This window comes from Leucopleurus acutus, assembly GCF_964270905.1.
Source record: "Leucopleurus acutus genome assembly, chromosome: 6".
Taxonomy (NCBI): domain Eukaryota; kingdom Metazoa; phylum Chordata; class Mammalia; order Artiodactyla; family Delphinidae; genus Leucopleurus; species Leucopleurus acutus.
Genome location: NC_139149.1, coordinates 90,851,331 through 90,995,509, shown reverse-complemented (window position 1 = coordinate 90,995,509; position 144,179 = coordinate 90,851,331). Strand labels below are relative to the sequence as shown.

The following is a 144,179-nucleotide window of genomic DNA, read 5'->3' as shown; positions in this document are numbered from 1 at the left end:
ATGATGGTACCCATTTAGATGAGGAAACTGCAACTCGAAAGAAGCTAAGTGACTTGCAGAAGAATACACAGCAGCAAGTAAGGACTTAAGCTTTGGTTTTCTGTTTTCACATTTATCACTTTTCGTACTATCCTATCCTACCTTTATATGATGCACCGTTTAGCATTCGTATAGAACTTCACAGATCTACTAACTGCCTTCTCCTTCATTTTCTCATTTCTCCCACAAAGATAATTTCCTATTAGAATCACATTTTTAGAGCTCTTCTTCTTAAACTGCAGGATTAGTCACATCTCAGACAGTATGACATATCTCTGACTGATTTATTTTCAGTCTTTCAACACAGGGGGCCATATGCTCCCCAGAATGTACCAAATACCACTAAAAAGAGAAATTTAACCTAGATAAGAAAAGGAATGATAACTTGGGGATAGATTAGGAAAGAACATTGAAAATTTCCAACTAGTTATTCCTCTAGTTCTTAAAAAAAAAAGGTGCAAGAACCCTTGAAAAAGATAATTTGGCTAAGATTTTTAAGACTTAGGGAGCATAACAGTTTGCTAGCAGTTTATACTCAGTACTTTCTAGACACAGAAGCTCACTGTAAGAAGTAAATGTTGATAAAAACAAAGAAGGAGGACATATGGTTTGTGTCCTAAAGAATTTATATAACAAAGCAAAAATATCAACATAGACAAAATAAGGTATTATAGAAGTAGCTACAGGCGGCGGAGTGAGGGAATGATCACTCTGGGGTTTAAAAGGCTGAGGTTACTTTAAAGGTTCTAGGAGGCGGGAAGATATGCAAAGCTCCTTAGGTGATATGACGGATGGAGAAGGTGTTTTATGTGTTTTGTATGGCATGAGCTTACCAAGAAGCTGGATGTATTACATATTATATATTATAAATTTCTAATCTGTATAAGAAACCATGAAGAAAACTGCCTTGTTGGTAACAATGGGAAGGTGAGAAGCAGCAGGGGCTGGGAGTCCCTCCTTCTGGGCTAAGATATGGAATGTGGAATGGCATGGCAGCCAGTCATACACCAAGGGAAAGTTGAGACACGAAAATGTCTTTATAGGAAAAGCATTCTGTTCGCTCTGTGTAGAGCACTGAGGAGTAGCCAGGGTATTGTGTAAGAGGTCCACGTGCAATAATAACAACACACCAAGCACTGTGTTAAGTACTAGAGCTTCAGACAGAACAATCTCATCCTGTCTCTGATGTGGTCCCAAGAGGGAGCAGCGGACGCAGTGGAAGCCCACTGCACCCTGTGTGGATGAGAGAAGGTTTCTAGGGGAAACATGGGAACTGAGTGTGAAGAACGGCTACGTGTGAGTCATCACAGGGGAGGGACGCTGAAGAGGACATTCAAGGCAGGGAGCAAAGTCTGCTTAAAGGGAAGGAGATCGGGGAGAGCATGATGGAACATGAGTGTGAGAAGGAAGGGGAAGTGCAGCTGCAAGTCCTGAGGATGAAAATGACAAGCAGGAAAATACAGAAGAAAGGGCAGAGCTGAGAGAAAACTTGAAAGAAAATATTCACAGGACTTGGTCACCGACTGGCACTGGAAGATAAAAGGGATGATGGGGTTTTAAAAAGTCCCAAGTTTTGCAAGTCTTGGGGACGTAAAGAATGGGCATAGTGTTGGCTGTAATGGAAAGGTAGGAAGGGTACTGTTTTGAGAGGGAAGAGAAGCTAATCTTGACTTTCCTCGTATTAAATTTCAGGTAATATTAGAAATAGAGGTGGCAGGTGGGGAAGAATTTGGGGATTGAAGAGAATATGAAATTGGAGAGTGGGGCTAAGATGAGCGCTAGAGCCACATTTAGGAATTGTCCAGATACAGGTGGAAGCCGAGACCACCTGTGCAGGAATTACTTGAAGAAACTCAAAGTAATGAGAATATAAATTATTTTCTCATAGAACTTGTACACACACATCTAATATATAGAGTATAGCATAATCCTATTGTATGCCTCCTTCATACGTTTGGAGTATAATTAACAAATGAGCAGGATGTTGGTAAACTAGCTCTACTGACTCTCACGTATCAATATCCAGTTGGTTTCTAATCTGGAACTATGAGGTCAACACTTGTCAAACATTTATTAAGATGCACTATGAAATGTGCGTTTATTCTCTCCACAAAACTTTTTTGCTTGTACGGAAAAGCTCAAGAGATACAAATATCTGTGTAGACGTCAAATATCTTTTGATAAAAGACTATCTTGATTAGTTGAATTATAATACGCATACACTGTATTTCCAATAAGACATAAATAGGCTTTAGAAATTAAAGAAACTTAATAGAGCCATTATATACAGAACTCTAGCTGACCTGATTTGAAAAATGTTTAAAGTTAAGTTATTGTCTAATCTTTTCAGATCTAAGAATTTTCCCTAAATTAAAATAAATCAATGGCATCTGTATAAAAAGTTATAGATAATGGAGCTTCCCTGGTGGCGCAGTGGTTGAGAGTCCGCTTGCCAATGCAGGGGACACGGGTTCGTGCCCCGGTCCGGGAAGATCCCACATGCTGCGGAGCGGCTGGGCCCGTGAGCCATGGCCGCTGAGCCTGCGCCTCCGGAGCCTGTGCTCCGCGGCGGGAGAGGCCACGATGGTGAGAGGCCCGCGTACAGCAAAAAAAAAAAAAAAAAAAAAAAAAAAAAAAAAAGTTATAGATAATGTAATAAACCTAATACCAAAATAACCACTAACATAAGTTATTCTGAACCATCCATTAGTGACCTGGGTAATGCTATCTTTAATAGGTTACCAGGTTAAACTAGACATCTAAAAAATAAGGAGGCTTTAATGAGAAATTCAAATTGCTCTTGCCATTCCTGAAAGTAGAAGAATATCCCTTCACAGAGTAGATAGCCATAGCCTTTCACTTTAGGTGGTCCCAAGGATAGGTACTGATGACTAACCCAATAACTGGGCAGATTTTTTTGGCAGGTACTTCTCAGGATATTATAATATTACAAAAGAGAAACGTCTACTAAAGTCAATTCTACCACTTACCTTTTAAGGAATTCGGACCTCACTAGTTAGAATTCATATTTTGTTTTATTTGCAATAAACAAGTACTGTACTAGCCTCTGGACATACAACTACTATAATACAATATTTATTTTCGTAAGCTATAAAAAGCAACATTGGGCTTCCCTGGTGGCGCAGTGGTTGAGAATCCTCCTGCCGATGCAGGGGACACGGGTTCGAGTCCCGGTCCAGGAAGATCCCACATGCCGCGGAGCGGCTGGGCCCGTGAGCCATGGCCGCCGAGCCTGCATGTCTAGAACCTGTGCTCCGCAACGGGAGAGGCCACAGCAGTGAGAGGCCCGCGTACCGAAAAAAAAAAAAAAAAAAAAAGCAGCATTATCTGCAAAGACAAAATAGGTTAAATAACTCAAGGAAGCAGTTTGAGATTTAGAAAGAGATTAATTTTCCAGATGATTTAACTGAAGACCTGTTGAAATAAAGTTTTATTTTCTATGAGGTAATTAATGAAGGTTTAAGGCTCCAGAAAAAGTGAGTGTCATTATAAAGGGCTGGAGGAATATTAACATAGAGGTTTGCGTCTCTACTTCAGATGCTGGAAAGGAAAAGGTAAGCAGCAAGCCTGCGAACTTTTCTCTGTCAGAGGGAGAAAAAAACCTCAAATCTCTTTGTGAAGATGCTGTATTGGAGGGGGGGTGCGGGGAATCCCACAATCTTCACTCTGGATGAATTGCTAGAAGGACTCCTAGGACACAGAAGCTATTATATGTGTGGTTACAATTCATTACAAAGAAAGCATACAGATTAAATTCAACATAGGGAAAAGGCACATGGGGTAAAATTCAGGAGAAGCCAAGCACAAGCCTCCAGGTATCTTCTCCCAGTGGAGTTGCACAGACTTTAATTCTCTCAGCAGTGATGCATGCAAAGCACTGCCGACCAGGGAAGCTCACCCAAGCATTAGTGTCCAGGGTTTTTACTGACCTCACCTACTCCATCCTCCCCCTAACTCAAGCCAAAACAGATGCTCAAACATAGATCCTTTTTTTTAGCATAAACTATCTGGTCAAGTCAGCAAGGTCTCAGGCATACAAAAATACGTTCATCCAGTAGAATATTGCCAGGGCTCGGAGCTTATCTCTCACGAGTCACCCAAGGGCCAATCCTGAAGACTTGGCCTTTTGCGGGAATGTGAAGGAAGAGATCCACCCAGGCCTGCTGAGCTAACCCTGCACACGTGTTAATGACCAGACTTCCCAATAAGGATACAAATGGTATTTACTAGGAATGGAAAGATAATGGGGAGCGATCTATAGCTGTAAAATGTTGTTAGGAGGATATATCTTGACTATGTTATGTTGTTTATTATAAATAAACTTAGAATTTACAGATTTATGGGTGATATAGTTTGCTACAAAATGAGATGACCATGCAAAGTTAATCAACAGGGTGTGAAGAAGAGATGTTTCATAACCAGAATTACACCCTTTGTTTGAACAATGTCTCTGCATACATTGCTTAGAAGGAAACCCGTCTGTTTAATCTAAAACCAAAGCTCATTCTACTGCAGGAGATTAGGGACATTTTCAGAGGGACATTTGCTGAGAGGTATCAGACTTCTCCAAGAAAAGACTATTTTATTTGTGCCTGGTGTTTGCCTGATCTTTTGAACCATTAGCCAAGTTTGGTGCTGGTTAAGAGCTAGAATTCAAGAGAGTCTAATTTGAAAATTCAAGCCTCTGTTGTGTTATCACCAGGACATGGGTCAATGAGACAACTTTTCTCTGCTTTAAGACACATTGTTCTAGGTATGAATCAAATGGCACAAGATCAAAATAGCAAATAAATTGGTAATATAACAACTTTGGGAAAGACAGAAGTCCCTTTAAATACTGTTAGCGGAATGTTCTCATCGCATTCCCAAACCACATCCATACACCCAATGTATGGGCTCTAAAATGACTCTCTCTAAATAAAAATATGTCCCTAAAGAAGCTTTTCCTTTTGAACCCAAGAGTGTGATTGTCTTCCTTCTCCCTTTTTTTGTGTCTAAGATTCTGTGCCTAAGATTCTATGTCTAAGGACACACATTTAACTCCTCCACTAGATCACAATGGTAATTGGAAATGGGTGAAGCACTGACGGCAGCTCCTACAAAAAACTAAACACTTCCAACCAACCATCACTATGAGTCCACGGTGAGCTTGTTGTTCCATTTCTTGCATAAAACGTGTGTGCCTTTCACGGCCATTCTGGCATCAGATCCTTGAAGAGAATTCCAAAGAGTACTAAGTGTGACGTGGACTCTGTATATTGAAAATTAAGAAACATTACTGTTTTGTTATAGATAATGAAGATATATCTGTTATGGGACTTAAAATATTTCATTCTGAGAGAAAAAGAAACTAATATTTTTGAACAAAATGCCTACGGTAGTAAATTCATTTTTGGCCATGATTTCTGTGGCTTACAGAATATTAAAAATCCAAAAAACTAATTTTCTATTCTTTGACTTTATTTTTAGGCTGGATGATAAATTGCTTTCTAGTAATAAATCACATGTATTATTACTACTATTATTCATTGAATAATAAATACTTTCAATTACTATCTTCTGATATGTGGTATTTGGAAACCAAGAAAAATATGACTACACTCTCAAAGACAGGACTAAAAGCACATTGTTTATCTTTCCAAAAAATATTTATTGAACACCTACTTTGTGCCAGATGCTTTTAGGTTGTGGCAATACCATAGTTTTTTGGGTTTTGGTTTTTGTTTTTTAACATCTTTATTGGAGTATAATTGCTTTACAATGGTATATTAGTTTCTGCTTTATAACAAAGTGAATCAGCTATACGTATACATATATCCCCATATCTCCTCCCTCTTGCGTCTCCCTCCCACCCTCCCTATCCCACCCCTCTAGGTGGACACAAAACACCGAGCTGATCTCCCTGTGCTATGCGGCTGCTTCCCACTAGCTATCTATTTTACATTTGGTAGTGTATATATGTCCATGCCACCCACAGTTTTTTAGAATCAGGAAAAAATCTTTCTTCAAGGATCTTAAAATTTTGCTCATTGATAGTCTGCAATAAAACATCAGTGTTTGGCGCACTGTGTTAGAGGTAATAGCAGAGCCAGTTTAACCGTGATTCACGACTTCCCCTTCTGGGTCATGTACAGCCTAGACTTGGCAAGAAGGTGCTATTCCAGGTCTACATACCCACAGCAACCTGCAAACTAACAGGAGCTAAATCCTCTTTGCATGCTAGAAATTAAAAGATGCCTTTCATCATCAGTCCTCCAGTGCTTCTGTTATCTTTTGACATTTATGAGAGTTAATAAACTGCCATGGTTTCTGCAAATACAACTGGCAGTAATCCACAATTGATTGAGTTAATTATGCAGAACAGTTGTCAAGAGCTAAAAATAATGTGAAGGAAGAATTTTAATGAAACGGTGCATAATGCTATAGAGCTGCACAAAAGGGTGTAGACAGTTTATTTGCAAATTTTCCCTAATAAACTGCGCGTGTGTGTGTGTGTGTGCTTGTTTTTAATGTATCATTCTATAAAGTATAGCATATTCCTAACATTCAGAGTAATGAAAAATAAATTTTTAGAAATTCAGTCTTTTCCAATAGCTTGACTGTATAATACTTTCTGATGTTTAAATTCTGATATAATGAAAGCATCTTCTCATGATGAATGCCCATTTACTATTAATTATAATCTTTTTAAAATTTAGTTATTTATTTTTGGCTGCATTGGGTCTTCATTGCTACGTGCAGGCTTTCTCTAGCTGCGGCGAGTGGAGGACTACTCTTCATTGCGGTGTACCTGCTTCTCGTTGCGGTGACTTCTCTTGTTGCGGAGCACAGGCTCTAAGTGTGTGGGCTTCAGTAGTTGTGGCACGCAGGCTCAGTAGTTGTGGCTCGAGGGCTCTAGAGCACATGCTCAGTAGTTGTGGCACACAGGCTTAGTTGCTCCACGGCATGTGGGATCTTCCCAGACCAGGGCTCAAACCCGTGTCCCCTGCATTGGCAGGTGGATTCTTAACCACTGTGCCACCAGGGAAGTCCATAATCATAATCTTTTGAGTCCAAGATAAAGGGGGCAAAGATGTTGATGCTAAGGTTACTTTATTCAATTCAACATATTCATTAAAGGTTCAAACATTCTTTCGTTGCTTTCTTATTATGTGTGTGCTATGCTGCAAGGAACCTGGGCTACAGGATATTCACAGCTTACATCCATGAGTTCTTACCAGGTATCAGACCCTGGGTGAGTAGAATGATAACCAAACACCAGAAGAAGCAGAGTTTCAGGGATTTGGGCAGTGAATTTGCGTGTGTCGTATCCTAATGGTTTGGCCATCATTTTTGACAGTTTTCTTTCTAAAGTCGTGTTTATTTCACCACTTCTACTTTGTCTATTCCAGAGCAGTTACTCTTACTTGATATTTCAAATCACACAATCCGTAAACATATATTTCATTCAAAGATAGAGGATTTCAGGAGTTGCAATAGCTAGATACCAACACAGAGTAGGTAGATAGATAAATATAACCTAACAGTTTACCCCAACTCTTGATGGAATGGGACTCATGAGTGGACACAACAGAAGAAAGAGATCTCATGGCAGTGTTGAGGGATGGCATGAAATGTTACCCAAGATGAGACCTTCCTGAAAGTATGTGTGAAATTCTAACTTTAGTGGTGTTAGGTCCAATGCAATTGGTCTTAAGCTGTTGCAAGTTCATCCTGACCTCATCTACTACTATGTAGCCTATCTCCCCAAGGAGTTTGTGAACTGGCTTTGAGTGCAAGAGCCCTGCACCCAAATCCAGGTTCTGTCAGTGCCAGAATCATCTGTGATCCTAGAATAAGTTATTTAACCCTTAAGCACCAGTTTCCTGCTTTTTGTAAAGCAAAGCAGAGGAGAACGATACCTATATCAGAGATTTGTTGCAATGATGGAATCCGTGACTGAGACGGATGTGGTCACTCCCCTTCAGAGAATAGTCAAGTAAAAAGATTACAATACCTCTAAGTATACTAGTATGATGGTAGAATAAAAAAGCAAAATCTCCCCAATGTCATTTTGACTCAGTCATTTTCATTATGGAAAATGATCTAATTGCAAAGAACAGAGCCACACTTTTAAAAGGGGATAAAATTCTAATATGATTAAGTGGCTCTCATTTCTGAAGCCCCAGGCATTTGTCCTATAGGAATCAAAGCAGCAGAGTCAGGAGCTCCGGCGATTGGGAAGGCAGGGACAGAGAATGTACCGGAGGGAGACTTTTAGGAGGGTGCGTAGTGTAAGTCAGGAACTGCTTGTTGGATTAACGTTTTAACTTAAAATTCTACCAATTATTAATTAGGTTTTAAATATAGAATATAAATTCTTAAAATTTTTACCTTACTTGTTATGGGCTGAATGTTTGTGTACCCCCAAAATACGTATGTTGAAGTCCTAACCCCCAATGTGATGGCATTTGGAGGTGGAGTTTGGAGCTCTCTTTCTGCCATGTGAGGGTACTGCAAGAACCCTAACCTTGAACTTCCCAGCCTCCAGAACTATGAGAAATAAATGTCTGTTATGTAAGCAACCCAGCCTGTGGTATTTTGTTACAGCAGCCTGAACTAAAACATTATACAAATAAATTGTTATGCTTCTTAGCAGGTTCTCTTTTTCTGTGACTCTCTCTGCTTGTCTCTCTCCAACTGTCTCACTAATTATTGATTGATGGCAGTGTGCCAAGTGCTCAGAGCTTCACAAGTATCAATTTATTTAAGCCTCACAACTCATTATTGTATTGATATAGATACAGTCCAGATGTATATGAAATATAGATGTAATTATACAGTTGTCTGTATCTATGTCAATACTGTATCTACAGCCATCTGTAGCATCTGGGTGTATCTACATTTAAATCCATGGATCACAACACAGACTCAATGTGTAACACATACACAATGTATACACACATTCATGTGAGTTATATGAGCACAACTCATCAGGGATTAACCTGTGATGTCCAGAAGATGAATATGATGAAGGATATAAGTCTAAATCTCACTTTCTCTTAAATAAGGTAACTGGGACACCTTCTTTGCCAGATATATGAAACAAATGAAAGATTCGATGATTCAGATCTTTTCAAGGATTCTGCATTTGAAGACATAGTAAAATCAAGAGTGGAGAACAGTAATCTAGCTACTTAAACTGATTACTAACAGAACGTGGTAGAAATGAATGCCCAGATTTCTGGGTCTCTGAGTCAGTGTAGGCATGGTGAGCTTTTTCATACGTGTGTTTCAGGAGGGAAGAGTTGCTTGGTTTAATATGAAAAAAACTTCTTTTTCTTACAGAAGAACTTTTTTCTCGGTTTAACTCTATGGTCCTGGTAGTTGGTAATTTTGGCAGTAAGTTATCGGTCAAATTTGTTTCTTTATCTTCCGGGTCTAGGTCTTCACAGGTCTTTCACTATGAAGCTGGGAGAATTCACGTCAAGGCTGAAAGCCTGATTCCATTTCAAATCCAGAGCCCTACATATAAATTTGACCCTGGAGATTGATTGGTAATATGTGGTTGAAAATTAGAGAATGAACCACTGCAAAAAACACTACAGCCCAGGAGAGAGTTGCAGTGTTTCCCGATCTTTACATTACCCTGACACCTCTTAACCTCACCAGGGTTTCTTTCAGTGACCACAGAGCTTTATGTAGCAAAGCCTAGAAGTGGAAATGCTGGGTCAAAACATAAAAATATTTTAAAAGTTTCTATTATGTGCATCAATTTGTGCTCCCAAAATGTGTGTTGATTTGCAACCCTATCCATAAAATGTACGCAACAATTTTAAAAGTATTAATTTGAGAGGCAAAATCGCATTTTAACTTGCATTTCTTTGAATATTAATGAGGGAACATTTTTGACGTGTTTATTAACCACTTTCACTGCTTGGTTTTTAAATGACCTGTTCATGTCCTTTACCTAACAGGCCATCTGAAAATAATCATAGCACATGTCCAAATAAAGAACATGGTTTCTTGGAACAGACTGTTTCTCTGTATTTTTTAAAGAAAGGTATTAAATGAAAGCATTATTATCACTATCAGGTTAACAATTGTAACTTGGAGGATGACAAGTACACATAAAATTTCTCTATCCAATATTTTAAAGCAAAGGCTTTTATTTCTTTTCTAAGAAGGGAGTGCAGGATGGGATGATTCCCTGAGTCTCAGCACAAAATTGATAGTGAACTGTTTTCATTGTGGGTCATTACCACCATCCCTCACACCCAGACTTTAAGTTCAAGCTATTAGCTATCGACATGTTCCCCATTCATTACTTCAACCAAATGTTGTATTTCTAGACTGTTTTCCTGGGACCGTTTACAGTCTAGAAGAAATTTAGATAAAGAGGCCAAAAATAATCACATTTTTCTATGCTGCACAATATGGCCAGAATATATAACATTTTAGAGAGTTTTAGTGTTCACTGAATATTGTCTGAGTTTCACAAGGACATTTCAACATTTAAGCAATTCTACCTTTTGCAACAATTCTACCAGGAAATTTAAGGAATTCCTTACATCTTCTAAAGTGCCTTGGGGTCCGTGACAATGTTATTATTTCTCCTTGGCCATATATACTGCTCCCATTGTAAACCTCTGCCTTGTAGCTACACGAGAGCAGTTAAGCAGAGATGCCCGATTGTTGGAGGAGGTCATCAAGAGGACGTGACCGGTCCCTGACATATGAGCTGCACCTGGACAATTGGAGGCTCCCCACCCTCTGCCCACTGTTCCCATAGCTGGAGCCATTTTCAAGGACACAACCTTGAGAGAGCAATGTGTTATTGAGACCATCTGGACACTGAACTCAGATCAAACCTCTATATCAACTTTTAAGATTCCGGCAGGCAGGTGCAGAGATCTACTTCTTGTGGCCGCCCAAGACAAGCTTCATATGTAAGTTCCTTTGCTAATTAAACCGGCCACCTACCAATCTTTGGTCTCTCGTTGCCCTCCATGTCCATGGGCCAGTTTCAGATTTCACCCAGGGAGCGCCTAAGGTTCTGAAACAACACAGATACACCCTTACTTCATATCCATGATCTTTAAAAAGTTTCTGCCCAAAGTTTAAGTATCAATTGGTATATGCTGTACAAATAATAAAAGGAAAATCATCCTTGCTTTATATCCAAATTACACTTAAAAAGAAAGAAAAATATTTAGCACCTTACAATCTCTAACTACTTCCCCTGGAGTAGTTTTCTCACGATGAATTTCTAGAGAACATAACAGTGTGACTGTAAAACAGTCTTGGCACAGGAACTGAGGGTTTGGGCCAGCCCTAGATCTACCCGTTAGTGTGAACCAGAAAGAGTAAACTGGTTAGTGCCCAGGTGCAGTTCTTAGGCAGACTAGACGAATAATAATGATAAGTCAGAGCCCCAGGTCTCCCAAGGGGACAGTAATGGGAAGGCAGAGCAAGGAGCTTAGAGTGGAATCAATGCTGAAGGCCCAGCTTTATGATCCAGGGCACACTAACAGCACAGAATGAACCTCAGAGAATAACAGAGCGTACTGGTCAATGCTGGGCTGATAAACCCCAGGATGAGTTGGCAGCTGGGTGACCTGTATGGCCAACCAGAGATCTGTAAGTACAGAGTAATATCAAAATTTCCTTGAAATAGCTTAAGTTTTTCCCGCCTCTGTCTGATGGTTCAGTAACTAGAGCAGAAAAGGGCCTAAAGCCTGAAGACTGCCTCTAAAGGGGAGGCGTTCAGGAGATCAGACTCAACAGTGAGATGGGATGGGCAGTTTTCCAAGCCAAGTTTCCCATGTACCTGCTCCATCCACACTCTCCGTGTATTACCTGGACAATTCCTACATTGATGGGGAAGCTTTTTGATTCTCTAAGCTGGTGGATATATAGCATCCAAAGAGCTAGCCTATTTCTTCTTTTAAAAATCAAGTATGGTAAAAGCATTTTGGAAAAGAGTTGGGCAATTTATCATCTTAAACATATGCTTATCATAGGACCTAGCAATTCTACGACTATGTATTTAGTTAATAAGGTAGCTATTATCACCCCCATTTTATAAACAAGCCTCCATGAAGGGTAAGTGATTTGCCCAAAGTCACAGAGTTAATGAGTGATGGGAGCTGAAATTGGTATTTAGGGGCATGTCCCCTCTACCAAGCCTGGCATTCCATTATACATGGCACCTCCTCAAAAAAAAGAAAAAAGATTTTTATTCCAAGTTTGGTTTAGGAGAAAAGTAGTCAAAAAATGAAACACTTTTTAAAAAACAACTCATTATTAAGAAAACTGTATTTTTCTGAATATTTCCATCATAGTGATTTTAATAATACCATTCACATGTTTCTTGTTTTATTAAAATATATGAATATTTACGGCTTCCCTGGTGGCGCAGTGGTTAAGAGTCCGCCTGCCGATGCAGGGGACACGGGTTTGTGCCCTGGTCCGGGAAGATCCCACATGCCGTGGAGCGGCTGGGCCCGTGAGCCATGGCCGCTGAGCCTGCGCATCCGGAGCCTGTGCTCCGCAACGGGAGAGGCCACGGCAGTGAGAGGCCCGCGTACCGCAAAAAAAAAAAAAATATATATATATATATATATATATATATGAATATTTAATATGTCCAATCAATTGTTTATGGTGCTGACTTCATAAAAATGGGGCCTGTATGATTATTACTAAATAGTTCGCTAGAGTTTTTACGGAAATCAATTTCTCATTTCAAGGCTGATTTGGGAAAGAATGAAACATGCTCACTTGGTTAAATCTCATGAGTTAAACAAGACTATTATTTTCCTGGAAAACAATTTTACATTCATATCCAATTTGTTTACTAGCATAGAATATAGGTCTGTAGAACTTATCTTTAGTAATTTCTCTATTCTCTGGATATAAACATAAACCTGATTAGAGAATAAAGAAACCTAAATAGAATAAAGAATAAAGAAAGAATAAAGAAATTACTAAATATAGGTTCTATGGATCTATAATATTATGCAGCAAATTGGAAATGAATATAAAATGTTTTTCTGGGGGAAAAAACAAAATGATTATACACTTTGATTAATATAAATAGGCCAGAATTTTACCTCTAATGTAAGACAGAACCACACAGGGCTTGTGAGGGCTGGCAGTGTATCAGAATAAAAATCATGACTGCACCAAAGAAACTTTTTTATATCCTTTGTAGTAACAACTAGTTAGACTCCAAAGAGCATAGCTGAGAGGTACTGTAAGGTACCTCTGAGAGCTGTAAGGTACTACTGGCAATACTCCTGTTTGAGAGGAAGTAGCTATTACTGAATTTTATTGAAACAGAAATAACTTTTCACCGAAATAAAGGTTATTCTTTATATGTGAGTTATTATTTTCAGTAAGTGAAGATCTGCCAGTGAAATGAGTCAAGAAAGAAAACTAACAAAGAAAAACTACCAAAATTTATAGAATCATAGGTCAGGCTCTGTTTAGAACTTCCATGATCTTAATTTAGCAATAAATGCTTGCCTGTGAATTCAGGCTTAAATTAAATTCATAGGAGCCTAATACAAATCCAGCAACAATCCTTAAATAATCTGGCTACTTTCTTGCCTTCCTGTATTTTTCCATGTCCTTATGAAATTCTTGAGCTTTCATGAAGAGGCCATTATATTTCCCGCATGTATACTTACAGTTTTTTACTAGTTATAACATTTATTCATATGAAAGGTCTGGGTTAATCATTTAAAAATATTTACTAAATGCTTTTAAATAGGAACTGGGAGAAAACCCATATTGTCAGGTGCCCTGTTAATTCAGTGCCACCTGGAAACTCCTGAATGGCCCACTGAGTTGGCTTGATAACTTAATTAAATTAAACCAAAACAGATTTGGATTCTGTTAAGAGCTCAAGTCAGTCTTAGGCACTAAGGAAGGATACCAGCTATGCCTATGAGACCAAACATGTCTGAATAACAGTTTTTCCCCCATTTGAATCTGAATTCCTGGTTTTATGTGTACAGACAGACCATTTTAAAAAAAAGGGGAAAAAAAGCACATGTTCTCAAGCCCCTGAGGAAAGGGGAGGCATTAGGTGCTGAAGACAATCATCTGTCAAATGTACCTTAGACACTTGAAAGAGGCATTTTCCATTACAGGGGTGGGAATGGGAGCACATAATAAGGAAAGATGGAAGGGGGACTGGGTACCGCAGAGAACAGAGCTCGTCTATGTGAATATGACCAAGGCATGTGCTAAATATTATGAATGAAGAAATAAAATGCTACGTCACTGAGTGGAACCTAGATTTTAATTGATGATTCAGATTTCTTTTTTCTTATTCTTACTTAATTGCCTGTGTGGGCTGGGGAGCAAGTCCAAAAATAATAGCAAAACCCTGTGGGTCCTCTTACGCATCAATTTACAGACTGTAAATGAGCTTCTGCTGATCAATTCTCGTGGTAACATGAAATTTCGACTTCAAACAAGGACAAGTTTTACAACCATATTTAATCTTCAATCAAACAAAACCTATCTGATGAAAATCACATATTTGGAGTCCTAATTTTATTTGTATGTACAAAATACGTTAAAATCTAACAGCAGGGATTTAAATAAGAACTAGTCTAAAATAATATGGATAATAAAATTTCTTCTCAAGCTTGCCGGGTTGGTTTTCTTTGTACTACTTCTTAGAGTGCTCATTTACATTAAAAAGCATAGTAGTTCAAGTTATGCCATTTAACACTATATTATTTTGGCAAAAATGCAAGCATTACTGACTGAAAAACATAAAACAACATGGTGAATTTGGCATGCTGCTACAATGTGTGATATGGCAATGGAGGTATTAATAATTCCTTCTAGAATTATTAGCGCCTAATAATTAGGCATTAGACTCTCACAAGCTGTAAGGAGCCGGCTATTCCCAGGTCACCCAACAGGCATTTGTTACATATGCGCAGGAAAAAAGCGGGAAACGCTCGGACCTATTTGGGCTTCACGGAGAGCTAGAAAAGTCATTCTTATTCACGAGGAACTGTCAACTTTCACAACTCAAAGGTGTGCCGGAGACATGAACGTCTAGTCATCCCATCAGAAGCCAGCTCTCTCTAACTCCTTCTACTGAGCCCACAACACTCACGACTCAGCTTCCCTCTCAGTTTCTCCCTCTGACGTCCCATCCCGGCTGACACACGCAGTCCCATGTTCTACTGCCTTCCCCGGGACATCAAAACGACCAAGAGAGAGAATTTGGCTGGATCCATTAGACACTATCCAACATGGAGCATCTCTATTGGACTGAGTCCTCAAATCAGATCACCTCATTGGCTGGTGGGCTCTATGCTTCTAACCTATGTGGCGAGCTGCTTTGGGCGTAAAGAAGGGTTCGATCCATCAGTAAGGGTCATGATAACCAAGTCACATGACAAAATAACTGAAGAAACTACAGCTAAACATAGTAGCACTCTGTCCCTAGAGTGCCGTGGCCTTGTCTCTAGTTCAACTATGCAAAGAACTGTTACCAAGGACACAAAAGTGAGTAAGGAGAGGTCCCTGCCTTCCTAGAGCAGTTTCAAACTATTAATATGTTTTTAGGTGGGATTTCATGTTGATCATTTCCCCTGTGAATTAGAGTATACACACAGCAATTTGGGAAAATGTTGCAAAATCACACAAGAATTGAGAACCAAAATAACATGAAGCAAAATAGCCATGGGTTGATTTATTCCAGGGAAACCCTCTATTCACTCAGTGGTTTATTACCACCAGGATAGAGCATAAAGTGCTGCTGATATAGTATGAAGAATAGCACATGCCATGTTGCTGAGAAGTAGCAGACAAAAATCCCACTCCTGTGGCAGCCAGACTGAATGTGCCAGATAGCATCTTCCCAACTTGGATTAAGGCAGTGAGTATCCACCTTCCAACATAACCAAAGAGCTTGGATTTCTCAGTCATCTCATCCAGTTTCTCCAGTGTCACCGATAATTATATTCACTTCTAATGGACAGAAGGAAAGCACAATCCTCTTAAAGTAAGAAAAGTCCTTGTCATTTCCACCTCTGGGCATTTATAGATGAACACAGAAAAGAAACAACAGGAGCCCTGTGCAGTAGAGATGAGAACAGTCAAAATATAGAATTTACTAAAGGAATCATTTCCAGAATGCTGAGGTCTACGCTTCTGGAAGCAGCTTGAACTGCATTCCCCTAAGGAGTAGCTCTTCAGTGATATCATGTTGTCGTTTGGCCCTTTAAGTGATATTACTGGAGGGGATGATGACTGTCAGTCTGGGGGGCTGCAGCTGCCAGATGGGTTTTTCCTGGATGAAGTGGCAAGTTAGTAGCAGAAATGACAATCAAATTCTATGTGGAAAAGTCTAGAAGAAGCTGCCAAGTTCTGCTGCCGATAAGCTAAAGGGCAATTAATTATACCTAGACATTCTTGAGCAATCTCGATGTGCAGCAGCGCTCTCAAGATGAGAAGCTAAAAGGCAAAGATGGTGGCAACACCAGGAGTCTGGCTCAGGCGTTGTATCTCCCTGGAGTGTGCTCTGTCCAGATGACATGTGTCTGTGGATAGGATCACAATTATGCTCATGGTATATTTTCCCCTATTGAGCTAATTTAAAATTTCTCTTCCTAAAAATAAAAAAAAAATTTCTCTTCCTGGCATGCCATTGTCTATTCTGATTTGTTGCAGATAACAGGACTTCAATTAGGAGAAGAGACTGGATTTTTAAAAAACATTTTTAAAACAGTAATGAATAGAGAACTACCTTTTACTTTGGACAGAGAAAACATTGTATCAATGATCCAACACAGCATTTAGATATAATCGTTATAAAATTTCGTCTGACTTGGCCTTCTGCTTCTGGGCAAGGTGAGATAATAGGGACCAGATTTACCCTCCTGCTTGAAACAATCAAGAAAACCAGGCAAAATATACAAAACAGCAGTTTTCGAGACGGCAGCAGATATTAGCCAATAAAGGACAGCAATCCTGGAGAGAGAGGAAACAAGTCAGGTGAGCCCTGTTTGTCCCCAGTTATGCCTGGAAGGATCCTGTTCTACTCCCTGGGGTCAGGAGACAGAGCTGAGAATCCAGGGAGACCAAGACCCTGAGTTTGAAGGGCAGAGTACTAGAGGAGAGAGCTGCAGAGAGAGAGAGCCTCAGAGATCTGCAGAGGATGGGTATCCAGCAGGGCACTGATCTGACATACGTGAAGAAACTACCCAAGGCCAGGGAGAGAGCCATCAGAAATGGCTCTACAGTCATCCCTCATTATCTGTGAGGAATTGGTTCCAGGCCCCCCACAGATACCAAAAGCCACAGTTGCTCAAGTCCCTTGCAGTTGGCCATCCATATCCACAGATGCAGAACCCAACTGTGTATCTTCATTTCACTTGCTTAGCTTCAAAATGTAGAGCAATTGGTTCTTTGGATTGGGGAAAGAGAAAATATTTTAATAGGACAGTAGGAACAAAAAAGACCTTCTAACTTAATCTCACTAAAATCAACGTCTCTAAGGTAGGGCTCTTCCTATCCACTGTAGAATCACTCATTTTGTCGTTTTTGTTTTGTTTGTTGGTTTCAGAAGAATAGCAAAGATAGTATAGACAGTTTCCATCTACTACTACTTCTGTACCCTGTTTCTCCTGTACCGTTTCTCCTACTATTGATGTCTTACATTTAGTAAAGTACAATTGTCACAATTAATGAATCAATGTTGAAACATTATTATTAATTCAAGTCCACACTTTATTGAGATTTCTCTAGTTTTTCCTAATGTCCTTTTTCTGATAGTCACTCATTTGTACAGTCTTGACTCTACTATTTCAGGGATGCGTGGACAACAAATTTATCAAGCATGTGCTCTGTCAAATGAAAAGCTTTTAGTGTTACCTTCATCTGAAAAAAGAATTACACTCAGTAAAAAATATTAAGCTATTCCAACTTAAACCTCCATATGAAAACTACATATTCTAAGATTTAACGCACTCTTATAAAAGAATAACTTAGGACTCTGGCAAAGATTTGGGGGGCTTGGGTTCCCCCAGCCCCACTGGTCCCTCTAACGGCTTCATACTGCTCTGCCAAGCAGATCTGTAAATCTTAAGATCAAGCAGTGATACTTCAGAGCCCTCCACTGGCCACTGCTCACTACTGCAACCTCATTTTGGTCCATTCTTGACCCTAGCAATCTCCCTGAAAATATCCTCCTCCACCACCATGAGTGAGGTCAGCTTTTAAGGCAACTTGCTAAAAGCCACATAAGTGCAAACAATGTCTTAAAGGTGAAAATTTATACAGTTAAAAGTTTACACCCTACCACACATACTGTGGCAAATTTGAAAAATTTTAAAGTAATAGTCAGCAAACAACAACCAATCAGGGCCAAATTCAAGACACCTAACTCCAAAGACGCATTAAAGGACATTGACTACAGTAAAATTATCTTTTCATAAATTTTATTTTCAATTTAACAAATCAGGAGAAGATATAAAGTTTAAAAAATTTCTTAATTAAAAAAAATTTTAACTTCTTTCAGTAAGGTGAAGACATCAGAAAAAATTCCTAGGGCAGCAACTGGTGATTTGCTCATATATCTCACTCATGACTATCAGTTTCAAATCACTTTACTTTGATCTCTGCCTCATCTTTCTTCTCTTTTGTTTTGGCTTAAGACATCAGTATACATGTTCTGGAACAAAAATTTTCTTTGGGGGCATAAATTGTTAACAAGAATGAAATCATACCAAGTATCTTTACCAACCACAATGGAAATGACAAACCAGTAACAGTAGGAAAACTAGAAATTTCACAAATAAATGAAAATTAAACAACACATTCTTGACCAACCAAAAGATCAAAGAAGAAATCACAAGAGATTAGAAAAAAATCTCAAGATAAGTGAAAATGTAAACACAACATACCAAAACTTAAGGGATGCAGTAAAAGAAGAACTAAGAGGGAAGTTCACAGGTGTAAATATGTACATTAAAAAAGAAAGAAATCAATAACCTAACTTTATACCTCAAGGAACTAGAAAAAGGAGAACAAACTAAACCCAAAGTTAGCAGATGGAATGAAATAATAAAGATTAGAGCAGAGATAAACAAAATAGAGAATAGAAACACAATAGGAAAAAAAATCCAAGAAACTAACAGTTGGTTTTTTGGAAGGATCAACAAAATTAACAATCCCTTAGCTAGATTAACTAAGAAAAAGAAAAGAGAAGACTCAAATAAAATCACAAATGAAAGAGGGGACATTACAACTGATGCCACAGAAATAAAAAGTATCATAAGAGAATACTACAAACAACTATAGGCCAACAAATTGGATAACCTGGAAGAAATGGATAAATTCCTAGAAACATACGACCTACCAAGACTGAATCATGAAGTAATAGAAAGTCTGAACAGATCTATAACTAGTAAGGAGATTGAATCAGTAATTGAAAACCTCCCAACAAAGAAAAATCAGGACCAGATGGCTTAACTGGTGAATTCTATCAAAAGGAGAATTAATGCCAATTCCACCAAAAAATTGAAGAGATGGAAATACTCCCAAACTCATTTTATGAAGGCAGCATTACCCTGACCTCAAAGCTAGAGAAAAACACTACAAGAAAAGAAAATTATAGGCCAATATTCCTAACGTATATAGATGCAAAAATCCACAGCGCAGTGGTTGAGAGTCCGCCTGCTGATGCAGGGGACACGGGTTCGTGCCCCGGTCTGGGAGGATCCCACGTGCTACGGAGCGGCTGGGCCCGTGAGCCATGGCCGCTGAGCCTGCGCGTCCGGAGCCTGTGCTCTGCAACGGGAAAGGCCACAACAGTGAGAGGCCCGCATACCGCAAAAAAAAAAAAATCCACAGCAAAATACTAGCAAACTGAACTCAACAGCATGTTAAAAGGATCAGACAACCATGATGCAGTGGAATTTATCCCTTGGATGCAAGGATGGTTCAACATATGAAAATCCATCAGTGTAATATACCACATTAACTGAAGGACAGAAAACACTTGATCATCTCAATCAATGCAGAAAAAGCACCTGACAATAGTGAATACAGCTTCATGATAAAAATACTCAATAAACTGGGAATACATGAAAACTACTTCAACGTAATAAAGGTCATATATGAAAAGTCCACAGCTAACACCAGTCTCAATGGTGAAAACAGAGCTTTTGTTCTAAAGATGGGAACAAGGCAAGAATGCCCACACTTGTCACTTCCATTCAAAATAGTATTAGAAGTCCTCGCCAGAACAATTAGGCAAGAAAACAAAAGGCACAAAAATTGAAAAGGAAGAAGTAAAATGATCTCTGTTTGCAAATGAAATGTATACAAAAAACCTTAAAGAGTACACACAAAATAGTTAGAAGTAATAAATTCAGCAAAGTTGCAGATACAGAATCAACACAGAAAAATCAGTTGTGTTTCTATACCCTAATAATGAACAATCCAAAAAGAAAATTAACAAAACAATTCAATTTATAATAGCATCAAAAAGAATAAAATACTTAGGAATAAACCTAACCAAAAGGTGAAAGACTTGTACTCTGAAAACTACAAAACATTGCTGAAAGAAATTAAAGAAAGAGCAAAAATGGAAAAGCATCTTGTGTTCATGAATTGGAAAATTTAATATTGTTAGTATGTCCATATTACTCAACACAATCTACAGATTAAACACAATCCCTATCAACATGCCAAAGGCATTTTTTGCAAAGATAGAAAAATTCACCCTAAAACACCTCTAGAATCTCAAAGGACCCAAAATAGCCAAAACAATTTTGGAAAAGAAAAATGAAGTTGGAGAGAGATCTCACACTTCCTTATTTTAAAACATACTACAAAGCTATAATAATCAAAATAACATGGTACTGGCATAAAGACAGATATATAGACCAATGGGATAGAATACAGAGCTCAGAAATAAACCCTTGTTTATAGTCAAATGATCTTTGATAAGGACCACTCAACTGGGAAAGGACAGTATCTTTACCAAATGGTGTTAGGAAAACTGGATATCCAAGTGCCAAAGAATGAAGTTGGACCCTTATTTTACACCACATACAAAAATTAGCTCAAAATGGGATAAAGACCTAAATGTAAGACCTAAAACTATAAAATTCCTAGAAGAAAACAGGGGAAAAGTTTCAAGACATGAGATTTGGCAATGATTTCTGGATATGATACCAAAAGCACAGGCAACAAAAATAAAAGTAGACCAATGGCACTACATCAAACTTAAAAACGTTTGTGCATCAGAGGATACAATCAATAGAATCAAAAGGCAACCAATGGAATGAGAGAAAATACCAGCAAATCATATACCTGATAAGGTGTTAATATCAAGAATATATAAAGAACTCCTACAATTCAACAACAAAAAAATCAAGTAACCCGATTAAAAAGTGGCCAAAACATTTGGACATTTCTCCAAAGATAATATTTAAATGACCAACAAGCATATGAAAATACACTCAACGTCACTAGTCATCAGAGAAATGCAAATCAATACCACAATATTATGTCATGCTCATCAGGATGCCTACCATCAAAATAAATAAATAAATAGATAAGCATTGGAGAGGATGTGGAGAAATTGGAACACTTGTGCACTGTTGATGGGATTGTAAAATAGTGCAACTACTGTGGAAAACAGTATGAAGTTTCCTCAAAACGTTAAAAAATAGAACCACCATATGATCCAGCAATCCCACTTCTCTGTATTTACCCAAAAGAATTTTTAAAGGAATTTGAAGACATATTTGCACTACCATGTTCATAGAAGCATTATTCATAATAGCCAGGAGGTGGAAGTAATCTAAATGTCCACTGATGAATAAATAAAGAAAATGTAGCAACATACACACAACGGAATACCTTTCAACCTTAAAAAAATGTAAGGAAATGCTACAACATGGATGAACGTTGAGGACATTATGCTAAGGGGCCAAATCCAGTTACAAAAAGACAAATACTGCATGATTTCACTTATAAGGACGAATCTAAAGTAGTCAAATTCACGGTAATGGAAAGTAGACTGTGGTGGTTACCACAAGCTAGGGTGAGGGGGAAAAAAGAGTTAATGGGTATAGTTTCAGTGTTTGCCAGAAGAAAAAGTTCTGGAGATGTATTGTGCCATGTAACAGTTCTGAAGTATATGCTTAAAAACAATTAAGATGATAATTTTTCATTTCTTTTCTGTAATTAAAAAAAATAGGTTTAGGGACTTCCCTGGTGGCACAGTGGTTAAGAATCCACCTGCCAACGCAGGGGATGTTCAAGCCCTGGTTCGGGAGGATCCCACATGCTGCGGAGCAACTAAGCCCGTGCGCCACAACTACTGACCCCGCATGCCACAACTACTGAGCCCACGCACCTAGAGCCCACGCTCTGCAACAAGAGAAGCCACCGCAATGAGAAGCCTTAGCACCGCAATGAAGAGTAGCCCCCACTCGCCGCAACTAGAGAAAGTCTGCGTGCAGCAACGAAGACCCAACGCAGCCAAAAATAAATTAATTTAAAAAATAGTTTTAAAAACAGTCTCTTTTAGCGTTAACCCAGGAATTTTATAAGTAATTAATTTCTGACACGAGACGTCAAGATAGTGGGGACAGAAAACTGGTACTATGCATACGCCTTTTCCACCACTGTTGGGGGTTGAGAGGGAGCAGAGCCAGGCCACCTGGGCATCCCTGGGCACAGGGGCCATCCCCTCTGTCCAGCGGTTCTCACTTTCGCCCTGTGAGTCTGGGCATGGTGAGTGGGAGTCGCTGTGCTTACAGCTGCGGGTTGCAGCACATTGGATCCACTTCAGGGATCCTGTGAAGGGTGGGAACAACTAACAGTGGAGGCTGCCCTCCAGGTGGACTCAGCCATTCCCCGATGGGCAAGGCCAAGCTTTCTAGAGCGCCCCATAAGGAAAGCAGAAACAGAACTGAAGAGAGGCAGGAGGACAGAAAAGGCCAGGCCCATACAGGGCAAAGTGAACCCAAGGATTTAGCACCCCCTTTCTGAGACCTAAAGAGGAGAGTTATTTACTGGAGAAAGACTTCAATTCTCCCGTCGGAAGGGGGAGAGAATGAACAGAAGACAACACTGCTGGGCCGGGGGCACCAACTCCATCTCCTCTTAATTTCCTCAAGCAGATTCAAAACAAAGTGAAGTTGATTCTCAGTTTATTGTAAGTCCTCTTTTTACAGTATAAGTCTCCAAAAGGTCAAGGCAGTTTTATCTCATAAATAACATGTCAATCATATAAAACAGCTGGAACCAAAGTAGAGAAATATATACAATATAATACATTAAGTATTTTCAATATTGTTAATTGAATTTTTCATATTAAATTAAAAGAGGCTATTTTGATTTACAATGTCATTTCTCTAGTTAAAATTAAACCTGTCAAAGACGTAATATACATTTCTTACAAAACAAGCAGAGCAGCATTAATAAAACTGCTCATGATTGTAATTTTTATTTTTCTATAATACAACTGCACCCGTGTTACAAAAACAAACAAAAAAGGCATTGCACTAGATGGTTTGAATACTGCTTAAGTCAGTATGTTAACACTTGAGGAATAATGAATGGCCTGATCTGTTTCACCACCAGGCTCATTTGCAAGGGTTTTCACTCCGCCAGCTAAGCAAACTTTCTATACAGGTAGATTATTTTCCTCAGCAGTTTTATACAAGCCCACGACACTAATGGGTAAAAAGCCAAGGAGAAGCTGATGCCACAAAAAACAATACAACCCTACTATTTACAATACCCAATAAAGGCCAAAGCTAGAAAACCACTCACTGCTGGATCAAGGAAAAAATTATAAGTAGGACATTCTGTAGGAAAATTTGAATATCTATAAATTTAAAATATTCAATAGACTACAAAAGGGCTTGCAACAGCTTATTCCCCTTATTTTTCTTAGGCTTGGGTAAGAAAAAAGTGAATCTTTTTTATTTTTAAATAAAGTTTTGATGGCATCAAAACACTTCACATTTATAAATAAATTTTTATACAATGCAACATGTTCACATAGCTTTCTTGTGCTATCAATTATTCTCAGAATTCATTTTTTTATTCTAAAGAAGAAAGTATTAAGATTTCTTCTTCGTTCTTAACTTATCACCATCAAGGTTCTCCAGGCCTCAATGGGGAATTCAAGAGAGGTAAACAGCCATTCAGTGCCTGACACTGAGTACACAGTATTTGAAAAGCCTTATGTATCTGGTAGTGGCCTAAACAAGAGCAGCAAGAGGCCGGGTATATAGTTCTACCACTCAAATTAAATTTTATATTTCCCCTCCATTAAGACAGTTTTAAAAGGACAGATCACCCTTGCAAGGCAACAAGTATTGTTTCAGATTATATCATATTGGAATTTTTTTTAGCCACAAAATTACCTAAGCAGCAGCAGTACTTTAAAAAAAAATCGGTTCTTCAAGTCATGGGCAAGGAAAACAAAATCAACATGACACATTATTGTCAAGAGCTATTCCAATGGAGCATTCAAGCTATACACGTGGTACTGAGACTGAAACAAAGAAACAACGTGATTACAGCTGCGGGAAGACACCTGCCCCTGGAAGTGCTCCTGACTGGGGTGAGGGAAATGGACAGGATAAATAACCCCAAGCCTCCTGACAGAAAAAATAAACAGATGCAAAATATGTTTGCATTCAATATGAGATGCAAAATCCATGTTCCTGACACATGAGAAGTGAATAATGTTCCACATCTTTCAGCCCTGTACAACTCCTTTACTGGCCCTTGATATCAAAACTAAAATCGTCATTGTTTTGTACGTTTTCAAAAGGCACATCACATGTTAAAAAAGAAAAAAGTGCTTATCATCAGATCAGTAGTAAGTCCTTGGTCAGTTTGTTTCTAGTACAGAACAAATCATGTTTCTAATAAGCACCAAACACCAAACTAATGCTTTCGTTTTCTCGAGCAAACTTTCCAAAATGTTCCTATTTTACATACTTAAGTCTCTGTAATTGGAATGTAACCAGATGTTTTTCTTATTATGTGAAAGGTGCAATAGAAACGTGCTACTATAGGAAGCCTGAAAAGAGTGGAACCCTTAAAACTTTACAAACCCCAAATTATCCTTATTTGGGGTATTATCCGTAATAATAATCCTTATTACGGGAAAGAAACCAAGAGAAAATATTCGGGGTTGTGTTATTTCCTCAAAGACAGTTTAGTATACTTCTGATCACTTTTTAAATAAACAAAAACTCTAGTAAACAATAAGTTTCTCACTAAGAATATCTTAACTGTTAACATTTCTCAATAGTCAGAACTGGCCTAGAAACTGGTACAGAAAGTTAGAAAACAGGGATGTCCATACTGGAAGCTTCTTAATTTTATAGATGCCACATAAATTGCTAATTATATGGAAAAGGATACTTTACCCTTATAAAAAATAAAGCAAGTGCTTCCCTCACCCTATTTATTGGATCAGGCCTAATTTATTTTTTATATTAAAAAAAAAACCCTTCATTAATAATTATCCCTTTGGGGATTCAGTCACTGTAGACTAATTTACTAATGTTTCCCTGAAAGTGGGAGAAAAACCTAGAGTATGAGCATGTGTAGACAAGTGCAGTTCAGCATATTACTTGCACAAAAGCTGTAAATAAACTTAAAAAAACAGCTCCAGGAAAAGGCTTAAAGTTAATGGCTATAGCCTCCTGTCACCCACAGACAAGTAGAGACAGAACTTGAAAAATATCAAACACACTTGAAAACAGGGAAAGATACAGAACATGACAGGATTCTCAATTTAAGTCAAATTCCTCAGTAAAACAAGAATAGATTGTATCAATCTGTTTAACTGGCCATTAATAAAATAATTCAGAATTTTTTTAAGGTTTCAGAAATTCTGATAAGAGGTAACATTAAATTGTTACATAAGAAACACAAAACAAATTCACCAGCTCTACAAATGCTTTCTAGGTAAAGAATCTGTCCAATATGATGCCAGGAGAGTCATAATCTATGAGACACTGTTTTCTCAACAGGATTGTTAGCCAATATGACAACCCATTTTTTCACCGTATCTCATCTCTAACCATACATTTGTCCTCAGCCCTTTGAAATGTGCCTAGATTTCAGCTTAAGTGAACAAAATGTTCATGCAACGTCCCAGCCTACGGATAGCTCATTTGTAGGTTTCAAAAACCAAAGTGCAAATCCATAGAGTTTTAACCCTTCAGGCTACAGACGGCCTCCACAGCCGCAGAACTGAAAGGGCTTTGCATACAGTGGTGAATGTGATGAAGGAATAAAACATGTAGCTTATTTTTGGTCCTTGGTTCCAGGCCCCTTTTCTTCCTGGTCCATTTCAAAATATGTGCTTTGTTTCAGCAGTTCAGACCCAAGCCTGTCCAGTGGTCTGGTACCATCAGGAAATACTTGTCCATTGCTTCACAAAATCTGGTCCTATACAACTCTGGAGAGACCACAGTCGGCATTTTACCTAGGATTATGAAAGAGAAGAGGGAAAAGGAAGCCGTTACATAATTGATAAGACAACTGACTTCAACGGCTATGTTCTTTCATGTCAACAGACATAAAATGCCATGGTCTGTAAGCAAACACACCACGGCGGGCTCAGAAAGGAGGGAGGGTGTTCACTGTGCCACATGACAAGGGACAGGTCCTTCTTGGTAGGAGGTTTTTTTTTTTTATTTTAAAAGACGCTCTTGCTTAGAGATGAGAGATGTCTAAAAGCACAAATGGCGCTGGCAGCTCTCAGAGAACTTAGAGGATTTCAAGTGTTAATTCAGGACAACCTCCTGTTCAGAACTTCTGGCCTTTTTAACTTACCATTTTGAGAACCTCTGGCATCTTAACACAAATTTAAAACCCCATATTTCCCCACCTAAACAATTCCCCTTATTATTTGATCACCTTGGAAATGATGATAAAATCAAAGATAACCACTTATGTTTTAGAATTTTGTTTAAAGTATCCATTTAGTATATGTTAACTGATGAGGAAGATAATGAGAACAGTTTAAAGAGTAAACAGAACAAAAACTCTGCTCACCTTGTCCTCCTAAAATTCCTGTTGATTTCACAACCATCTCAAGCTTTTTGTCCCATGTAAATGTTCGGATATAATCTGTTGCAGGGGGCGAGATTAGCAGTAAAGGTTCTCTTAATAAATATAAGCAGATGACAACCGCAATTACCATTACTATTACTTCTATAATAGCTATTGAGTGCTGGCAATACTGCAGGTGCGGACAATATGCCAGGGACTGTCCTAAGGGTTTTTACCATATTAATTCATTTAATCCTCATAACAACCTCACAGGGCTTCACCTTCAAGTGACTTTTGAATACAGATATTTTTGGTAAAAATAATGAAAATGGAAATGAGGAACCTGAATAAAAGGTACCAGAACAGAAAAACTATTATTTTTAAAATTTCAAATGAAAGTTTGCGAAATTATTCAATAAGCTATTACTACACCAGATGGTCTTCAAATTTTACTCTGGCTTAAATCATGAACTATACATAAGGCATGCTCATCAACTTACCTATAATTCCAACTACCAGCTCATTGCTGGTATCATCTCGCCCAACCAGCAAAGAATAATCTATAATGAGGTGGCTAGAAAGGAAGTGGGAGTCGCTACGGATTGAGGCTCTCAGCACAGCTTTGGAATGAGAACGGATATACAGAGGGTTGTCTCGAACCATTTTTAAGAGATTTTCATCCAGCAGGACTACATCACAACTCTCTTTCCCGGTATCGGTTTTTACATTTCGATTCCTAAGTGAACCCTTCAAATCAAAAACCTAGCAGAAAGAAAACTCTCTGTCATTTATGTGTGAGCTGTTACAAATGGTTAATTAAATTAAAAAGGCAGAAAGCTTCCTTGTAGCCACTACAGTTATAAACACTTTAAAATTTAATTTTAAAACCTAATAACTTATATGTCACTAAATGCATACATTGTAATTGTATAATACATAAAACACATGGTGATGCAATTGTATCATGAAATTAATAGCTAGGTACTCATTTATTGAAATATTTCAGAAATATACTGACCCATTTAATCAACTCTAAGAAACATTAACAAGTAACTCCAAAAATATATTGTTGAATCATAAAGCAGTTTAAAAAACAGATGCAAACATTCAGAGGAAACTTTTAAGTACTGATAACAAAACTGTGCAATTACTTAGGACAATGTAGAAGCAACAGCATATCTCTAGGAATTTCTGGGCATTAGGAAAGCAACGCACTCAAAGGTCAGGGACCTGGGTACTAGACCAGTGCGACCTGAAGTGTTATTCAGCAGACCACTGCTAGACAGGCTTTCCTGGTTCATGATGACAGAGAGGCTAGTGCCAGAATGTAAATCAATTACATCATTAAACCCACAATTTAGTACAGCAGATGCTTCTGCCATAGCAAGACATTCTCGATGAAGAAAGCAGTGCATTAAATTACATTCTATTGATTAGTACAAGCTCTTATCTCACCACGGATTGGAAACAGTTCAAGGACCAGCACACTGAAGAGTACTGTTCTAGAATCTAGACCAACCTGAGTTCTAGGCATAGCTGTGTGACTTTGATAAAGTACTCAATGTCTCTGAGCCTCAGTTTCTTCATCTTTAAAACTGTTATGTTGCATCTGCTTTCTTTTTCTATAATTCTGTGTTTCTAGGATGTTGGATATGTTAAATTTTAGGACCAGTCCACAATATTCCTCTTTATTCTTTCCTACAGGGTTCAATAACTCAAAAGTTAAATTTTGCCTAGTAACCAAAGTTTAATATTTACTCTCAAATATCATGTTACTCTCTGACTCATTATGTTCAGGAAGCAGAAATACAAAGGGTAAATGCTAGCTAAATGCTTTGCATAGTCCAGTATCCTTACCTGTGCCATCTTTCTCCCATAGAAAAGATTTTCCATGACAAGGAGATCTAGCTTCTTCTCAGTGTTGTTCTGGGAATTCTTATAACCAATTCTGTAAACTCCAAGAATCTTGGCCAATGCAGTGGGCCTCTAATCAAGAAAAAAGTAAACTCTTATCAAAAAGGACTATGTATGAATATTATGCTTAGTGAAATAAGTCAGTGAAAGATAAATACTGTATGATATCACTTATATGTGGAATCTAAAAGTAATACAAATGAATGTACATGCAAAACAGAAACAGACTTAGATATAGAAAACAAGCTTGTGGTTACCAAAAGGGAAAGGGAATGGGGGAGGGACAAATTTTTTATATGAGATTAATAAACTACTCTGTATCAAACAGATAAGCAATAAGGATATATTATATACACAGGGAATTATAGCCATTATCTTGTAACAACTTACAATGAAGTATAATCTGCAAAAATACCAAATCACTATGTTGTACACTTGAAACTAATATTGTAAATCAACTATACTTCAATTTTTCAAAAGGATTATTTATAATTTAATACCAATATCTGGATTATTCATGTATTACCCAAACATGATTTTCTATTAATATGATCAGTCAGAGGACCTTAAAACAAACTCAAACCTTTGAATCTATGAAGTAAAGCAGCAATGCCAACAAAATTATTAGATCTTTAACATTCTCCCAAGGGGTAATCGTTCTCAATTTCTCAAACTCACAAATTTTATTATGACATAATTCCTCCAATAATAGGCAATAAACCCATAAATGGAAAAAAAATCTATGTGACTCTTTCATACTCACGGGAGGCTCACTGCTTCATGACAAGTGGGTAATCTCTCTATATATATGTAGGAAAAAGAGTTTGAAATCCCTGCATTCTACCACACCTCAATAGCACAGCAGAGATCTAGTCATGTTCTGTTCACATATTACCACGGAGAAAACTGCCATTAGGACTCTCAGGATGTGAAAAAGCCCAGTAAACTTACAGATCAAGGTTTGGGTTTCTACCTTTTGTTGAACGGCATTTGTAATATAATTGAAGTAGTGTGGTGCAAAGTCAAGGAAAGACTGGACTTCCAGACGAGGCATTTGCTTCAAAATGAATCTATCATCTAAAAGGCAAAAATTTCATGTTTATTCAATTGCAATATTTACTGAGGTATTCCAAAATAAATCATTCTAAAAATCCCAAATGATCTGTTTGCTTCACATTTTTAAGGGATATTTTCTGACACCACTGAGAAAATTTTGATCAGAACACAGTTCTCAAGTAATTGAAGGTTTGGAAGGGCTTCTGAGGATTTATATAGTCAAGAAACCTCTACTTTCGACAGTACCACACCTGAAGTCATAGCTAAATGATCTATTTTTTTTTAACTACCAAGTAAAATGTTATAAATTCCTTTGTTAACAATCCAATAAGTAACAGTTATGAAAGTTCTTATCTAGCACGTCTTTCCTGATGCATTTTCTCAAATAATTTCGCTTTCAGTGAGTATGGAAAATGGAATGTGAAATAAAAATGCTCATGATCTTCTGTAAAACTTTGTAGGTTAAGAACTTGGCCTTCTGGTTTTCAGGTCAAATGTTTCTATTTTTATCTTTCTCTCATGAGCTCTGAGGTACCTTTTGAGTCTTCTAGAAGTTCTCTGTTATTATTTACATTTGGAAAACTCAGGACTAGAAAGAATTTAATAAGGATTTGATCAATATTTGTCTCTCATTACACACCGTACACCATATATTCTTTTAAATGTGCTTCTTTCATCCTCTCAAGCATAAAAAGAAAAACATGTTTGCAAAAAGACAGTATCGTATTACCTCAGTTCAAGGGATTCATAAATTATCTGAGGGAAAAAGATGGATACCGCTTAATTAGTAAATGATTAAAAAGACTTACCTTCAGTCGCGTAAAAGGCAGCTCCTGATTTGCCTCCTCGGGCCTGCCACGGAGAAGAGTGAGAAAGGGAACGAATAAAATCTTCTTCACTGCTGCCCAGAATCACTTCTCGCATCTTATGAAACTCTCCCGCATAGTAGAGACGACAGTAAAACTTGGCGTTGGCATCGGAAAATTCTATAAACAGAAGTGTTTTTTTAAAAAAAAGCTCCTCTGGATCAGAAATACCTTTTCCTTTTCCTTCTTGCTCACTCCCCACCCCCACCAAATGCAATCATTTAAGTTTCTCCACGATAGCATTTTTCACATTAAGTCTACTACATCCCTGTTTATCACAATTCAGTTAAAGTTATCTTCAGGAAGGATTAAAGAGCATCTTATGACCACCCTTCATATTTCTAGAAAAATCAAACAGAAAATAAGACCCATTTCTAATTTTATGCTGGTCACTGTATTTTCATCATTGTACTTATACATCTTAAATTTTTCTATAGTGTTATAATGCTGGATAATACATTTTTGGCACTCACATGTACACACACAATTCTAGATGCCTTACTAAGGCTCTGTGGCTCTAGATTACACAAAAAGTAATTATTTAAACATCAGACATTGCATTAAATTATAATTTATAAATTAAATTATAATTTTAATTAAATTTATAAATAAATTTCCTTCTAAATTAAATAATGTATATTTTATAAACTAAATTTAGACTAAACAAATGTTCATCAGTACACAGACTTAATATTCATTTTAAGAAGTAGAATATTTATCTAGTGAGAAGCTAGAAGCTTCAAATAATGGAGTTTGCTCAATTATAGTCCTGGTCCCCAAACCAAAGGTATTTATCTCATACTTACGGAGCTCCACATGAGGATTTGTGAGTTGTTTCTTCTGTGTATCTCCTCCATCTACTTCATCTAAAAGATTTAACATCATTAGTAAAGCCAAAGTTTTAGATAGTTATCAGGTCATTTTGTCTGTTCTTTTTCCCCTGATATAATACTAAAAACAAGTCAATTCATGTTATCCTAGTCAAGTCACTCTCAAGCAAGCATCATGTATACAATTAACTGTGTAAATTACAATAAAAATCTATGTACCTTTTGAAAGATCAATTTTTAGATTAAAATCAGAGAATTCAGATTGAAGAACAATTTTTCTTATAGTTAAGTAATCTCTATGATAGCAATAAAATAACTCGGCTCTAACATCACGACTTTCTGTGGCTTCTTTATCAGAGTTTATGACCAGTTTTCCCTGTGTATGGAATAATGCTTCCCCAATAGTCTGAGATGCTTTCTTTATCATATACTAAGATATATGTACAATATAGAAAATACACTAGTGTCTACTTCAGAGCTATTTTTTTTATTTGACTGATTTGTTTGGCAAACCTACTGCCAGATCCACTCTAATTATTGCAGAGTTGTGATACATTTTAATATCTAGAAGAACAAGTCATCCACTAAGTTTCACATTTCAAAATTATTTTTTTCAAAGCACCAATGCCTTCCAAGGATCACAGCCCAATAGCAGCCTATAGAATACTTAACACATATCTTAATTACTGATGAAAACTTACCATGCAGTTCCTATTTTTTAAACTAATAATTCATGATCTAACCCAGGGGTTGCCAAACTATTCCTGTAAAGGGCCAGATGGTAAGTATTTTACTCAGTTGCAACTACTCAACTTGCCAATATAATGCAAAACCAGCCAGACAGTAAGTAAATGAAAGGGTGTGCCTGTGTTCCAACAAAACTTTATTAACAAAGACAGGTCAGCATAGTTTGCCAACTCCTGGTCTACTAACCCTGTATTCAAACACAATCAGGTAGATATATTTTTTAAATACCCAAATGAAGGTGGGTATCAACAGCTTCCACCTTACAGAGACTGGAAAAGAAAGGAAACGTCTGAGGGGGTAGTGGGATGAAAACATTTGAATATATACTGTGAGCTACATAGTGAGACAGATGTTTTACATGTATAATGTCACTTAGTCCTCAGTAAATCGTAGTCCTCAGTAAACCCAGTAAACCTTGGAAGACACTGCTTTTCCAGTTTACGAGTACAGAAAGTAAGGATATCTAATTCCACCACACAGTAAGTGATAGCAATGACATCTGAAACCAGTTGGATCCTCCAAGCGCCATGCTTTTCCCACTCTACCCCCACCAAGATGTGAGAAGAGAGGGAATGCCCTGGTCTCAGCAACAGAAGCATCTACTTCAGGCTATAAGGAACATAACCAACTGAAATAAGTAAATCGAAACCTAGAATAAGCACATTTGGTCTCCTTTAACACACCTTGAGGCTCAATGCCTTGATTCTCCGTTCCCTCCTTGCCCGTCTGCCCAACCTGGTAGTAAGCACTATCTGCTCCACGTAAGGTCTCTCTCTTCTGGGAAGAGAGATCAGGGCTTTTCCCTGCTGTCCCTCGGAAGAAGGACAACATTCCAGAAGCCTTTTTGGCTAAAAATAAGAGGTAACATATTAAGTACAGGTCACTGCAAGTAGAAAAATAAAAATTTTCAACTCATTCCTCTGTTAGCAGTAACCATTATATGAGAGTAATAAATATGAGTAACACTGATAGTCTTATTTGCACAGATTATTATTCCACATGTTTTATGGGATCTTTAGGGGGGCACTCAAGCACTCTTATTATCAGAAACATGAAAGAAGAGCAATGTTCAGATAGCTATATATCAAAATGTGAGAAATTATACAGAAAGCCTTTTAAAAATATCTTTCCAAGGCTGTCAGAATATCTTAAGCAACAAGATTAAGTTAAGGCTGGGTTCTTACAGTATCACAGTATAGTTAATTAAACTAATACAAAACAGTATTCCAAGCTACAATGCATCAAAGTTAAAGGTTTTTATATCATCTGTCTTCCTACACTTCAACAGAGCAAAATATACAATTTTAGTTTTAGCATTTTTCAAAAATAAGTAGTACAGGATGACCAAAACTATCACTAAAGCTTGCTCTATACTTTTATTCTTAGTTTTGAGCTTCATCATATCACTAATACATATGATCCTAATCTTGTACATTTACCATTAACAAAACCCACATCAAATGTCGATCATGAAGTGCTTACTTAGGGCAGCAGACACCATTATGGCCTTAATATCCTTAATATCCAATCCCACCTTGTTCCTTGCTAACAGAACTCCAATTTTGTTTGAGGCAGCAATGTGTAGAGTCCCAGGAAATGAATCATGATTTATGTAAGCCAACCAGGACAATGCTGCTTACCACTTTATAAGTCTCCTTTGCAGGAAAGGGTGGCCATGAGACTCACTTCCAACCAATGAGATTGAAGGGGGAAGGGAATTTCCCAATAAAAGAGAACAGTTGCAGCTTGTACCTCCCTTCCTTCTGCCTCAAATGCAGACATTAAGTGGGACATTTTTGACCATGAGTAAAACAAGAGAATCAAAGAGAAACTACCCCTATGTTGTCATTACAATGCTGAGTAGCTGAACCAATGCTAGCAACTGTCTACCTGCAGTTGCTATCTTAGAAAAATAAACTGTCATTCAAGACCCAATAGTCACTTGAGTTTTCTGCTACTCGTAGTGAATATTCCTGACTGACAAAGTCAAAGAGATCCAAGTTCAAATCCCAGCTCCCCATTACTTGTGTAACCTTCAGCAAATTGCATTATCTAAGTCTTAACTTACTTTCTGAAAAATGGAGATATGTCAAATAACTCTTATGGGGTTATTATGGGAATTAAAGGAGACAATACATGAAAAGTTCTTTTCACAATGCCAACAATGCTGCGAAAACAAACAAGCAAAAACTGCTGTTATATTTCTTCAGTTATATGCTTTAAACTGAAAGCCCTAGGCAGGAAGGCAGATTTTTGCATAGACCTATGAGTTTCTAGGAGTTTCAAACTCAATAAACTTAAGGTAAGAGTCAAAGAAAAGTGAAATATGTACAAAAGAAGATATACAAAAAATTTTACATCCATACTGTATTTCAAAGACCAGAAGTAATATATCCTTGCCAGATGGCATTTCTTATTTAATGTGTTTTCTTCTTCAAACCACAATTACAAACAAAACTAGGAATTACTTCTCCATTTGTAATCTTACTTGGTTGTGGTTCGACTTCTGCTGTACGGTTTGTCTGTCCTCCACTGATCTCAGGTAATCTAATAGGGCTGCTACTCTTTGGTCTGCTGTCTAAAGTACTAAAATGAAAAACAAAAGGAAAGTTGGTTTTATATGATTCAGACACAAAATAGCAAGTACTCTAATTCCTGTATTAATCTACCCCCCACCTAACCCCACCCAAAATATCAGAAATCTGATTCATAATTTATATAAACACAGGTTAGCATGGAAGAAAAAGGCTTGAAATGTCTACTGGGCTTAAGAAAAAGCAAAATGATAAAGCTATAAAAGCGTATGGAAAAATATATGAAAGTATATAGGCTCTTATAATATTTTTCACAAGTCTATCAGAGCTATATTAGCATCCATAAGTCCAACAATGACGACAATTTCTGTCTCAAATGTCTAAAATACTGAACACACTTAAAGAACTTGTTTGGTGGGGGGCTGTTTTATTTTTTAACTGTTAAGATCTTTAATTATTATGGAAAATTCATAAATACTTTAAATTACAAAATCAAGCAGTAGTTTACTAATTTCAGAGTTATTATTTTTTAAATGAAAACAATAAAGAGAACTTAAAATGTTAAAAGTTTAAATCTGCAATACACAATGAACTTCTATGACAAATTATCAGAAAACTGTATCCGAAGAGACTTCTTAAGGTCTTTTGCTATACCTGAATTTTGTTCTATCAACTATTGGCTAAAGGATGAGTGCCACTGACTATATTCTAGAAACTTTTATATTGACAATAAGCTAAAATAAAATTGGAGTAGGAGCACCTAGAAAATGATGACGTAGCTCAATGAAAATAGATTTTAATCAATCGCAGATCACCTGTTTGTTGAAAGCCCTTCTTCGGCACTGTTCCGCAGAGTCACTTTGGACAATTCCTCTAAGGCATTCCGGTATTCTTTACAACTTAGGGTAGAAATAGGTTGAAAAATGTTAAACATTATGGTCTTCTTTTAAAGTAAATCATATGCTTTAGAATAAGCTTTGCATTGTAGAAACACAATCATTGTAAGCATCCATAATTAAACAAACACAAGTTAACTAACAAAAGTTATCAAGTACAAGCTTCATGAAGAAGGTCAATGTCTTCACAAAAAATAATACAAAATATGACCCAACACACCAACCAGGCTCAATATCCTAAATATGATTGTCAAGGCCTCCACACTAACATTTAGATCAAATGCCTTCAGGGGTTGAACAGCTAACTGAAGAGCATGAAACTTCACTGTTTAGTATAATAGAGAGGAAAGGAACTTAGAGTACTTTTCAACTTAAAGGTATTGAACTTTAAGAAAAAGCATATTTTTTTAGTTTGCCTTGGCCAAAAACATCCAACTCTTGGACTAGCAGTCTGGAAGCACTGATTTAGATAAATCAGATGTTAGGGAACAAGGGAAGCATCTTAGCATCTATTATTTTTCCAAGACATTAGAAAAAGGTGACCTCAGCTAGAAAACTTGCTTCCTCATAGTACAAAATATATGTTTTTCTTGGTTGACTTTCCTGCCTTTCTTATCTATTAATGTAGTATGTCTAACCAATAAAAGGAGAAGTAAATACTATCTTCATAAACGTCAAAAGGCAAAGATAAAAAATTTATCATATGGAATCTTCTAAAGGAAAAAAAATTCTTCATTATCCAAATAGTAACTCTAAACTACATAAATGCTGAAGCCTATAAATCTTGTTTACCCCTGTATACCCAGTACCTAGTATACCACACATTGCAGACATTCAAATATTTGTTGATAAATGGACAATTTGTAACCAATATTAAAAATAAAATTTTAATTTCAATGTCTTCCAAGAGGAAAAAAATTTTTATTAAACATCTTAGATTCTACTTAAACTAGGTTCTACCACTACCAAGATACCATTAAGATTAAAAAGCTTTATTCTTTTAGACATGATATATAAATATTTTTAAAGAGGGGTCCTTCTTTAAGACACATGATAACTGTGGGCATGTAAATGGGTTAAGGCATAGGAACAGCATTACTCTAAGTAAGGAAACTTTACCTGCTATGTGTGGGAAGCAGGAAGGAAATGAATGAAGAATACAAAAAAGACATTCAGATGATATAAGGCAGATATGTTCCAAGTATTATGTCAATAAATAAAGCAAAGGAAAGGATGGATACAATGGATACATATTATAATACAGAGAATGGTTAAAGGATATTAAGGATTAGTAAATAACTTGCCTAGTTAATTTAATTATTAGGAGCTTAAGAATCATCCTGTTATTATTTGGGTAAAGCGTACATTATCAGATACAAAAAGAATAAGCTGTCACATCCAAAGAATACATTCTTTTACTTATATTTAATATTTTACATTTACTTATATTTTGCTCTACTCTATGTAACAGAACTCAAAATACAGCGATTAATAAATACACATAAAATATAAAGATACAACCATAGATGAAAAAGCCCCATGAATAATACCTGAGAGCAAAAGCAATGATGGAGCTGGGCTCCTTCTCACAGACTGCAATGGGCACTCGTTCATGTTCATACATTAAGTAGTGTTTATCTGGATCACTGTTCAAAATTTTTAAATACATAAATCAGAACAAAATTAGCAGAAAATCACATATACAAACCATTAGCACTACTACAAGTAAATCTCAGGACAATTTCAAGTTAACTAAATAATGCACAATTACAAGAATATAATTAAGCCAAAATGTATGCAGAACTTGAACAAACAGCCAAGGAAAATACATCAACAGAAAGTTTTTGAAGACAACTGAAAATTATCAGAATTCTTTTTCAAATGAGAGAGTTCTGGAATCATCACTCCAAACAAAGCTTTCCACACTGGCAGTGTAGAAAGCCAGCCCTATGTTTTTCCCCACTCTGAGTAAGTCCAGTACAAACAAAATCACACGAAAACTTGTATAGCCATTGCAATTCATCACCACTATTAAAAAAGCATCACGTCCCAGTAAATTACTGGGTCAGTAATATCCTCATATACAATCAGCAATATGTTTTTATGAGATGGATATAGCAGTATATCTTAATAATATATATATATATATAAGCAATTCTTTTCAGAATCAGTACTCTTAAGCATTAAGTAATATTAGTTAATGCTTTTTTAATCCACTCATTTACTATATAATGATTACATGTTCTACAAATTATATTATACCAAAAGACATCTTTTTTACAATGATAAAGTATAATTTTGGATTGAGAAATACATATATGCAGTTAAATAAACATATTTAAATATGTAGAGAGTATATCTATCGAGAGATTTTTTAAATGAAGTAAAAATAAAACCACCCAACAGCCACTGGCTTTTATAATACTTACAAAGGAAACGGAATAGGGTTATAGCTGTTTCCTGGAAGCAAATTTGCAAAGATGGCTTTCATGGTTGATTTTTCCTTCACCTGGCTGTCTGCGGATCCCAGCAAATGTCCATCAAATACATCTAGAATGAAAAATATTCTACTTATACATTAATATTCAGAAAGAGTAAAAGAAAGTATAAAGCGTCAACTATATTTCATTTCTTCTTTGGAACACAGACATATGCACACCATAATTACCAATTATGGTGTAAAATTTTTGATCTAGGAATAATGACTATCAAACAGGAAGCAATAGTGAAGCATACATAGCACTGACCCCAAGTGGCTTGTTTTTTTTTTTTTTTTTTTACATTTCAACATGTTTGAAGTTGAGATCATCCTGCAACCGATGGCCTCTTATTATCACAGGGCCAGGCGGCAGCCATGACATAATTACTGGCCGAGCATGCGTGAACTCAGTCACAGCTGTTCCTGTTGCCACTTCAAATCAGTTATGCACACTGTGGCTATTACATCTGAGTTTAATTGCAATTTAAAAGATATTTTTAAAGTTTACGCTACAATTAAGTAGTTGGTGCTTAAACAGAAAGCAAGGAAAGAAAGAAAAAAGGTATAAATTTGCTATTAGTGAAACAAATATTTGTTGTTAGACAAAGGCTGCAATTTCTCTTTCCTTCTTACAAGGCAAAAATCATGGACTTTAATGAGACTTAAGAAAGTAATATCCCCAGAAAGTAGATGAAGCTGAAATAACATTTTGTTACTGAGATATTTACATGTCAAGCAGTGCAACTGAAGAAGAGATATGGTAAAAAGCTACATCTGAAAGAGCCCTTTCAATAGTAAAAACTTTAAATCCTATAGGGCTAAGAAAGAATTGTGTCACAGCACTCAGAGTGTTTGTCTCTATTGGACGAAGTGCAGTAAAAGTAACTTGACCTGTACCTTCGGAACTGCTGGTGGTATCAAGTTCTGGGGGCCCTCCCACGGCCTGCTCAGGCACGCCTTCGGGAGGAGTGGGCAGCTGGAGGTGGGGGGAACTGGTGGAGCTCTGACTGGACAGGGTAGCTAAGAAGCGGTCCTCTAAAGAAAAACAGAGTGCAAATGAGTCACTTTAAAACATTATGTCCATTTCTATCTAACAGCAATGTTTTTAAAATGCAAACTCCTATTTCTACTTCATAAACCAAAGAATTTTAGCTTCTTAAAAGTTACATAGGCCATTTCAGTGCGTATTTTAGAAATGGATACAAAAATCCAGACAGGTTATATGACTTGAACCCAATCAGATCTTAGTGACAGCACTGTGACTGGTAACCATTTCTGGCTCCTATGCCATATTCTTTGCACTAGACCATAATGCCTACCTACATATTAGTTCATTCAATTTAACAGAGAATGCAATTATGACACTACTGGGGGGAAAAAAATCACATGCTTATTCTCAGGGGGGAAATTCACTTACTTATGATAGAAAAATGCCAAGAATTCTAGGTTGAGCTCTTGTTCTACAAAGATAGTCTAAGTAAATTTCCCTACCAATTTTCTAGGATAGCACCTACAAAAGTTACTCTACGAAATACTGAGGAAAAATTAAGTCCGGAAAGGATTTTAGTGATACAAAAATATAAATTAAACTTTATAAGTTTTTTTACCATGAAACCTGGCAGTTGACTTTATAACAATCCAGACAGAAATTCAGTTTCCTTTTGTCTTTTTCTTCTTTCCCTAAAAGCAATCTTCTCTATTTATCATGTATTTCTATATCCTAACTTATCTTATGCAATGTACTTTATGATAATCTTAAACTTAGAGTGCTACAAACGTTTTACAGGAAGGAAAAAAAAGTCTATGTCCAATTGCATCAGAAAAAAATTCTCAATATTTATTAGTTAAAAATAACTTATAGACTAAGAAATGTCTTAAATTCAATGACAGGTGATCACCAGACTCAAGGACCAACCTTTTTCCCCATTTTGAAGTCCTGGAGAAGCATTCCGTGGAGATGCATCCATTGCACTTATCTGTAGAGAACAAAATACTTTATTCTTAAGGAAACATTAAATTTAAAATTTTAAATTTAAAAAAAAATTTTTTTAACCCAGTGAATCTTAACCATTTTGTCCTCAAGACCCTTTCAACCTCTTAAGAATCATTAAGACACTCAGATAGCTTTTGTTTATGTGGGTTATATCTTCCAATTTTTCCTTATTAGAAAATCAAAACTGAAAAAGTTATAGAACGTACATTTATTAATTTATTTAAAAATAACAATAATAAACCCATTACATATTAACATAAAAAACATATTTTAATTAAAAATAGATTTTTAAAAAAAAATTAAGAGTGGCATTGTTTTACACTTTTACAATTACTTTAATGCCTAGCTTAATAGAAGACAGTTAAATTCCTCTCCGACTTCTGCATTTAACCTGTTGAGCTATATTGTTATGATTGAAGTATATAAAGAAAATCTAGCCTCACACAGATATACAGTTGAAAAAGGGAAGGCTTCCCCGGTGGCACAGTGGTTAAGAATCCTCCTGCCAATGCAGGGGACATGGGTTCGATCCCTGGTCCGGGAAGATCCCACATGCTGCGGAGCAACTAAGCCCATGAGCCACAACTACTGAGCCCGCGTGCCACCACTACTGAAGCCCATGCGCCCAAAGCCCATGCTCCGCAACAAGAAGCCACAGCAATGAGAAGCCCATGCACCGCAGCAAAGAGAAGCCCCTGCTCGCCACAACTAGAGAAAGCCAGTGCGCAGCAACGAAGACCCAACACAGCCATAAATAAATAAATAAATTAATTAATTAAAAAAGAAAAAGAGAAACTTTGTGGAGCCCTGAAAGGGTCTTGGACCCCCAGGATCCTTGAACCATACTTTGAGAATACTGTTCTAAACAATAGCTCACAGACCCATTAAAGCATCTAGGAACTACTTATGATTATCCATTAAGCCTAGTAATCTTTGATTACCCACTGGACTTTCACAAGTCCCATTATCCACAGATAAGATACATTTTAAATGACTATCAGCCCTGAGTACAATTTCATTACAAAGTCATTTCTTAGACTGCTACTTAAAATGTTCTTTGATTTGTTCACCATACCAGAGAGACCTCCCTGGGCACCCTATGTAAAATAACTCACCATCACCTACTCCCCTAGCAATACTCTCCATTTCTTTTAATTTTTTTTTTCATAGCCTTGTTTCCATTTGTTTTTTAAATGTTTATTGGTTCATCTGTTTATTGTCAGTCTCATTAGACAAACGTTCCATAGGGACAATAACTATGGCCTTCATTCACAAACGTGAATTCCTTGCACTCAGAACAGTGCCTAAAAGCACTCAAGAACTATTTATCAAATGAATGAATACAAAGGCAGTGCTACAGATTTTCAAATCAACTTTTGATCTTTCAAAAAGATAATCATCAGGGCTTCCCTGGTGGCGCAGTGGTTGAGGGTCTGCCTGCTGATGCAGGGGACACGGGTTTGTGCCCTGGTCCGGGAAGATCCCACATGCCGCGGAGCGGCTGGGCCCTTGAGCCATGGCCGCTGAGCCTGCGCGTCTGGACCCTGTGCTCCGCAACGGGAGAGGCCACAACAGTGAGAGGCCCGCGTATCGCACAAGAAAAAAAAGATAATCATCTACTGACTGATTTTGTATTTTCAATTCTATGTCTCGATATTATAACTAGAGGTCTTACACCACTAGCTTCACTGTTTCATCAGTAGGCAAACAGGCCACTAGCAGTTTGTGATAGCCGTTAATTGTCCTTAACTACTTGGCAAATACTAATAAATCATCTTCAGTAATTCTTATTCTTACTCTCACCTAAACTTTAAGGAAAAGTGATTCCTACACAGTTATTCATGAGACAAAAAGGAGGAATTCAGTTACACAGTGTTACTAAATAACACAAAGATCCAAGGCACTTGAACCCATCATTCCATGAAAATACTCTGCTACAAATACTACACACTTGTACAAAAAGATATTCTCTCAAAAGCCCTCATGATAACAGAATATTAAGCCCTTATAATATACTGACATTAATTCATCTGTTCATGGTTAGCATGGTAAGTAGAATTCTGTGATGGCCCCCAAGAACTCCACCCCCTGGCATACATACACACAGTTATTCAACCAAACATTAATCCAGATACTGTTGTGAAGGGATTTTACCATGTATGTAAGGTCCCAAATCAGTTAACCTTAAACTGCAGAGATTAACCAGGTAGGCCTGACCTAATCACATGTGTCCTTTAAATCTGTGTCCAGAGGTCAGACACAGCAGAAGAATTCAGAGATTTGAAACATGAAAAGGATTCAATCCACTGCTGTAGGCTTTGAAGATGAACAGAGCCACATGCAAGGAATCAGGCAGCCTCTAGGAGTTGAGAATCGCCTCTAGTCAACTGCCAGCAACAAATGGGGGACCTCAGTCCTATAACCACTAGGAATTCAACTTTGCCAACAACCTAGATGAGCTTGGAAGAAGATCCTGAGCCTCAGGTAACAGCCCTGGCCAAAACCTTCATCTCAGTTCTGTGAGCAGAGAACCCAGCCACACTGTGCCAGAGTCCTGACACACTGTGAGATAATAAATTTATGTTTTAGGTCACTAAGTTTGGGGTAAAGTGCTGTGCAGCAAGAGAAAACTAATACAGTTAGAAAAGGTTAATTAAATCAACACGTAGAACTAACCTGGTGCAGACCCCTTAAGAAAAGCTTCTCACTTAAGCACAGAGATAAGAACACCCAAAACTCACAGTAAAGTAAATTAGGACTCTATTATACACTCAGCACATCCACACCTTCTCCTTTATAGCATTTACTGCCTCTGTGATACTATCCTCAGTGATGCCAGTAGACAGTAGCTTTTGATAAATGTTTCCAATAAATGAATTATAATGTATTTTATTTCAGGCTAAGATAAAAAAAATTAATCCAGGTCACATCACCAAGAAACCTCATAACTTCAAAACTAAAAACTCCTACTATTATTAATAAAGTATATATTAAGCTACCACTTTATTTTTTTTTTTGGCTGCATTGGGTCTTCATTGCTGCACGTGGGCTTTTCTAGTTGCAACGAGCGGGGGCTACTCTTCGTTGTGGTGCGTGGGCTTCTCACTGCAGTGGCTTCTCTTGTTGTGGAGCACGGGCTCTAGGTGCGTGGGCTTCAGCAGTTGTGGCTCGTGGGCTCTAGAGCACAGGCTCAGTAGTTGTGGCACACGGGCTTAGTTGCTCCGTGGCATGTGGGATCTTCCCGGACCAGGGATCGAACCCGTGTCCCTTGCATTGGCAGGTGGATTCTTAACCAATGCACCACCAGGGAAGTCCCTAAACTACCACTTCTAAGTGTCATAAGAGAAATTAATTATATCTATACCAATATATATAGGCTCGAAGACAAAACTACATTTCATTACCTTGCTTTCTTCCCCTTGCCTCAGTCTTCCAGGACTTGGAGGAACTGAAGGCCGCTTTCTACCCTTTTCTTGCTGGAAAAGGTCCTGCAACCTATAGTTAATGAAAAAAAGGAAAAGAGAAAAGAAGAATATGATTTTCCTTCTAATATCCTGAATAATGTTTACACATATTCTCCTTATAGCTTTGAAACCACAAGAATTAGATTTTCCTATTTCGAATGCAATAGATTTTAAAGCTGTACATAACTAAGACTAAATTTTTGTTTTCTTTCTAATCAGTTAATCACTTGTTACTGATATGACTATAGTAATAAAAGAATAGCAAGTTATAATGAGACAATACAACATAACGTAAAAAATACGGGTGGTAAAGACCAACAGACCTGGGCTCAAAGCCGAGCTCTGACAATTAACAGCTATATAACTTGGGCAAATCCCTTAGTCTCGTACAGCCAGTTTCCTCTGTAAAATGCAATCAATATATATACATTGTAGGACTCAAAATCAAATAAAAGAGTGCATGTCCATCTACTGCCTTACTTAGTGCCTAGCATGGTCCAAGTGCTCAATAAATGCTATAATAATCTAACTGAACTTTTCAATAAGCATTAAAGGGAAATATTTCCCCAAATAAATATTTAAATAAAGGTACAAGATACACAAAATAATAGAGTTGAAAGTAATGGCCTAAAACCCAATAATCACTCCATGACATACTAATACAGATAAATTAGGTTCATTAAGCACACACACTGTATTTGCAACAGCAATGAAGGCTATTCTCATCTTTGTTTTTTTTAACTTCACAACCTACACTTTAAAGGATGAAAGAGGTGATGGGTGGTAGCAGCAATAAAAATAAAGCTCCTACAACTTGAGAGTAAAAGGAAACATCCAAATTAATAAGGACATTTACATCAAAAACATGATAGCAGAGCAAATTTTGCAATAATGTAAAAGAAACACCGGACCGCAAAGTCACACCTGTTATTCCAAGCCTGCAGCACTTCGCAGAGGCTTTGTTTCTTGGCGATGAGTGACTCAAAGACCGACTGCAGTTGCTGAGGGGTCTCCACAGAGGAAGACAGGAGCCGTGCTTGCATCTTCTCAGTCCAGCTCTTGAACTCGCTTTCTTCCATCTACGAGGAACAGAAACCACTCCAGCAATCTGAGACACACCCCAAAAGGAACCTCTATCAAGTTCACAGCTAACATTTGGGTTTCTGTCAGAAAAATGAATTACCTCTTTTTGTGCAAAGATATCTTCCATTTTCTCCTCTCTTGTTTTGCTAAATGTATCAGTTTTCAAAGATGCGAGTCTTTCATCCACAGCAAGATATACCTGTGAAACTCTAACAATATAAACATAAACAATATTAGACACTTTAGAAAAGTCAGAATCAAATTGTCTAATCTCACACAAGTAGAAAAAAGATGTACACACAAAACTTTAATTAGGTCTTATCTAATTAAGAATCACATACAATTTTGCAGAACAAAAAAGGACATATATCAAAATTTTAATAGTTGTTATGCCTGAGAGCGTTTGACTTCTTTGTTAGTACTTTTATGAACCGTCTACACTTTTCCTTTTTTACATCAGGCATATATAACATACAATTAGAAAAACAGGTTATTTCTGTTTTTGAAGAAAGCTAAAGGAACAAACATGATATTTAAAATAGTTTAGATTTCAGGCAGTACTAAACAAAAACAGATGACCAAAGAAAATAAAACTTACTTTTGAAAGAAGTCCTTCAGATCCTGAAGAAGGGCCACTTTTAGTGGGACCTGACGTTTAATGAATATTTTGGGAAGTGGAACACACACTTCAAGAAGCCGAATGGGAGAATAACTGAGAGGAAAAAATACAAGTAATAGTAGAAAAGTGAAAAAGTAAAAAAGTAAAAAAATATTTTAATATTTTGAGTAGAGATGCCAACTAAGTCCTATGAGGTGCAAGAGATCATAAAGTTTCTATGAAATGGCATTTTTAAAACAATCAGAAATACTGAAGGCAACTTTCAGCCATTACAAATACCCTCCCCAGTTTTAAAAAGATTTTGTTTTATTTTTCCCCTGCATTGTGATGTCATCTTTTATCCCCCGAGGCCATCCTCATGTGCTTTAAAAACAAATGACTGGGATATAAACCTCCATGAATGAGCAGAGGGACTCCTTCCTACAATTAGCTTAGACACACAGGTATTCACTACCTTCTCAGTTCCCAAGGATTCTTTGTGAGTTTCCTTTCCACCTGAAGTTCACGATGTCTAGTAAATGCTATATCTCACCTAGGCCCTAGGTTTATGGTTAATAGCTCTTGCTTAAAAAAGGAAATAGGGTTCAATTACAAGTATTTCCTATTTGTGTACCTATTTGTGCCTATTATGTGTCAGATGTTGTTTTCGGTGCTGAGATACAGCATGGAGTAAGGGCCAAAATTCTTGCTCTCGTGATTCAGGAATAATAAGGCTTGGGCGATAAACAAAAACAAATACTTAAAACATATCTTACGCCAGATAGTAGGTGCTACAGGGCGAAATAAAGCAGGAAAGGGAAGCAAGGAGTGCCAGGAGTGAGAGGGAGTCAGGGCAGGTGAAATCTGAACAAAGACCTGCAGGAAATAAGGAAAAGTAGGCAGATATCTGGGAGCAGGCAGCTCAGAGGCGGAAGAGCAAGTGCAGGGCTCCCAGGTAGGAGCCTACCTGACATAGCTGAGGTCCAGCCACGAGGCCAGTGAGGCTAAAGTATGGTGAGCGAGGGGGGCTGTAGTACGGGGTGAGAAGCCAGAGCATGTAGGGGCTCACAGGCTCATAAATGGACTCTGGCCTTCACTCAGGGTGAAACAGACACCCACTGGAGGCTCTAGAGCACATGAGTGGCCTGAGTTGATTTTCATATAACAGGACCACTCTGACTGCTGTGTTGAGAACAGGCTGCAGCGGGTAAGGCCAAAAGGAAACTGATTGAGGTTAGTGCAATAATCTAGTAAAAGACAACAGAGGTTCAGTCCAGAGTGGTAGTGGTGGAGGTGGTGAGACATGTTCTGGGTATATTCTGAAGGCACAGCCCGAAGGCTTTCTCAAATCATTTAAGAACAAGTGTAAACACCCATTCTTTGAACTAGTGATTTTAGCTCTATCCGGAATATCCGATTACCCTTATGGCTAAGTAATGTCTTAGCAAAAATTCTGATAAGCTCTCAGATGCAAAAACAATGGTTAAGAGTAACAACTGCAGTAGCAAGAATCATGGATCATGACTTGCTAGCTCTATCTGTCAGCTATAAGCTAAGTTAGGGTGATAATAATACATATTTCTTAAAGGATTAAATAAAATAATAACACTGAAAGCTCTTCACAGAGTATGGCCCTCTGCCTTTGCAAGAGTGGGAATGGGGAACAACACACACCAAAATGTGATTGTGACAAGGTCGCTCAGACTTCTTACCTGAAAGATGCCACCATCTGGTTATAGGAGAAATACTGGTGATAATCATGGTGGATGGAGTGACCACACGGCTCAGCATTGGCTCTACGGGTGTACTGGTGCCCATAAAACCTAAGTTCAAGGTATTTTGCAAATGACATGGACCAGGACTCATTGGAAAGAGCAACAACTGGTGTTACCTGAAATTCAGCATAAATTGTTATCTAATCACATATTGAGAATCTCTTTTTTAAAAAACAATGTATTTTCTTCTCTAGTACAAATCTAGTATATTCTGACTACAAAAAACTAGAAGAAGAAAAAAATGCTTCGAGGTGGGTGGAGTGAGGGATGGCTGGGGAAAACTCTCTTGCCAGTAATCCCACTACCACCATCAATATGCTAGTATATTTGCTTTCTTTCTATACATGAATACATATATGCTTAGCTGGGATGTTTATAAATAAAAACTGTTCCCTATAATTAGCTTCATAACCTTTTTTTTATTAGCAATATATCATATTTTCCCACATAGAATATTCTTATACAATTTGATTTTTAATGGCTGCAGAGTATCCCATAATATGGAATTATTTAACCAATCCCTATTGATGTGCATTTAAGACATTACAAGTTTTTCACTATTTTGATGAACTTCCCTGTTGTGTGTGTGTGTGTGTGTGTGTGTGTATGTATATATATACATATATATATGTGTATATATATACACTTATAAATATGCATAATTATTATTTCCTTGGAATAAATTAACAAAAATGGAAATCGGTAGGTCAAAGGGCATGGACATTTATATGGTCTTTGATACTTTCTGCCACATTGTGTAAACCAGTACACCTGTTTTGGGAGACAATCTCCAACAGTATCTGAGAATATCAATTTCCCTACTTTCTTACCAATCTCAGGAATTATAAATCTTTGAAATGTAACTTCTTTAAAAACTAAATAAAAACACATTCCATTTATTTTATTTATTTATACTTCTCTGATTATTACTAATGAGTAAAATGCATTTGCACATGTCTACTGGCCATTTGTATTAAATTGCTTTGTCACACCCCTTGCCCATTTTTCTATTATCATGGCTTACAGAAATTTAATAGTAAGTATACTAATATTTGGTCATATATAACTTTTTTGGACACCTAAAAGTTTTCATTTCTGTGTAACAAAAACTGTTTACCTTTTCCTTTCTAACATAACCCCAAAGGCAGTTTTTGTTTTAAAATAAAGTGCATACACCGAACATGCAAGATATAAAGATCGAATTAAGTTATTCATTTAGTTCACTGGTCAATCTACAGAAGTTCACATCTTCTACAACAAAATATTGCCAGCTGTCTAACAGCAAACTAAAGGCCTAGAACAACAAGTCTAAAAAGACCAATTATTGCAAGAAATGATCTCATGGCTCTTTGTTCCTACCGAAGAAGGCACTACCTTTGACTTTGCCCTCCTCAACCTCTGATACTGAAATGGGTTGCACTATTATTTTATCTATAATTCCCATATGTGCTTCCAAACATACACTCCAAAATAAGCCAATTAAGATAACAATGAAGTTAAATTTGGCATATGCTCACTGTTAACAATTTGAATAAAAAGTATATATTAAAAACATAATATTGGCACCAAATATTCCCTGCAGAGTTAGAAAAACACACAGAAGAAGTAAAACACATGGTTCTTTCCTCAAGAATGTATATGAAAACCAGCAGAGATCAATTAAACATGGTCTCACATCTGTATGTCTTAAGACAGAAATGTTGACATAGACTTAAACTTACACAAGCATTCTAGCGTACTGTAATCACTGTAAGTCTGTCTCCCCCGCTAGAGGACAGGAGCCTGACCTTGTTCTTCCTTCTTTCCTAGGGCCTAGCACAGTACCTGGCACCTAGGTGGTGCTCAATAAGCATTTACTGAATGAATAAACAAACATAATGGAGAACTGTCAAGATCTATTTTACTGGGCATGGTACCCTATGTTTTATATAATGACTGATAAATCCTAAAATGGAATCTTTAGGAAACAAACATTAAAGGGAACATACAGCACTAGAAGGTAAAATAAATAAGAGCCCAAAGATAAATACTAAATCCAAAAAAACAGAGGCCACCCTCCCCCCCAAAAAAGAACTATATAAATACAGAAATAAAAGATACTATGTGATATATTGTAGCAACAGGGTACACTTACCTGTTTGCAGATTCTGCACCAGGAATAGGTGAGAATTGTATGCTGATATCCAGGTACTGGAGAATCCAACTCCTTCAGGATTATCTGCACACAGCCTTGGCCATGGACAAAGCGTCGAATGTGATGCACCATGGGGGTATCACAGAACATGCTAGGACACTGATAGGAAGGCCTTTGACAAAAAGAAAGTCCTCACGTTAACCACGAAACCGAGGAGCAGTGTATAGTGAATCCTGGCTAATCAGGACCACTGTAGAGAAAGTGCAGCATCCTCTCAAGAGTAAGGACGACTGGTGGATGATCTGCTCGGGGTACCACTCATCCTGCTCAGAGCCTGTAGCTGAACATCCTGCCTTCAACCACATCACAGTGATAGGTTCCACTTGTTAAGCACCTTCTATTTGCCAAGTATTTCTAAAACATCATCTCATTTTACCTATTAAAACTCCTGACATTTGTGGAGTTTGTTAATACCTATAAAGGGGGCTGGTAAAGATTAAACTACTTGTTCTTTGTCATATTAAGTGGCAGGTGATAGCTCTAAGACTTAAACTGAGGTCCTTAGCTTCTCTTGCCCTTCAGTTGAATCACTGTAAAAACAGACATCCTAAAAAAAGTCTGTGGGATTGCAGGGCAATTAGATGGGCAAAGATCTGAGGAATGAACTGGAGAAGACATGCTGGGTTGAAATATGAAAGGATTACTTCTCTGTATAGTAAACCCTGGCATGTGGCATGAACAGGAAGGTCACACAACAGTGCTCCAACTCATGTTTATATTTAGGTTGAAATTCTGGGCATCAAAAAAGCATAAATGGAACATAAGGAGAAAATTGGTTCTTACCGGAAACAGTATCTCTCTAAAAATATTCCTAATGTAAGATCATTTTTTCCATAAAATTCCATTGTTACAATCCTAAAAGAAAAGATTTCTTAGAAACATATCATATGAATTACCACCCAGCAAAAGATATTTCATGAGACTCCAAACTGATACCTGTTAGATCTGCTTATAATACAGTATTAAAACAGGTACTATTCTTTTGTTGTTACAGAACAGGTTTTACCTCATCTGATAAAACAGGTTTGTACTAGCCACACTACAGCATCATATCCATTCCCAGTCCATTAGTATCCTATGAAACTATTTAATCAGGATGCACAAACTGTAATATTAAATGAGTAAAACTGATCTGAGTTAGGAAGAAGTAGAAGTTTCCTTTACAAAGCCTTAAGCCCGGTGAGTATAAAATGGGACTCCTGTCTCTGCTCTCTAGTCCACACCATTACTGCGCACAAAGAGCAGCAGCTCACATTCCTCCAGGAAAGCCAATTCTTAACTTTATACCCAACTTATAAATGCCCACAAATAAGAGAGTTCAGCTATACATACCCTGTCGAAACCCACATCTTATATCAAGCCTTGACCTAAGCTCCCAGAGAAAATTCCCATGGGCTCACCCAGCCCCAAGTCAGACTGCTAGAGCTCTACTGATGCTGGAAGAATCCCTGATCTCACTGGTAGAAATAAGTGTTTCTGGTGTCCAAAATTAAAATACAGAACACATTTTGTCATGGAAAGTACTCCAAAAACAAGCAGTTATGTTCTTTAGTACTTTTAAAACTAAACTATGTAATAACTAGGCTTTTGTGACTATCACTGGAAATAAATTATAACATTATAAAATGTGCTTCTATCAATCTACTTCGAATTAAGTTTTAGAATAAAACTTAAGACAAAAGACTGACCGCTTTTATGAAAGCAATGCCTAAAGAAAACCTGCCTGATTTGTACATGTTATTAAAATGCTTAAATCTAGCTTTTATGTATCAACTTTCTCACTTTTATAACTACAAATTTCTCTTCCATCCCTCACATCCGTTTTCACTCTCACTAAAGGTATTTTCATTTACTTCTATCCATGAACAAATACAAATTTCATATGTAATTCACAAGTTCAAAAGTTCCATCAATTCACATATGACCAGCAGCATGCCATGCACCTAAAAACAGAGCCTAATGGCTGAATTGTTTTCAGACTTGCTGGAATTCTATCCTCAAGTACAATAGTGGGGGGGTGCCGGGGGGGGGGGGGCGGGCAAGGAATCCTACCACGGACTGACACAGGCACTGGGAGCGTTGCTGGACTGGGCAGAAGAGCTGCTGAAGAGCACGCACAGTCTCTGGTGGTTGGCAGGGTTCAGACAGTCCACCTGGAAGAGAAGGAACATCCAGATGAGCACCCACAAGTCACAACGCACTCCAACCCCAGGCCCGGCTCCAATGTCCAACACACTCCACTCGATCTGTAAAGCCTCTGTCATCACTACAGGGGTTTCAGTGAAGATTCAAAACTACAAGACACTAAATATAAGGAAGAAGAGCAGTTAGTTTTTGAGGTAAAACAATCCAAAAGGTTTAAGTGAAACGTAAAAATACCAATAGATGTCTAAATAGCTTGTTTTCTTAAATACGCTTATTTTTACAAAACTACACTAAATTATCTCGGAAGTAAATAGTTAATTAAATATGAAATAGTCTGAATTGATAGCTGGATATAACATCAACCTGAGATACCCAGAAATCTAAATCCTGAGGTATTTATTTATTTGTACTTTATACCTGTTTTTGATCATTACAAAGGTAACACCTGTCTCTGCTGAAATTCAAACAGTACAGAGGTATATGAAGAAGTTCATGAAGTACTTAAAGCCTCTCCTCCTTTGATGCTGCCCCACCTCCCAAATTGACAAATTTGACTGTATGGTTAAAAACCATGTACTTTCGCTAGCTCATAAACACACAAAAACACTCACTTAAGTATACACAGGTGATTTTGGTTTTTTACAAAAATGGTTTGATGCTACATATATTAAAACACAATCTGCTTTTTTTTTTTTTTTTTGTGGTACGCGGGCCTCTCACTGTTGTGGCCTCTCCCGTAGGGAGCACAGGCTCCGGACGCGCAGGCCCAGCGGCCATGGCCCACGGGCCCAGCCGCTCTGCGGCATGCGGGATCCTCCCGGACTGGTACACGAACCCGCGTCCCCTGCATCGGCAGGCGGACTCCCAACCACTGCGCCACCAGGGAAGCCCCAATTTGCTTTTTAACACTAGAAAATATATCATGGGTTCTCTCTGGGTCATTAAACGAGATCCAACTCATCCTTTTAACAGCAAACAATTAGAAATAATGCTTCAGTAAACACCCTTGTACATATATTATAATAAAATGTAAGCATCCTTATACCAAATGCTTACTTATCTGCAGAAATAAGTTATAAAAGATGGGGATCCTAAATCAAAAATATATATGTACTCATGTAAATTTAAAATACCACCCTATCACTTTTAATAAATGTATATAAACATAAATTTATTTAGTTTATTGTAAGTATTTTTCCATACCTCATTAGCCATGGCTCTTATCACATTCTTTTTTGCCAATTTCATGTATTAAAAACGGTGTACCACTATTAATCATTCCCAGACTTGTGAAAGCAAACATCTTTTTGTTTTATTAAAAAACTGTATTTCCTCATCTAGAGATAAATTTGTTCATTAGTTTTATTACCACCATTATCAATAATGTATCCATGAATAAATCTTCCTTATTTTTTTAAAACACATCCATTTCCTACAATAAACTTCCAACCCTTACTGTCCTGCTCACTGCCATTAAAAGGATCAAGGACACATCACACTAAACCCGAGTCATCATGCCAGAAATTTTAAGCAGCTCCACGCCGCCGCCCTACCTCAGGGCTCCTCCTGAGTTTACTGTGAACTTATCCTGAAACCCTCAAAATCCAGTTTCATTACATTACACTCCTATTTCATACATTTTAAAGCAACACATAAGCCGAAAGACCTAGACAAAAAAGCATAGAGGAAATATTTAATAAATCTGCATGCAATTTGTCATATTTGATTATTTTTACCCTGCCATAGCAGAGATTTTCAACACATTTTTTTTAAAGACATGTATGTTACGTAGATTTATTTATTTATGTGGCCGCACCTCAAGGCATGTGAGATCTTAAGTTACCCGACCAGGGATAGAACCTGCGCCCCCTGCAGTGGGAGCGTGAAGTCTTAACCACTGGACGGTCAGGAAAGTCCCCAACACATTTTAAATTTACACAAGCACACAAAGTGGACTTGCTCACCTTTGTTGACCACACTGCATCACTTGTAATCAACCCTTTCTCTTCGTCACCTTCACTTTTGCTTCCGGATTTGCCACTTGAAGTACCTGATGCATCCTTAGAATAAGCGAAAGGGTCTGAATTTTTTTGCTGAATTCTTCCTCCTCTGGCCCGATAATCGGCCAGCATTCTCCCCAGGCTCTGGCTATCACCCAGGTGCTCGGCAATTCTGGTGCTCACTAGCTCGTGTGAGGGCAGGACTTGAATAGACTTGGCCTGAACACTTCCATTCATGCCCTGAAGGCCAGAGAGATCCCTGAGCATCTGTTTCTTCCGCCTGCTCTCCATTTCTTTGAACTCTTTATTGAGGAGAGGAGACCAGTAAACCTGCTCCGCAAAATAATCTCGGCTAGAGCATCTCATCCCCTTTTCAGTTAAAAGGAAGGGCTCCCTGAATGTGATTACTGGGGAGATACAGAGGATCACATCTTTCAATTCCTGTTTAAAGGTCAAAGAATAAGTCTTTCGTTTATCTTCAGAGGAGGTAACTTCCTCAGTAATATACAGGCCAGTGTCATCCTGAAGAGGGTCTCTAAAGGCTCTCATCTGGCTTTTGGGATCCTGTAGCTCCTCTGCTTGCTGCAAAGCCTCTGGCTGCTCACTGCCTATGGCATCCTGTTGGTCATCTATATGGAGCGGCAGCAATGATTCCGGTACCGATGGAAAGAGAGCACAGGGGGCACCTGCTGGGCAAGCTGCTGTGGCATGCTCTTGATGCTTCGAAGAGGCAACATCCTGTGGCACACTTTTAGTTTCCTGATCACCCTTCTCAAACAGAATCCTTGATTCTAGCAAACTGCTATCATCAGAGGGCAGAAAGTCCGGAGGGAAGTCAGGCTCCCGGGGGAGGGGACTTCCGCTGAATGGCTCTTGTGCAGCCCCTTCATCCTCCTGTCCCTCAATCAGAGAATGGAAGGAGGGGTTTGGTGTTAATGTAGGAGGCATAGCAAATTCATCCATGAGGAAGGAGATTTCTAGTTGAGAATGATAAGCTACACAGATCATAAATATTAGGATCTCCTTAACTCGAGCCAGCTCGTAATCAGAGCCTCCTCTAAGCTTGATTGTACAGCCCAAGTGCTGTGGACAGCCTTCAAAAAACATCAGTGTTTTGGTTTGTTCTACAAATAAACAAACACAAGGTTAAGAAGGCTTAGGTGGCAATCCAGAAGTCCAGACAGAATTCACCATCTTAACATCTACCAGAGAAGAACCCTTAAGTAAAACAACAGCTGCCTGTCCTCATTTAACCACTGCTAATAGCTATTTCCTACTAAGTCACCCTTGTAGTACTGATGAATTTACTCATGTCCTCAGGTCCCCAATTCCAGGTAAATCTATACTAGAGATCACTCACCATTAGGCAACTGAAACATCTGCATGTAAAATTTGTGACAGGTGCCCAGGTGAGGTTTTGTAAGCAGCTGGTCCATCGACATCACCAAATCACCTTGGGTCATCCGACTGATTCGTTCTAAAACTTGCTAGAACACAGAACAACATTATATTACAAAATTTGACAGAGAAGAATAAAATTCTTAGAAAATTTAATATGAAAAAATAATAGGAACATATGAAAATGCCCTCGCAATCAATTTCCTTGATTTTAATAATTAAATGACTTTTACTGACTCTAGTCTACACTTAGAAATCAGTATGAGCCTACTAAAATAAACCATACTCATATTAATGACATTATCAAAAGACATTTAAGCATCATGCACTGGCAAAAGGTACTGATTCAGGAGCGGAGGGTGGGCAGCTTCCAGGAGGGTGGGAAACCTCCAGAACTGACCTCTGTTCTGAAGATGGTAACTTTTCAAGGGAGAGAACATTTTCTGCTACAAAATGAAGTCTCCACAAATACTACTTATTAACTAATGTCTATTACACCTTTGGTCTTGTGGAACCTATGATGAGCATTATATAACTCATATGAGTGCTATATGAATCGTACTTTCTTCCAGCCTGAGTTCCTCCAGTCTTATAAATAATGAAATCACTGCCATGCCTGTCCTACTTTCAATATATATGGCACAGCAAAGAAATAAATAATTAAAGATCCCTGCATATCTACCACACATGCATATAAATTTACAAGCCGTGATTATTTTTAAATGATATAAAAATAGAAAAATAAGAACACTCACTGATTTTACATTAATGACCAAAGTAATGCCATGTTCCAGTAACATATCCTGGGCAATTCGAGATACCGTTTTCTCAACTAAAACCAATGTGGGCCGAACATCAACTATTCGCTGAACGTAGTTCTTCAAGAATTCCCTTTCCTAAGTAAGATAAATCAAAAATATTATGTGTGGTACAATTCAAGATCTAGACATGTAAAAATATTAGGATAGTTTGACTATTAATATCAAACTCAGCCTAAGTTTTCTTTGCCCACAAACCACTACTAATAAATATTTCCTACTAAGTAAACACTGTAGTACTGATGTGTTAACTCATTTCTCAGGTCGCCAATCTCAGGTGAAACTATGCTAAAGATCACTTACCATTGCTATAAGCAAATTAACTCAAACACAACCAAGAATATTTTTCATCACTCTAATCTGCCGATTATGCTGAAAAGAGTTTCAGGAGAAATTTCATTCTCCAACTCACTACCTTTACTTTGAAGGATTTTGAATTCTTAATAACCTATGACATAAAAGCCAAGAATCCAATTAGCTAGCTCTCAAAGGTTATAAATAAATAAAAACCCTAACCCTAAATGAAAGCAATTTCTAAACATTTTTCATATAGTTAAGAATTCCCCCTTTTACATTCTGAAACTAACCAGAATATCTCTTCTTTTGGGTATCTGAATAAATAACTCTCTAACAGATGCTATTTCAGCTACTTCCGAATTTCAATCTCCGAACAGATGATATTCTACCTAGAACAGCTATAGTTAAAAATTAAATCATTTTTAATACAATTTCATGACAAAGGCTTACTTTCAAAGCAAATGAATATTGTAAATAACAACCAGAGTTAAAACAATATAATTCATTAATTGTTTCATAAAACTTCTGGGCTCAGAGAGGTGACAATGGAATGCGGGAGCACGTCTGTCACTTCTGCTCCCTATGCCCAGTGCTTTCTGAGTAAGACTGTATTCATGGTCAGTGCCACCAGCAATGGACGAGCCTATCCCCTGCAATGAACCTGCCCTGTTAGATGCAGTATATTTCTTCTCACCCTTCTCTGTTTTACTGATAGAAATTGTACATTTTCAAATTCTCCCATTATTAACAAAATGGAATTTTTTTCCTTGAAACGTGTTAATTTCCTTCTCTGCTTAATAAATTGTTATTTAATGACATTTTAAATGATTTTATTTGTGCAGCTCTAATAAAGAATAACTAAAATAGGGCTTCCCTGGTGGCACAGTGGTTGAGAGTCCGCCTGCCGATGCAGGGGACACGGATTCATGCCCCTGTCCGGGAAGATCCCACATGCCACGGAGCGGCTGAGCCCGTGAGCCACGGCCGCTGAGCCTGCGCGTCCAGAGCCTGTGCTCCGCAACAGGAGAGGCCACAACAGTGAGAGGCCCACGTACAGCAAAAAACAAAACAAAACAAAAAAAAACTAAAATAAGTTGATTTTTTTTTTAAGTTTCTGGCCTCTGATATAGGGATAGCAAATACATTTCCTCAGTTCCAGCTCCAGTCAACTATTATGATTATACATGAAGCACCATGCTAAAAAGGCGTCCTGGGAGAGGCTCAGCAAGGAAAGAGTATCAGAAGGTAGGCCAGGAACACAATGGAGCAGTGGCAGACCAACAGATCTTGAGGGCTGACCTTGCGAAGACAGTATGGCACCACAGGCTAATGATCTCTTTGCCCACTGTTTCTCATCCTCCTTTTTTATTTACCTTTCAGCTTGTTCTTTGATTGGTTATTCCACAATGAGTGGACCAAAAAAAAAGGATTAAAAAAAAAGTCATATCAATTGATACTTTCTATCAATTCAAACTAAAAACTTTAATAGGTCACTTAAAGATATAATAAACTATGTTTTATAGCACTGATGAACCAGATGCTTTACATTATATGAATTAAATTTAATGTTTACTAATATACATTGCCCAGAGCATACTTCTCTAACATAAAGTTTTTAGTCTGTTAACCTGGTTGTAAGGATGGAGTTAAAATAAAGCAGATAGACTTAAGTATAACTTTTTTGTAACTAAGTATCTATGGATTCTGATTACTAGTTCATCAACTCCAAGACATAAAATTGTATACATTTTAACATCTCTGCAATTAGGATGCATCTTGCAATCCATGTGGTTGTGATCTAAACCTAGAAAAGTCTTTCACTGACACCTTCAGTGAGATCAAGAAAAGTCCCAGCATCACAGTACCTTAGATTCCACGAACGATAATTGTGTTTCCCCTTTTTCCTTATTTTAGTTGTTGCTGAAAAGTCATAGTAAATAAGAGCTAGAAGGAATGGTATAAATCTAGCTGAAACCCCTCACTTTTACTGATACACAGCTGAATTCCAAAAAGAAAACAGTCCTAGTTAACAGAGTTCCTTAAGCAATAGAGCAGAGTTTCATGACCCGTGGTGCCTTTCACCACAATTAAGTTTTTTCTGTTGCTGTCTATGAATTCAGAACAAAAGTGATTGCTCTTACCACTCTTGAGAAAATGTACCTATCACCTATGAATTTTCAAGCAATGCTTTTCCTAAATGTTTCTGGAACTGAATGTGTTTCTGCTATAATAGGAATACACATTCCTGAAAACTTCGCATTTTGAACAACTACAAATTAATTAATAGCATTTATGGGAGAAAAGAGGTTGGGGCAGACAACTTAAAACCTATGTAACTTCATATTCAGAGCACTAACAAGAATAAAAATTGGTACCTTGACAGAGAACTTGGGACAGCCCAGACAGGCAGCTCAGTGTAGCTGGAGGTGGCCTCAAGGGAAATTTAAAACGTACAAAAGCAAGTGCAACAGTACAATTGGAAATGGAACTCTGAACAGTGAACGTCTAAGAGCCATCCAGGACCAGGGGTTGCATCTCTCTAGGGAGAGACCTCTTCGAAGAGGAGCTCACTTCTAATTTCTTAAAATAGAACTAAAAGGGTTCCTGCCTTTATAGGGGCTGAGCTGAGGCTGATTTTCTTTCCAGCTGAGGGTTATAATCCTACCACAGTTATTCTGGGCCTCCTCACTTAAGCAAAACCAGACAGAAACTGACACAACTTCCATAGGATGTTATTGTCTTTTACCAACTGTGTGTAAGATACTCAGTGTTCTAGAAACACGTGTTTTAGTAGAACAGACCGTATTAAAAAATCAGGTATTATCATTGTGAACCTGATTAAGTTAGAGAAATCCTTAAAGTAAATCCATGACCCAGGTGGGAAGGAAAAACAGGATTTGGATTGTCACATTTTCTTCATATATTCCCAAAAAGTCATGTGTTGCCTTTAACACTTTGAAACTAAAAATAGTGACAGAGGTTTTGGTAAGCTTCTAAAGTGTGATACATAAAAGCGCCTTTTATAATAAATTTTTTAAATGAAACAGCAGCAGTTAAGTTTATCTGTCAAATTTAACCAGCTGGAATGCGTTATAAGAGCTGGCAAGCATCATAGTACACAAACATCCCTCCAGATTACTGTTTCAGTAAGTTCTTACCTGAAGCACAATAGGATCGATGCAAGTAAATTTAGTTTCTTCTCTGTAGAGATACTCAATGGAACACTTCAACAGAAGAATTTTGGGGTTTTTAATAGAAGAATTCATCTAAAAAATAAATGAACAGTTTGTTAAAACTCTGAAGTTTGCACCTTATAGTCCTCCTTTAAGGACAACTTTAAATTCACACTGTTCATAATTCCTCTTAAATAGATGATCTCATTACATTCATATTAAAATACTCTCATTTAGTTCTTTTGTGGTATTCTCTTACTTTTTTCAAAGCAAATTAGTAGTTTAGGGGTATGCAAAATTCTTTAAAAATTGGCTTCTTTTCTACTAATGCTATTTTACCTAATCTTCTATACTCTTAACTATATTTTTTTAAATTTCTAATGTTGCAAGAAAAGCTATCCAGCCCTGGGTAGGGCAGAGAGGGGCTTAAAGACAGTCTACTCCACAAACTCCCACAAATCAGCAACTCTGAAGGCAGAATTTAACTTTTCTGAAATTCAAGAAGGGTAGATGAGGGAGAAAAGATTTAAAACACCTGCTGAATATATTTTTAATGGAATAAATTTCCAAACAGTCATAAATTTGCAAGCCAAATTGAGTAATAAGAAGTTAAAACAGAAAACCTTAAAGCATATCCTGAAGCAGTGACTCAAATAATATATCCTAACCATGCAACTAAAGCCACAAGCAGAACAGCCAGGGTCCTGCAATCGAAGTTTCCGACTGACCAAGCTTATCAGGGCCAAACCGGTAAATGGTCCTGAAAACAGTGACTCATCAGCTGGGAAACTACATTCAGGGCTCTTTTAGCAACTACAAATTAAAGACTACCTCTAAATATGGTCAGTGGAGCAAGACAGTCATTCATGCATATGTGTCTACCACACCCACATAACGGTTTTTAATTCCGGAGATGAGCACAACATACCTACCTCTGAATTCAACAAAGACCATTTAATTTGATTTAAAGTACTACTTTGGGGACTTCCCTGGTGGTCCAGTGGTAAAGAATCCACCTTGCAATACAGGGGACTTGATCCCTGGTCAGGGAACTAAGATCCCACGTGCCGCAGGGCAACTAAGCCCGCGCGCCACAACTACTGAGTTTGCCGCCTCAACTAGAGCCCGAGTGCAGCAAACTACAGAGCCCATATGCTCTGGAGCCCACGCACCACAACTAGAGAAGAGAAAACCTGCATGACACAACAAAGATCCTGTGTGCTGCAACTAAGACCTGACACAGCCAAAAATAAAAAACAACTTTTTAAAAAAAATAAAATAAAATAAAAAATAAATAAATCTTTAAAAAAATAAAGTACTACTTTGATGGGTAAAATGTTTTAATAAGACTCTATGTAGAAATATGAACTCTGGATCATTGCTATAATATCAAATCCAAATATACTTTTATTTCTCTTTGGTCACTAACAACTTTCAGGAGGCTTAATGACTTACAAAAAGAAATTATTAGACTCTGCTTAGAAAAGAGTGAAAACAGGACTGCAGTTTCTCCATCTAGTTGTTCAGGCTTGAGATCTGCCTGAGGTCTCACTGTAACCAAATCAGGTGGGGCCAGGGTGTCTCTATGTTTAATAAGTTCCCTTAGTGATTCTGAAGCACAGCAAGGTTTGAGAACACTGTACATATCAATGGTTTCTCAAAATGTGAGAACCCATAAACGACACTGGAAACACCCAGAGTGCCTCCATTAAAAGCAGTCCCAGCCAAATGTGAATTGGGGCAGCCACTATGGAAAGCAGTATGAAGGTTCCTTAAAAAACTAAAAACAGAGTTACCACATGACCCGCAATCCCACTCCTGAGGATATATCCAGAGAAAACTCTAATTTGAAAAGATACATGCACCCCAACGTTCATAGCAGCACTATTTACAATAGCCAAGACACGGAAGCAAACTAAACGTCTATTGACAGATGAATGGATAAAGAAAATGTGGTACATATATACACAATGGAGTACTACTCAGCCATAAAAAGGAATGAAATAATGCCATTTGCAACAACGAGGATGGATCTAGAGATTACCATACTAAGTGAAGTCAGACAGAGAAAGACAAATATTACGTAATATCTCTTATATGTGGAATCTAAAATATGACACAAATGAACTTATATACAAAACAGAAACAGACTCACAGACATAGAAAACAAACTTACAGTTACCAAAGGGGAAAGTAGTGCAGGGAGGGATAAATTGGGAGTTTGGGAATGGCAGATGCAAGCCACTGTGTATAAAACAAACAACAAGGTCCTACTGTACAGCACAGGGAACTATATTCAATGTCCTGTAATAAACTATAATGGAAAAGAATATGAAAAATACATATATATATGTGTGTATAAAAAACTGAATCACTTTGCTGTACACTGGAAACTAACATAACATTGTAAATTAACTATACTTCCTTAAAAAAATTTTTTAAGTAGTCCCACCCTTCCCGTACTCACCCCCCAATTCCCACCCCCCTAAACCTACTGAATGAGAATTTCCAGGGTTTGGACTTGGGGATCTACATTTTTAACAAGGTCCACAGGTGATCCTGATGCACACTACACTTCGCTAATCAGTAGCCTTCAGAATAAAGTGAGATACAAAGCCTCTGCCTGCTTCCTCCAGCCCCATCTCCTGCCATTTCCCATCTTGCACCTTAGGATCTCAGAGTTTCCTTAGTCCACCAGGTTATTTCACCCTACTCTCTGTGCTAGTGCTAGAAAGAGCCTCAGGGTTGAAGGTAGAGATAAAAGGGGAGAAGGATAACAGAATTCCAGTGATAATTCTGAGCTCAGCCCTATGAGGAAGAACAAAGTTGTCAAATGGTAGGCCTCTGGAAGGACTCCAGTCTGTTAGAAAATCCTGTCTCCCTGAGATGCGGTGGGATGAAGGGAGAAATGATATCAGTGTCCTGTCAGCCTGCTGGTTGGGAAGCCTTCTTCTGTCTGATGAGTTCCCACTGTACAAGTCCCAATCATCATCGGCTCTGGGAGACTCTCAACCCCCAAAATTTCACCCCTATGGGAGACACTGCTAGTCACCCCTCAATGTCCAATCTCCTTTTCTTCCATGATTAAGGTACCCCCAGCTTGTTAGCTTGGCACACAGTCATAGTTTGCTGAACTTCACTGTTGAACTGAATCACATTACCTTTTTATGTGCAATATTCTTGGTACAAACAAACCCATTGACAACCACAGAATCAAACTTCTTTCCACCTGGGATCTAATGAAACAATTAAGAAAACAATAAAATTCAATGATACATCCTTAGAATCCAGTCAAATGAATTCTATTATTTATTATTTATTTCCAAATAAGTACAAAAAGTTCCAGGATGCATTTCTTCCTTTCAACCAATAATCAAAGGCCTCTTAGCATGATCATCAACACTCTAACATACTACCTGGTACTTGATGCCAGATTGTCAATTAAGACCACTATTAAGTTACATATCATAGGCAAAAAATACAGGCAAAACTCCACTACTCTCTAAATAAAGCAATTACCCACTGCTTTTACTCAGAACAGTGACAGTAATCTGTAGGAAGAGGACTTCTCATAGATGACACATCAAGAAGAGGAAGCAAGAAAGTTTGGGTTCCCAATTCATTGCAAGCCCAACTTACCCCCCAGCCCCATTCACCTCTCACTTCCTAACAGTGGCTTCTATGACCCTTAAGTGCACTGCTAACAAATAAAGCAGGCAGAAAAACTTCCCCCTCCTCACCTAGCACCCCTCCTGGTAATGACCCTCTCAGATTACCATTAAGAGACAAATTATTATCAGGCCCATCTCATCAATTCCTAGCATTAGGAAAGCATTAGCAGAGCTCACTTTTTTGATGTGGACAAACTGACGGACATCCATGTCATCATCCCGGTTCTTGACATCAGGTCGGACTGTCTGAACAACCTGGCAGACTAGTGATACAATGATGTCCCTCCAAGATGGTGACAATGACTCACTATGGAGCAACTGCTGGAGTAGTGCCATCATGTGGTTGTGATTAGCTGAGCTACAAAAACGTTACAGGAAAGAAGTCTGCATAGTTAATACTGCCAGAGACAACAGTTTTGAAGATACAACACAGTCTACAAAGAAATAAGCACACTAATTATGGCTCACAGATGAGATTTTCTTGGTCAATTTTATTCTTTCTGCATATCTGCACCTTAATGATTTTTCACATAAAGAAAATCTGTGAATATCCTCAACTAAGATGACCCATTTAATTTGATTAAACTTTAACACATAAATGACAATGGGGACAGACAAGGACAATTTAGGACACTTTGTTTTATAAGAAATTTCATCAGAACAGGCTTTATTTCCTAAGTAATGTTAGTATTTTTGACTTTCTAAGGAAGAACTATGCACATGCCTATCAAGTCATTGAAGATTATAAAAATGGAGAATTAAAATTAAAAAGCTCACTGCCTTACAGCAACCTCTCCATGGCTTGTTTCTCTCCATTCTCCTCCCTCAGCAGCTCCAGGTTGTTATGATGCCAACCCAAAGGTGTGAAAGGCAGCTCTTTGGATTTTTCCTCAACTCGACGGTTAAATAAGGATTCTAAGTGTAAAATAAGAAATTATACTTCATTGTCACGTTTTATACCATCTACTCGTAGATTTAGAAATTGCCAACTTAACGTTTTTACATTTTTTAAGTTAGCCAATTCAATTTTTGGTGCAAATAAAGCAAGGACATGTTTAAATTCGTAAATAAAAAAATGAACTCTGAGTTAGATCATCAATATTCTCAACAGACAAAATCAGAGACAGAAGTGTGAAAAGTAAATTTACATAAGCAACCAGGACTCTCAAGAAAATAATTATAAATACAGCTTCTGAAAAGCAAATGAGATTTTTTTTACACTCTTTTTATTTATTTGGGGACATTAACAAAACGAGGTGGTTTATTTTTCCTATAAAATCACAAACTGAAAACTGCATTCAATAGAAGTCGGAATGCAAGCAGAACACGTGATAGTGTGGGCGCTGAACTTTAAAGAGAAAAGCTCAGCCCTTATATGTCTGAACCAGTACATGACAGTACAGAAAGTCTACTCAGACAATCCTTTTAGTGTTTCTTTTTCAATACAGGAACAAAAGGCTTTCTTTTTAATTGGCAAAACTTTTACAAGTCAGACCTAAAAATTAACTATACAGAAATTAAAACACGGTAAATAACAATTTATGTAAAATTTTGTTAATGGATCTAGACCAAAAAAATAATAGATAATACTACATGCTTTGCAAAAAAAGATGCTCACTAAATGTTGAAAAATGTGATTGAATAAATGGAAAGAAAAGAGGTGAGAAATGCTTACAAAAATTGTCAAATCTTTCCCCTCTTAAAGCAAACTAAACAAAAAAAACTTTCAACTAAACATTCCAGCAGCTTACACAGTAAAGCAAGTGTTCATGACAAGTGAAGTACAAAAATGGCACATTTCAATTATTTAAACCCCTGGTCAACTAGATAAACATCTAGTTGAACCAGATGCTTGGAGGTGGATTTAGAAACACTGCTAAGTTATGACACCAGCTGCAAGTGGCTGCCTTTGTACCAGTTTGCCCTACTTTCTCTCTTTTATGTGAAACCCTCCCATTATCTGAGGCCTAAGCTGTAGAGTGTTATGGACCAATTAAGTAAGTGTGTCTTCACTCCACAGCAAGCTAAGTAGGGTCACAGTTAGAAAAGGCTTGTACTTCCTCTTGTCTCCAGGGAAATGATCAGCAGAATTAGTTATTTATCTCTTTATCTCTTCTGTCCACTTGTCTTCCCAACTCCCCAGGGCAAGCAGCATCCTCAATTGGATGAGATCTGCCTGTAGGCTTTTTGATAAGCTTGACAATCACTGATGATACGTATATCAATACTTAATACTATACTCATGATATAGGAAAGCATAAGCTATTCATGCCTTTAAATGAATAAAATTCAAAATCTATTTAAAAGCTTTTAAACAATTACTTTTCAGATCAGAGACCTTCTTTCAAACCAAGTCCAAGTTTACATTTTTGGTTCTCAACACTCTCAAAGTTACTACACGTATTAAAACCTGTGTTCCCATGATACTAAAATAATCAAATACATTGTCAGTACCTAGTCTGCACCTATCAATGTGCTAAGCCCCAAGTATATCCCCATGAACAAAGAGACACCATCCCATGTACAGCTTTTGATAAAATTACCTTTGATGAAGGCGTCACTTATTGAGAGCTGTTGTCCTCCATTGTCAGAAATCAAATACTCTGCATAGCAGGGAGAGAGGAGAGAGAGGAGGAAGGAAAGGAGAAGCTTATGACTATAACGTGCCAGCATAATTATACAGAAAACACACCCACACACAAAGTATTACCCATACTAAACCCATCAGTACACAGCCAAGTCACGAAAACTTTGGGCTAAAATGATGCTTTATAACTTGTTCTGCACACTTCATACTAAACTTGGTAGACTTAAATTAATAACTCAACAGAACCTTGAAACAGTAATGACAGATAATCTTTAACATATCATTTTTCCCTTATCAAAACTGAACATGTTTATGAAAACTGAGATTGTCAGTAATTTTCATGACAAGCCTAAAAAGTTACTTTTTCTCATGTACAACTGTATTATTTAACAAACAATGAGTTCAGATAGAGAAGCCACCTCATAACACAATATAAGGTGGGGTTTTTTAAATTTCAGAATATAAGCTATAAAATAAATTAATACAAAAGTGACAATGGCAGGGAATAAAGATGTAACTCGTAAGGATTTATATTAGTTTTTAGAGTTTTAATTTTCAAAAATTCTAACCAAATACTTCCAAATAGTTGCTGAAAGATAACTTCTGAACACACTGTGAATGTGTTCTTTTAGAACTTTTAGAATAGTAAATATATTTCTTACAAGTGAAACTTACTCTTTACTTCCCCATGACCTTTTCCCTAGGTCTGTGACCAAGCATAGCTCAAATGAGGTTCTTTCTACTGTGCAAATTTAACCACAATGCATTTTAAGCCCTTTAAGGTAAAGGTGCTCCACAAAATTCTTTGCAGGTAGAGTTTATTTATAAACAAATAGGCTTCAAAAGTCAATGTGTCTATAAGCCAATATGCTCATTCTTCAAACAAGAAAGTGGAGGAAAAAATTTAGAAAGTTGAAGTGTGCCATGTCAAATACAATAAAATCAAGTATTATATGGACCAGTGAAAACAGATGTTATACTTTATTCCTATACCTCCCGCACAGAAATTAATGTTCAACTAATGTAGAGGCTTTACAAGCTTTACTCTTCATACTAAAGGATATATATATATATATATATATATATATATATAAAATTCCAGAAGCGATGGATTTTCCCCATTTTATTATGAAAAAATTTCAAACATACAGAAAATCCTGTATACCCTCCACCTAGACTGAACAATTGTTAATGATTTGCCATAGCTGATTTCTCTCTATATGTGTGCTTTTTTCCAGACCATTTGAAATTATACACATCATGACATTTTACCACTAATACTTCAGCATGCATCTCTTAAAAATAAGGGCATTCTCCTCTATAGCCTTAACATTTACACACTTAAGAAAACTGACAATTTCTTAATATTGTAATTAGTCCATATTCAAATTTATCTAACGGTTCCCAAAATGCTTTAATAAATGTTTTTTTCCCCCTCAAACCTGGATCCGTTAAGGTTCATACATCACATTCTCTTTATTCTCTTTTAGTCCAAAGTAGACTTCCTACTTTTTTTTTTTTCATGATATTGAATTTTGAAAGAACCCAGGCCAAATGTCCTGGTGAACATCCCACATTCTGGATTTGATGGATTGTTTCCTCATGGTGCTGTTTAAATTGCTTATACCCCGTTTCCCTATAAATCGGAAATTAGGTCTAGAGGTTTGCGGAAGCCACGATTTTCACCTTCTTCTCTAGGTTCTACTTGCTAACTTTCCAAGAATGGTTCAGAATCCTGCGTCCAACACAGAATAAAATATATTTTAATTGCATAACTCTCCAAGACAATAATGAAAAATTAATCAAACCAGAAGATCGCACTGTCTCAGTTTTACAAGTTTCTGAAAATGAGGGGTTTGCTTATGTAACATAAAAAACATGACCAGTTTTCTGTTTGTTTGTTTTTGCAGTACGCGGGCCTCTCACTGCTGCGGCCCCTCCCACCGCGGAGCACAGGCTCCGGACGCACAGGCCCAGCGGCCATGGCTCACGGGCCCAGCCACTCCGCGGCATGTGGGATCCTCCTGGACCGGGGCACGAACCCGTGTCCCCTGCATCGGCAGGCAGACTCCCAACCACTGCCCCACCAGGGAAGCCCGACCAGTTTTTTTTTAAGTATAGCTATTTCAATCAATTTTATAAATTCAAATTTCCTCAGCCTTAAAAGCTAGCAGATGATCCCAAAGAAAAGATTTAATAATACCTTTAACTTTAATGGAAAGATAAAAAGCACCCATTCTCATTTTTATTTAAGAGAAATGAAAACCAGAAGCAGAGGAAGTCTTTCACTTCCCTAACTAGGTCACTCTGACGACCTTTATTTTCTGGCAACCAGTGTTCCTTGTAATTACAGTGAAGAAAAAAATAATTTATTGTATCTCAACTTCACAAGAAAAATTCCTGTTAGTACGCTAAAAACTAACAAGAGAGAACTGTGAAAGCCAGAAATGTTTATTAAGGGATTTATACGGTCCTCAAATACAGGCTCTCAAGGTTGCAAATGACCTAAGAGGTCAATCTAATAATTACCTTCTTTCTGGGTCAGGTGGGTATGTGAGTGTGAGTGTGAGTGTGAGTGTGAGTGTGTGTGTGTGTGTGTGTGTGTGTGTGTACACATATACAACGTAATAGTACTCAGCCACAAGAAAGAATAAAATCTTGCCATTTCTGAAAACATGGGTGGAACTAGAGGGTATTATGTTAGGTGAAATGAGTCAGAGAAAGACAAATTCTGTATGATTTCACTTATTTGTGCAATCTCAAAAACAAAACAAATGAAGAAACAGAACAGAAAAGAAAGAGAGTTACAGATACAGAGAACAAACAGGGGTTGCCAGAGGGGAGGGGGGTGGAAGTAGAAAAGAAATAGGTAAGGAAGATAAGGGGTACAAACTTTCAGTTGCAAAATAACTAAGTCATGGGTGTAAAACACACAAGGTGGGGCATATAGTCAATAACTATGTAATATCTTTGTACGGTGACATACTGTAACTAGACTTAACTGGTGATCATTTCAAAATGTATAGAAATATGGAATCACTATGATGTGTAACAGTTGGAGGTCAATTATACTTCAAAAACAAACTCAGAAAAAGAGATCAGATTGGCAGTTACTAGAGGAAGGGGGTGGGGAAGGGGAAATTAGACGAAGGCAGTCAAAAGATAGAAACTTCCAGTACTAGGGACGGATGTACAATACAATAAATACAATTAACACTGCTGTATGTCATATATGAAAGTTGTCAAGAGAGTAAATTCTAAGAGTTCTCATCACAAAGAAAAGAATTTTTTCTATTTCTTTAATTTTCTATCTATATGAGATGATGGATGTTCACTAAACTTATGCTGCACACGTTAAACTTACACAGTGCTTTATGTCAATTATATCTCAGTAAAACTAGAAGGGAAAAAAAACAACAACAAGGCATTCTCTAACTCTTCATTATTTTGGACTTCACGTCCTCTTAACAGAGAGTGTTCTTTCCTGGTTAAGATTATCTTGACAGAGGTTAAAAAAAAAAAAAAGGTCAATTAATATTGTATCAACTTCTCCAAATAACTGGCCTAATTTTTCTTTCTTTGCATCACAATTTTAAAAATCTTTCCCAAGATATCCTTGGCATTTCCTCCAATCTTCAGTGCAGTCTGGACTTCTGCTATCCTGCCACTTTTCTAAAAGCACTGGGCCCTCTTTCAGACTGATCCTCATATGAAGGTTTCTTCTCACAATTTTTCTAGAAAAAAATTTTTAAAGGTTGAGATCAGAAAGTTGCCAGAGGAGTCATGATGGGTTTTTTTTCCAACTGCAGGTGCTGCCCCTTTAATTTTCCTTATAAATGCAGTTTGAGGTTGTACTGCAAAAACGTCATTATCGGAGCCTTCTATTCCCATTCTTCCCCCAACATTATGAAGTTAGGTTTCCTAAAGCAAGTGCCTGACTGTGCTCAGCAGTTCACCTTTTGCTATTATCAGTTGCGTGATGACAGGTCACTTTCTTCATGATTTTCAAAAGTTCCTTAACTTTACAAGAGATGAAATCACCAGCAAGTCAAAAATGTATTTCACACTCTTCTTTCAGCACAATGAAATTGCCAACAGAAGTGTCCAGAGAACAGCTACCCTCCACAGATCATCCCACCTCTGAACCACATGTCATTTATATTACAAAAATCCAATATCCTCCATGTGACCACAGTCTACAGTTAATTCTCCCGCAAGTGCCACGTCTGCTTCACTGTCCTTTCATACTCACCCAAATGTCTGCCATCATTTTTCCAATTTCTGCTTTGAGGATTCCCATAAAGATGTGTACCTTACTTGTGCTCAATGCTAGTCAGGTCTCCTCTTTTCTCACACCCTCTCTAAGTTTCTATTCTTAAATAAGATATACCTTTTTATTACTATAACCCTTAAATGCCATTTTACCACATCTTGATGATAGTGGCTAATATCGACAATTATGAGAAATCTGTTGTAGAAATGTGAATTTGTTTCCAATTATTTTAGCATAGAAGTTTACATTCAAAAGCTTCTATCTTCTGATAATATTCTGAGGCTCAAAGTAGGCAGCAGCAAAGAATTAGGCAGGAATTTCAGATCTAAGTAAGGAGACAATTCAAATTTAGAGCGCTAAATATTAAAAATTCAAAGTACAGGTGAAATCATGGAATAAATTGCTTCATCTGTAGAATAATGTTTTTTCAGTTACTGTAACATAATGAAATGCCACAGTTACTTATTACTTATGTTTTTTTCCTGTTTTTGGCCACACAGCATATGGGACCTTAGTTCCCTGACCAGGGATCGAACCCGTGCCACCTGCGGTGAAGTGCGGGGTCCTAACCACTGGACCGCCAAGGAATTCCCAATTATGTATTTTTTATTTATTTACCTTTACTAATGCCACTTTAGAGCTAAAATTTAAATTTCCTTTTAATTATATCCAACAAAGTAAACATCATCATCCATTTTTAAAGAAAGCATTTCATTTCTATGTACTGCTATGTTAGATTTTAGTAATGGTTTACCTTATTTTTCCTTTTATACCGAATGTCTTTGAATTATTATTTTTCAGTAGACTAAAGCCTCAAATAAGACAGCTAAAAGAATGAATTTGTTTTGTATTAAAGAAGAAACCTTTTTTATAAATATAGCATATGCACAATAAGCATTTTAAATTAGAGTAGAAAGATGTTTTGGAATGTGTGAATGTTTTTCACCAATCTAGTTCAAGCATCTGGAAAGGTTTAGTGGAATACTATGCTACTGGGTAATAGCATAAGCAAATAAGCTTTAAAATATTAAATGAAGAAAGAGAAATGAATAGAGCAGAACATCCATGTTATAAATGCAAAGAAATGCCACCTTGGAAGTTGCACATTATGCTAAGGGAAAAGCAGTCAGATGTAGTTTCCTTTTAAAGACTACAAGCTTTAAACTGGGTGTGGTGGTACTGAGGTAGAAAACAAGAAATAAAAGGAACCAGAACCAACCAAAAAAAAAAACAAACATGTGGGGAAGAGGTGTGGGGAAAATGAGAAGGGGTGGACCAAAACCCATACCAAATCCCCTCAGCCATAGGGGTCAGAGGAAGCCAGAAGGACAAGCTGGCTTGAGATCTCTCCAGCCTGTGTTTGGATTGCAGATGGTGACTACCTCCTACCTTTTTGGTCAGCAGGGTGAGGGGGCACATGTGGGTACTTGGAGGGCTTCTTGATATGGAAGTTCACGTTGTCCAGCTCCACGTTCAGGCTGATAGAAGCGGCTGAGTCACTGTCCACTGTGGACTGGAAACTGCTTACTGATGTGCGCTTGCTAGGACTGGCAGAATCTTTTAGTGTTGGGGAGGGGAAAGAAATATAGGGAGAGGAGGGGAGTAAAAATGGGTTTCATCAGGGTATTGGAGGAAAGGAGAAAAATGTTTTTTTTAATATACAAGCCCAATGTGCAATACCAAAATGGATACAGTATTTTCATGTACTTCTGTGTAGACTTAATAAAATTTGAGCAAGTTAAATATAAAATGAATTTTTAAAATGAAGAAATATGTTGGAGGTTCTGCAGAGAGAAGGTCTGATATCATAGTGAAGAGGTGAGAAAGCTGTCTACTGCAATATTAGCTCGGAGTTATTTTTAAGCTGCTGCCAACTAAAGACTACGGCGAAATCTGAAAACACCAGTAGCCTAACAAGTTGGTTTAAGAAAATACTGTATCTAGGACAAGGATTGCTATCAGATGTTGTTACATTTAGTTGGAGCCATAAATCTTAAAAGGAGGACTGTTTCAACTACATAAACAAAACACTCATTTTATCATACATACACAGTAATGATTCATAAAAATAAAATGTCAGAAAGTGAAACTCACTGGTCAAATTATCGTCACCTTCTTCAGCTATCTGCTCTGTGTCGCTGTCATCAAACTTTATGTCTTTAAACCAGGATGGCTCAGAGTGTCCTTCCACAGAGTTCACTGAGTCACTGTCCGGAGAAGGGGTCTCGGAAAATTCTGTACTCTGAAAGGGTCAAGACAGGATCCAAGCAATTGACCCTCAATGGCAACAATGTTGAAGCTGTCACACTACAAATAAATTCTAGCCCAATATTCGTACAAGGCTAACCACTAAATAAATTTATGTAAAAATCAGCAAATTAATAGAAGCTAAGTTGTAAACAGCATCATGCTGGCAACTCCACTCTTACAATTATAATATTTATGAATCAGTAAGCTTAAAGGCAGCATATTACGAACAAAACATAATATACAGATTTTATAGTGTTTCATTTCATCTTTTATTCCTGAGAGTAAAGACAGCTTAGAATTTATCCTAACCCTGTGCCAACATCCTGGAAAACAACTGTTAGATTTTAACACATAACACCACACTAGTGTTTTGGGTCATTTCTCTTTTCTAATCAATCATTGATTTTTCAATTTTAGTTCACAAAGGTGTTACTGAATATTATTTATATCAAATTAACATAAACCAAAAGTGAAAGTATATCTTTTTTAAAAGTTCTATCTTTAAGTAATTTCCAATTTCCTAATTAAAGTAAAAAAAAAAAACCAGAAAAGAGAATATTCACCGTTTTACCATTACTATACAGTTGAATACTGCTATAGAGTCAAAATCTATTGCAATGGTACCATTAAGTTTTTTCAATTGTTTTACTATATATACTCCCTCTTAGTCCTAAAAATACAGACATAGTAAAACTGAAAACCACTGAAGATAAATGACAAGCAACTACAATATCACAAAGCCAAGCCTAAGAGAAGCCACACCAACTGAATAGTGTTTGATTCCAATGGGTTTTTTAATCACCACTACCTATCAAGTAAAAATGTTTAACTTTCCTCAAATGGCAGGGAAAACATGTTAGAAAAGTGTATCTTTGGGTAATTCAACTAGTTTTTATTCCCACTGATGAAGAAGACTTGGCAACAAAGCTCACTATACTCTCACTGGCGGTACCACTGAACACTACCTGCAGCGGTCTGTACAGCGCATACTCATCCCTGAAGAGCTGGTCGTGATGACTGACACAATCCAGCCAACGTCCATCCACCATTGCCTGTCCAATTGCTATAGCTTGTGCCCTGAATCAAGACCAAGAGAAAAGAAAACTTTTAAAAGTCAGTCAGAATAATTTTACAAGTACAAGATGAGACACAAACTGAATTTTTTTTCCATTCTAATCAGAGTTGGAATTTCAAATGGTCCTTGGATAGGTGAGGGATAAAACAAGAGAGACTTGAAGCTAAATTAAAAGATCTTCCCATGTACCATAGTAAAGGAGAACCAGTCCCAAGAAAACCTAATTTCAATTACACAAACATTTACAAGTACTCAGTGCATGCATACCCCTGTACTTACTAGGAGTAAAAAGTGTTGAGAATAGCATGGCTCCTGTCCTCAAGGAGCTTACAGTCTTTGATGAGAAGACAGTACCAAATATTATAAATATAGATATAAAATGTATATCTATATATATACATGAAATAGACACTTATTAACACATTACATTTATATGGCAATGTACCAAACACATTAGCCCATATTATTTCATTCTCACAGCTGCTTCATAGGATCACAAATTGTCCTCATATTAGAGCTGAGAGGTCAAGTCTCTAAGAGATTGAATAACTTGACGAAGGGCACAAAACTAAAAAGAGATACAACCCAAACTGGAACCCAGGGCTTCACTGCTTACAGCTGTTTCTTCTCTTCCTACATACTTGTTTCTTCTAAGCAAGCAGAAAAGCCAGGTGACGCATTACCCTGAAAGGCAACAAGACCTGTCTGTCTCTTTCTCACAAATGATTTGTGAGGCAGGGTAGGACACTCCAGGTGTGGTTAATGGACCCAATTCTCAAGACAGGTTGAAAGTTCAGATTAGGGAGCAGTAGCAGGAGAATCTACTGTGGCCTTAGGATCTAGCTGCATTCCCCAATCCGGCTTAACTAGAGAGCTCTGGGCTTTGGGAATTAACTGCACATTTCTGCTTTTAATAAATAATGTGAACTGTGACCCCATTTGGCTCCTTGCATCTATTCTTTACTCATTACAACTCAGAAGGGAGGAGGGTTGAGTAATTAGCACCCCAAACACCAAATGCAGAAAACAAGCAGCACCCCACTCACAAAGAAATTTGCTCCCTTTATATCTACATGATATGTCATTAAAAATAAATTCATAAATAATATCAAAAAGTCTTTCTTAAGCTCCATTACCTTGTAGTAATGTGTCCATTTCGGATTAACCAGTTGACTAACTCCTTTCCTACAATGCAGTTGGGATGAGTTCTCAGCCAGTAGCGGTGATCCTGAAACTCCATTCCGCTACTGTGATGGCAGATTTTTTTCCACAGGTCTTTTAACTGAACACTGTCCTGAAATCACATTATGAGGAAGTAATTACTCCTGAGAGGATGCTATATACCTTTTCAGACTGCTTCTTGTGATTTTTAGATTCATAAAAGGAAACTCAATTCAGATTTTTTTGTCATAGCTAACTTACATGATTTAATAGAAATGACACATGCATGGGGAACAGCTTGAACTCAGCTCACCTAATTGCAAACACAACTTTTTCTCTTGAGGAAAAAAAAAACAAAACTATCCCAAATAATTTTTTTTTTCAGTCAATGGCACATACTACAGTCTCCTGATTATCTAAACACAGAATGTCACACCCCTCTTTGGAGACAGAACAAAAGAGAAGGCGGGAACAGTGAATCACATTAATCTAAAGTAACTTTCTGTAGCTTTTACCCCACCCAGCTTCTTACCATTCTCTCATATACCCAACTGCCAGGTGAATTTCCTAGAGAAAGGCCATCAGGGAATTACTCCCTGCTCAAAAAAACCTCAACACTGCTCAGCACCTACAGGTTCAAATCTAAAACTTATAGAGACTGAATTCACCACCTTCCACCAAGTAGCCCCAAATAACTTTCCATTCTCATTGCCCACAGAATTGAACTTAATATCCCTCCCAACATCTCCCAATTAATAGACCTCACTTCAGTCCACAAAAAATGCCATGCTTATTCTCATCTCTATACCTTCTGAATTATAAACCTGAGGACAGAAGCCATATCTTCCATTTCTTTGAGTCGCTCTTATGATTGAACACAGTATTTTACAAAGATAAATTCAATAAACAACTGATTACTACCTATTTAAACATATAATATTAAATGTCTGAAAAGTATTCCATGTATATAAGAAACATGTTCCAAAGTTTAAACAGCGATCTGGGACCTAGCTCAAAGTTAAGCTCTAGTATTATGTAAGCATCTGAATTCTGATTTTGCCAGATGAAAGCAGTCAAGAAAATATTAATGTAGCATATGAGCATGGAATGCTTGACCAATTTCAGGTCATCCTAAGAAAAACTTAAGCAAATTATTTCCTCTATTTAATTTATATGATAACTGGCTATTTCATTTGTATTTGTCTTAAAAAAATAATTAGTGAGATAAACATTCTTTATGCTCAAAAGTTGCAATGGGTCAAAGACACTAGACCGGTACCAGAAGAATTTTGCGTTCATCCTCAGTGGTCTCTGTCCTAACATATGTTCGGTTAGCCTGGGGACTGACAGATGTCTCATATGATGGTACCATGGGAGACCCAGATCGATCCAGTGACAGGTTAGTAATGCTGGCTGATCTGGAAATAAAAACAGAAAGTGAAAACACAGTTGTAAGTTCTTCATCAATAAACAGGATTACAATGAAAGTTCATTTTTAAATAAATGGTTACTTGCCAATGTTAAGGGCACTTTTAAAAGTAGTTATGATGGTTATGTATGATACTATCATTGGGGAAGTTGGGACAAGAGTATCCAGAAATTCTCTGCACTAGTATTTCCAACTTCTATGTTAGTCTGTAATTATTTCAAATTAAGTTTAAAAGAAAGTCATTATGGACCTAAGTGTCCACAGAGAGATGAATGGATAAAGAAGATGTGGCATATATATACAATGGAATATTACTCAGCCACAAAAAGAAACGAAATTGAGTTATTTGTAGTGAGGTGGATGGACCTAGAGTCTGTCATACAGAGTGAAGTAAGTCAGAAAGAGAAAAACAAATACCATATGCTAACACATATATATGGAATCTTAAAAAAAAAAAATGGTTCTGAAGAACCTAGGGGCAGGACAGGAATAAAGACGCAGACGTAGAGGATGGACTTGAGGACACGGGGAGGGGGAAGGGTAAGCTGGGACGAAGTGAGAGAGTGGCATGGACATATATACACTACCAAATGTAAAACAGATAGCTAGTGGGAAGCAGCTGCATAGCACAGGGAGATCAGCTCAGTGCTTTGTGACCACCTAGAGGGGTGGGATAAGGAGGGTGGGAGGGAGATGCAAGAGGGAGGAGATATGGGGATATATGCATATGTATAGCTGATTCACTTTGTTATAAAGCAGAAACTAACACATCATTCTAAAGCAATTATATCCCAATAAAGATGGTTAAAAAAAAAGTCATTATGAAAAAACTACAGGAAAAAAATTATAGATTTAGTTCATACAGCAGTAATATCTCAAAGGAATAAATACAAACTCTTCTTAAAATGCTGAAAAGTAGGGTGTTTTCTTTTTTTTAATTGACGAATACAAAGCATCACAGTCTAAATGCAGAAAAAATCTTGCAGATCAGGCATGGGAAATTATGGCCCACAATCCAAAAACTTTTTGCATAACCACTGAACTAACGAGTTTTTTTTTAGTTGAACATCTATAATATTCTGATGACAAGAAACCCCCTAATTTTGAACCCCAACTCAGCAAAATCATCCCCCGAAAAAGAATTCCTTTCTTCTCATTAGTAGACCTATGTTAAAAATATTGTCCTCAATTATTATTATATTTTGAATTTGATCAATAGAAAAAGTAGTGAAAATTTATTTCCTCTCTTGGTATATAAGTACTTACAAAATATCCTTTTTTTTTTAACACAGGAAAAAATTGTATTTCTAAAGTTTTCAGTCAATCGTTAGGTAAGTGTAATATCAATAAGTTACCAGATAAGTGACTTGCAAATGAAATATCAACAGCAGCAAGCAAGCTTTTACTTATAAATAAATTTTAACTAGAAATTTAGTTAGCTTCTACACAGAGAAAATGAAACCCAATTTAGCTTCTATATAAAGGATAAAAGGCAGAAGCATCTACAATGTGTTCAAGTCCCTCCCAGGATATATTTTCCCTCATTTGGTCTCACAGAATCCTACTGAATATGTACAACTAGATCCATTCTACAGATAAAGAAATCAAGAGTCAGAGATTAAGGAATTTGTCTAACTCAGCTAATAAATAACAGGACTGCCATTCAAACCAGGTCTCAATTGAAAACCTATGTTCTCCTCACATAAAGATACTCGTAAAATAATTTAAGAAATTATCCACAGGTCTGTAACAGGTTTAGGCAAAAAAATCATTCTTAATAAGAAACCTTGATATCAAATAAACATAGTCTATAAACGAGACTTTTTTTTTTTTTTTTTTTGCCGTACGCGGGCCTCTCAGTGTTGTGGCCTCTCCCGTTGCGGAGCACAGGATCCAAACGCACAGGCTCAGCGGCCATGGCTCACCGGCCCAGCCGCTCCGCGGCATGTGGGATCCTCCCGGACCGGGGCACGAACCCGCGTCCCCTGCATTGGCAGGCGGACTCCCAACCACCGCGCCACCAGGGAAGCCCCTATAAACGAGACTTTTTAAATAACCAGTTCTTCATGGGTTTTTTTTCCTCTTTTTTTTTTTTCTTCTTCATGACTTGGCATGTTCTTTTAGTGAAAAGTTGCCACTATGTCTTATTCAACCAATTAAAGTCTCTTGTCCAATATGCGCTTTATCCATGCATTTTTCTTCTCTAAAAGTCCATCATCCCTACACATATTCTGATATAGTGGCAATGAAAGTAAAAGAAAATTAGTCAATTTTGTTGTCAAATATTCAAATAAGTAGTCTAGTGGTGAGAATGCTAGCTAAAATTTTATTTAGAGACAGTACTCACTGACTAAATTACATCTTTCCTAAAGACATACATCAATATTAGCACTAATTCAAAACACACAGAGATATACTGTAAACTAGCACAGCTATCTCTACATTTGTATATGTGCCAACAGGAATCTTGGAAATTGTCCCATCTTTTAAAAAACTGTCTTGACTTCACATTCTTCTAGTGCATTCCCCTGCTTCAGTATAACAAAACTCGTCTCCAATTCTTCTTCCACTTTCGCCAGATCCCCGAACAACCCACTGAAATGGCCTACACCACTGTTATTGTTAAATCCCATAATCAGTTTTTACTCCTCATCTCATTTGACATATCAGCAGGATAACTCCCTCTTCCCTGAAATACAATACTTTCTTCACTTGGCTACTAAGACAACACACTCTCCTGACTCCCTTTCACCTTATCACTAGTCTCTCCTTCTCAGTCTCCTTTTCTGGTTCCTCCTCATTTCCCCAGTCTCAGTCCCTGGTCCGTACTTCCTCTCTTTCCACACTCACTCTTTTGATTATCTCCACACAGGTTCATAGTTTTAAATACCATCCACATGATAACAACACCCAAGTTTATATCTCCGACTTATACTCCTCTCCTGAACTCTAGATGTATACCTCCAACTATTTGATATCTCAGTTGGATGTCTAGAAGGTATCTCAAATTCAACATGTCTAAATGTTCCTCCCCTCTTCCCCGTATCAATAAATGGCAACTCTGTCAACTGCTCAGGCAGGAACAAGGCAAGGATGTCCTCTCTTAACACTTATTTTCAAAATCATACTGGAAGCACTAGCTAATGTAATAAGAAAAGGAAATAAAAGGAATACAGAATGGGAAGGAAGAATTAAAACTGTCTTTCTTCACAGACGGCATGGTCATCTATGTAAAAATCTGAAAGAATCAACCAAAAAAACTCCCAGAACTATAGCAAGGTTGCATGATGCAAAGTTAATATACAAAAGTCAGTCACTTCCCTATATAACAGCAATGAATAAGTGAAGTTAAAAATTAAAACACAGGGCTTCCCTGGTGGCGCAGTGGTTGAGAGTCCGCCTGCCGACGCAGGGGACGCGGGTTCGTGCCCCGGTCCGGGAAGATCCCACATGCCGCAGAGCGGCTGGGCCCGTGAGCCATGGCCGCTGGGCCTGCGCGTCCAGAGCCTGTGCTCCGTGGCGGGAGAGGCTGCAGCAGTGAGAGGCCCGCATACCGCAAAAAAAAAAAAAAAAATTAAAACACATTACCATTTACATCAGCACCCAAAAAAATGAAATACTTAGGTATAAATCTCACAAAATGTATACAAGATCTGAATGAGGAAAACCACAAAACTCTGATGAAAGATATCAAAGAACTAAATTAATGGAGAAATAGTCATTGTTCATGGATAGGAAGACTCAATATTGTGAAGGTGTCAGTTCTTCTCAACCTGATCTACAGATTCAATACAATCTCAATCAAAATCCCAGCAAGTTATTCTGTGGATACTGACAAACTGATTCTAAGGTTTATATGTTGAGGCAAAAGACCCAGAATAGCCAGCATAATACTGAAGGAGAAGAACAAAGTCGGAGGACTGACACAATCCAACTTTAAGACTTACTATAAAGCTACAGTAACCAAGACAATGTGGTACTGGTAACAGAACAAATAGATCAATGGAACAAAACAGAGAGCCCAGAAACAGATCCACATAAATATAGTCACTAATCTTTGATGAAGGAGAAAAGGCAATACAATGGAGCAAAGACAGTCTTTTCAACAAATGGTGCTGGAACAACTGGACATCCACATGCAAAAAAATTAACCTAGACACATACCTTCTACCTTTCTAAAAAATTAACTCCAAATGAATCACAGACCTAAATGTAAAACGTAAAACTAACTCCAGAAAATTACATAGGAGAAAATCTAGATGACCTAGGGTATGGAGATGACTTTTTGGATACAACACGAAAGCATAATCCATGAAAAACTGATAAGCTGTACTTCATTAAAATTAAAAACTTATGCTCTGCAAAAGACAACAGCAAGAGAGTCAGCAGACAAGCCAGAGACTGGGAGAAAATATCTGCGAAAGACCCATTTGACGAAGGACGGTTATCCAAAATATACAAAGAACTCTTAAAACTCAACAATAAGGAAACTCAGTTAAAAAATGGGCCAAAGCCTAGACAGACACGTCACCAAAGAAGGTATACAGATGGAAAGGATGGAAGCATATGAAAAGATGTTCAACATCACATCGTTAGGTAAACGCAAATTATGAGACAGCATTATACACCTATTAGAATGGCCAAAATCCAGAATACAGATGACACCAAATACTGCCAAGGATATGTAACAACAGAACTCCCATTCATTGTTGGTGGGAATGCAAAATAGTACAGTCATTTTAGAAGAGAGTTTGGCAGTTTCTCACAAAACTAAACATACTCTTAACCACAGGATCCAGTGATCACAATCCTTGGTATTTACCCAAATGAATAAAAAACATATCCATACGAAAACCCACACATGGATGTTTATGAAGCCTTATTCATAGTTGCCAAAACTTGGGAGCAACCAAGATGTTCTTCAATAGGTGAGTGGATAAATATAACCGTGGTACTTCCAGACAATGGAATATTCTTCAGTGCTAAAAGGAAATGAGTTATCGAGCCATAAAAACACAAGAAGGAAACTAAAATGCATATTACTAAGTGAAAGGAATCAACCTGAAAAGATTATATACTGTATGACTCCAACTATATAACATTCTGGAAAAGGCAAAACTATGAAGACAGTAAAAAGATCAGTGGTTGCCACGGTTGAGGCAGGGAGGGAGGGATCAATAAGCAGAGCACAGAGGATTTTTAAAACACGGAAACTATTCTGTACTTTACTATAATGGTGAATATATGTCCTTATATATTTGTTTAAACGCACAAAATGTACAACACCAAGAGTGAACCCTAATGTAAGCTACAGACTTGGGTGATAATGCTGTGTCATTGCAGGTTCGTCAGCTTTAACAACATGCCTCTCTAGTGTGAGATGGTTGTAGTGAGGGAGGCTGTGGGGAGCAGGGGGATATGGGAACTCTCTGTACTTTCCCGTCAATCCTGCTGTGAACCCTAAAACTGCTCTACAAAGTGAAGTTTATAAGTTTTTTTTGAAGTAAAGGATGATGTCTGCAACTTACTCTCAAATAGTCTAGGAAAAAAAAGTAACAAAGCAAATGGGCAAAATGTAAATTAGTGAACCTTAATGAAGAATATATGAAAACTTATTTAACTCTATTACTTGCGACTTTTTTGCAAGTATAAAATATTTTCATAAAAAATGAAACTCGCCAACAGCTTCCCATCTCACTCATTAAACGACAAAGCCCTTACAATGAATTGTAAGAAGGTTCTACTCCTGGCACACAGGACTCTTTGTTATTCCCTGCCAGGCATGTTCCCTCTCAGGAATTAGCGATTCCCTGTTTGCTTGGTAAACTCTTCTACAAAATTTCCACATGGCTTACTCCCTCAGTTCCTCAAGTCTTTGCTTAAACATCACCATCTCCGAGGTCTTCACTGACCACACTATTCAAAATTCCAACCTTGGGACTTCCCTGGTGGTCCAATGGTTAAGATGTCACCTTCTAATGCCAGGTGGCAGTGCGGGGGTGGGGAGGGGTTCAACCCCTGGTCGAGGAGCTAAGATCCCACACACCTCACCACCAAAAATCCAAAACATAAAACAGAAGCAATATTGTAACAAATTCAAAGACTTTAAAAATGGTCCACATCAAAAAAAAGTCTAAAAAAAACACAAAAATTCCAACCTCCTCCCCTATTCCTTATGTTTTCATATGCTTTAAATTTTTGTTTATTTGATTCACTGTTATACAAGTACCTAGTTCGTAGGTACTTATTAATTACTTGTTGAAGAATAAATTGAAAGTATGTTAAACCATGGTGAGTCAGACATCTAGTTCTTCAGGTTTATAACCACTTACCAATTGATTTTGTAATGACTATTTTTGGTGGGGAGGTGTGGATGTTAGTAACACTCTAGTAAGTTGAAAAGGAGAAGGAAGTGTGCAGGTATAGAACAGTTATGGGCTATTATTTCAGGAATTTGCCTAAGAAAATAAATTGAGACTACAGATAACTAGAGGTAAAACACAAAGGAGGGGTTTTGTTTGTTTGTTTTTAATAGGTAAGACCTGAGTTTGTTTAAATGCAGACAGTAAGGAGTCAGCAGAGAGAAGTGAAAGATAAGGAACACTAATAGAGTAACTAATAAAAACTAGTAAGGGATGAGAACCAGAACACGAGTGGAGAACCAGAAGTAAAGAGAAAGCATGAGCTGCAACTGTAATCAAGTTGGTAAGTGATGTTAAGAGTTGAGGACATCCTCGTCTGTCATCTCCCCTCTTTGCTGTGTAACTGAAAGAGAGGTCACCTGTTAAGCATGAAGAAAGAAGGAATGAAGTTTCCGGGATCTGAAGCCAATAGAGAATAGTAGAAATGGCCACTGAGAGAATGCAAGTGACAGCTAACTAGCAAAAAGGAAACAATAGTTTAGTTCAGCTTTTAGAGCTAAGAAAGTGTATAACAATCAATCCCCTCCATTTTATGTCTGTTCTTCTCATTACTATAAAAAAGAAAAACCAGACACAGAACAGTGTTTTCATTTGGCAGTTTACCTATTTCGAGCAGGAGATTTCCCAGCGTCCTCTTGAACAGATACAAGTCTTGTTGAAAGAGCATTATTTGAGGAGTCTGGATGAATCAAACTATAAAGAATATAAGAAAATACTGAGATGATTTAAGAGAGTTACAGGCAAATTCAATTTCAATAAAATGCTTTAACATTTAAAAGCAGGTTGTTTTTCTGCAATAATGAGCTTATGGGTCATTTTTGTTCTCTTCTTTTAGTTGAAGTGGAAATAGGATGGTTTTTGTCTTAAGGATATCAAATACCAAAAGAGCGATAAAGAGAGTTATATTAAGTATAATGGGTGTCAATAAAATAATAAAATTGGCTGGATGAGTGACTTGTAGAACTCCTTCTCACATCACATATACAAAATTGAAGTGCTCTGAGGGGGGCCGGAATCCTGAGTTCAAATAGTTTATTCTCAGTCCCCATAACTAGGTGGAATAGCACTGCAGAGTCACACAAACCTAGGTCCAAGAGCAGGCTCTACCTCTTACTAGTTGTGTGACCTTGGGCACGTTACTTAATCTCTCTGAACTTCAGCACCCACATCCGTCAAAAGGAGAAAGTAGTGCCTACCACAGAGATATGATGGCTAAAAGAGAATGAACATTAAACTATTAGCACAGAACCTAAAGTTACTCTGCCTTTGACATCTATCCGGCATCTCCCAGGAACCTTTCAAACCTGGTTTGTTTTATTAAATCACACTTGCCAATTCTGGGCTCACACAACAGGGCCAGGCATCCACATGGCATTGCTTACTGAAGTAAGAAATGAAGAATCCCTCTCCTTTCTTTCTTGTTCATTAAACACAGAGTCAATCTTTAAAACTTATAAAATATATGTAAGGTATAAAGAATCTGGATGCCACAAACACCAATGCACCCATGGAGCAATTTAAGAAAAAGAACATTACCATCAACTTTGAAGTGCTTGTTCCCCTGACCCAATCCCATTCCCTTCCCTGCCCTCAATGAAACTACTGTTGTAAATTTTATATTTATCATTCTCCTCCTTTTCTTTAAGTTTACCATGTTTGTATCCCTAGATAGTGTATTCATTTGCATATTTTTGAACTTTCTATAAATAATCACTGGCTATATCATATGTGACTTTCTTTTCTCCTCCACATTATATCCCCGAGATTCATACATGTTGAATGTAGGTATAATTCATTCATTTTTTACTTTTGTCTAAATTCATTGGTTACCTATTAATTCCTCACTCCATTAAGAGGTAACTGAGAAAATAACAGAAAGATGCTACTTAAAACTTCAAGCACTTTGACGTGGTCATATTTGGTACGATGCATGAGAAAATTATTTAGCTAACGAAAAACAACCAGAAACTGATGAATCTAGGATTCTAATTCAAACAGTTCCAGGTAAAGAAAGAGTAACATCCCCCACAACCAGACAGTGTAGCATATTTAGACATACAAGAAAAGATGAAATGTTCCTCAGGAAGGAAAAAAATCTAATTTCATTTGCAAATATTATGAACACAAATCTTATGGCATCCTCCTTCTCAAAGAAGGCTACGTTAGAAATTATTAATGGAAATAACTTCTGTTGTTTATTCAACAAATATTATCAGGATCATATATACGCCACACACTGTTCTTGGTGCCAGGTGTAGAAGAGCAAACAAGAAAAAGTCTCTCCTCTTGCGGAGCTAACATTCTAATTAGTCAACATTATCACTATCCATAAACATCTTCTGCGATCCTTCCTAAGGCACGCTGAGAAAAAAGGAGAAAACGGTGTATTTTTCAGGAAACAATTCAAAGAAGTTAAATGTTAACTTAAAGCACCCTTAGGGCACAAGACTATCAGTATTTATCAAATATAAATAAAATTACATGTAAGTGACAGTACCTTTGCCAGGCAAAATCATCCTCTAAAAATATGTTGCGGCTGGCTTTTCTACTCCCTACAGGTGTTCGGGGTTCACTCGGATCAAGTACAGACACAGAGGAAGGAGAATCTGAAAGAGCATTCAAGTCTTCACCAATGGAATTACTGTCTGTGGAATGAGCATAACTTAAGGCTATTTTTCTACAGTATGTACAGGCTCGGAGGTCCCCTAGGAGGAAAAAAAAAAAGAAAATTAAGTAAAAGATAACTAACATATTACTTACCAGAACACATTAAACCCTTGGGTTACTAGTTAATCTAATAACAGGAACCATCCTCAAGTAAAGACTACCAAAAAAGACATCTTTTAAAAGTAAAGTAACTTTGTTAGCTCTGTTATATATTTTAAAAACCATCATTATGCAAAATCCATCCAGGTATCCAAATTACCTCAAATATTTATAACAAGAAAATATGACTCAAGGTACTAGAAAACTCTGCTAAAAGAATATTCCTCAAGGTTCTAAAAATGAAGTAAGGGATCTATCAGAGACAGAATGTTCAAGAAAAAAATTTTTTTAATTGAGTATATAAACCAATACAAATAGAAGTAACACTTTTTCCCTAAATAACAAGTAAGGAGGAAAATGTTATTTAGCTATCTATATGAAGCCATGAAGAGTGGCCTCCACAAGGGGGCACAGTTTTAAAAACAAACTAACAAAATTGGCTTACAAGCAATATGAAATATAGGGGGGGAAGTATAAAGGAAATTCTTACAGTGAAAGTAAGGGTGGAAATGAAATATTCTTGGGAAGACAAACAATAAGGCTATTTAATAATTTTAAATGCATCTTTTTTCAGGATGCAGTCCTGCCCAAATGTAAGTTTTCATTTCTACCCTTTTTCTGTTACAATTTTTTGTGTGATTCTATAACAATTTAGTGTACTAAAAAAGGAGGTAAGATAATTAAACTTTAATAATAACATGTTACGTAACAATTCTACCATAATTCTTTTTACCATTAACATTAGAGAACTGAAGTGACATGAACAAAAGACTTCTGAAAGTCAACTGTACTGTGTTTTTACCATAATTACTACCAAGTACAATAAAGGGTCTTTTATTTTTCATTTTAAGAAAACTATTACATAGTACTCAGCTTTATTAAATTATGCATGTATTTTAAGCAAAGTTAAATATCACTTGTTGTGTTACTCATTTTTAACACCATGATTCAACAGATGAATCTAAAGAACGATATCTCCAATCAAGAGCCCCCCAAAAAAAATTGAATTCCAGTCCAGGATAAATGAGAGTGCTAGGACATACTACCACCGGCTGACCAAAGTAGAATTGTAGTAAGGAGATGAAATTACTTCCTGCAGAAAGGTTCTTAAGTTGCCATAACAAAGGCTTGGTTCTTACACTGTAAAGGAAATCTCCCTTCATCGTTCAGCTGTTAGAATGAAAATGATCAGATCAATAAAGGGAGCCAACCCAGACCAGAAAAGTTCTCATTTCCTGAAGAATCCTCACCAGCAAGGGCCTACTGAGCACATGCCTAAATTAAAGGATGTGGTAAAAAGGTCGATGAGACACAGCCCTGCCATCAAAGAACTCAGTCCACTGGGGACAAGAGACACATATAATCAGAAAGTTGCACAGCAGATACAGAGATAGCACTGCTACACCACTATAACTTAACATTCATTGATCTGTTTCTATGTGCCTAGGTATTCTAGGTATTTATTCGCAGCCTGGATATACAATTGTGCCCAGAATTCATTGTCCCATCTGCAACGGTTAATTTTATGTATCAACTTGGCAAGACTGATTATTTGGTCCAACAATGGTCTAGTTGTTACTGTGAAGGTTTTTTTTTTAAGACATGATTAATATTTACCATCTGTTGACTTTAACCAGATTACCCTCCATAATGTGGATGGATCTCATCCAATCATTTGAAGGCCTTATGATCAAAGACTGAGGATTCTTAAAAAAAGGAAAAAATTCTGTCTCAAGTCTTATTTATTTATTTATTTTTGGCTGCGTTGGGTCTTCGTTGCTGTGCACGGGCTTTCTCTAGTTGTGGCGAGCAGGGGCTACTCTTTGTTGCGGTGCACGGGCTTCTCGTTGCGGTGGCTTCTCTTGTTGCGGAGCACGGGCTCTAGGCACGTGGGCTTCAGTAGCTGTGGCTCGCAGGCTCTAGAGTGCAGGCTCAGTAGTTGTGGTGCACGGGCTTAGTTGCTCCATGGCATGTGGGACCTTCCCGGACCAGGGATCGAACCCGTGTCCCCTGAATTGGCAAGAGGATTCTTAACCACTGCGCCACCAGGGAAGCCCTGTCTCGAGTCTTTAAGACAGAAATCCTGCCTGAGTTTCCAGCCCGCTGGCCTATCCTAAGAATTTCAGACTTGCCAGCTCCCTTAATCACTTGAGCCAGTTCCTTAAAATAAATCTTTCTTTCTATATAAATGTGTGTGTGCTGGGGGGGTGGTGGGGAGGGGCGTAAATACCCTATTAGTTCTGTTTCTCTGGAGAACCCTAATACAAATTTTGGTACCAAGAGAAGTTCTAGAGCAACAAAATCTTAAGGTTGAATTTTCTGAATTCGTTTTTGGGTTTCTGGAATTGGTTCTCTAATTAGATTTAAAGGCAATAAGGACTCTATTCCCAGTAGTAAAGAGAATGCTGATAGTCCACGGTGTGATGGGGCAACAGAGTCACATAAGTATCACCTATGGATACTCCTAATCAAATACTTATAAGAGGCAAAGACCTGACTTACCATGTACTGCACATCTTAGAACATTTTTGTCAAACTAATGAGTATGAGATTAGCTGCTCCTAATTGCACTGGACAAAAAGGGAAAAGAATGACATCAGGAATTCAGATTCCCAGCTCAAGAACTGTACAATGTACCTCAAAGTGTCTGTCTTCCCTGAAAGAACCATACACAGCTGCAGAACTGAGATTGCTGAAAACCAAACCAAGAGTCTCATCATGCAAGTGACTGAACCACAACACACACTGAATCACTTAACCTTACGGTGTGCCTATTAAAGTTAGGGCATTGATTAGAAAGGAATGAAATCCTGAAAACTGGAAGGGGATATTTCGGGAAGCTGGGAACACTCAACTGCCAACTTCTACTTAGTCTTCTTTGCGAGTAGAAGTAGCCTTTCCACCCTGTCTGAGATTAACCCTGCTTTGCCTGAGAAATTCACAACGGCCTCCCATGAGTTAGCTGCCTTGCAAGACCCTGCTTATTCTCCTCAGGACCCACTCCCACTACCCTCTTTGCTTCTAGGCCTATAATAAGACTCAGGTCCCCTGAAAGGAGAGTTATAAAGTGTGACCCATGAGGAAGTACACTACACTCCAAAAGAACTACATGATTTTTCCAATTTAGACAAACAGAAATCCAGGGAATATGTGTGGGAATGGCTACCAAGGGTATAGAATAATACTGGAAAGAACATAAAGTCAGATCAAACTGGATTTATTGATATGGACCCACTAAGCAGAGATTCTGGATTTAATGTTATAGCTCAAGGGGTTCAAAGTGGCTCTAACAGTCTGGTTAATTGGTTGCTTGGCTAAAACATGGACCAAAAGTGTCCTATACTAAATGAAGTTGAAATGCCAGAATTACCCTGGAATGCTATAAAGGAAAGGATCCAAAAGCTTAGGGAGACTGTTAAGAGCAGATTTACCAAGTAAGATCTGCTCGCTTGCCCCAGGAGGATCCAGGGGACATACCTTTCACCATGACTATGAGAAAAAAAATTTGTGAGGGGAGCCCCAGCATCCCTGTAGAGCTTTGCAGTCACCCATTATAGTGGGAACTGCTGGTGCTAAACTGGGAAATCTAAATGCACTGGGGACCACTGGATCCCAGGTTGGCAGGGGCAGAGTGGTGGCATTTAATCGACAAAGACAAGGTAGGCATGTTACCAGAAGAGACATCAGAGTCAAAGCTGTAAGCAGAATAGTGTAACATATACAGAGATCTATGACACATCTGATCATGGTGTTCCTAAAAGTAAATGGGCAGTCTTCTAAACTCTTACTGGATTTGTATAAGAAAAAGAGTTCTAGATCAAGTGAACAAAACTCAAACTTGAATCAAAAAGAGTCATGACCTCTCAACCAATTCTCAGACTTAAGCCATTTACAGACCCAGAATTCCTTGAATGAAGGGAGGCTGGGTCACCTTGAGGAAGGGCCCCACTACACTGCCAAAAAATGTATACTGTTTATCTTTCTAAAAGGCTTCCCCAAAGGACCTAGAGCCTTTCACCAGAGTGACAGTGCATTGAGAAAAAGGTAATAGTCAAACTTTTAGGAGATGACTGGACTTTGGCACTGAATTAACACTAATTCCAAGAGGCACAAAATGTTACTATGGTTTTAAGTCAGAGCAGGGGCTTACAGAGGTCAGGTGATCAACAGAGTTCCAGCTTAGGTCCATCTTACAGTGGGTTCAGTGAGTCCCCAAACCCATTTGTGGTTATCCCTCAGTTCTAGAATATATAACTGGAATAAACATACTCAGCAAATGACAAATCCCTACATTTGTTCCTGACCGGTGGAATGAAGGCTATTATGGTAGTTCTGGCCTCCAGAACTGTGAGACAACAAATTTCTGTTTGTCCTAACCCATTCAGTTTGTGGTATTTTGTTAAGAAAGCCCTAGGGAATCCATACACCAACCATATTAACAAGATAGGATTTTATCCTATAGGTAATGAGAACTCTGAAAGGGTTTTATGCATGGGAATTTGACATGATCAAATTAGCATTTAATAGGATACTGACTAGAGTATGAAAAATGAATTCGAGATAGGGAAAAACTAAAGGTAAAAAAATCTTTTAAAAGCTGCAGCCATAATCTGGATGAAAGATAACTGGGGTCTGAACTCTGAAGCAGTTTAGGTTAAAAAAAAAATCTTTTTTTTTTAAAGTGAGTAAGGCCAAAAGGAAGATCTACATGATAATAAAAATAACATGAGAGAGATACTAACAGTGTTCTCAGACTTCCCTGGTAGTTCAGTGGCTAAGACTCCGTGCTCCCAATGCAGGGGGCCTGGGTTCAATCCCTGGTCAGGGAGCTAGATTCCACGTGCTGCAACTAAGAGTTCACATGCCACAGCTAAAGATCCCACATGCCGCAACTAAAGGATTCCCACATGCTGCAACTAAAGACCTGGTGCAGCCAACATAAATAAATAAAAAATTTTTTAAAATTATACATACACACACACATATATACTTTAACAAAACAGAAGTGTTCTCTTTTTGGTAACTTCTGCCCACCTTCCACTTCCACTCCCTAATCACTACATACACCGTTTAGTTTTTTTCTGCTTCAACAAATAATTTTAAATCTCTGTATTACTAAAATTTAGGGAAGAATATGAGTAAATGCAATTTGCTAAAGCACACTGTCATATAACTCAAGGGATATCTGTATTTTGTAAAATAAAAACTCTCATAGGGCTTCCCTGGTGGTGCAGTGGTTGAGTCCGCCTGCTGATGCAGGGGACATGGGTTCGTGCCCCAGTCTGGGAAGATCCCACATGCCGCGGAGCGGCTGGGCCCATGAGCCATGGCCACTGAGCCTGCGCGTCCGGAGCCTGTGCTCCGCAACGGGAGAGGCCACAGCAGTGAGAGGCCCGTGTACCGCAAAAAAAAAAAAAAAAAAAAAACTCTCATAATAATATAAATTAGTGATCACTCCAACCAACTTGTCTAATAAACATTAACGGGGCTTACCTGGTGGCGCAGTGGTTAAGAATTCGCCTGTCAATGCAGAGGACACGGGTTCGAGCCCTGGCCCAGGAAGATCCCACATGCTGCGGAGCAACTAAGCCCATGCGCCACAACTACTGAGCTTGCGCTCTAGAGCCCATGAGCCACAACTACTGAAGCCTGCGCGCCAAGAGCCCGTGCTCCACAATAAGAGAAGCCACGACAATGAGAAGCCTGCGCACCGCAACAAACAGTAGCCCCCACTCACTGCAACTAGAGAAAGCCCGCGCACAGCAACGAAGACCCAACATAGCCAAAAATAAATAAATAAATAAATTTATTTTTTAAAAAATTTAAAGAAAAAAACAACAAAAACATTAACGGTCCCATGGTTTTTTGGTAGAATCTATGATACACTGTCTTTTACTCATGTTATTTATGAATATCCCCATCTACTTTATTATTTGACTATAAGGTCCTTAAAAGCAAAGCCATGTCTCCCTCATGTTTGTGTACCCCATAATTCACACAAGATGTCCAAAATTAAAAAATGACTTAACATGGGTCCTGTATTATAACTATCTTATTGTTATGATCTTTAAAAATTGTAAACGTGTCAATACAGCCCATTTACCTGTATAACCCATAAATTTTCCAGGGATTTCTTGATTGCAGCAACGACTGCAGAAAATCTGCCCACACAGTCGGCAGTGGTGTCTGCGTCTAAAAGTGGTAAATTTCTCATTACAGTCATAGCACTCTTTACACTGGCTATCTGGCATCCAATATTGCTTCAGGTCACTATCCTGTAACAATAAAAATGTGTGAAGGCTTCTTGAAACTACTGATTATTAAAATGCAATGGCAAATGCAATGCTAATCAAAATCCTAGAAAACTTCTTTTGCAGAAATTAACAAGCTATTTCTAAAATTTATATGGGAACGCAAAAGGTCAAAATGGCCAAGACAATCTTGAAGCAGAATAAACTGAAGGACGTATAATGTCAGCCATTAAGATTTATTCCAAAGCTACAGTAATTTTAGACAGAGTATTAGTGGGAGGAAAAAACGGAGCTGTGGAAGAAAAAGGAGAGCCCTGGACATATATGGACTCACCCTCACACATATAAATGGATTTCTGACAAGATCTGTAATGCAGTCAGTGAAGGGTTGTCTTTAAAAAAAAAATGGTGCTGGGATTTCCCTGGTGGTACAGTGGTTAAGACTCTGAGCTTCCGCTGCAGGGGGCACGGGTTCGATCCGTGGTCCAGGAACTAAGAACCCGCATGCCATGTGGCACAGCCAATAAATAAATAAATTTAAAAAATTTAAAAAATGATACTGGGTCCAACTGGACATCCATGGGGAAAAAAGTGAATCTTTATCCATATACTTCACACAAATAATAAAGCTTCTTAAAGAAACCATGGGAGAATATTTACTACCCCGGGCTAGAAAAACATTTCTTAAACAGAACACAAAAAGCACAATCCATAAAATGAAAAAAATTGATAAACTAAAATTAGGAACTTATGAGTAAAAAACATGGTGTCCACAGGTGAAGTTAGTATTAACTGAACTTTCTTTCAAGTGGCATTGTACCATTTTTAGTGAGTACCACATGGTCCCCAGGTAAGTGCTTAATAAGTAATCTTCTAAAGCCTCTAGACAGTACCTGGCTCTTCCCCTCCATGATTTCCTTGAGGCGTTTTAATACTGTGCTGAGGCTTCGGAGCTGAACAGCTGTACGAGGGTCATGACCTCCAAAGGCAGGTTCTGCCTTCCTTCTGGTATCTGAGTCAGATTTACAAAACAAAAAACAAAAAACACTACCTTAATAGTCTCTAGTATCAATGCAAAGTTCCTCTTATTTTTAGCATATATCAATACTTACATTCTCCCAGCCAGTGACACAGACTGAGAGTTAAAACTAGCCTTTAAAAGGGTAAGAAGCTGTTGAAAGTGTTTCTTATTACCATGTGAAACACTGCTTCACAAGCAAATGAGGGCTACCTGAGACAAACACTGTCTGTGACCACTGATGATTTTAAGGCCTGGATGGGAGCATCACTTAACATGGCCCAAAATTCATTAATGATTTCTTGGGCCCTTCGGTCCTGCTAGAAATTCCTGCGAGAAATTTAACAGAAGGAAAAGCAATCCTTGTGTGTTACCTAGCCCAGTCTCTACAGTCAAACAGGTCAGCGACAGGGCTGAACAGTTCAGTTCAGTCTGCAGACCACAAACCCAAAGGCTCGTGGAGTAGATCATCAGAAAGGAATTTAATAGCCAACCCCACAGAGTCTGACAGACTTCAGAACATCCAGGATGGTAATTTATCCACAAACTTCCCTTCACCGATGTCCAAGCAGACTTCTCTTCCCCAAAGAATTGCTAGAACCCCAATGCAACCCTCCCCTGCCACCTCCCTACTCCTACAGTTCCAAACTAGACGGGATCACTTGCTCTTGAAACAGCAATACTGAAGCCAGTCCTGTCAATAATAAAACACACCCATGTTCCAGCTTTGTGTCCACCAAAGCTGTCATGTATCATTTCCTTATTTTAGAGCAAGATTACAACTGAAGTTTCTACCTATTCCTGGCTCCAGCAGTTATTAAACCTAAGGATGAAGTAGAGGTGGCTTGACAAAAAGGATGAACATCCTTATTAGCGTAAACTCGTTACCCTAATAACCTATGGTAAAGCAAGATGGAAAACAGCTCTCTCTATATCCTTCCCAAACTCACTTGTTTGCTAGATTAGATTTAGGTGTTCTTTGTTTTGGTTGAGTGGGAAAGAAAAGATTACAAAAAAATGTGAAGTTGGTATAAATTGACGAAGAATTTTCCAAGATATTAATTACGGAAATAATTATCTAAACAGCACCTATGTTAGAAAACTTTATTTCTATAAATAATATCTTAATTTCAGCAGATACCTCATGTGTTATTACTAGAATAAAAATGTATGTGTATTAGAATGAGCAAATTGTTCTTGAGTCTCTGTGATAAACCAACTCTCCATGATTTACTAACTGAAAAAGGAGACAGATGAAGCTGTTAGAACAGTAAGGCTGTGCTCCCATGCACAGGCAACAATTAGTTGTGAAGCCCCTTGCATTTAGCCACTTAGGAGTATGAGAAAGTAAAAACAGCATCATCCACAGAAAAAGCAGGAGCAAGACTATTCCTGGAACCAACAGATGATGGTTTCATCATGGATGAAGATGAAAGAAACATGAGAGAAAATCTGGTCTAGCACTCTGCCCTCAAGCAAATCATCTTAGTTGCTTCTCTTGTAAAATGAATATTAGAAAATTAAATAACTTCCCAAGGTCACAGAGCTAGTAGACTGTGGAATCACTGCCTTTTAGTAGGAAAAGATTGGTAAAACAGTCCCAGGCTTGTGAAACTCAAATGCCTCTAGAAGCTAAGGCAAAATCAAAGAATCAAGTGGACTTGATAAAAGACAGTAAGGAATGGTGGGGATTGCAGCAAACTAGACATTACAAGCTCCACCTAGTGATATTTAAATTAAAGTTTATCAAAACATCAAGCCAAGGTTTGGTAGGCTGTCAGTTTGTAACCCCTAAATGATTAGACTCTAGTCCAACTCCTCAATTTTATAAACAAATAAATCCTATGCTTGACTCAGTATAGGATTTAGTCAAAAGAGCTCCCTTAACAAAAATAGGAGTGTTGCCACAGGCCAGGTTCAACAGTTAAGGAGAGTTTAAGGTTAAAAGTGGGGATGGTCTCTTCCTTCCATCCATTTGGAGTAAAGAGCTCATTTCTCTCTTCCTACCTTCTGATTCCTCCTTCCAAACAGCTGATATGACGCAGGCTGAGTCCCTTTGCCCTGGGAAACCTACAGAGGTGATACAGCCAGCTCCGCTCCAGTCCTTAGCGTGAAACTCTTCTGCTTCGTTTCTCCTTCTCCTCTGACCCACCAGAAGAAGGTTCTGAGCCAAGTCTCAACTAGCAATAAAATATCCTTCTGCCAACAACCATTACCTGTGCCCGCCTACTTTTCACTCGAAGACCTCATGGGGAAGACTGGCCAGACAAGGCAGGATCTGACATTCACGGACACCTGATTTCCAATGCTACATCCCTTTCCCTCTCTTATGCCACCTCTCATTGCCTTTCTCCTGTCACCTTGAGTTGGGCAAACCACTGCACTGAGTTTAATAATCTAACAGAAATAAAACATAAAACAACTCACTTTATCTAGTCTGTGGATTCAGGCTGATCCCACTACAGCATGAAAATGAAGGACATGACCACGTAGCAGACCAGGATGGAGAACAAACAGGCAAGAGGAGCTCAGCTTATCCAGCCACAATGACAGCTTGCACCCCGACAAGGACAGAAGGCCAAGAGCAAGTGGCAGCCCGCTAATGGAACTGAGAGACTTCTGCAGCCAGAGGCATGCACATCACATTACACTGGCCACCCCAAGAACAGATGCAGCAGTCAGTCACAAAGCTGAAACTAACCTGTGTTCTCCTGGGGGTGTCGCAAACTGTCCTCTGCTGAAACCCAAGCAAGTAATTAATCAAAAAACAGTCAAAGAAAGCTCTGCTTTGCCTTAAGTTTAATGAAATGTTTAAGAACTCTTGTTTAGGTATCAACAGTTATCCAGGTAACAGTTTCATTAATTCTCAAGAGTACCTGACTATTCCAAATAGAAAAAAAGTTAAGTCAATAAACAACCTGCAAAACACAGTGACTATGGGAAAAGTCTAATACACAGAGAGGAATGAAATGAGAACAGTGTAATACCTAACACTGAAGATCGCCGCTGGAGCTCCTCATTAAGCTGTTTTTTATAAGGTGTAGGTGATCTCACAGATTGTGTCCTTGAAGGGAGCTGGGGGCTGGTCCAACTTCCACTCAGAGATGGTTGCTCTCCCTGACCCCCTTCTCCTCTCTCTGCAGCAAACAAAAGCTTGGAATTATTGGAAAAACTAAGACTCAGAGTTCAGCAAAGAGAAGGAAATAGATGAGAAGTTTTTAGGAAAGAATGTGTACTTGTATTACATGCCTAAGTAAACATTAGGGTTTTCTTAAAGAAAAAAGAGAGAGAAATTCAAAGAAGGTGGCAAAATTACATCCTTGGTATATGTGACCTTCAGTTTGTTTCACTTCTTTTTTTTTTTTAAATATTTATTTATTTGGCTGAGCTGGGTCTTAGTTGCAGCATGTGGGATCTAGTTCCCTAACCAGGAATCAAACCCGGGCCCCCTGCACTGGGATCACAGAGTCTTAACCACTGGACCACCAGGGAAGTCCCTGTTTTACTTTTCATTAGAAATTTCTTGAGCATATTTAAGGAAACAGAATGCAAGCTCTACACAAAGGCAGTGCTTTTTTTGTTTTTCTGCTTTATTTATGGGATAGATCCCTTGTACTATTAAAATAGTGCCCAGTGGATAGTAGGTGCTCAATAAACATGCTAAATAAAAGACTACTGTCATTTAATGGCTAAATGTAACGTATCCTAGACAGGATCCTGGAACAGAAAAAGGACATTAGGTAAAAACTGAAGAAATATGAATAAAATACTTACTTCAGTTACTAATAATGTATCAATAATAGTTCATTAATTGTAATAAACGTACTCTACCAATATAAGATGTTAATAACACAGGAAACTGGGTGTAAGGGTATATAAAAACTTCCTGTATTATTTTCCTAATTTTTCCATAAATACAGAACTATTCTAAAGTATAAGATTGTTGTGGTTTCTTTAAAAAAAAAAATTATTGTCTTCAAAATGGACTAACAGGTTTTACAGAGCTTTCAACATGACTGTTAATAAAAGTCAGTTAATACTATTAAAATTTCTACTGAGTTAATTAAAATATTAACCCCCAAATCCGTTACAACTAGAGGGATTACTTTCTAACACATTTCAAACAATACAGCTAAATATAAAGCAAAAGATGTAGGCCATGTTTTTTTTTTTAATTCTTCTAACAAGTAAAAAATATATTACTTAAAAAGAGCTCATTTTAAAAATATCTTTTCATTTGGTGTCATTAAATGTATACCTTAACAGGTCAACAACAAGCCTGCTGACAGCTTTCAATTTTTGAAAAATATGAACCCTTCCTCCCATGTGCTGGTCCTTTAGTTTCATTGTTTTAATTAAAATCTTTTGGGGGCTTCCCTGGTGGTGCAGTGGTTGAGAGTCCGCCTACAGATGCAGGGGACACGGGTTTGTGCCCCAGTCCGGGAAGATCCCACATGCCGCGGAGTGGCTGGGCCCATGAGCCATGGCTGCTGAGCCTGCGCGTCCGGAGCCTGTGCTCCTCAACGGGAGACGCCACAACAGTGAGAGGTCCGCATACCGCAAAAAATAAAAATTTTTTGGCTATTAACCCCTAAAAGAGAAAAGTCCATTCTATGAACTTAAGAAAACTGAGATATATTAAGAAAGGAAAAAAAAAAGAATGCTAACTTCTCTTTAAAAAGAGACCTCCTTGTAACATTTAGTTTTCAATTCTGATCTTCAGTTGCCAATAATTAATAAGATTAAAGTGAAAATTCTAGCTTTCTCTTCTTATGCAGTTAACTCCAGTGACCTATGATTATAAAGCTACCTCCTTGTTAATATTTCACTTTCTTGCAAAGACACAGCATGAAAGTTGAACAAGAGAATTTCAGAGAATCAAGATGGTAGGGTCTCTGATCTTTAAGAATAAGTCTTACCTTTGTTAAATCGAAAGAGATTTACAAAAGAACTATACGCGGATTTAAAAGGAGGTTCGTCCTGATCAGGAGTCAAAGGTTTAAAGTGTGTGAGGTGAGAAGGACTAGTAGGAGATCGAGGCAAATCATCAGCAGAGTCCAATGTAGGGGACGTCTTATCATCTGTGGCCATTTCATGAGTCTAATAAACAAAAGAAATAAGCAAAAGTAAGTTCCTCAGGAAGCCCGAAGGTTGATTCCAAACAGCATCCAAATATCTAGAAATCTGACTTCAAAAATTCAGACCTAAACAAACCAAAGAGTAAATAAATCTAGCTCAGCATACACTCCAAATTAAGACTTGAAAACACTGAAGTCTAGATCATAAGGAAGAGTCTCAGTTATCTAAAACTAGGAACATATAGTCAATCTCATTTTCAAAATTACTGTTCAAATACAGAAAAATACCAAAATTATTAAAAATTTGAAGGTAAGGCATAAATGTGAGCAGGCAAAAAGGAAAAAAGAGGATTTTCACATGATTTATATAGTTTTCATTTTAAGACTTTTTTGAAAAAATAGCTTTTTAAAGGGGAAAACTGGTTTTACACAAGCATACAAATTCCTCAAAGTTTTATTTTACTTATTTCAATGTTTTCTTTCAAAAAAATTTAAAAAACGAATATTTCCAAGAACAGGAAACGAAATAGTCATCCCTTAACGACATTTCTATATAACCTTAAAAGTTACCTCAAACTATGCCTCATCACCTACGAGAACTATCCAAACCCACAAGCTGACTGATCCCCATCATGTGTCTTCCGAGGCACAGGAGCATGGTTTTTCTCCTTTTAAGCCTCAATTCATATAGGCATTAAAATGAAGATCTTAACGGGCTTTTTTTTTTAATAACCAAAAATTATAATTCAACCAAAGCTTTAAAGCTGACCACATCATCAGATGCAGGTAACAGAAAAGCACTGATGTCTATTTTCTGCCATATTGATTAATACTTCAAAGAGAAGACCATGAATTATGCATAACTCATTAAAATGCTATAGCTTGTAATCTAATTTATATTTACAAGGAGGACACTACACTCTTACAAAATGCTTTTTTCACTTTCAAAATCCTATCTACCATCTCATTTCATTTTTCTAAAAGCCTGAAAGATACAGAGCTGGGCTCATTACTACATTTTACCTCTGAAGCAACCAATGTACACTGAACCCAAAACAACTTTCTCGAGGGTCACGTAGCTAGTCAGTGGTAGAGCTGTAACTAGATGCCAAGTTTTACCCCAGAATTACTCTTTATTTTTTCCTGCGGGCAGTATTTTATTTAATTGTTTCTTCTTTTAATTAAAGAGATATTTCGAGTTTGCATTGGTTTTGAAGGCAGACACTCTTGGTTTCAAATTCTGACTCTGAAATATCTTCGCTGAGTAAATTTGGGTAAGAGCCCTGTGAGATATGTATTACCATCTTCATTTTACATAGTGGAAACTGAGTCTTAGTGTGATTAAGTGGGACAGTATATGTGAAGCACTTTTAGCAAAGTGCCTGCCCATAAGAGGCACAGAATTAGTCTTTAGAGCAAAATTATCTTGTAGCTCTTCCCAGACTTTCAATTCTGGTCTACCTGAATTCTAACTACTCAGGACACTGCCAAATTAAAATGTTAATTGATTATTAATTAAACAAAGCAAAAATAAAACCACTGATGAGGAGAATTTCGGCAACAAATGTTTATTGGAATGGAGGGAGGGGGAAGAAAAAGAGGAAGAAGAGGAAGGGGCAGAGGAAGAAGAGGAGGAAGAGGGGGAGGGGAGGGAGAAGAGGAAGAAGGAAAGAGGGAAAGGACACATCCTTCTAAAGTGTCTTGACAACCCATATTCCAGCATAAAGGACTGGGAAATCAGCTGGTGATTGATCAAGTGTAAATTCAAAAAGGTAAAAAGAGGGGAAAAAAAAAAAGAGGGTCCTGGAGAGAAAGAATAATGTGATAGCAGTAACAACCTGAAGGCCTCAGAGAACATCCTACTTTGACGCAAGTAATATGAGGAGAGTTAGCAACCTTCCTAAAGAGTCTTAGCATCACACCTAAGGGTCACCCATGTAGAAACTTTTATTAGGTTTTGAAGATGTGAGGATAAAAATTACCAAGAAAACACTCACCAGTGTAGTTTCTAAAACAATACAATCACACAGTTAATATTAATAACTACATAATAATACCAGGACCCTGAAAAAACTACCTTACAACTCTTTATTCTGTGGTAGCTTAATAACTAACTGTCTGTGATATAAACTAGGATTCTTTCCTATCTGAGAGGTAATTAGAAGCATTCACTTACTCATTCAAAGACCTCTCATATATCACCAGCACTCTGCCTCTTCTCACCTGAGTGTGACTAGTATATGCAGACCCACTCAGCACTATCCAAAGTCTTGTCAGGAACTGAAATTTAGAAAATAAGCGGGCCCTACCAGCCAAACCAAAATTTTAGCAAACAGAAAAATGCAAGTATCAGTTCAGTCATTTCTAAGTACAGTGTTTTTTTTTAATACTCAAAATATATCTAACAATGCAGGACAGCTGAATACTAGAAATGTTAGTTTCCATCTACAAAGACTTTTTTTGTTCAATTTTGGATCAACGTACCAACAGATGGAGGTTTTCTAAAGGAAAACCATATGATCCATATTATTCTTCCCAGAAAGAAAAAAAAGAGAGGCCACAGGAAAGTAGTCTTGCTCTGCCAAAGAAACTTAACCTGCCCTTCTCTGTCACAAACTCGAATCTAACGGAAAGAAACTAAGAACTTTTTTGTAACAATCCTGATAGTGGGAGTGCCAAAAAACAAGATTCAAATAAATCAGAAATAAGACACTACAATATACCAAGAGACCACCTCTACTGTCAAGGAGGCACTGAATCAGTACGGGATAATATAATAAATACACCAGATAAACAGGAATAACTTGACTAAAACAGAATTCCAGCATTTCTCATATTTCTTGAATGCCTTAACAGTGACTTCTACATAGAACGTAAGACCCCTAATTCCTAAAAATATTCCACTCTCATCCTTTTGTTGGGAACGTTCTAAACAAGGGGAAAATACTAACTGGGAAATCAAGTCTTCTCAAGAGACTTTTAAACATAGGTACAAATGGAATAGCCTCAAAGAGCAGAGGCAAGCATTTAAGGAAGTATATAAACCCTACTACCGGTACCGTTTCTGTAGATGAGCAACTTTCTTGTCCCGTCTATGTATACACCTCTGAAACACAGGCTCGGAGCTTATCCATCAGAGGGAGGAGGAACTGGACTATGCACCTCCGAAATAAGTTCAAGTACACGGGACAAGAGAGGAGCAAGAGAACTTCAAATGCTTCCAAGGAAACCTCTTCCAGAACAGCCCCACCCGGCTCCCTTCCCCACTCGCCAGACAAGGGGCAGCCGGGGAATCAAGGGAGCCGCCTGAATGCGGGCACAGGTTCTCTGCCCTTCCTTGCCCAGCCTCGGCCGCAGCCGCGGTTGCGAAGCCCCAGCTCTCGCCTTCACTTCAGACTTCCCCTCCGCCCCGGCCCCAAACCTTCCTAAACCCGCCTTCTTCCCCACTCTCAGGCCCAGCCGGCCGCGCGCCAGCCCCCTCCCTTACCTGCGCCTCCCGCCGCGGCCCCGCCGGCCACCCTCCACCCCAGCCCCCGCTTCACCGGGCCCAAGCGCAGGAAGGAAGCTTCAGAGCCCAGCACGGCGATTCTCAGGCGGCCGGCGGTTGCGGCAGGAAGCAAAGCTGCTTACATGGTTCCTGCGGCTTCTCTCGTCCGCCCCCCCCAGGCTCCGCCCTCTGTTCCTCCTCCCCTCCAATCCGTAACTCTCCCGGGCGCTGGCTCCGCCCTCCCTGCTCCGCCCGCACGACGTTCGGATCAGACGCTCAGGCAGAAGGAGTCCAACCCAGATAGAGTCGTGCTCAACACCTTGACCGAGATAAGGCCGCCTCAGCCTTCCTAGAGGAAGCCACGGCGACTGCGCGCGTGAGCGTCAAGTGTGCGGGGTCACCGGATGGGTGCTGGCTGGACTGCGGTTACCGTATGTGTCCGATGATATGGGCACTCATAATATGTTACCGCGCTCAGCGTTCTTACGGACTGATACTAACTTGCGTAACACTTGTGCCTAAAGCGAATATTGTTATCAGACTTGGGTGACTACGCCAATAACTAGACAAGTTACCTTAAATTACCAATTTCTTTAGGCTCCAGGCCTCTAATCTGTAAAACGGAGCTAATGATAGTACCCTTCACAGATAGTTTTTTGAAGATTAAGCAAAACATTGTACGTAAATGTTTGTAGACATTTGGCACAATGTCTAATCCGGAATAAGTGATGTTAGCTCTATAGCTATTTTTTTCACTCAAGTTTTGTGTTGCAAAGACTGGCGCAAATAAAGTTACCAAGCCCCATATTGCTCAGCCTGGCTAGCATTAGCCATCATTTTGTCCTGCTAGAGTGTTTTGCCATTAGCTGAAGAGAACGTACCAAAACCTACTGGCAGGGCTTCCCTGGTGGCGCAGTGGTTGAGAGTCCGCCTGTCGATGCAGGGGACGCGGGTTCGTGCCCCGGTCTGGGAAGATCCCACATGCCACGGAGCAGCTGGGCCCGTGAGCCATGGCCGCTGAGCCTGCGCGTCCAGAGCCTGTGCTCCGCAACGGGAGAGGCCACAGCAGTGAGAGGCCCGCGTACCACAAAAAAAAAAAAAACCTGCTGACAGGATTGTGGGACTTGGCAGGGGCAGTCAGAAAGGAAGTGAAACCCAAAGTGAGGTGCTGTTTTAATTAAATTCTGCAGACCCATTTCCCCCAAGAGTTTTGGCAAGTTCCCACCCATTTCTCCTTGAGCTGGATCTTTTCAGCCACTGGAGAGTAGCATCGAAGCCTGAAGGCTGATAGCAGTATCAATGCCAGTCACCACTCTTAGCTGAGCCCCTCAGCAATCTTCCTAGGAGTCAGCAGTCAACTTCCTCTTCCATTCCTCACTACTGCTATTCCGCACCAACACCATCTTGACTATCATTCTCAGCAAGAGAATCTCATCTACTGAGTGAAATAGCCGAGGTGTTGGGTGCGATCCCTAACTACCTAACCACCCCAATCACATTTACCTGCATTCACATCCACCCTGGCCTGACTCCTGCCCTCATTTCTGGGAGGAAAGAGCCTCTTCTGCTCAATCCTCCCAGCTCTCAATCCAGTCTCTCCTCTCTTCCCTGGGAGGGTCACCAAGTCCAAGCTCCAACTGCTGGCAGCGCGACAGGCCAATAAATTGAGAGACGAGGTGTTGGGGCAAGCGATTTTATTCAGAAACCCAGCAAACCAAGAAGATGGTTAACTCGTGCCCCCAAAGAACCATCTTGCCTGAGTTAGAATTCAGGCTTCTTTTATACTAAAAGGGGAGGGAGTGAAGTCAAACATTTCCTGGTTCCAGTCAGCCTCCATAGAAGATGTGTTAATTTCTTCCTCCCTGCAGTCATCCACAGATCCGCCTGGTCAGGATGTTTCCTGTGAGCTAAACAAAGGTATTTTAGCTTAATGCTCATTACCTGGGAGGCAGGATTCCCAGAGATGGGCCATTATGTATAATTTAAGCTTACAGGCAACATTTCTTTAGTGATTAACTCATAATAGAGTACAAAGTGTCTTTAACTCATAATAGAGTACAAAGTGTCTTCCCTGTTAAAGAAGTTTGTGCCGTCTCTTCAACCTCTCTTTTTCCAATGACTCCTTCCTCCTTAACCCGTGAACGTGCTCAAGTCTATGTCTTCCAGAAACAAAGACAAACAAAAAAATTTCCCCCTCTTGTAGTTAGCCTGGTGATGTTAATATTTCATAAACATACAATAAAGTATAAATTAGACCAAGGGATCACATGAACAGAATAGATAGCCCAGTAGAGATCGCCCACTGTACAGCAAAGTGATTCAGTTATACAGGTGTATACATTCTTATTTATATTCTTTTCTAATCTGTTTTATGATATTGAATATAGTTCCCTGAGATATACAGTAGGACCTGGCTGTTTATCCATCCTATACATGATAGTTTGCATGTGCTAACCCGAAATTCCCAATCCCTTCCAACCCCACCCGCTCTCCCCCTTGGCAACCACAGGTCTGTTCTCTATGTCTGTGAGTCTGGAAGACTGGTGTTCTAAATGAATCCTCACATGGCATCCAGTGGAAAAGCCAAGCTAAATTCAAAAGAACCAGAATGTAAGCAGTGAGTTTTATATTCAAATTGCAAGCAGTAATTTAATTTCAGCCAAGCATCGTTTTTTACATTTAATTAATGTTGACAATGGTAATATATTTTTTATAGTTTTGCTTCTAGTCATTTTGTCTATAAGTTTGTTATTTTATAGTTGTATGAGAGCTATCAGCATAAGGAGCATATATCTGTATATATTAGTATAAGTCACTGCTCGGGATCTACAAAAAAACTTTTCAGTTGAAAAGTACTTCCTACATTACTGACTTAGGAAACGCTGTTTTAGATTTTTAGAAAGGTAACGCTGTTACCTTTCCTCCCACGTTGGCTTAGAGCCAAATTTGTAGCCCCCCTTTCGGCACTGTTTAGGATTTGATGGAATACATTTTGTGATTAAACTCACCTTGGTTCTGTACAATTTCCTGTATTTATTCTACCTTTTCCTCACCTATATTCAATGTCCTTTGTCGTGCTATACTGTATGTATCTTGAAGGTTGCTCTAAATCCTTTCTGGAACAAGAATGAATATAAATAATTTTAGCAGTGGACAAGGGGTAATAACGTGAGCCTGATATAATATAGAGTAAATTTACAATCTCAGGTGATTTGGAGTCTCAAATTAGAGATGAAAATACAAGACCATATACCTCTATAATCAGTTCTATAGGAATAAATGGAAGTGACCGCTACTTTCAGTTAATCCATCTCAATAATCAACAAGCGCGAGGCTGCGTATGCTTTCCTTCTTCCTTTTCTCTTGGGAAAAATACCAGTGCCCTCTAGTGACCAAAATGCACCTCGCATAGTACCCTTCATAAGAGTAATAATAATAACCCGATATTAGAGATAATTTTAAAAACTAAATTTGGGGGCATTGAATCCTGGACCAAGCATGCGATTATCCTACAAATCACGATCTAAAATACTCCTCCCCCGCCTTGCATGTTTTCAAGAATAAAGAATACACAAAAAATAATCCCCTGCAGCGGACAGAATTTTTTTTTAATCCACTGTTCTCTAAGACTTCCGATCTTTATTTGAACTTCTCTGGAACCCAGATAATAATCTCATTATCCTTATCTTCTAATGCAAATGACGACTGCGTTTACTTACAGTACTCAGTAGTAATTGAAATTATAGATACCGAAGCTCTAAAGACTTAGTCATCGTCGGTGGCGAAAATTTACTGTACCATGCCTGCTTGTGCAACTGTTCAACCCTTTGCATTTCAGCTGCGCGAAGCCCCCAAAGCGATGTCACGCTTGCCCACGGCACTTTTCCTTCTGTCCAAGCGCGTTTCAGTCTACCACACAGCCGGGGCGCGCAGGGAAGGGGATCGGTCCGAACCGCGCCGTCCCCGGTTTGCCTTTATTGCAGACGTGGAAACTCACTCCGTCGGGCCCTAGGTTGTCGGCGGAGGATTCAGAAGACCAGCCCAGGCGTACCCTGCTCCCCAGCCTGCAGGTGGCAATCTCGTCCTTCTGCCGTAGAGCAGTGGCGGCCGACTCCAAAGGCGCTGCAAGCCCTTCCCCACCTTGAGCGCTTGGAATTCGCCGCGGAATTCGACCTAGCCTTCCGGGACCCGCCCCTGGCCCCTGGCCCCGCCCATCTCAGCGGGTCAGCGCGCGGCGATTGGCGACGGGGCAGGGGCGGAGCTCCGGGAGGTGGACTGAGGGGGCCGGGCCTGGGTCGGGACAAAAGCCTGGAAGCGGGGCCGTTCCAGCTCTCGGTTTCTGCGGAGGCCGTGTCGGAAGCCGAAACAGCTGGGTCGCAGCTGGGATTGCCAGAGTGTGCGCTTGTGGGGTTAACCGTGTGAGGGCTGTGGCGTTCCCGGGTCATCGCCAGCGTACCTTCTCCTGCAGGTAACCGCAGGCTTCGAAGGGCGTCTCCGGCCCCTGGCTTTTGTGGGGAGGCTCTGTCAATAGCTGGAGTGGGAAAAAGGAAGGAAGCTCAGATCTTGGGTATGGTAGGGGCAACTTAGCGGCGAGTCGTGGTCGCAAGGCAGGGGAAAGAAATCCGGGTATTGGGCGTGGTTTTGGAAATGGAGAGGAAGAAGGTGCTGGATGCCTGGATGTGTAGAAGGCCCGCTCTTAGACAAGGGAGGACGAAAAGCGGGCGGCGGAAGGTTGCATGCCATGACAAACGGAAGGCCAAGCCTGCAACAGAAAGGAAAATCGGGGTGGGAGGATGCAGGGACGCGTGGAAGTCGAAGTCTTGCGTTTACGGGGAAGAAACCGTGCGGCCTCGGGAGCTGGAGGACTTGGGAGTGTGCATCGACCTTGGGCTGCTGGGACTGGCGGTGCGGCGAGCTGGATGCGTCCGCCTGGGGAGCCTGAAGGGGGGCGGCGAGGGGCATTCGCTAGGCCACCTGGTGGCGGTCGGGGAGGGAGTGAGGGTGGAGGAAACCACGCCGCCGCCGGCTTCTCGAGTTCTGGGGGAGGCGTCCTTCGGCCTGCTCCTGGCGCCCGGGTTTTAAAGGTCCCGGCACCTGGGAGGGAAGGGGCGGACGTGGAGACCTGGAAGGAGAAACCGAGCCAGATTCGGTTGCAGCCCTCTTGCATAGTGGCCACAAGGACGCATGCAGGCCATGAGCCCGCTGGTCACAGCGTCCCCTAAGGACGTGCAAACCACAAGACTAGCTAACGGACGACGAACCCGGGACTCCACACGGACGCACCCTCCAGTGTGTGCAGAGATATTTACTTTATTTGAAAGGTGCCTGCGGACCTGAAACTGCCCTTTGCCCCGCCTGGGTACACTCAGCACTGTACTTTAAACCAGACAAACCGGGTTGCCTGGCCCGTATTGAAATCAGCTAAATTCTCCTGACAGAAGTGCCTTGTACCTTACCTTTCTCTTCCCTTTTTTGATTTGTTTTAGGAGATAAACTGCACTCAGCTGAGTCTGCAAAATTGAGAGGAGTTGGGGTGATTAGAAATTGTAAAGGTGAGAATTAGCAATTTTTCCCATTCTTTGATATGGCAATACTGCATTTAATTGGTCTTGGAGGTCTTGGAAGTGGTCGGAGCCACTGCAAGGGAGTGAGTCAGGAATATTTCCAACAATAAACTGCACTTGCTTCTTTCAGTCTAGACTTCTCTTCAAGAGACTTTGGTTTTTGGGGGGGGGTTCCCAGAAATTAATGTAGTTTATGAACTCAGCCCCCCAAAAAATGTGGCTAAAATTTTGGGAATAATGAAAATAAAATTAAACAGGGTGAGCAGCTCTTTTTTCTTAAACTACTTTGTATTAGTCCAGGTTTATTTTCTAGCATTGCACATGTGTGTCAGGAGATTGGAATTCAGCTGCTTTCAGAATAAATGAACTGGCTTGTTGGAAAAGGCCTTCCTTCTGAAGTCAGGGTTTGGGTGGAGACAGAAAATCTGAGGGACTAGGGTAGAAAGTGAATTCAGTGGTGTCTAATGCTCACTGCATGGAATTCAAATCTAGGAGAAATAAAATAGTGTCCTACATTGTAGTAAGCCAGAGTCTACAATAAAGCTTCACTTTTTTCGTGAAAAGATAGTAAAAATGTAATGGATAAGTAATGTGAAGAAAACATGAAATGTTTCAGTTATGCATTATGAAATATAGAAAGATTACTGCAGAAAGTGTTTGTTTCAATTGAGAAGAAAATAATTAACTAAAAAACATTGTCACTCATTATTGAAATTTCAAGTATGATGTATGACCTTTTATTAACTGTATTTGCCGTCAAAGAAAATTAGCCATCATAGCCCTTGCATAATACTACGTAGGAGTATGGCCTCAGGAATGTATCAAAACTAAGATAAGTTTGCTGCCTCTTTTTGTTTTGTTTTAAATACAAGGACAGATGTGACAGTGGGATCAGCATGACTAAATCATACACTTTAAGCTGTACTTTAAATTATATTTGAAATTACAAATGGGAAGTAGCTGACTCATTCACACCAGTTTGTTCACTTTTTTATTCTAGTTGAGTTCCAGATGGTTCCCCAGTAATGGTCTAGGGAACCTCCTAAATACTGATAAGCAGGATCCCAGAGTTAGAAATTGGGAAGTGAAAATGGGCCTAGGGGTTAGGAATATGTCCTGGCTTGTGGTGAGGAACTGAAGCTCACAGTCTACTAATCATTACGTTTTAAAATTTAAAGACCAAGTTACTTTAGCTTAACTTTTTAAGAAATACTGTTTACAGGCCTCTTACTTCATATCTTTTTAGTCAGTTCTCCTGACTTCCAGTCCTCAGCCATAACTTAAAAGAATAAAAGCAATCTGCAGTTATGTTGCTGGGGAGAAAAAAAGTTTCCATTAGAGCACCATGAAAGGGAACCTTTAGCAGGCTCAGGGCCTCCTCTGCCTCTCAGGAAACACGCCTTTCTTTAAGCCTCATCCAAAGGGTGTACCCCTGCCCTCTCTGGGAATCAGATTGACTTGAATCTGGCATCCCCCCACATCCCAAGAAGACACCTCTTCCTGGAACAATTCCAATCCCCTGTCCCACCCACTGGCAGCTTTGCCCACTAACCGCCAGAAGAACAGTCCACGAGTTGGGATACCGAGGACAGGACAGGGGCGTGTCCTGGACAGTAGTCCTCTATACGTACAGATTTCTCTGAGAAATCACTTTGTATTCAGTGTGACATCCCCAATATCCGTTATTGTCTCTAGGAAAATATAGTTCCACCTGGAATTCTTCATCTTTCACTTTTAAAAGGACTTAAAGTTTCTTTAAAATGGGTCGCTGGAACTTGTTGAATCTCCTCAAGGATAGTTGTTTTAACCAAAACAGCCTCTTAAAAGAGGGGAAATAGTAGCACACATCATTCTGCTCCTCTTGAGGGCCCAGTAGAATGAGGAGTTGGATAGAGGTTTTCAAATAAACATGATATTGTGGAAATAATCTCATTTTATAGGACAAACCAACAGTCAAGAATAATGATTACATTATTAAGGGCATGTGACCAGCTCAGGCTCCCCCGACCTTCCAGCCGACCCTCCAGCCGGATGGCCTTGCGAAAGCTTTTTTTCTTTTAGCAAAGTAGAATGGAAAAATAATTTCCATCTTACAGGGTTGTTGTGAGTGTTGATTCAGAAACCACACAAGAAGCATGTAACACAATGCTTTATACAGCAAACGTATTCGATTCTAATGGTTAATGTAATTGTTATTATTAGCTGTTTATTCAGTCATGCTGTTATGAATTGTTCTTTTAGAAGTCACCAAATTGTATTTTGTTTTTGCATGGTAATGAGGCAAATGATGAGATATGTGTCTTATCATTTTTCCTCTTGAAGGTTTATTGAAGTCAAAATGTCTCAAAAAATCCAAGGCGGTTCTGTAGTAGAGATGCAAGGAGATGAAATGACACGAATCATTTGGGAGTTGATTAAAGAGAAACTTATTTTTCCCTATGTGGAATTGGACCTGCACAGGTAAATGAATCACTCTGCCAAGCAGCAAAGTCAGAAAGCATGTGTGATTTCAGGTTATAAGTCGCTTTTTTACATAGATACCACTGTACCTTGTGTATAAAGCTTTTGGTGAGCTTATAAGCAAATGAATGTGTAACTGGTGTGCCCCTGGTGCAGAAAGCCAAACTCTGACAGTAGGTGTTTGCAGCAAAGTAAGGGGTTATTTGCAGGGCGCCAAGAAGGGAGTGGGAGATGAGTCTCAGATCCACTCCAAATTGGTCTTTGAGTTGGGGTTGTTTTTAAAGGGGAAGAACTGAGAAGCTTGTGAAATTTCTGTGACATTTCTTAAATGTTAGTTTCAGTGGGTCAGGATGTGTCCTGTTTACCTTCTCTGGCCTGGTGGTTCATGGCTTGGGGGTCTGTTAGCTCATCTCCACCTGGAGAAACATTCCTTTTCATTCCTTGTCTTTTTCATTCCTTGTCTTTTACCCTTTTCATACAATTGTAGCACAGAAAGAATTCTTGACATTATCTAATACAACCCCAACCTTTCAGAAGTTCCGTAAATCATTTGTGTCCTGGAGATTGGAGCCTTTACCCTGTATTAAAAGTATCTGGGGGGCTTCCCTGGTGGCGCAGTGGTTGAGAGTCCGCCTGCCAGTGCAGGGGACACGGGTTCGTGCCCCGGTCCGGGAAGATCCCATATGTCACGGAGCGGCTGGGCCCGTGAGCCACGGCCGCTGAGCCTGCACGTCCGGAGCCTGTGCTCCGCAATGGGAGAGGCCACAACAGTGAGAGGCCCGGGTACCGCAAAAAAAAAAAAAAAAAGTATTTGGGGACAGATATGAAAATCTCTATGGAATTCTTTCATTTTTCTTCCCCCTATGTTTTTCATACATTTGCTCATGCTCTTTGTACATTTGGACTAGGTAGAGACAGAATTTTCACAGGGGTGGAGTGGCTGAAGACTGGCAGGGTAATATGTTGAACAACACATTTCAGCCAAACTATTGGCAACTGTAAGCGTGTTTGCCTTGACCCAGAATTATTCCTCAGACTGTCCTGAGGACCTGTTATTTGCTTGGGTGTAGACATTTAATTCACATGTTGTCATTAAATGCCCTTTTTAATTATTCTAAGCCTAAGGTGTGGATAATATCTATATTGCAGCCATGAGAGGGAGGGAGCAAATATCTGCAGAGGTCCACCAAACACACAGGAAATGACACTATAAAAACATCATCCAGGGAATTCCCTGGTGGTGCAGTGGTTAGGAATCCGCCTGCCAATGCAGGGGACACAGGTTCGATCCCTGGTCTGCGAAGATCCCACACGCCGCGGAGCAAATAAACCCGTGCGCCACAACTACTGAAGCCTGCGTGCCTAGAGCCCGTGCTCGCAACGAGAGAAGCCACTGCAATGAGAAGCCCCCGCACTGCAACTAAGCGGAACTAGAGAAAGCCCAGCCACGAAGACTCAATGCAGCCCTAATTAATTAATTAATTAAAGTTAAAAAAAAAATCATCCAAGTGGTTAAAGAAGCATTTTACAAACACTTTACATGATAATAGGTGAATTTGCAGAGCTCTTCCCAGTATAGTAGCTGCAAAGGTGCTTTCGAGCTGCTTTAGTATAGAGGCATAAGGAGGTTTAAAGGACAGTCATTATGCCTAGAAGGCAAAGAGTCACTGGCTAAAGACTAAAGAATTTTTGGAGACTTAAACAAGTGTAAGTTGTTCCAAAATTGCTATTATTATTACATGATTGGTTCTTTTTGAGGGGAGTGGAGTGATTCATTTGTTTTCTTTTCTGTTGGCTAGGCAGTAATCGAGGCCATTTATTCATTCTTTTCGCTTAGAAATGTTAAGAAGAGAAGCAAAAAATCCACTAATTTGCTGGCAGGTTCTTCTGATGAAAAATGTTTCCTATGAACATAAATACTGCTGACCACATTGCTTGTTTGAGTTAGGAGTAGACATTTATAGATATTGAGCACTCCCTAAACCATAAGATAAGAAAGTCAGTGGCTTTGTAAATGTCCATGAAAAAAAAATTAACCAATAATCGATCTAACAAAGAAATGGAAAATTTTATTCATGCCAACTTGAGGATTATAACCCAGGAGACAGTTTTTCAGAAAGCTCTGAGGACTGTTCTGCCCGCTAGAGGTGAAAGAGCAGTTAAGTAAAGGGTTGTATTGACCCAAATCATGTATTGACAGTTTACACACAATCCACATCTGTGCGTACAAAGCAAGCAGTGGGTCATCATGACCCCTTACAAGACTAAGAAGGAAGGATATCTCCTAAGGAGGTCTGGTTAATGCAAATGCACGATACACCCTCAAGGGGAGGGAGGAAGCCAAAACAGTCAAAGCAGTTTGGAATTATTATTTGGAAATATATTGTAAGATTGGATTCCCTTTTGCATTTCCGTCACAAGTTGGGATATCTAAGGAAAGGAAAATACAGGAACTGAAGCAAGAAATCTAGAGGCTTAATGGTTCAGCAAGTTTTGAAGGCTGAAAAAATTTGGAAAACTTTTAAAGCCTTGGAGAACAAAATAAACTGTTCATTACTGTTTTGTTTTTCCTGCTTTTGGCAAACTATTACATACTTTAAATAAAGCTTTACAGTCTTTTTCTATACTTCATGGACAACCAGCATTCTTTCCTGCTCTGAATAACCTGCAGTCTGGGTGTTGGTGTGTATTAAGCTATAATTCACTGGGGTCTATAAAACCACTGCTGGATTCCATTACTTATTCTATAAACTGCAGGCTTGTTTCCAGAAGAAAGAGATTTGCCCAAGATGTAGGGAAAGCTTCTTCATATGACTAATTGTCATTAATGAAGGGGTCATTAGCTTTTTTTGGCAGTGTCCGTCTCATCTGTAACTCCCAACACTTCAGTGCCAAAATACTAGAAACCCTCTGACCCCTTTATTTTTAGAGCACAATATTTACTAAGGGAAAATTAATGTTTGGGCTTGCATTCTTATGTTAATCGTGCGGAAGGCAGTCTGCAGAAAGGTTGCTGGTGTGCTATTATTATTGCCTCTATGGTGAAGAGCAGGCTGCAGGGCAGAGCGCAGTGGTTTCCATTTAGTTTCCTTCTAGACAGCTTCCCACACACAGGGAGGCATGCGTGGCCTAGCAGTCCAGCCTTTCTTGGTACTTTTTCTTTAGTTGGCAGCCATCTTCTGTGTCTAGGATACACTAATGCTAAAACATAGCGGATTTGGGTACATATGGAGTTTTTCACTTTCTGCAGGGCAGGCCCTGCATGCCATCACCATGCACAGAGTGGTGCATGGGGATAGAATAGGCGTACCCTCAGTCTCCTGTCAGTTTGCCTGGAAAGTTACGCTTACAATTTTTCCCTCCCAGCTATGATTTAGGCATAGAGAATCGTGATGCCACCAATGACCAGGTCACCAAGGACGCTGCAGAAGCTATAAAGAAATACAACGTTGGTGTCAAGTGTGCCACCATCACCCCCGATGAGAAGAGGGTAGAGGAGTTCAAGTTGAAACAAATGTGGAAATCACCAAATGGTACCATCCGAAATATTCTGGGTGGCACTGTGTTCAGAGAAGCTATTATCTGCAAAAATATCCCCCGACTTGTGAGTGGATGGGTAAAACCCATCATCATAGGTCGTCATGCTTATGGCGATCAAGTAAGTGGTGTTGGCATAACTTGATTTTCCATATTCTTTTTTTTTTTACATCTTTATTGGAGTATAATTGCTTTACAATGGTGTGTTAGTTTCTGCTTTATAACAAAGTGAATCAATTATATATATACATATGTTCCCATATCTCTTCCCTCTTGCGTCTCCCTCCCACCCTCCCTATCCCACCTCTCCAGGCGGTCACAAAGCATTAATCATTAGAGAAATGCAAATCAAAACTACAATGAGATATCATCTCACACCAGTCAGAATGGCCATCATCAAAAAATCCATATTATTTTTTCACGGGCTTTGACTGCCCAGCAGTTCTGATTTATATGTGCTTTATTCTTATCTTTATTTTATCTTATCTACTCCCATTAAGTGGGTACAGAATGAGAAATGAATGTATGTATACATTTAGATAAAAGTAAATACGGATAAACTTACAGATGGGTACCTGTCTCCACACAAATGATGTTTTTCAGGCATGTTTTTTTCTTCCTTATCTTTTTATTAGATTAAACCATATGATGTAGACATTTTTATTTAGAGAATTTCCTGTGGTTCGGCCAACCCTGTGGCTGTACAGTAAGGTCCCTTTACAGGTTTTTTGGTGTTTGTTTTATTTTGCTTCGCGTTTTAAAAAAATTTTGTTTGTTTTAATTCCAGTGCCTGAGTCCCACCCTACACCAGCTAAATCTGAATTCCATGGCATTTTAAAGCTCCCCAGGAGATTCTAGTGTGCAGACAGAGTTGAGAACTACCGAAGATTATATTAAACATGATCGTTTCATGCATAAAAGGAAAAACTGACTCAGTAGTTGAAAACAGTCTCTTTAAAACATTCCCTTCCTGCTTGGGAACAAAAAAGTACAGTTTCTGTACTTCTATACAAGTAGGCTTGTTGCCAAATTAAACAAAAATTGCCAGCTAAACAAAATAAAAGTTCTGTGTTGAAACTGAAGTTTTAGACTTTCATAGAAAGCAGCTTATGTCTTAAAAGAGCCTTAAAAACAAGCCTCCCTGATGCTGACACCCAGAGGCTTTGATGTAGCCGTCCTTCAAAACAGTATGGGTAGAGCAGACCACTCTCCGTTCCTGGGGGCAGGGTCACCAGGTCGTCCTTGAGGGGTAGTTCACTTTGTTCTACCGTGTGGCTCAGACTATCCCTTCATCCTGGCCAGTCCCTTCACAGATACCTCTCAGAGGCCCAGGAGAGGGGATGTAGATGGGAGTGCTACAAGCTCACTAACCCTGGGAACACCACTCTTAAGTTCTTACGAGTTCAATGATGTCCTTTTCCTTTTTTTTTTTTTCAATTATTATTTTGGCATCAGTCACCTGGAAGAATGGTCATTCTATTTATTAAAGTCTAGATTGAAAATTCCAAACCTCTAGAAAGCATTTATTGTACTTTGGTGCCTCGGTTTCTGCCTTTTGAGAAATGGGAATCAATTACCACCCATAGTGAAGGACTTTATATGTCAGAAATATTCTGCATAGAGTAGATATTTAATCTGTATCGTTATCTGACAGCTTTTCTACCAGCTGTTATTAGTATTATTCTACACAAAACAGACAAATAGATTTGGCTGGCATCGGCTGGTACCTGACCCTGAAAGTATTCTAATCTAAGCCATTGAAGAAGATACAAGGCAGCAAAGATTGACATAAGCCTAGTGTGGGCTGGGCACATTTTCCATACCCAAGGTAGCAGTCCTCCACAGGCCCTTTCCTAAGGGTCGTCAGCCTGTTGCAGCTGCTTTCAGAATGATTGCTTCATGTGGACAGGTCCTGGGCTGGGCATTAGTAGCAGTGATTACCATGAAGAGACCGAGTCCTGAAGGTCCAAGGACCAGATCCCGAGTCTTTTGACCCTAGATGCATTATTTCCACTACATCACAGTTCCTCCCTTGTAAGATTGATGGAAGAATCAAATGAGGTAATAAGGGATACAAGTTAATCACTTAAAGTATGTCACATAGTGAGAACCAGGCATTAGCATTCTCATCATCATCTTCAGTGCTACAGCTGGTATATTATCTCCCTAAAAGAAGACTTCCTTGACCTCCAGGTTATAGTCATTCGTCTTCCTCTGTCTTCCAATAGCATTTTTTTTTTTTTTTTTTTGTGGTACACGGGCCTCTCACTGTTGTGGCCTCTCCCGTTGCGGAGCACAGGCTCCGGACACGCAGGCTCAGCGGCCATGGCTCATGGGCCCAGCCACTCCGCGGCATGTGGGATCTTCCCGGACCGGGGCACGAACCCGCGTCCCCTGCATCGGCAGGCAGACTCTCAACCACTGCGCCACCAGGGAAGCCCTCCAATAGCATTTTTTATCTGTGCCCCCTTTTGACATTTGAAAGCTCTAATGTTACTTCTTTTTTTGTCTTTGTTAGGTCTTAAGCTTCATAAGGGGAAATACTTTGTTATTCTCTCTCATACCCATATCTGTACTCAGAAAACTGCCCCATGCGTGGTAGGCCCCTGATAAATATTGATTTCTAATGTGTACTACCACTAATTAGCTAGGACAGTTTTGGGTTTTTGTGGGGGGTTTTTTTATTTTTGTTTTTTTAATATACCTTTTTTCCCCCATACAGTACAAAGCAACTGATTTTGTTGTCCCGGGGCCTGGAAAAGTAGAGATATCCTACACGCCAAGCGATGGATCCCCCAAAACGACATTCCTGGTACATAACTTCACAGGTATGTGTAAGTCCACCATGAGCTACATCTTTCATTTTTTTAGCAGATCGTTTAGACAGCGTTATTACTGGTTTTTTTAAAGTTCTGTGAAAACTGTGTGGCTGCCTAAAAATACAACCTGAATCTACAACATTTCCATAGGACTCAAAATCAATGCCATGGCTTCCTGTGGCATTGCTAAAGGCATAAAAAGAACTAGCCACTTAATTGGAAATGCATATAGATAATTGGAAATGCAAGTAGATAAACATGCGTCTCTCTTAAAACATGGAGGGAAGGTTGACAGGAGTCTGTTGTGCACAAATTAAACATTAATAGCCCCAAATCGCCTGTCATGTAATCCTGCCCTTTGGCTCTGGTAGGGTTTGTATTTGAAAATGGCTGCATTATTTATTTGCTGAAGTTTTCTTCTTGTCCTTCTGAGTATTTGTTCTGTGAAAGTGGAAAGTTTGGTTTTTTTGCCTCTTCTTCCCCCCCGCACCCCGTCCTGCTGCTTCTAAGGTCCATTATGGCAGATCCCTCCCAAAAGCTGTTGAAAGAACAGAGGACCCTCTTTCTCCACTGTTAAGGTTCTTAAAAGCACTCACACAAACAAAACCTCAAAACTTACCTAGCTGTTGTTTTCCTTGACTCCTTTAAATCATATCATTTTAATGGACTCTAGTTCGGCCAGTTTCAGCAGCTCTAACATCCTCAGCCCAAGCTGGCCCTGGGCAGTGGCACAGATTCAAGTTCTAGCTTTCAGTAATAACAAAGTTCAAACAATAAGAGCTGTGAAACACCAGTGATTACATGGAGTGTAATTATTTCTACCAATGACAGAATGAACTTTCAGTATCCGCCAGGAAATTACAAGAATTTTCATCCAGTATTTGAAATGCAAAGTTTTCTCAGTAGCTAAGGATTGAGTTCACACTTAGAGTTTAAAAAACATGCTTGAAATTTTTAAAGTATGAAAAGAGACTTTAAAAATTATTCAACTCTTGAGTGTATTTCTGGTTCGTTTCAGTAGCTTTCGGTATTTCAAGAACTTTAGGATCCTAAAGACCATGTTTTTCTCATTTATGTTGCCCTTTCAGAACAAGTTAGAATGTCCTTACCTAGAACTGACTTTCCTCTGATTATGTGTCTCAAGAACTTATGGAATATTGAAGTTTGAAGCCTGGACTCAGACATGAGAGCTGGGAATTGGGTGTTTTGGGGGTGGTGGGTGTATATAGACTTGTTACAACTGTACCCTGTTTACCTTTCTTTTTTCCCTCATTGTTGTCCCCCCACAGAGGGTGGTGGTGTTGCCATGGGGATGTACAATCAAGATAAGGCAATCAAAGATTTTGCACACAGTTCCTTCCTGATGGCTCTGTCTAAGAATTGGCCTTTGTATCTGAGCACCAAAAACACTATTCTAAAGAAATATGATGGACGTTTTAAAGACATCTTTCAGGAGATATATGACAAGTAACTACAGTTCTTTTTCTTTTTTGTCACATAAGCTGGCATTTATAATATAGAATTTGTATGCTTATCCCTTTGATTGTGGGACAAATTGAGTGAAAACCATCACTATCCCATTCAGATAAGGACAAAACTGAGATTTAACAGGAGTGAAACGAAACTCTTGAATTGCTTTTAGAAGGGAAGTGTGTTCTCAGATAAAGGCCCCATGTTTATTTTCTTCAGGGCCAGAGTTATTTAATGTGTGAGTAAAGGTACCCTGTTAATGATAGAAAGTTCTGATTTTTCATGGGTGTGAGTTTGAGTTTGGGCCCACTTCCATTCTTTCTGAAGCCCACTGTTAAGATTTAAAACTGCTTTTGGGGGCTTCCCTGGTGGCGCAGTGGTTGAGAGTCTGCCTGCCGATGCAGGGGTCACGGGTTCGTGCCCCGGTCCAGGAAGATCCCACATGCCGCGGAGCGGCTGGGCCCGTGAGCCATGGCCCCGGAGCCTGTGCTCCGCAACGGGAGAGGCCACAACAGTGAGAGGCCCACGTACAGCAAATAAATAAATAAATAAATAAAACTCTGCTTTTGGGAATTCCCTGGTGGTCCAGTGGTTAGGACTCCACGCTTTTACTGCTTAGGGCATGGGTTCAATCCCTGGTCCAGGGAGTTAAGATCCCATAAGCCGTGGGCCAAAAAGTTTAAATTAATTAATTAATTGATTGATTTTATTAAAAATAAATAAATAAAACTCTGCTTTAGTGGAGTCATTTGAACTTAAGTCTACATTTATAACAACCTTGAGTTCAACAATACCTGAGCACTTGTTGACGTTTAAGATGGCGTCCCTCCCGTTTAGATACGAGCATTCAGGCCACGGCTAGGATTTTAGGTATCTTTCCTGAAACATTTTAATTCCTCCTTCTACTATCTATCTATATCAAACCTAGAAGCTGTCCTAGTTTCCTGAATGATATTGAGCAGTAAAGTAGTCTTTTTCTCCCCGATTACATTCTTAAAGTAAGCTGAATCTCATGAATCTCATTAGTGGTGTATTGAAAACTGTAAAAGTAGTACTTGGAACACTCCACCGTCTTGTTTAATTCTCACATCTCTGCAGAGTGGATGAAGTCACCCTTACAGAAGGGGAAATTGGGGTTTCACAACTAGAAAATGAGTGGGCAGAGATTTGAGCCCATGTCTGTCTGGTTCCCAAATTTGTGTTGCTTCAACTAAAATGTGCTGCTTCCAACCCCACCCCAACTCCTTTGGAGAGGCACATGGTATCCCAACAAAACCAGTTTTCTTTGTCTGTTGTTCTCTTTTCTTTCTTGTTTCTTAGGCAATACAAATCTCAGTTTGAAGCTCAGAATATCTGGTATGAGCACAGGCTCATCGATGACATGGTGGCCCAAGCTATGAAATCAGAAGGAGGCTTCATCTGGGCCTGTAAAAACTATGATGGGGATGTGCAGTCGGACTCCGTGGCCCAAGGTAAGGAGCTGGAGAACCAAGTGGAGGTGGGCTTGGCCTGCAGCAGACAGGTCGTGCCCTGCTAGCTCTCTGGTACAGGAAGGGGGATTCTGTAGTCCTTTGCTGCTAAAAGTCATGAAATGTTAACGCCGCAAGGCGTCCAGGTCCATCTTCTAGGCTGACAGATGAGGAGATTAAGCTCAGACTGGACAGGCGACTTCTGGCAGGGACGCACAGGAATTAACTCATGGGTTGAGACTCCCGGCTCCAGCCTCAGAGGCTGACATAGCTTATGTCTCAGCCCTTTCCCCGCTTGAAGCTTCCCTGCCTCCAATGGTAGCCCAGCGGCCCGATCTGAAAACCACCCCCACCCTTATCTGCCTTCTGATGAGAACCTGAAAAGCTAGGGGACTCGGGCAAGGAGGGCCCAGGGTTGTCTCCTAAGCGAGGGGCCTCCCTCCGAGAGCCCATTCATCTGGAGACAGTTACAGATCATGCCCCTTTTGCCAGCCTTGACGGCTCTTCTGTCACCCTGTAAGACACATGTGTTTACTGCTTAGCTTGAAACACACAGAATTGAGCAAAGAAGCCCCAGGCTTTTCACAGAAATTCCAGGAATCAGGAGCTTCATGCCAGAGATAAGGACCAAATGAGCAGAAATGCTCCCTTCCCTGATTTCGTCAGCACCAAGTTGCCCTCCAACTTCAGTTACTCAGGGTAGCTGTGTAAACTGAATTTCCCCCGATGAATGTTTGTGGTAGCTTTAATTATGTTTGCTTTTCCCCAGGAAGTACTACTTTTTCTTTCTCTTATGAAAAGTTAATCATCTCCTATCAGTTTGAAAATCAGTAAATCTGCCTGGTTAAACATAACTTTTATGTCAGATAAATGAGTTACCCAGTTCTCCTTCTTTACCCTCCTTCTGTTTCTCTTACGTCCTCACAATCGTTTATATTGAATGCAGCAGAGGAAGGAGTGTTGCTTTGTGGTGATTCTGTGGTGCGTAAAAAAGCTTCCTGGTAATCAGAATTCTTAGAAAGGGACCCAAATCATTCCATCATTTCTAAATGTCCTCATGGCAATAAGAAGAGGGTAAAAAAAAAAAAAAGAAGAGGGTATCTGGAGGGATATCTCCAATGTAATTGTCAAGTTATGGAGGTTCAAAGGATTTCAAAATAGGAATGTGGAATTGCAGTGTCCAGCAGTGCACCGATAAGATACCTGGAACCAAGGCTCTGTGTCTGAGCAGTACCTGTAGATAAAGGTGACCTCAACGTAGCTAAACAGATTAAAAGGCAGCCAAGCTGTTCTTTTTTTTTTTTTTTTGCAGTACGCGGGCCTCTCACTATTGTGGCCTCTCTCGTTGCGGAGCACAGGCTCTGGACGCACAGGCTCAGCAGCCATGGCTCATGGGCCCAGCTGCTCTGCGGCATGTGGGATCTTCCCAGACCGGGGCATGAACCTGTGTCCCCTGCATCGACAGGCGGACTCTCAACCATTGCGCCACCAGGGAAGCCCCCAGCCGAGCTGTTCTTACGTTCATTCTTCTCTAGAGGCATGAACTACTTTAGACTCACACCAAACATTTTATTTCTGTCCTCAGTTTTGACAGTGGTACCAACTAGTGTCTCCTAATATAAATAGACACATTCACCGTGGATATGGCCCTAAACGTCTCCAATCAATGAATATTTGAGACTCTACTAAAGCCTCATACCAACACAGTGATAGGAAAGGAGCTGCTAATTCAGCACAGAAATTGCCATTGTACTCAAAGATGAGTTTAAAAAGCGTTTATTTACTTACTCTCAAACAAAGTAGCAGCCTATTATAAATTTGCATTATTAACTCCACAGGTGTTATTGGGAGGTAGCAAAAATGGAGAAAAGTGTTCTTGGAATTCGAGTGTAAAAAAAGAAAAAAGAAGAAAAGAAGAAAAATCAATTGTATGGACTTATAAGTTGTAATGTGGTTCTCTGAATAAGAAACAACAGAATAGAGTCGTTCTGGGGAGGCTGTGAAAGAGAGCAGGGGCGAGTGGGAGGTGCTTGGACCCATCCCATTCTGTGTTTTTTGTTGTTGCTTTTGTAAAATTTATTTAATTTATTTATTTTTGGCTGCGTTGGGTCTTTGTTGCTGCGTGCAGCCTTTCTTTAGCTGTGGCAAGCGGGGGCTACTCTTCGTTGCGGTGCGCAGGCTTCTCATTGCGGTGGCTTCTCTTGTTGCGGAGCACGGGCTGTAGGTGCGCAGGCTTCAGGAGTTGTGGCTCACGAGCTCTGAAGCGCAGGCTCAGGAGTTGTGGCACATGGGCTTGGTTGCTCCACAGCATGTGGAATCTTCCTGGACCAGGGCTTGAACCCATGTCCCCTGCATTGCCAGGCGGATTCTTAACCACTGTGCCACCAGGGAAGCCCCATCCCATTCTGTTTTTAATCAGCTTTCTCTTCCCAGTCCCACATGAGCCTGTGAGCAGCTTGATGGCAGGAGACAACTCATTAATCTTTATTTTTCCTGGAACAGCAGAGTATCTGCACGTAAGCATGACAGTAATATATTGAGCTCTTACTCTGTGGCGGGTACTAGTCTAAGGAATAGGAATATGTATTCTTTTCATATATAGTCACGAACATATGCATATTCATCTCGTTCTCACAACAACCCTATGAAATAGGCGTTTCTACTATTCCCATTTTACAGGTAAGAAAACTGAGCCACAGTAGTTAGGGAGTCACGGAACTAGGGTGGAATGCAGGCAGTCAGACCATGAGTTCTTCATCATGGAGCAGGTGCCTCTGAGGTAGATAAGTGAAGTAAAAGCACAGCCTTTTCTGAAAGGCAGAAGAATTATTGGTGACTCCATGTGCTCATGTTTATTTTGCTCACTGAGACCGGTCAAGACGAAGTCATTTTCTCTCATCTCTGGGAGACCCAGTGCTCTTCATGCAGTTGAATCCCACACTTCATGTTCTGCACTCATAGGTTATGGCTCTCTTGGCATGATGACCAGTGTGCTGGTTTGTCCAGATGGCAAGACAGTAGAAGCAGAGGCTGCCCACGGGACTGTAACACGTCACTACCGAATGTACCAGAAAGGACAGGAGACATCCACCAATCCCATTGGTAAGATATTGTTTGCTGCTACATTGATTTCCAACCAGAGTAGAAATCTCCAAAGGGGCTCAGATGTGTTCCTTTGACTGCCCAGTGCCTTGTGTATAAAATCATCACCAAACAGCTGATTTGCTCTACTCATAAGAACTGTTTTAATATGTTTCTTAAAATACACACAATATATGCTTTTCCAGTTTGTGGGAGAATATTCCTTACAGAGAAGAATGTTATCAACAAGCATTTTCATTTTCCTCTGCTGCAGTGAAATGTCACATGTAGCTAAGAATCTAGAGCCACATTGTTAGATCCTTTTAACTAGGTTTTAGGGATAGCACTTTAAACAGATTATAGCCTGGAAAGAGGAGAAGAGACCAATATAGACAAGAGGTAGAAGAGATTGTGACCTTTTCCAAATTCATAAATGCCTTCAGCGTCATGTATTCCTACCCTGAATATGTGCTTTCTTAAAGGTCTAACAAAATCCAAAACATTTCCTCTACAAAAGTGCAGGTTTTTTGAAAAGTTTCAATTTGGTAAAATGTTTCCAACTTTCCTAAAACTTACAGCTCATGCAGGTAGCATCCAATGAAGTCAGTTACCTAAACAAACAAACAAACAAATGTTCTATTTTGGGGAACTGAGGCACTTGGGAATATTTCTAACCAGTGTGATTGAAGTGTGCTTTTTTTTTCTCCCTCTCTTTTAGCTTCCATTTTTGCCTGGACCAGAGGCTTAGCCCACAGAGCTAAACTTGATAACAATAAAGACCTCAGCTTCTTTGCAAAGGTTTTGGAAGAAGTCTGTATTGAGACCATTGAGGCTGGCTTCATGACCAAGGACTTGGCTGCTTGTATTAAAGGTTTACCCAAGTAAGTATAAGATGCCCTAAGCTCTGTGGTCAAATTACCATTTATCCTCACTGGACTCAAAATATCAAGTGCTTTTTGGAGTTGCATGAATTAGTATTTGTCATCTGGTTCAGGAGTCAGCAGACATCTGTAAATTGTCAGATAATAAACATTTCAGGCTTTGTGGAACATACGGCAATTATTAAACTTTGCCTCCATGGCAGGAAAGCAGTCAGTGGTGACACAAGCTAATGGGTGTGGCAGTGTTCCAATCAAACCCTGTGTACAGAACTGGGCTGCGGCCCAGACTGGGTTCATGGGCCAAGCTGTAGTTTGCTCACCCCTGATCTAGTTACAGTCAAGTGGGTGGCAAGGTTCTGCTTAATTTAACAAGAAAATTATAGGCATTTAGAAACAAAGGGACCCCCAAGACTATTTTATTCTACCTCTTTATTTTCTTCAATTTACAGTAAGAAAAGTAAGCAGTGCAGGTATAAGATGTCCGGTTTATCATAGTCCCTTCCTTAAGTATCTGTAACCAGCAGTCAGATACTTGAGGGCCCATGTATCGCCCAGGACTTTTTTGAGAACATGGTAGCCTGTATCCCAGCTGGATCAGCTGCTGCTCAGGGATTCCTCCCTCAATCAAAGTTGGCTACTATGACTCACATCAAGAAACAATATTAAAATTTAACACCAATCCTGTGTCCCATCCATGTGTCCTCAGAGATCTCTGTTAGGGTCAGTATACCTCAGTAATGGGGATACACTCCATCACTACATCTTTCTTATCTTAAATTTCCAGCAAGAATACAGTGTTTGAAATGTTCCTATGGGTGTGTTACTTCCAAGCCGATTTGAATAGGCACCTATTAGCAGGATTAGATAGCCAGTCCATTGTCTTTTGCTTTTTAAGTAAGACAAAAGTAGAAATAAGAGCACTAAAGCTTTTCTTTTGCTTTTTAATGTGAAAAGAAGTGATGAAATTGTCTTTATTTTCAGGTTATAAATTATATATCTATAAAATTCAAACAATTCAACAAAAAAAGGCTAAGGTAGCTGGATACTAGATAAATAACCAACAACAAAGTAGCTTTTCCTTACACCACCAATAAACAAAAATGGAAATGGAAGAACCATCACATTCACAGTGGGAGCAAAACTATTTTTTTGGAAATATTTGAAAAACATATTTGAAATATTCTATTTATGATAGCATCAAAAAGAATAAAATACTTAGGAATAAATTTTTTACTAAAGGTTTTTTTGAGGACATGTGACATTTTGTGGGGATATGAGTAAAAGCATGACTGTACCTGGATATGTTCTATTATTTTTAAGAATGAGGAATAAGAAGTGGGATGATGTCAGTGTCCCAGGCATTAGTCTGAATGAAGCTCTGAGGCAGTTTCACCCTCAAAGCTACATGGCCAGGAACCTCCTGTGAGTGTGTGTGTGGCCCAGCCTCTGCTCAGACTGCCTGTAAACCTGGGTTAGCCCCTTGAACCTTGAACGCAGTCATCGGCCATAAACTTATAGCTTGTTCACATTAATCAGTTTTCTTCTAGAAATAAATAGAATGTTACTTTAAGTAGCATGTCTAGGACTTTTCCTCTACCTGCCACCAGATCAAAGACAAACTAAATTTCCTTCTTTTCTTTTTCCTCTGCTATTAGTGTGCAGCGTTCTGACTACTTGAATACATTTGAGTTCATGGATAAACTCGGAGAAAACTTGAAGACAAAACTAGCTCAGGCCAAACTTTAAGGTCATCCCTCGTCTTTGGAGGATGTGTGTTTTTGGTAACTAGGTCCAGTGGTTTACATTTTTCTCTATAACACTCAAGAGTAAAGGCAAAATCAATTCTGTAATTTGTTTAGAAGCCAGAGTTTATCTTTTCTATAAGTTTACAGCCTTTTTCTTATCCATACAGTTATGCCACCTTTGTGAACGTGGCAGGGGACTTTTTTTAAATTTTATTTTACTTTCTACTAGTAGCCTAGGAATTACTTTTAGTGTCCATTTGTACTCACTGTCAACTTTTCTTCATGTTCTAATATAAATGACCAAAATGAAGAGTGCTTGAAAGGGTAAACTATAGCCACAGTACTATTCCCTAAAATTGTATAAAGTAGAAATTCATTCCCTTTCCCACTTTTCATGGCCTGTGGCACTGGGTGGTTTTGATTTAACAGACGTCCCATTATGTGAGGTAGAAGCTGTACGTTAAACTTGTGCATGATTTGGAATGAAAAGCATGGCTGTAACTAAAAGGTGTTGAAGACACAGTCAATCCTTGTAAAGAGCTCTAGCTGAATGTTTCAAAAATACTACATGTTTTTGAGCTCACTGAAGAATCCAGAATAAATACTAACTAGGGGTTTGTCCTCTGTATTTGTCTCCTCCTCCTTGCCCTGTGTGGCCTAAGTATTATGCTACCCTGAACAGCATATTTCATCCACATGCAATACTACAAGCTGAACCTTTCTTGGACTTCTGCTGACCTGTTTTATTTCCTTTATATATATGTGATTTTTCAGAAGTTGATTGTAAACACTATTCTAGTCCTGTTCTTAATCGAAACTATCAATTTTAATTAAAATTAAGAGCTGATGACTAGTCTTCTGAGTTTTTATTTATCAAGTATACTTCAGTTGCCAGGCTAGGTCCTAGCCATAGGAATTTGATTTTAAAAAGTCTCTGTCGGGCTTCCCTGATGGCGCAGTGGTTGAGAGTCCGCCTGCCGATGCAGGGGACACGGGTTCATGCCCCGTTCGGAGCGGCTGGGCCTGTGAGCCATGGTCGCTGAGCCTGCGCGTCCGGAGCCTGTGCTCCGCAACGAGAGAGGCCACAACAGTGAGAGGCCCGCGTACCGCAAAAAATAAATAAATAAATAAAATAAAGCCTTCATAAAAAAAATTTTAAAAAAATAAAGAGGAGGATGATGATGAATTGCGAGTAATCCCTAACAGGTGCAATTTAAGGTGTATTACTTACTTTATGCCCCTTGTATTATTTACTTGAATTACTTGTATTATTTACGCCCCTCGTGTTATTTACTTTATGCCCCATCGGCAATTTTCATTTATAGAAACTTTCTCTGAGGTTCACTATCCAACCTGTTGTTTTCAACTTCCTTCCTTTCTTCCACTTCAGAACCCATAGGCTTTATCAAGTACTTAAGCTAGGGTTGGTGTCACTGTCATTCTTTTAAGAACTCCCAGTGGTGAGGTCAGGAGAGTGTCAGGGCCAGCTGTGGTACTTTGTAAAACAGGTCATTTGTAAAGCAGGAGTTCTTGATTCTCTAGCTATTGAGATATTTGTCCTAGTTTTCAGGCAACTCTATGATATCTTCCCCAACATCTCCTGGATAAAATGCACATTTGCATTCAAAGCCACCTTGGATGTGAAAACCTTAATGATAAAGGCCATTAATCACAGATACATCAGGAGAGATGCTATCACAACATTGTTACAACTGCAGCAGGGAAATATAGCTCAGGTTTTATATATATATATATATATATATATATTTTTTTTTTTTTTTTTTTTTTTTTTTGCATTACGCGGGCCTCTCACTGTTGTGGCCTCTCCCGTCGCGGAGCACAGGCTCCGGACGTGCAGGCTCAGCGGCCATGGCTCACGGGCCCAGCTGCTCCGCGGCATGTGGGATCTTCCCGGCCCAGGGCATGAAACTGTGTCCCCTGCATCGGCAGGCGGACTCTCAACCACTGCGCCACCAGGGAAGCCCTCAGGTTATATTTTAATGGTGTTTTGTGATAACTCAGATAAAGAGTTCAAATTGATGATGCAGAAACTGTTCCATCATCTGTGTGGGTGTGGGTGTGTCCCCAGCACCCCTACCCTCCTCCCCCTGTCCCACACATCAAGTTTTTTTCCTCTCTCAGTTTTTTCTTTCTGTGTAGGGATTGAGTATTACAGACAAGGTTGACTGGGCTGAGTTAGTCATAGTGAATCCAGATTTCAGGGCAACCTCCAAAAACACCCATACAGATCACGGGCAAGGACTAAAACCTAAGGGTTAATGATTCGGCATTTTCCAAAGTCCGAAGTTCTAAGTATTTATCCAGATGCTGCCCAAGGGCTTCTATTGCTGCAGTGCATCCCTGCTCTGCCAGGCAGCTGTAGTCAGCACTTTTGGGTGAAATGGCCCCTCCTTGGTTTCCGACCAGGCACTAACTCTGGAGGGAAATTCAGACTCCTTGGGGGTGACCTCAGTACACCATGCTCCTCCGAATCAATTCTGCCTCCCCTTCTGTCAATTCTTCCTTCCAAAGCTTGTCTGCTGTCCTGACCTGTAGGTGCAGTAACTGTGTGGTCAGGAGGTAGGAGTAGGGTGGGAATTATAGGATAATTTTTTGTTTAATGGTGCACAGTGAAAAGAGGGCTTTGATTTAGCACACTCTGTGCTCAAATTGGGGAAAGGGAGAAGGCCTTTTTTTTTTTTTTTTTGCGGTACGCAGGCCTCTCACTGTTGTGGCCTCTCCCATTGCGGAGCACAGGCTCCGGACGCGCAGGCTCAGCGGCCATGGCTCACGGGCCCAGCCGCTCCGCAGCATGTGGGATCTTCCCGGGCCGGGGCACGAACCCGTGTCCCCTGCATCGGCAGGCAGACTCTCAACCACTTCGCCACCAGGGGAACCCGAGAAGGCCTTTTTTAACGCTGTGTATTACAAAGTGGGCTTCCAACTAGCTGAAATGTTGTTCAAGCAACAGACATTTTCCATAAAAGAATGTTCTTCGTCCCAAGGAGCAGATTAGCACCCACAAATACTTTTAACCCATATAGAACAAATAAGTTACTCCCTCTGGGGTTGAGGTAGAGGGGGGTAACTCAATAGAACCATCATTTATTTTTAGAATGTACACTTACCCCACAGGCAAACCACAGGGTAGAGGTCATACAGGGATGTGCTCAAGATAGAAGCCACTCCATTGCCAAGTTCTTGTGGCTTGCTCTCAATCTCTGGGAATAAGAGGGTACAAGTCATTTAGTGTCATTCTGGAATTGACCCAGACCTGAATGGGCTATTTAATATCTTGCTTGTCCTTTTGTTATAATTTGGATACACAGTAATAATAACTGGAGCTAACATTTATGAACCTCATTAAGCACTGCCCTAGATTCTTTACTCGATTACTTGTTTCGTGCTTGCAGTAAACTGTCGTGCAGGCACTATTACTTTTTCATAAGTAAATAAAAAACCTGGGGCACAGAGGTGCCCAGGTCACATTGATGGTATTCTGGTCATCTTTTGTCGCCTAATGAATTATCTCAAACCCTAGTGGCTTAAAGCAATAATATTACTTTACTGTTACCTCACTAGAGGTTGACTAGGCTCAGCTGGGCAGTTCTTACTTACAGATTCTCACCTGGGGTCTCACACGCGGTTGCAGTCAGATGGCAGCTGTGGCTGTTTCCCCACTCGTGTCTATTGACTGGGACCGCAGATGGGGCTGTCACGCAGAACCCCACAATAACCTCTCCCTGTAGCCTGGACATACCTATAGCATCACAGCTGGGCTCCAAAAACAAGCATCCCGAAAGGACTGATGAAACCTGTACGACCTAAAAAAACAAACAAAAAAAAACTTTTTATATTGAGTTAATTATAGACTAACAGGAAGTTGCAAATATAGTAATAGAGTCCCATGAACCCATCACTCAGCTTCCCCCAGTAGTGATCTTCTGTAACTGTAGGCCAATATCATAAGCAGGAAATTAACAATACAATTAACTAGACTGTGAACTTACTCCATTTTACCAGTTATTACATGCCCTTATTTGTGTATGTGTGTGCCTGCGCTGTCCTGTGTTCTGTGCAATTCGATTTCACGTTAAGATGCATGTAATTGCCACCACAATCAACATACAAAACTGTTCCATCCAGGAACTCCCTTGTGCTATTTCTTTATAGTCACGCCCACTCCTCCCCACCCTGATACCTGTCCCTTGGCAACAGCACACCTGTTCTTCAACTCTATAGCTTTATCATTTCAAGAATGTTACATAAATGGAATCGCACAGTACATAACCTTTTAAGGTTGGCTTTTTTTTCACTACACATAATGCCCTTCAGATCCATCCACTTGTGCATGTATCAATTGTTAGTTCCTTGTGTTGCTGTGTAATGGTCCACATATGCCTTTTAAGACCTAGTCTTGAAAGTCACATAGTTTTACTTCTATGATAATTAGAGACCTGTCCAGATTCAAGGGGATAAATCTGCCCCCTACCTTGATAAAAGTGGAGTCAATATCCCCTTATAAGAAGAGCATAAGGGGGCTTCCCTGGTGGCGCAGTGGTTAAGAATCCGCCTGCCAAAGCAGGGGACACAGGTTCGAGCCTTGGTCCGGGAAGATCTCACATGCCATGGAGCAACTAAGCCCGTGCGCTACAACTACTGAGCCTGCGCTCTAGAGTCTGTGAGCCACAACTACTGAGCCCGTGTGCCACAACTACTGAAGCCTGTGCACCTAGAGCCGGTGCTCCGCAACAAGAGAAGCCACCGCAATGAGAAGCCTGTGCACTGCAATGAAGAGTTGCCCCTGCTCTCCGCAACTAGAGAAAGCCCGGGCACAGCAACAAGACCCAACACAGCCAAAAATAAATAAATTTATAAGGGAAAAAAAATAAAAGAAGAGCAAGAGGAACAGGAGGACTGTGTGTCCATCTGGGAAAATGTAACCTGCCACAGATGGTAAGTGGCAAAGATGGGATTCAAACCCGGGTAGTTTGACTCCAGGTCCCATATTTTTAGGGTGACAACATGGCCATTCTTGCCGCAACAAAGGGAATGAAATCGTTACAAACTTAATTGAAGAACAGGCTGATAAGCATATTTTAAATATGCAACATTCGTTATATTTAATTTAAAGAATTCGGAGACAATTAGGAAGGGCTTAGCAACATTAGAATCCTATATGTTCGCTGAAAAAAAAATGATGATAAGAAACATTTAGGTAAGCATCCTGGAAGTAAAAAGACAGATATTATAATTCCTTTTTCATTTTACAGAACTTCTGATCTCCTAGCTTTCTGTTGACTGGAAATACTCCATGAATGTTTACTACTTAGGAAGATCTCTAACAGAAGTTGGGACCTAAAAAGCCCTATCTTAGAGGTAGACTGTCCAGAATACTTTTCTGAGAGGAAAGAATTCTGGAACCACAGCACAGTTACTGCCCCAAATAAGTTAATCTTCTGTCCTCTCTAGGACTATCACTAGCCCATAGGCACCTCTGAGTGAATTAGGAGAAGACACCCCTTCCTCTGGGCAGATGCAGCCTGGCACCAACTCTCATAGCTTAGCCTTTGTTGCTGTGAGATAATAGAAAATGTATATATTCATCTCTGCTCCCAGTTCCTGGCACAGAGCTCCTAAAACCCTTGTAGTTTCCTAAATAGATACACCAGGAGCATCTTTTATTCTAATATGGGTCTTTGACCCTGCATCCTGACACGAAGCTCCTAAATCCCTTGGAATTTCCTGGATAATAGGAATGTATTTTGTTCTAATGAGGTGACTCTTGGTGGGCTTCTGGATGGGACTGGTCATCAGAAAGACCGAGCCATGATTAGAAGCTTGAAACTTGCACCTCCACCCACCCACCCAGTTCTCTGAAGAGGGGCTGGAAATTCAGTTAATGTTCGATCATGCCTATGTGATGAAACTTCCATAAAAATCCCCAGTTGGCACTTTTATGCTCTGAATAAACATAGCAATCAGTTGAGCTCTACCTCCTGCCCTGCAGTGGTAAAGGGTAAACCTAGGATGATAATTCAAATCTCTGTTATTCCAGGGTTTGGGTTCATCACTAAGCCTCATCCGTTTCTCTCTCCAAAAGACAAATAAAAGTACTCTCATTTTTATGGCTAAGTAATATTCCATTGTATATATGTACCACATGTTCTTCATCCATTCCTCTGTTGATGGACATTCACGTTGCTTCCATGTCTTGGCAATTGTAAATAGTACTGTAGTGAACATTGGGTTGCATGTATCAATATCTTTGCCAATTATGGTTTTCTCTGGATATATCCCATTTGCAGCAACATGGATTGACCTAGAGATTATAATACTAAATGAAGTGAGTCAGACAGAGAAAGACAAATATCATATGATATCGTTTATATGTGGAAGCTAAAAAAATGATACAAATGAACTTATTTACAAAACAGAAAGACTCAGAGACTTCAATAACAAATTTATGGTTACCAAAGGGGAAAGGTGGCAGGAGAGGGATAAATTAGGAGTTTGGGGATTAACATACACACACTACTATATATAAAATAGATAATCAACAAGGACCTACTGTATAGCACAGGAAACTCTACTCAATAATCTTTAATAACCTATATGGGAAAAGAATCTGAAAAGAATGGATATATGTATATGTATAACTGAATCACTTTGCTGTACACCTGAAACAAATACAACATTGTAAATCAACTATACTTTAACATAAAAAAATTAAATTTAAGAAAGTACTCTTAAAAACAATCTACAGAACCTACCAACTTTTCACTTTAAGTTAGAACCTTGGAGGGAATGAGACTAAGCTCTGTTCAAATATGGTAACAAAAAAGTTGGATTTAATCAAGCAAATAAATCAGAGAAAGTAAGGAATTAGAAGTGAAAAGGAAAGTTAGAGAAAAAAGCCTTTCACTGATTTTTTTGGATTTCCCCTCAGATTGTCACTTGTATACTACTATGTTATACTGATTACCATAGTGGGTTCATTTATTCCAAATTCCGAGGTGAAGAGTTTACAGTACAGTATTTGTCATCTTTGTCATCTTTCTGAATGACGTTCTTTATAGAACCCCCTTTCAGAGCATTTCTCAGCACAGTACATGCCTTTAGAATGTAGCATAAATTCTAAAAGAAATTGAGGAGGCAGGAATAGACTGGGATAGGACTCCTCATTATATAGAAAGACTTGTTTAAGCAACTATCGTCACTCAAAACCTAGAGCCCGTGTCCAGTCATTTACTCTAACAAATCCCACGCTGAAGAACATTCTCAGCACTGGCAGGGTGTCTGGGCACCCAGTCCCCCACTCCACCAAGCTAGACAAGGCTACAGCAACACTCCCAATCACCCCTGAGTTACGGTGAGTAGATGCAGAGTCCCTGGGCCCTCCTGGACCTTGGGTGCTACCAGGCTAAGAGCAGCCAGAAGTAAATCTGGCCAGGCAATCACAGAGGTTTCTTTTATGCAGAGGTGAATGCTAAAGAGGAACAGCTTCCATAACAGCTCTGTTTGACACCCATATGACATTCCTGGCCTGACCCCGTGAGTCTGTGGCATCACCACTTCTATACATCCAGAGCCGCCATTTTAAAATGTCCCAGTCTTGATGGTGTGCCAGTGGCATACAGCTGGGTGTCCACAGATGTCCTCAAACTTTTTTTTTTTTTTTTGGTGGTACGTGGGCCTCTCACTGTTGTGGCCTCTCCCGTTGCGGAGCACAGGCTCCGGACACGCAGGCTCAGCGGCCATGGCTCACGGGCCCAGCCGCTCCGCGGTATGTGGGATCTTCCCGGAGCGGGGCACGAGCCCATGTCCTCTGCATGGGCAGGCGGACTCTCAACCACTGAGCCACCAGGGAAGCCCTTTTTTTCTTTTCTTAATTTTTATTGGAGTATAGTTGCTTTACAGATGTCCTCAAACTTGGTAAAAGCACCATCTCCAAACATATTTCTCTATTAGTGCCTTTATCTTATCCTCAAGAATAGGGGGTTATCTTTGAATTCTGCAGAGAACCAAACAGTGCTTGTTATGAGGTAGCAAGTTTTGGCTGATTTACAACCCCGGTAGAACAAATTCTATATCTAATCACGGTTGGGCACGATTGCCTCCCCACCACCTTGCATATCCTTCCTTTAGAATAATTTTTGTATCTTCCAAGCTAACATCTGACAACTTTAAAACTAAGGAACATCTTCTTTGCATTATCTAAAATAAGATTGGCAAACTTTAACCTTGGTGTCCAAATTGGCCCATTGATTTAGGACACAGGTCATCAAAAACAGTCACATTGGGCTTCCCTGGTGGCGCAGTGGTTGAGAGTCTGCCTGCTAGTGCAGGGGACACGGGTTCGAGCCCTGGTCTGGGAGGATCCCACATGCCGTGGAGCAACTAGGCCCGTGAGCCACAACTACTGAGCCTGCACGTCTGGAGCCTGTGCTCTGCAACAAGAGAGGCCACAATAGTGAGAGGCCCACACACCGCAATGAAGAGAGGCCCCCGCTTGCCACAACTAGAGAAAGCCCTTGCACAGAAATGAAGACCCAACACAGCAAAAATAAATAAATAAATTACTAAACTCCTACCCCCAACATCTTCTAAAAAAAAAAAACCAGTCACATTCTCTCTAGAAACTACTATCAAAATCTAGGGCATATGTGAGAATATCACCGGGTGTGGGTCATGCTACCTTGAGAGAAGCAGGGAAAGAGCTATAAAGAGAACCCAGAAACTAGGAAATGAACAATGGATAAGAGGGAGAGAGATTTTCACCTTTTCTTCTCTTCCACCCCTGCTCTTGGCTCTACTAGGTTAGGGAGTCTTCTGTTGCCAGATTTAATAAATAAAAATACAGTCTGTCTAGTTAAATTCAGATAAATGATGAATAATTTTATAGAATAAGTATAACCCTGGGGAATATTTGGGACATACTTATGCTAAAAAAAATTATTTACTCTAACTGAAATTCGCATTTGACTGGAGCACACTGTACTATGGTGAGAACAGCAAAGATTCTGAAACAAGGCCAACATAGGTTTGAATCCTGCAAAATTGCTTATTATTCATGAGCCTCTGGCCATGTCATGTAGCTACTTTGAGCCTCAGTCTCCACATCTTCAGACGAAGAAATGACATTACTTCATAGATTTGTCATGGGGATTAGAAATAAGCAAATGCTGTAACTAGCAAGTGGTCAACAAGATGATGTCCGCTGGTTAATCCTCTTAAATTGTTGTTATATTTTCTGCTTCATTCTTCTTTCTACTTCTGATCTAAAATACATCTAAAATCCAAATATTTTTACAGCCTTCTTCTCCCCTCACCCATTACCACTCCACTTCATGTAATATGGAAAACACATATTAATTTTCCACAGCTTTTTTCCCCCACTACAGATAATTTATTGTCATAGGAGCCATAAAGTGTCATAAAACTATGGCATTTTCATTTGCAGCAACATGGATGGGCCCAGAGATTATCATACTAAGTGAAGTAAGTCAGACAGAGAAAGACAAATACCATATGATATCACTTATATGTGGAATCTAAAATATGACAAAAATGAACTTATCTACGAAACAGCCTCACAGACATAGAGAACGACTTGTGGTTGCCAAGGGGGAGGGAGGTGGGGGAGGGAAGGAGTGGGATTTCGGGGTTAGCAGATGCAAACTCTTATATGCAGAATGGATAAGCAACAAGGCCCTATAGGGAACTATATTCAGTATCCTGGGATAAACCATAATGGAAAAGAATATGAAAAATAATGTATATTTATGTGTAACAGAATCTCTTTGCTGTACAGCAGAAATGAACACAACATTGTATATCGACTGTACTTCAATAAACTAAACTAAAAAAAAAAAAGACAACTATGGCATTTTAATTCGCCGGCTCAGGATAGGCCTGGAGGGTCCTGCAAAGTTGAGAGCTGGGACTATTGCAGGGACAAGAGAGCACAGTGTGATTAGAGGGTGGTTACAGCACAGAATACCAGCTATCAGTGTTATTCCTTAACCACCGAACAATAAATGAAGCTATTCACTGGAGAGAAGCTAAGAGTTTAGTAGGTCTCTCTTCCTACGTAAGCTCTGGAAAAGCCAAAGGGAATGATTTTTAGGGTTAAAAAATGGTTTTGGCTTTTCCCCGCTGAGTCGTTTAGGAGGAGAGACAGGGTTGCAATCCAAATCAGATAATTACAACTGACCTACTGACAGCTGTAACCACACTTAGAACACAAACTGCTGCTGAGGGGAGGAAATGTGCTTGGAAAGTTTTATTAATAAAGCATAGCATTATGAAAGAAACCTCACAGACATGAAAAGAAATGCTTACTTCAGAAACCACAAGCGTACAAATCCTGTCCTCCATCACCTACTGGAGCAGACTCTACAACCCAGGAATTGAAGGACTGCTTTCAATAGCTGAGGGGTCCAATGTACTCTGGAAAATTTGCCAAAATCTCTCTTTGTCTGCTCACACAAAATCCTGGTGATGCCCCATCATACAGGGAGACTCAGCTGACAGTGAGACTGATGACTCCACACAATGTTAGGGGGAAAGTAAATGGACACAGCCATTCTATCAGCTTCTGTCAATATTTAAATGCACCTGTCCCTTAATTCAACGATTCCACTCTGAAAGATCTCTCTTAAGGACATGCTTATTCACAAAGTTAAATATGTATTTTTAGAAAACTGTCACTGTGAAATTGCTTATTGTAGCAAACAATTAGAAATATCCTAAATGTCTCTCAATAGAGGAACAAGTGAATGTATGACAGTGTAGTTTTACTGTGAAATATACACCACAGTTAAAAAGAATGAGATATGTTTATATATCCTAATAAAGAGAGCTTTCTAAGACATATTTTAAGAAGGTGGGAGAACTGCAAAAAATATCAGTATAATCCAATTATATTAAAATAAACAAGTGTTTCTGTATTTACCTGTGTATGTAAATGCTTAGTGTAGTGTCTTGAGTGATGTGATAGCACTTACAACTAGAGAAAAAAGATTACTGGGGGAAATGGAGGGACGTCCCCACACATTGATTCAGTATACCTCTGTACTATTTGAGTTTTTAACAAGGTGTATTTGAGAATTAGTTGTATCATTTTAACTACTCACTCTTAAAAAGAAACGTAAAAAAATTAAATTAACTACTTTGAATATTCTCCCCAAATCTTATTTACTTACCTAAAAGCTCTACTTTTTGAAACGAATCACAGAGAAAATCTAAATTGTGTACCTGCGGCAAATTCACATGTATCTAGAATTTTCTGAGCATATTCGCCCAGGATTCTGGCATTTAATTGCTCCAGAGGTGGAGGAGACTCAGAGAAAGAATTCACACGCTGGATCAAGTAAAAATACTCAGGCTTTGCTCAAGGATTCTGCAGAACCATCCAAAAAGAGGAGAGGGGTCGTTTGTGAGTACACATGGATAATCACGGGCTCCTCAGATTGCCCTCAAACACAGGGAATTATAACAAAGTCGTAGAGGAAGAAGGCTGTTTAAAACACTAACCGGGGCTTCCCTGGTGGTGCAGTGGTTGAGAGTCCGTCTGCCGATGCAGGGGACACGGGTTCGTGCCCCAGTCTGGGAAGAACCCACATGCCGCGGAGCGGCTGGGCCCGTGAGCCATGGCCTTTGAACCTGCGCGTCCAGAGCCTGTGCTCCGCAATGGGAGAGGCCACAACAGTGAGAGGCCCGCATACCGCAAAAAAAAAAAAAAAAAAAGTTTCCCTCAGATTAAAGGTTAGTGTAACTGCAATAATGGAGCATTACCTAGGATGTTCCTAGGTCTTTCACATGTCAGTGTTTCCCAACCTCATCTGCATATTATAGGAACCCCTGGAGAAATGTAAAGAATATGGATGGCTGAGTTCTACTCTCAAAGATTCTGAGTTAATTGTTCTGGGGAGTTTTAGAGGCACCTCAGGTGATTCTAAAGTACAGCCAATGTTGAGAACCACTGATGCAAATAGAATCTTGGTCTAACTCTGCAATCCCTGGTCCTCCAGACTTGCCCAGATATGCTCAGACTTGTCAAAATCCTAGAGTGAGCATAGTCATAGCTTTGTTACCCTTCAATGTCTGGTCTCTTGTGTTCACAGAGAGGATTACTAAAGCTCATCTTATTTATTTATTTATTTATTTTATTTATTGGCTGCACCGGGTCTTAGTTACGGCACGTTGGAGCTTCGTTGCAGCATGTGGGATCTGTAGTTGCAGCATGTGAACTCTTCTTAGTGGAGGCATGCGGACCTTTAGTTGCAGCGTGTAGGATCTTGTTCCCTAACCCAGGCCCCCTGCTTTGGGAGCGCGGTGCCTTAGCCACTGGACCACCAGGAAAGTCCCTTTTCTTTTTTTTTTTTCATGTAAAACCTGTAAGCTATGCTCACATATGCTGGCTTACCATACACTATCTATATGTGCACGCAGGGTTTTTTTCCCCTACCAAATGCAAATGCTAAAAACACTACCATCTGGTCAACCCCTGCTGACCCCCCTAATTGTTCAACCAATAAGGGCAAGAACATTCCCAAAAATGAGAGCAGAGATTTTATCTGTTAAATGTGTTCGGAGTTCTCATTACCTTCAGAACATAAAAATATTTCCCATTCCAGATAATGTTTAGTGAATGCATGATAAGCACAAAGCGTTATTATGCATCTTATTTGAGAAGCACAAAGATATTGATTGAAAACACGATGTTTACACTGTAGGAGCTTACCACTGAAATAAGGAGATTCAACATAAACCACTAAGAGAGTACTTTTAAAGAGCAAAGGATGAATAAATACAATTAAGATGCAAACACTACGATATTAATGACTACCATCTGTGAAAGACCTGTAAGTGTCTCAGGTCAAAATATTTTTTATATATAGAAAGTTTTTCTAATGTTTGGAACAACCTGTGAGGTAGATTCTCCCTGTGCTTTAAAGAACAGAGAAATAAAGTGCAGAAGTTAAGTAATTTACCCCAAATGACAGTTACTATTCCATTATCATACTATGTAGTAGTATTATTCTTCAGTAATTTAAATATACATTTTGATGAAGACAAAAAATTCATACCAACATTCTGTGAAAGTGTAATTCCATTTTCACGGTATCAAGTCAATATATTACATGCAGCTATCATGACTATTTTAGGAATTTTAGAAAGTTTAAAGAAGACATTAAAATGTCTAGTGAAGATGCAGTGCTTGGGAAGTCAGAGCTGATAAAATGACTTCCCCCAGCAAACCACCCCGCTTTTCATCCGTGGTTTCCTTATGTATAAAACACAGATACTATTTTTACACCTGCCTCAAGCACATGCCATGAGAACAGAGAATTTCCTCACTGAGGTGTAAGAGTGCTTTTGTTTTGATTTTAATGTCCTGAGATGAAGAAGTTGGAGAGGTGGGTTTTCTCCCAAAGCTAAAGCAGCCAAGGTGGAGGGTCTCACATTTTCCTGGGTTCTTCCAAGGCTGAATGTGTCCTCCATGGGGGTTGCGAGGAGGAGGCAGCAGCCTGGCCCCAGCCAGAGGTCACCCTCCGTGCCCGGCAGGTGGTCCTGGCATTGTGGCAGGACAGGCACACTGCTAGCATTGCCTTCACCAATGAGTCTTTTTTTTTTTAGAAGTAAAGAATGTCTGGGCTTTTTAAAATTATTATTTATTTTATCTCTTTATTTTTGGCTGTGTTGGGTCTTTGTTGCTGTGCATGGGCTTTCTCTAGTTGCAGCGAGCAGGGGCTACTCTTCACTGCAGTGCCTGGGCTTCTCATTGCGGTGGCTTCTCTTGTTGCAGAGCACGGGCTCTAGGCACGTGAGCTTCAGTAGTTGTGGCACGAGGGCTCACTAGTTGTGGCTCACAGGCTTAGTTGCTTCGCGGCATGTGGAATCATCCTGAGCCAGGGATCGAACGTGCGTCCCGTGCATTGGCAGGCAGATTCTTAACCACTGCGCCACCAGGGAAGTCCCACCAATGAGTCTTGGCAACAAGCAGCCACCAGGAAAGTCCCACCAATGAGTCTTGGCAACAAGCAGCCCCTGAGGGACCACTGAGCACCCGAACCTTCTCTTTGTCTCCAAGGATCAGAGCTGGGGAGGGGAACACTGAAGTTGACGAGTACTTGGCTGAGTTGGACAAGCTTCAGCAACCTCAGCTGGTGGGGGGGATGGAGGTGGGTGTGGGTGTGGGGTTGAGGGGAGGGGGAGGGGAGGGGTGAAGAAGCCTAGCAAGGTCAAGGCTAAAGTCTTCCAGGAGTTGCCCTGAGGAAGGAGCATCTCCTGAGAAGGAAATTGTGGAAAACGTAATGAAGGAGACATTACCAACATGGAATCAATAAGCTGAAAAATAACTTTTAGTTTATTCTAATACTTTATAATTTCAAATAAGTTGTAAACAACTACACTAGAGGAAAGACAATTTTCTTTCCAATCTCTCTACAGAAAATAATTATTACAAAATCTTTGTCACATCAAGAGGTAATCAAAGAGTATGCAAGAAAAAAAGATTTTAGGGTATGTTGGTGAGCTAATAAATATAATATTAATACTGAGTTTTTTTCTTTAGTTTTAATGTTTGTGGTATTTGTTACCTCTTTCAAATGTGTAACTTGTGGTGATTAATAGTCCTAAATAAACATTCAATCTTGTATTCACATTTTTGCATTCCTTGTCTTAAAGAGCGTCCCCAAATTGTATAAACTTCAGGCTCTTAAACCTGGAACGTTCTGAGTACAATGTAAGTTCAATATGGAGTGAACAACTAGCCTATAAAAATCCAAATCTAGAGTGTTACTGTCACTCATAGAACACCTGAGATATCAGGTAGATGAGAGACTTGGACGGTGGAGAGGGGTGGAAAAGAGAGTTAAGTGGTAATGATAACAGACACCCAGGACTAGATGGGGCAGAGTGACAGTCTGCCCCTGTCCAAGGGCATAGAGGACACTCACTCACAGGCCATGGTTAGGAGTTTAGATCTTACTCTAAGAGCAATGGGAAATCATCAGCAAGCTTTAAGCAAGGGAGGAAGTGTTAAGTGTGTGAGCAGGGAGATCACTTAGCAGGAGAGAAATGGTGACAGTTGTTCAGGATTTCCCCTGCCCCATGTCTACGGTCACCAAGTAGAATCAGCCTACCTGTGAGGAGCCCGAGGTTCACTGGCTCCCCCAGAAATCCTCGCTTGGCCAGTTGACTCCTGAGTCTGCAGCCGAGCGCTACAAAAACCCCTGGGGGAGGTGGACGGCTCACACGCTCTCAGCTTTCCATGAATCATTTAGATGGGAAACTGAAGCCTGCTCAGATAAAAAAGATCTGTGAACTTCAGGTCGGGATCATACTCCTGTCCCAAATGTATGACTTTTTCTCCCCCTTCAGGGAGTGTGGGTGTATTTAAAAAACAAACTATTTTCATTCAGTCGCCGTTTCCTAGCAACCAAAAAAAAAGCATCTATTTTCCGGATGCCTGTGAGCCCCAGCCCAGTGGATGCTCAAGCACGCCTCCAGAAGCACGGAGAGAACAGAAGCATTGGGATCACTCGGTTGGTGAGAGATTCTGAAAGGGGAATCTGTTAATAGAACACAGTCTGAAGGACCTGTACCATAGATGCCGGGGTGCAGAGCGGGGACCTGCAGGGAGTGTACAGATTTTCTTCAGGGCATGATATTCCTATAGAAAATGGGGGCTGTGACTTCTGGGAGGGGTTGGTTTCTATGAAACAGCTAATGCATGAGGCAGCTGACATCTTTCCAGCAGCTCTTTTATGTGTATTTCCAGCCAGAGTCTTGTTTTCATTAAAATTCTATAGACAGAAAAGAGGGGCAACTGGCTGAATTCAAATCTAAGCTGAACAGAGTCTGTGCAAATGGTCCTCTTTCAACCAGGCACAGAGACTCAATGCATGGAAGTCACTGAACTGGACAGCTGGCAGAAACCTCTTCAATCATTCAGTGCTTTTTTTTACAGAGGAGGAAACACGAAAACACAGAGAGGAAAATGAACTCTCCAAGGTAGCCTCAACAGGGTCTCCTAACCTCCAGCCTAGTGGGAATGGAAGATGCTCATATTTTAAAAATCTTTATGAGAATTCCCGGGCGGTCCCGTGGTTAGGACTCTGTGCTTTCACTGCTGAGGGTGCGGGTTCATTCGCTGGTCAGGGAACTAAGATCCCGCAAGCCGTGTGGTATGGCCGGAAAAAAAAAAATCTTTGCATATTTTGCCACATTGAGTGGTAAGGGGGAGGAAGAATGGGTCCAAGAGGAAGCTGTCCCAACAACCAAGTGACTCACATTTTATAATTGGTGTTTCTGAAATTCAAAGGACTGGCTCAGAATTACAAAACAAGAATAGGTTAGAGCAAACGCCAGATCTTTTGCTTTTTAAAAAGGAATCTTGGGCTTCCCTGGTGGCGCAGTGGTTGAGAGTCCGCCTGCCGATGCAGGGGACACGGGTTCGAGTCCCGGTCCGGGAAGATCCCACGTGCCGCGGAGCGGCTGGGCCCGTGAGCCATGGCCGCTGAGCCTGCGTGTCCGGAGCCTGTGCTCCGCAACGGGAGAGGCCACAACAGTGAGAGGTCTGCGTACCGCAAAAAAAAAAAAAAAAAAAAAGTTTCTAAAGTTTTTCTTTTTCCCAACCATTTCAGAGTAGTGATTTAAAAACATGTGCATAATTTCAAAAGTATAGAAGGTAATATAATGAACATCTATGGACCTATCATCCCAGAGACAACAAATGTTAATAATTTTCTTATATGTGTATTAGTCAGTGTTCTCCAGAGAAACAGAAACAACAGGATGTGTATATATACATAAAGAGAAAATTAATTTACTGAATAGGCTTATGTGATTGTAGTGGCTTGACCAGTCCGAACTCTGATGGGGTAGGCTGGCAGGATTGAGACTCAAGGAAGAGTTGCAATTCAGGGCTTCCCTGGTGGCACAGTGGTTGAGGGTCCGCCTGCCGATGCAGGGGACACGGGTTCGTGTCCCGGTCCGGGAAGATCCCACGTGCCGCGGAGCGGCTGGGCCCGTGAGCCATGGCCTTTGAGCCTGCGCGTCCGGAGCCTATGCTCCGCAACGGGAGAGGCCACAGCAGTGAGAGGCCCGCATACCGCAAAAAAAAAAAAAAGAAAAAAGAAAAAAGAAAAGAGTTGCAATTCAAGTCTGAAGGCGGTCTGCTGGCAGAATTCCTTCTTGCTCAGGAAAGGTCAGCCTTTGTTCTTTTAAGGCCTTCAACTGATTGGATGAGGTCCACCCACATAATGGAGAGTAATCTGCTTTACTCAGAGTTTACTGATTTAAATGCTGATCTCATCCAGAAAACACCTTCACAAAAAGAATCAGAATAATGTTGGACCAAATATCTGGGCACAGTAGCCCAGCCAAGTTGACACATAAAATTAATTAACCATTACAACTTGCTTTAAATCTTTTTTAAGAAACAAAACATTGCAGGTAACGCTGATATCCCGTTTATACCTCTCCCTGGGCACTCCATTCAATAGTGATGATTTCTAAAATTAAGTCCTTTTTGTGACTCCAGGCCCCCTTTGACCCCATCACCTGAACTTCAATTTCTGGTTCAATGTGGGGTTGAGACTTGAAGGTATGGCCTCACCTTTGCCATCACCACACGTTTTTATTGGGACCTGCTGGCCATAGGAAGTTGTACCTGGGTTCTATAGAAACCTCCATAATGAGCCAGGAACCAGGCAGGTTCACGGAGAGTCACTATGTTGAATGCACACAGAACTCAAACATAATCAGATCACAAGGCATCTTTGCTTGGATTTTTCTGTCTAGCTAGTCTCATGCACGATTACATGAGCTGTGTCTGTTGTATCGATACTTGCAAGGTTATGGCAAGAATAAGTAAATGATGAATATTGGAAAAGTGTGGAAGGAATAAGAGGTGTCAGATCAACTCAAGGTACAGTGCGCTGGCCTCCAGACAGCTTTCTGACCTGGAACCTGCTGGATAAGAGGCCTGCACACTCTCGGATCCCTTCCAGAGCCTAGAACTCCATGACTGGTATTAGGAGTGATAGCATCCCTAACTCAAATTCTCTCTGATTTGCTGCTGTAGCTTCTAGGTTCAGAGAGGCTGGGTCTTTCCAAAGGAAAACAGGTGCAGTGTAGCTGCAGATACCTGCTCAGCTGGATAAGCCTTTAATCATGGAAAGAAGGCTACTAAAGAAGGAAATGAGAAAACTCCTGTAAGTCTGAGAATAACTTACATTTACTGCACTGAGCATTTGGCGGGGTTTATGTCATAGATGGTCTGGATATTGGCAGTGGGGTAAAAACCTAAGGAAGAATCTGTTCCTGGGCTATAGGAGAAAGCCGGATGATCTGGCCTCTGTCTCCTGCCCAAGAGGCCTCACATGTGGTGCAAAGCAGGATGCTGAACCTCTTGGGAGGATGCTTCCGCCAGCAGCGTGCACATCCGAGGCATCCCCATTCTAGAGTCTAAGATCTGAGCCCACAGTCCCAGCCTGTGCTGGGCAGGGTATGCCTTTGAAAGGGTCCGACTGGTAAAAGATATAGGAGAGATTTCTGGAAAAATGTACCCAAGGGCTCAGCATTTAAATTGCAGACTCTGCTTCTTCTGTTGTCAGGCTTATTGATTAAATAATTTATCTCCATTTTCTGCCCTCTGAACTTTGTTTTAAACACATAAAGAAAACATTAAGTTTTCCCATGGAAATTTTTTTCCTCCTGTGGTAGCTTTTCTTTGACTTGGTACTTTGTTAAGAGGTTGGTGAAAATCACAGACCATATAAAAAGAGGAGAAAAAGGTTATTATGTTCTATTTCATGATTATAGGCACAACAATAATACCCTTTTATTAGAGATCTTATCATAGTCTCCATTAAATGTCCTTTCTCTGCCTACTAAGATAATTATCTTCTAACAAGTTCTTTAAGAAATGCTGCAGTAGGGGCTTCCCTGGTGATGCAGTGGTTGAGAGTCTGCCTGCCGATGCAGGGACACGGATTCGTGCCCTGGTCTGGGAGGATCCCACATGCCGCGGAACGGCTGGGCCCGTGAGCCATGGCCGCTGATCCTGCGCGTCTGGAGCCTGTGCTCCACAACGGGAGAGGCCACAACAGTGAGAGGCCCGCGTACCGCAAAAAAAAAAAAAAAAAAGAAATGCTGCAATAAACTATGTATGAATTCACACATGTTTACATGTATGTGCTTGGAGGTCAACATAATAAAGAACAAGCCATGATTAGGAATGCCAGTTCCTCTACATATCTCATCCAAAGAACTGGAATTGCAAAACTGAAATAAATATAATTTTTTATGTACATATAGTTTAATTTTACTCAAAGAATCTATTTAGGCTACTTTAAATAAAGTGTCTTGGAATTACAAAGCAAAATTTCAAGAACTTTTATCAATCTAGAATAGCTTAATGACTCAGAAGAAGGGCTTTTAGAACCCTAAAGCAAATTTATCCCCAGCATAGGAACTTGCCCAAAGTGTTTGGTAAAGACCTTGACAAACAGAACTGTCCTTATGTAACATTGTGAGATCGACCTTGGAGACCCCAGAGTCCTTTTTCCTATATCCATTCCCTCTTCTTGACTTTCCCAGGGTAGTACTCCTTTCTATTCACCTCCCAGGGCGCTTATTCTACCCTCCCCTTATTAAAAGTCCGTTAGGAAAGGATCTGATAAGGATACACTAAAGTGGAATCACTAATATGTTTTTACACATAACTCCTCCTAACGGTATTTGCATTCTAATGGGCAAAAAGCCTTCAGGCAAAAGAACACATCTGTATGGAATATCATATATCTGGAAGTTATCAACTTTGGACATCCTGCCTGAATTTAGCAAGGGCAGCAAGGGAATCTTTATTTTAAATAGTGGGTCTCAATCCTTTCGGTTTTGTAATATCTGTTCTGCCTTTGGGGATTTATCATACTCCCTGCTTTCCTAGAAATTCGGTTCTATGTGAGTTTAATTTTACAATAAATGTGATTTGTTCATGATGGTTAGACACTTTAAACCTGCAAGGTAGCAGAATGTCTGTTTAAATCAAACTGAATATTAACTCAGCTACCAGAGCCATCGGTGACTTCGCTTGTATTTGGTGGAGGAGGGAGGGATGGGGAAGGAATGTTCTTCTGCAGACCGTGCTCCCATGTCTTTCCCGCTGGTTCAATCCTGCTCTCTTGCTTTTAAGGGGAGATTATATTGGCATCAGACTTCGGGAAAATGAATTTGACCCAAAAGGAAGAAGGCAACTCACCTTTCTAGATGACATGGTAAAGAAAGG

At 39.3% G+C, this 144,179-nt stretch overlaps 3 protein-coding genes across 8 annotated transcripts in view; 2 read left to right on the top strand and 1 right to left on the bottom strand.

Annotated features, from left to right (window-relative positions):
• Positions 1–23,244: 23,244 nt before the first annotated feature.
• Positions 23,245–100,901, bottom strand: PIKFYVE (phosphoinositide kinase, FYVE-type zinc finger containing). 6 transcript variants are annotated; one of them, XM_082841813.1, is made up of 42 exons: positions 100,852–100,901; positions 97,206–97,386; positions 95,274–95,423; positions 92,162–92,280; positions 91,121–91,292; positions 84,749–84,956; positions 82,855–82,944; positions 75,680–75,818; positions 74,376–74,533; positions 73,130–73,241; positions 72,009–72,156; positions 71,304–71,471; positions 65,598–65,657; positions 63,840–63,969; positions 63,232–63,412; positions 62,545–62,619; positions 59,369–59,476; positions 55,851–55,991; positions 55,058–55,184; positions 53,662–54,821; positions 51,605–51,705; positions 50,336–50,407; positions 49,493–49,664; positions 47,296–47,474; positions 45,584–45,697; positions 45,086–45,194; positions 44,827–44,981; positions 43,843–43,933; positions 40,361–40,421; positions 39,337–39,480; positions 38,396–38,516; positions 37,517–37,612; positions 35,886–35,969; positions 35,025–35,122; positions 33,220–33,384; positions 31,766–31,825; positions 30,903–31,079; positions 30,011–30,114; positions 28,981–29,109; positions 27,624–27,885; positions 27,127–27,201; positions 23,245–26,554 (listed from the first exon to the last, which is right to left on the bottom strand). In XM_082841813.1, exons 2-42 carry the CDS (start codon positions 97,375–97,377, stop codon positions 26,439–26,441), a joined length of 6,303 nt encoding a protein of 2,100 aa, XP_082697939.1. In that variant the 5' UTR covers positions 97,378–97,386; positions 100,852–100,901; the 3' UTR covers positions 23,245–26,438. The 6 variants fall into 6 exon arrangements, with proteins under 6 accessions (XP_082697939.1, XP_082697938.1, XP_082697943.1 ...); XM_082841812.1 differs by lacking the exon at positions 100,852–100,901 and adding an exon at positions 99,849–100,754; XM_082841817.1 differs by lacking the exons at positions 71,304–71,471; positions 100,852–100,901 and adding an exon at positions 94,988–95,020 and having other exon boundaries at positions 39,343–39,480; positions 97,206–98,774.
• A 4,291-nt stretch (positions 100,902–105,192) lies between these two features.
• IDH1 (isocitrate dehydrogenase (NADP(+)) 1) lies at positions 105,193–124,719 on the top strand. Its single transcript, XM_082841753.1, has 10 exons — positions 105,193–105,319; positions 106,338–106,403; positions 108,738–108,875; positions 112,242–112,533; positions 115,135–115,240; positions 116,521–116,698; positions 118,022–118,173; positions 121,132–121,272; positions 121,970–122,132; positions 123,788–124,719. Exons 3-10 carry the CDS (start codon positions 108,754–108,756, stop codon positions 123,876–123,878), a joined length of 1,245 nt encoding a protein of 414 aa, XP_082697879.1. The 5' UTR covers positions 105,193–105,319; positions 106,338–106,403; positions 108,738–108,753; the 3' UTR covers positions 123,879–124,719.
• A 17,344-nt stretch (positions 124,720–142,063) lies between these two features.
• The window catches only part of LOC309963190 (uncharacterized protein C2orf80), a gene marked incomplete at both ends in the record, with an annotated part of 12,555 nt that continues 10,439 nt past the window's right edge, over positions 142,064–144,179 (top strand). Inside the window, 2 exons of the mRNA XM_082841419.1 lie at positions 142,064–142,104; positions 144,087–144,168. Coding sequence (XP_082697545.1) covers positions 142,064–142,104; positions 144,087–144,168 — 123 coding nt within the window. The remainder of the gene's footprint in view (positions 142,105–144,086; positions 144,169–144,179) is intronic.

Excerpts from the sequence above, each read along its gene's own strand:
- IDH1 (XM_082841753.1), top strand. The coding sequence starts at position 108,754 with ATGTCTCAAAAAATCCAAGGCGGTTCTGTAGTAGAGATGCAAGGAGAT. Across the intron at positions 115,241-116,520 it reads CCTGGTACATAACTTCACAG|AGGGTGGTGGTGTTGCCATG; the intron begins GTATGTGTAAGT and ends GTCCCCCCACAG. Across the intron at positions 118,174-121,131 it reads GTCGGACTCCGTGGCCCAAG|GTTATGGCTCTCTTGGCATG; the intron begins GTAAGGAGCTGG and ends CTGCACTCATAG.
- PIKFYVE (XM_082841813.1), bottom strand. The coding sequence starts at position 97,377 with ATGGCCACAGATGATAAGACGTCCCCTACATTGGACTCTGCTGATGAT. Across the intron at positions 74,534-75,679 it reads ATGAACGCAAAATTCTTCTG|GACAGTGTTCAGTTAAAAGA; the intron begins GTACCGGTCTAG and ends ATGTGATTTCAG. Across the intron at positions 37,613-38,395 it reads AACCCTATTCCGTTTCCTTT|TGATCCAGATAAACACTACT; the intron begins GTAAGTATTATA and ends AATTTTGAACAG.